At 40.6% G+C, this 144,179-nt stretch overlaps 2 protein-coding genes across 3 annotated transcripts; both read left to right on the top strand.

The window, feature by feature from the left end:
• The first annotated feature begins 12,187 nt into the window (after positions 1 to 12,187).
• Positions 12,188 to 21,470, top strand: SCO1 (synthesis of cytochrome C oxidase 1). Its single transcript, XM_075177974.1, has 7 exons — positions 12,188 to 12,366; positions 13,317 to 13,427; positions 14,868 to 14,958; positions 17,392 to 17,589; positions 18,325 to 18,417; positions 19,937 to 20,052; positions 21,144 to 21,470. The coding sequence occupies exons 1-7, from the start codon at positions 12,211 to 12,213 to the stop codon at positions 21,279 to 21,281; spliced, it is 903 nt and encodes a 300-aa protein (XP_075034075.1). The 5' UTR covers positions 12,188 to 12,210; the 3' UTR covers positions 21,282 to 21,470.
• A 36,234-nt stretch (positions 21,471 to 57,704) lies between these two features.
• On the top strand, positions 57,705 to 102,155 carry LOC142095156 (myosin-3). Of its 2 annotated transcripts, none has more exons than XM_075177988.1 (40): positions 57,705 to 57,751; positions 61,187 to 61,398; positions 61,971 to 62,114; positions 62,778 to 62,934; positions 63,090 to 63,117; positions 63,360 to 63,471; positions 64,033 to 64,125; positions 65,109 to 65,172; positions 68,053 to 68,151; positions 69,435 to 69,538; positions 69,778 to 69,916; positions 72,319 to 72,437; positions 72,517 to 72,666; positions 74,287 to 74,457; positions 75,816 to 76,125; positions 77,030 to 77,097; positions 80,057 to 80,144; positions 80,230 to 80,347; positions 83,020 to 83,143; positions 84,446 to 84,582; positions 85,295 to 85,550; positions 85,781 to 86,023; positions 86,259 to 86,435; positions 86,750 to 86,895; positions 87,410 to 87,500; positions 87,606 to 87,995; positions 88,314 to 88,440; positions 89,747 to 89,865; positions 89,971 to 90,167; positions 91,258 to 91,441; positions 91,665 to 91,830; positions 92,758 to 92,882; positions 93,876 to 94,184; positions 94,970 to 95,173; positions 95,488 to 95,613; positions 97,453 to 97,623; positions 98,527 to 98,631; positions 98,711 to 98,806; positions 99,546 to 99,683; positions 100,323 to 102,155. In XM_075177988.1, exons 2-40 carry the CDS (start codon positions 61,195 to 61,197, stop codon positions 100,344 to 100,346), a joined length of 5,823 nt encoding a protein of 1,940 aa, XP_075034089.1. In that variant the 5' UTR covers positions 57,705 to 57,751; positions 61,187 to 61,194; the 3' UTR covers positions 100,347 to 102,155. The 2 variants fall into 2 exon arrangements, with proteins under 2 accessions (XP_075034089.1, XP_075034088.1); XM_075177987.1 differs by having other exon boundaries at positions 77,027 to 77,097.
• Positions 102,156 to 144,179: the final 42,024 nt, after the last annotated feature.

Here is a 144,179-nt window from a genome sequence, read left to right as displayed (position 1 = left end):
TGGGGAAGATTCAACCATGTGGATTTTTCTCCCGAAAATTTACTCCTGCTGAAAAAAATTATGGGATTGGAGACCACGAACTGTGATGTCTGCATCATTGTCAATGTAGCATCTAAATGAGGAAAAACACCTGTAAACTACACTCAGCTTGTCAACCTTCATGCTAAATATGCTGAGAGAGGTTTACGCTTCCTTGGGTTTCCCTGTAACCAATTTGGAAAACAGGAACCTGGGGATGAAGCTCAAATAAAAGACTTTGCTGCATCCTACAAGGTAGAATTTCAATTGCCATCAAATTAGCTTTGGAGGAATGGAGACATCTTCTAGAGGGAGCTTCTTTTCCTATAGTTATATACTGACCATAAAAATTTATTATACTTACAGTCTGCCACGTTGTCACGAAATCTGGTGAAATTTAGAGAGTCCTGTGTATCTGCCAATAACTGAAGCTTACCTGGGGCACAGAGTATAACGGTAGATGGTATTCACCATATCCCTAGGAGAGGGTATAATCAAATAATAAGGAGACAAGAATAGTACAAACAGTAGACGGGGAGTTTTTACTGGTCCTTAATCTGACCTCCCCGGTACAGATCAGGGTTTGGGGTTTCCCGGCCTCTTATGACAGGAATTAAGGAAATGGCCGGACTCGCCACAATAAATGCACAACTTGTCTCGACATCTCCCATCACGTTCTTCAGGAGTTAGGCGAGACTTCCCAATTTACATGGGTTTATCAGCAACAACGGAGTGTGACGATATTCGTAGATTTGGTCTGCATGCAAGGCGCCGGGAACCATCCCTCTCAGCTGACCTCTCTTTGAAGCGTAGATCCACTTTATTACACAGAGAGATAATGGCATCCAAGGTGGTGGGTAGTTAATGGGATGTCAATTTGTCTTTAATACGGTCTGACAAACCTTGCCAGAAGGCGGCCACTAAAGCGTCACTGTTCCAGGATAACTCTGAAGATAAGGTTCGTAACTCAATGACGTATTGTGCCACCGAATGGTTCCCTTGACATAGTCTGAGGATACCAGCAGAAGTGGAGGTAATCTGACCGGTCTCATCAAATATTTGGCGGAAGGTGACCAAGAATGATGCATAGTTGCTGAGCAGAGGATCAACTCTCTCCCAGAGTGGGGAAGCCCAGACCAAAGCTTGGCCAGTTAATAAAGACATGATATATGCTATTTTAGTTCTGTCTGTAGGAAAATTATGTGATAATAACTCAAATAGAACATTGATTAAGGAATCCACGACAAAATTTTGGGTCCCCACAAAATTTAGCAGGAGTGGGGAGTCTGAGTGACATGATGCCTGTTCTTACTGTCACGAAATCTGGTGAAATTTAGAGAGTCCTGTGTATCTGCCAATAACTGAAGCTTTAACTGGGGCGCAGAGTCTAACGGTAGGTGGTATTCACCATATCCCTAGGAGAGGGTATGGGCTTTGCAGCACCTATTACCGCAGGTCGCGGTTCCCAGCAGTAGAGATGGCAGAACAATCGATGGAGCCTAATGTGCAGGAATGTTATGATGGTAGGACTAGCTCCAGGAGAAATATGAAAGCTACTAGTAGTAGTTTAGTAGATTCATAAATGGAAAAGTCAGAGTAACGGCATGAAACACTGGTACATCGGCAGTTCAGTAGAAACAATAACGGTGAAGAACTGAGCTGATCCGTAAGATGATAACTCAGAGCTATCGCAGGTGAATCATTGATACAGCGGCAGTTCAGTAGAAACAATAACAATGAGGAACTTAGCTGATTGGTTAGATGGTAACTCAGAGCAACATCAGATGAATTACTGGTACAGCTGCAGTTCAATGGAAACAATAACAATGAAGAACTAGCTGATCCGATATATGGTAACTCAGAGCAACAGCAGGTGAATTACTGGTACAGTGGCAGTTCAGTAGAAATAATAATGAGGAACTTAGCTGATCCGTTGAGATGGTAACTCAGAGCAACAACAGATGAATTACTGGTACAGCGGCAGTTCAATATAAATAACAATAACGATGAGGAACTAGCTGATCCGTTTAGATAGCAACTCAGAGCAACAGCAGATGAAATACTGGTACAGCTGCAGTTCAGTAGAAATAACAACGATGAGGAACTAGCTGATCCGTTGAGATGGTAACTCAGAGCAGCAAGTGTATGGAGTTCCTAACGAGGCTGGAGTTCCGTAGAGAAGCGCTGAAGACGGGTCAACCAGGCCGAGCATGAAACATAGAACACCACTGCAGAGGACAGGTAATGTAGAAATTCTAGCGGAGACACTGAAGAGATCCTACGGCCGACGGAAGAGAAATGCACGGCAGCTACAGTTAAGTTCACGAAGGAAGCCCAATCCTGATGAGAGTGAGTAACTCGAAGAACAGGCATAAGACAGCAGGAACTGGGAGGTTTAAATAGCGCTCCAAAGTACCAGGGCCAATGAGAACGGATGGGAGGTCATAAAGGTGAGTGGTGGCTGACACATGCGCAGAACAAAGCACCAAGTGGAAACTAACAGCAAAACACTGAGTTCAGGATGACATGTTCACCACTTATGAGATAGAGGTAACAAAGCCGGAACCCTTCCACGGGGCCGGCGTGTGACACACGTGTTTGAACTCTCGTCAGGCTAGGTGGTCCCTATTCTTTTCACAATTTAATATTTGTATAACCTTCAGACCCGTTTCAAAAAACAAAAAGGCTGATGCCCTTTCCCGGTCTTTTGATTCTACAGACCTGGAGGAATCCAACAAGTTGAATCCTATTCTAAATCCTGAATGTATTTTGGCCACTTCTCCCACTAAACTGCCAATCTTCACAGGTGTTAACAAATGGTAGCGTGTCTGTTGGATTTCGTGGTGTTCCTGTGCACTAAAGAATAGCTCCAATCCCTACGGGTGTTAACAGGTGGCAATGTATCTGTTGGATACCATGATAATCCTATATTAGAGCTCTGCTGGAATTCAGTCTCATTAAATGTACTATGACTAGTTACAGTCCCACAGCAACATCTAAAATCAAGCAAATCAATCATCAGCAGCAGTAGTAAACTATGAGTTTCATTATTGGAAAATTACTTCTTCAGAGGGAAATAAGTAAAGAAGTTTATACTTGTGCTTTCATGGTAGAGGTCATGTTTGGACATTCACCCTGCTGTTTTAGAATTCAAGTCTGGGCTTTCACCCCATTCTAGAGGAGTATTTGGACTTTCACCTTATTGCAGAGGAGTACATGAATGGGCTTTCACCCAGCGCTAGATTGCCTGGTGCTGTTTGTGACTCATCTAGTATTAGTATTAAATAAAACCCATAATACTTTAAGTTGAATGTTCATACTAAATTTTGAATATACATAAAGTGGCACCATCTATTATTTATTACTATATAAAGCCCAGGACTTTATAACTTTTACTTACTATTGTCTAATATATATTAGACGGTGCGGCGTGTGTTAGTGTGTGTGTGAAAAAAAATATTTTCTCAGAAAGGGCTCATCCAATTGACCTGAAATTTGGTATACTGACATTATTTGACAAAAAAATTATAATAGTGAAGTCAGTTAACTTCCATCATCCCCCCTTCCCCCCGTGGGAGGGGTAGTAAAGGCTAAATTTACCAGTTGAGGGCTCAAACTCTTGACCGTGTGGGTATTTATTTACCAGAGCCTGTGTTTGGTCATGGACAATTGTATGTCGCATTTTCATGAGTACGGAGAAGCAGTGATGTGGAAGTGCAGGTTATGAATACTGCCCTTCAAGGAAGACTGATTGAGCACAGCGATAAGGTGTTCAGCAGAAACGTTGTGTATCGAGAGGTTTTAGAACAGTAAGACGATGGAGATTAAGGATGTGGCGATGAAGATAAAGGATGAGGTGATGGAGAAGAATGATGAGGTGGTGACATGTGGACAAAACCACGTTAAAAAAGGGCGCTTACGTCGGGAAGTAACGCTCTTCCCCTGAGGAGGCCTGGCCTAGCCCCAAATGCATGACAAGAACCTTTTTAACACCTTAAGTAGCTTGATTTGACTAGAATGCATGAGTATCATGCACGGGTTAACTTGTATTTTCATATATTTATATGTTGTTAGATGTAGCTGTACTGCCATCTGCTGTCAAAGGTCTTAACTTATTTTCTTTGTAAAGATATATCAGTGATGTTAAATCTAAGGTGGAAATAACAGGGAATATTTACTAAACTGCGGGTTTGAAAAATTTGAGATGTTGCCTATAGCAACCAATCAGATTCTAGCTGTCATTTTGTAGAATGTACTAAATAAAAGACCTCTAGACTCTGATTGGTTGCTTTAGGCAACATCTCCACTTTTTCAAACCCGCAGTTTAGTAAATATACCCCATTGTGTTAAAAGCAGCCATCAGTACAGTGGAACTTGACACGTAACCACATGTTGAAAAACCTCCCTTCAATAACGCTAAGATTAAAAAGGAATTATCAATTGTTCCTGAGGAGACAGCTACAATACAAAGGGGATTGGCCATCCTTTACAATGATGATCTGACACACTCACACAAGAAAACTAGGAACAACACTCGACCACAGTATATCAATATATATTATAAATAAACAAACACATACTTAAGTTTATTTATATATTGCTATCCATGGGTGGAGTGCTGGTAAATACATTTCTTATTAGCCAGTTCCAGTCTTCTTGTCAAACATTGTGATTCTACTTCATTTACGAGAATAGTGACAACAATATCTCCGATAGAAGCCATTTTTAGAATATAGCTCATAGTTGCCTACCGTCCCGGATTGTCTGGGAGACTCCCAAATTTCTGGGAGTCTTCCCGGACGAGCAGGGAAACCTCACGGTTCCTGGTTATTTCTTTATTTAAGGGGGGGGGGGGGGGGGGGCTTAGGACGCAATCCGCACATCATCTTGACCCCTACTGCAATAGGTTAAAAAATGTGATGTTAGCTTAGAAGGCGGGGCCCAATGATATATTTCGCTGAGCACCCCCTCCGCAGCCCAATCTCCCAGAGCACAAAAGTTGGCTAGTATGAGCTATCTAATTATCCAAACATCCCAGAACATTTGGATAATTAGTCTTTGGCTAATATCTCTTATAAGGCCACCGAAATGAACAACTGCACAAAATCAAACTGATTAAAGACAAAAGTACTCATACGTAAAGATAAAATGGGATGTATTTGTAATTATCACTGCACTAAATAGTAAGTTGAAAGCAACATTCTAAAGAAATGTTCTGAAGTTTTCAATCTGATCATCAAGTATGACCTTCTTGAATGCTATTTAGGTTTACGACTGTGAGACTTGCTGACTATAGAAAGGATGTCCTGTGTCCATTAACACAAAGACTCTGATTATTGCGAGAGCGCCAATAAATTGTGGTTTATTTATTTGACCATTTGCCAGAAGAATGTGCCCCCTTCCCCAGTTTTTTGCTGGAACCGACTGGTCTTTTTTAAGGCAATATATATCAAGGATTATTTTTTTAAAATCACTGATTTTCTGCAAATTTTTCCTTTGGGATTTAAATTAATTTTTCAAAATGTTTGCAAAATTAAATGTACAATTATATCTGGCACCTAAATGCCGAGGGAATCATGGCTGTAATCTTTCGATGAACACTAGACCCACACATTACAATATCTATAGCAGTATCAGATCATTTGGCCAATATGACAGCACTTGCAGTCCCAAAATGACGTCCATGCCCAAAAATAATTTGATTTAAATTAATCAATGATCATTATTGGACTTACTGGTAAATGTGGTTAGAAGATGACCGCCATTAGATCTTATGTACGGTCATCTTCTGAGCACAAACTCCAGTGATGTTGGAAGAGATCCAGCCAAGTGCTGAAGAGCTAGATCTTTTTCCAGTAAGCCACTGATGTGTGTGGCCACTTTGAATTCTAATCCTGTCTATGGGCACTTGGGCAGGGCGTTAAGATCATACGGCATGCGGCTGGCGTAAGTTTACACATCAGTACTGGAGAGGATTAGTATAATTACTCAATCCAACCTTTCAAATGTTATTATTAATGAACAACTGTGGAGAAGCTAGCAGACACACTCAGGAATAAATCCAATGTACAGAAAACCATCATCTTCATCTTGGTTTAATTATAGGGCGCCACCATTTCCGCTACAACAAACAGTTAGCATACAAATCATTTAAATACAAATTAAAAATGATAACAAACTGTACGGGGCATATTCAATTGTTGGCGGTTTCCGCCGCGGAAAAACTATTACCGTTATTACGGTAATAGGAAGCTGGATTTCAGCTCGCTGCTCCCTGAGCCGCGAGCTGAAATCCAGCGTGAAAAGTACCGTAATAACGGTATTTACGCGCACCATTACCGTAATGACGGTAATAGTGCACGGGGCGCGTTACTTTTGGCTGTAACGCCAACAATTTAATATGCCCCTACAAGTGCAAATACAATTATAAATAACAAATATACAGCTACAAATTTAAACATAAATAAATGACATAAATACAAGTTGAACATAACATAACAAGTACATTCGATCTAGACGAAGGAGGAGCAGACATGAGACACAGGGTTGGGAAGGCCCTGCTCGTGAGAGCTTACAGTCTGGAGGAAATAATGGAAAATAACACGGAGGGCTACTCACAGCAGCAAACCATTTAATGCTGGCGCTGCTGGAGTCCCCTTTCCAAAAGGCAAATCATGATCAAGCACATAAATTAAAGAGAGAGAGAGGCAATCTGTGCTCGCTGTTAAGATCTCTTAAGCTGGGTAGACAGTACAGAAAATTTCTCCCATAGGTGAGTTGCCATGTGACCAGTGGTGCTCATCAGACTGCACGGCCGGAGAGACAAAGAACACGCAGGGTGTGTTTCAACTTCACTAAAGCCTATTGTGCACACCTTAGTTTATATAGACATCCAGTCACTTAGGCATTCATTAAGAAAGAACAGGACATAACAGCTGCTTTGTGGGGGTAGTTTCACTTTTGAACAAACCACAAAACGTTTTAACTCTTTCAGTCCCGATCAGAATTTTATAAAAATTTACCTTCAGATCTGTGCTCTTCATCTGTCATAACTATTGGCTGAAAAGATTGTGACTCTGCACACTCCATAGAGATCTACGGACATTGCTGGTTCTGAGTGCATACACACTGCAGAATTTGTCCGACATCGTTCTATCGTTTATAGGGATTTTTAGTCCAGTTATGAAATCAAATGAAATGATACGGTGCACTATGGTACGATAAAACATGATCTTGGGAGCGTACACACTACTGCAATATCGGACCTAACAAGCGTTTATCGTGTGATTGACTCACTAATCGGGTGAAAAATCTCTAGCGTGTACCCAGCTTTACAAATGTTGCCTTTTATCAATGTAGTTGGATAATCATACCACTGTAACTCTAAGGGGGGTATTCAATTGTTGCTCCGGACCGCAAAAAAAAAACGAGTGCGTTAAAACTATTACCATTTATACGGTAAACTTGCGCGTAAAAACCGTTAATACGGTAGTTTACTCGCTGAATTTCATTGCGAGATGAAATTCAGCGAGTAATTACCGTATAAACGGTAATAGTTTTAACACGCTCGTTCTTCCGGCAGCCGGAGCAACAATTGAATACCCCCCTAAGACACCAAAATGAAAGGACTGAGCACAAAATGTCTTAATCTACATATCCAATCATAACTTTAAATTAAATAAACATATTTATAGCTGAACAAATAGTCTATTAGAACAGTATCCTAAAATTAGTGTTTTTCAAATCAAAGAAATATTGTTTTCTTTACATTTCCACTGGTACAAGTTGGAGAGAATGAGTGTCACTATCACAATTTCAGTCATTTATATATAATAGGCATAGATCCCTGTTGTAAGAGTTGACACTGCTGTGCTCTTTGCATTACATACAATTATACATATATTGTCTTTGCGCCTCTTTCAGTGTCTCTAAACCTGTTAGTTGCACTCACGCTAATGGGCACAGGTTTAAGCCTGCGCTGAATATACCACTTGTACCCCATTAGCTGTGTTGAGTTGTAGTGCTATTTGTTTACTGTATTGTACTGTCATACCATGTACTGACTTGTTGTTTGCCCTCTGTACGGAGCTGCGGACATTATGTGGCTCTCTATAAATAAAGATTTTTATTATTAATAATAACAATACTACTACAACAACTACTAATAATACATAGATAGCAGCTTTGTGTCATATGCCAGGGGCACACAGATAACGAACAACTCTGAGGGATTACAGGGTACTCCATTTATTACCTTCCTTTATATAGCTCCAAAATATTAAGCAGTGCTTTACAGGGAATGTTTAAACACTCACATACACTGGAGCTAAGTCTAAATTCTATACTATACACACACTAGGTCTAATGTCATCAGAAGGCAATCAGACTCGGACAGTGGGAAAAAACGGAGATCCCAGAGGAATCCCATTTAAACACAGACCGAACATACAAACTCTACATAGACTGCATACTTACCTACTCTCCCGGAATTTCGCAATGTTTTGAGAATATTGGATTAAAATAACAAGAATAAAGTTTTTTTGCCATGTTGAAAGCTTAAAAAAAATTAAAACAATGTTTATTAAATTGTAAAAAACTTAGTAAATCATTTCAAACCATCATGTTTTACTAACATTTAAATAAACATGTTTTCAATGCCTGCAAAGTGCTTAGAAATATTATTATTTTTATTATTATTAATTTTTATTTATAGGGCGCCACAAGGTGTCCGTGGCGCCGTACAGGGACAAAACGAATTACAATACAAGGTGAGACAGCACAGTACAGTAAACAGTAAGCACAGTAACTCAGTAGGGAGTAGAAATACAGAGGTATCAAAGAAAAGAAAAATAGTAGTGTACAAAAGCCCTTGTCTCCTGCTTGAGCCTTAAGGTGCTTGTTCTAGAATGGGTAATTACTTATAAACATCTTTATCTACCTGACCTAGAATGTGTATTTAATTCACAAACATCACTGTCACCTGATATATGAAGTGCATTTATTTAGAATACAGCAGCCCTTCCATCTTCATCTCGTTTATGATGAGTATCTAACATGCAACCACCCCTGTAATTTGATCTGAGGTTAATTACCACACGTACATACCCATTACTGAGGTTTTTACATCTCACAGAGCACTCCACGGCAGTCTCTTTCTACCCGGAATCATAGTGACAGGACGCTATTTCCCGTCGGAACTTATAGTGCTTCACACAGGAAGTGTTATCAATGTGTGGCACTGGGGTTGTGACTAGTTCCCCTTCACTGTAAGGACATGGTCCTTTTGGCGAAGGGGAACCAGCTAGCTCAATATGGGGTAGGTTAGTTTCTCTTTGCTAAAAGTACCCTTTTGCCCCCTAGTGGTCAGGTCCTTATATGAAGGGGAATTAGCCAGCATGGTACCATCAGGCTAGTTCCTCTTCTACGAAAGGACTTTTTTTGCACCCTAGTGGTCAGGTCCTACATATAAAAGGGGAACTAGCCAGCTAAGTACCTTTCGGAGAAGGGTAACTGGACTAATTGTACTGAGCTGGCTAGTTCGCCTTCGCCGAAAGGACCTTTTTTGCCCCCCTAATGCACAGGTCCTGCAAATGAAGGAGAATGACGATCTTGGTGACATCCAGTAAGAGGAAGGGGCGACTCTTGGCAAACTTGCAACGGTACAGGTGTCAGGATTGAGCGAGGAACTGGATGTGGGGAGTGAACTTAAGGGTGGAGTCCATCATGACCCCCAGGTGCATGCATGGGTACAGGAGAGACGGTAACACCATCAAATTTGGGAGACCGGAGGAGGGGACGTCACAATAGGCTGCAGAAAGACAATAAGTTTAGTTTTGGATATGTTGAGCTTGAGGTAGCTCTCAGCCATCCAAGTGGAGATGGCAAAGATGCACTTGGACACACGGGAGAGAAATGAAGTAAAGAGAGAGGAGAGGGGAGGAAAAATACATTATAGCAAGGGTCGGCAACCCCCTACATGCGTGCCAGATTTGGCATGTGGACCACTTCTGTCTGGCATGCTGGCGCTGCAGCTGTCTCACTAAAGCAGCCAATGACGCTCTGTTTCTGTTTTGGCAATCATCTTGGATGTCTTCTCGTCAACTCAAACTCAGTCTTTCAAAAACTGAATTAATAATATTCCCACCCAAAAACAGAAGCTTCCTGCCTGACATTTCTATTTCTGTTGATAACATGACCATAAATCCCACCCCGCAAGGTCGTTGCCTAGGTGTAATCCTTTACTCACAACTGTCGTTTATTCCCCACATCAACTCTATTTCTAAATCATGTTACATACACCTAAAGAACATTTCCAGAATATGCACATATCTCACACAAGACACTGCAAAAACATTAATTCATACACTCATCATCTCCTGCATCGACTATTGCAATTCCCTCCTTACTAGTCTTCCCAAAGTCAGACTTGAACTCCTACAATCTATTTTGCACCCAGCGGCTAGATTGATTTTCCTTGCAAACCATTATTCCTCTGCTGAGCCACACTGTCAGTCTCTACATTGGCTGCCTGTATTTCAAACCTCTAGTCTTCAAACCTTCAAGCGTTCTCTGAAAACCCACCTCTTCAGACAAGCTTATTATATTCCTCAACCACCATCTTAATCTCCCCAGATTACCCTATTACCACCCTCTACACAGCTAACACAAGACAACAACCCTCTGACCAACATTGCTGTGTGACTGATCGCACAGCCCACTCAATTCTTTTACCTTTGTATTCTAGCTGGTCCATTGTGCAATATGATGTAGCACATGCCCTTGTGTTTTAAACTCCCATTGTCCTATAGATTGTAAGCTTGCGAGCAGGGTTCTCTTACCTCTCTGTCTGTATGCATTACCCAGTATTGTCTTATTAATGTTTGTTCCTAATTGTAAAGTGCTACGGAATTTGTTGGCGCTATATAAATAAATGATTATGATGAATCATCGGCTGCTTTACTGAAGCAGCTCCTGGATTTCTGGAGAGATAGATGCATGTCTCGAAAGGTAAGTAAGAGTGGCACTAAAAATTGAGGGCACACCTATGTGATAGCTGAACCCAGCATCTCTGTGCTAACGCTCTGCCCCCTACCTAGCAGTCCTGAACCATGGTAAGCAGTTAGGAGGTACCAGCCAGCCCACAGCAAAGAGGCGCTGCAGCAGCAATACTAGCTACCCGAAAATAAGCGGTTCCAGGTGCCGCTAAAGGAGTCTGGTGGTGGCAGTACTTTCCTCCTACAACTATTGTTGAGTTGCCATTCGCAGTCAGATTTTTTTTTTATTTTTTTTTACCCATTACTGAAATAACGGACTTTTGCTCGCACCCCATAGAGGTGCAGCACGGCCACAATGTTCTCAGGAACATCACGGCCAATTGAATCTCCCCCTTAGAATGTGAATTTTCCCCATAGCAGTTATTTTTCCACAACACATATTTTTTTGGTTTTGGTCTTTACCTGCCATGTTACTAGTCAAGTAAAAATAAATATAAATGTTCTGCTACCATAGAGAATTATACAAGGCCTGTGTATACTATTTGGTCAGCATGAAATATAAGCAGTACTCACACATGACTGAAACCGGCTCAAAGCTCTCAGCAAGCACTTGTTAATTTTGCCTCACCCCAGACTTTATTGTATTGCTTTGAAAGTCCTGCAATCTGAAACTGTTAAGTAAAATTGTCCCCCTCCATTATTGGAACAGGACCCACTCTGGAATTCACTATGGGAGTCATAAAATAACTACAGCAAAGCCAAAGCAGTTAGGATCACTGTTCAGTACTAAGTATATCTCATTTAGTATTAACACTAAAAACACATTATATACAATGTGATTTTGGGAATACTCATTCACAATGTTGAAAAACTCAAATTGCTGACATGTAAACTGGCTGATGCACTTCAATGTGTCCTGTTTTTAAGACTCTTTTCTGGGATTAATTGATGCCTGTAAAGCACCTTACATGTGAATAAGCCTGACAGGGAAAATCATTTTTCAATCTGAATTCAGTAGAAGTATTGCAGGTTACCTGACTGCATTACTTCAAACCACTGCTCTTATTCTACATTACTGTCAGCAGCTACACAGGAGCTCTGGCAGCAATAGCAGCATCATCCTCCTCCCTGGTGTACCACGTGACTGCAGCCTCCTCTCTGCTGTACCATGTGACTACAGCAGTCACATGACCGGGTGATGTCAGAAGGTCCTTTCGATGAAGGGGATCTAGCCACCACTACAGTGGCCCTGGAGGTCACTGTCATGGCGACCCAGGCTGCGGTGTTGTGTGTGCGGTTGTGGCGGAGCCCGGGGCTGCCCGGAATAGTGCGCAGAGCCCAAGTGTGCTGCAGGGTGAGTGACACCTGTAACCCACCACACTGAGACCCCCCCACCCTGTATCCTGCTATATCATGTCACTGAGACCCCTCCTCAGCCTGTAACCTGCTATATGATGTCACTGAGACTCCCACACACCCCTGTAACCTGCCATATCATGTCACTGAGACCCCCTCCACCCTGTAACCTGCCATATCATGTCACTGAGACCCTAATACACATACCCTGTAACCTGCCATATCATGTCACTGAGACCCTCATACACACACCCTGTAACCTGCCATATCATGGCACTGAGACCCCTCTATACATGTCCTCATCACACCCACCATATTACTGGGAATACATGATAGTGACCCCTCTCCACTATCAGCTCCAGGACATCTGTCCATGTAGTAGAGACCGCTGAACCCCTACAGCATTTCTTTAAATAACCTCATATACGTGCATGAGATGACACATGTTGCAGTATGATAGTGAGACAGATAAAGACTCCTTCCTGCTATCCTATCATATCATTTTATGTATATGATAAGATAGCATGTATGTATTTGTCTGTATTCAGTGTTGATGATTGTTTCCTCCATCATTTACATTCTCTGATTCCGTGCTGACATAAAAAACAGTGTGCGCCAAGCAGGTGCATTTTAAGTGACATTTCTTTGCCTTTTGTCAATGAAAATGTATAAGACCCTTTAGGACTCCATTATGTTGGTCTCTTTATTTAACAATGTAGTTTTCATAGATTCAATAGGAATACAAGTTATAATTGATTTACATTAATTAAAGTGAGATATGTCGGTTAAATTGAACACAGTACGCTATGGTGTATGTTCTCTCCAATACAATGCAAACACAAATTAGCCTACAGATCCAGCATATCTTTAACTAGTTTGAAGTACTGTATGCAAAGAAGAATGTTACACATATATACATGCTTTGATCACATGCTTATGTTTTTCCAGATCATTAATAAACCAGTTAAAATAAGACCTAGTTTCAGCGAGACTGCTCGTTTACTGAGTACTCTTCCTCCACCTCCTCCTGGATATAGAAAAACAGCTTCCAAACCTGGGGTAAGTAATGCAATTATAATAATAAAAATAACAAAGTCTTTTTCTCACTGAACGCAATCAGTATTTGTAGAAACACATCTTATATGCCATGGTGACAGTCAGTTTTCAGTGCATCTTTTCTGTTGTACATGATTGCCTGTTGTAAGACACAGGTAGAGGTTAACAGTACCTGGGGATATAGTTGGGAACAAAGTATGCACATGGCCAAAGGGCTTTTTTGGCCTTTGTGCATAAACAGAGCAGTTGGTAGCTTTGTACCTTATACGGCTACTGACTGCTATGTCAGAGTTACCGATATCAGCCCAGACTTTTAGAATGTGTTCTGGGTTCTAGTGATGCATCAGTCAGTTCTTAATGACTAAAGCGGGGTGCACACTACATTAATTTCATTCAGTTATCATGCAGATCACACGATAAATGACCATTTGGTCAGAATTTGCATTAGTGTGTACTCTCCCATGACCATGTTTTATCATACCAAAGCACATCATACCATTTGATTTGGTTTTATAAACTTCCTAAAAATCACGATCAATAAATTCTGAAGTGTGTACGCACTCACGACAGACTGTCATTAGCTGTGTTGAAGGTATCAACTACCATGTTTACACAACCTTGGATCCTTATGCAGTACCTAAAGCTGGGTGCATACCACAATGTTGTCAGCCGATTGTCAGGCCAATCACCTGTTAAACGACTGTTCGGGCCAATATTGCATTAGTGTGTACACTGCAATGATGAGCTATTAAGGCACATAGTATCATTTGATTTGATTTTTAAACCGGACTAAAAGTCTTGTTCAACGATGGAACCATGTTGTTCTAAGTATGCAGTGTGTATGCGCTCACGATCAGGCTCTCCATAGTGTGTATAGAGTCATGATATTTTTAGCAGATGGTTATGACCAATGAAGAGCACAGATCTGTAGATAAATCTAGTAAAACATGTGTGGACACATGAATCGGCATACTGATCGGGACTTTTTTTTATTAGTCGTTGGTAAAATCGTTCTAGATAACTCATCACGAGAAAATTTCTGTAGTGTGTACCCAGCCTTACTTACAGCACTAAAGAAAGATTAAAACATACACACACAACTTTTTTTTAATTAAAAGATCTTTTCAGAAACAATGTTTTTCATTGAATGATTGTACCGACAGAATAACCTGAATGTGATAAAATGAATATATGGAGCATGTGCACTAAAGAGATCTTGTAATGTTGTCCAGGCTGTCCACATAGTACTGGAAGTTCAAATGATCAAACTTGAATGGTCATGTTTCCAAAAGTCCTATCGCAAAAAGCTTTGCAATCTCTTCGAATGCGGCGGTATTTTATAGTTTGTTCCCGAAATGATTTTGTTGATTAGGTGGTATCCCATCATCTGTCTGTCGTGTTATGTGACTACCGTGTAACGCTTTCCATTTTCTGTCCTAGTAGCCTGTGTCATGGAAGTCTCTGGCGATCACTGTGGCTCTGGGTGGAGCGCTAATGGCTGGGATGAAGTATGTCAAGAGAGAGAAAGAGGAAAGTAAGTTTATGCACTTTTGTATGTAAATTGCAATAATTTACACACACACTGAAGTCTTTACTTCCTTGTGGGCAGAGCACAACTTGTAGCCAAGCAGATCATCAGAACGCTCAGTGTAGCACAAAGTATTTCAGTAGAAGAGTTTGTTGATCTATGGGAGGTATCGACCTATCCACTTGACATTGCTTTAGTGAGGGCAGGGCGTGATGTGACATGAGCAGTAGTGTCATGATGTGAAGGAGGGAAGCAGAAAGCCACAGACTGAGAGTTAGATAGTGGAAGGAGCAGTGACTCCCCAACAGCACAGAGTACTGATCTGAAACTCCTGTAATAGGAGGATTGTGGTGTCCTACACATCTGTAGCAAACAAAGTTCATACAGCCAATGTGTTGAATGTTATTGGCAACCGATTGAATGCTGCTTATTTACCGTAGCCTCTTTCTGCACATATAAATGGTTCCACTAATACCCAGCTATCCAACAGCAAAGAAAAAAAGTCCTAATATAAAACCTGTATTGTAGAAAATAAAGTCTTCGTAACAAAAATATGAAAGTGTGTTCATGACATCCACTTCTATTAATGAGAGAGCTCTAAAAAGTCATTCTCAGGGCTTCCTATGGTAAATTCATCCAGTGCGATTGAACCTATTAATTACATAGTGCTTCTTTCAGCTCTGGGTTTTAATACCCAGGTAAACTAGGTGACATCAGGAGCTATGTTCAGGTAATGAGGTCAGTAGTGAGTGAATGGATTTAACACAGGAAACCCTGAAAAGGGTGTCTCTCTTCCTAATACCAATCCTGACAAAAATCACAATATGCAAATATACGGCTGATGAGATCAAGGGCAGAATGCTAGTGAAGTTAACACTCCAAAGTGTGATTTATGCTGGAGATAGTGGCGACACTATCTCCAGCCGATATGAAGACGATCTGGAGCTAGAATTCTCTTCTTAATCTTGCCTACCGTAACAGCGTGGCACAGAGGCAAATGGTCTACCTGCTTGTCTGTTGCCTTAGATTTGCATATTAATGGTAAGGGAGAAACATGCAAGATGTAGGGGTCCCCATGAGACTTGAGGGCTCTTGGCAATTGCCCACATCCCTAGAGACAAGTCCACTTTGCACACAGAATGCTTTCAGTATTACTGCTTCACATAATGCTGCTTTCAGCTCTGAGCTTATTTAGCTATAACCGATATGAGTACCTGTTGGTGTTGCTGGCTGTGTTTTTATGATTGAAGCAGACATGTGTAATCTTAAGTGTTTTTTTTATTCTTTGGCCATTAAAGTTCACCCGTCACCTGCACATAGAAGAGGCAGCCATGTTGTGGGCTAAATCAATAACCATTGGAAGAATGCAGCCTATCACTCCTCAAGGAATCACTGACAGTGCAGCCTTTCACTTCTCAATAACATTCAACACATTGGCTGTATGAACTTTGTTTGCTACAGAGGTACAGGAGTTTCAGATCAGTACTCTGTGCTGTTGGGAGTCACTGCACCTTCCACTATCTAACTCTCAGTCTGTGGCTTTCAGCTTCCCTCCTTCACATTATGACACTGCTGCTCATGTCACATACAGCCCTGCCCTCACTAACGCATTGTCAAGTGGATAGGTCGATGCCTCCCATAGATCAGCAAACTCTTCTACTGAAATACTCTGTGCTACACTTCTCTAGGAATGAAGCCTGTCAATTCACTAGAAACCACTGACATCACTGAGAATGAATAATACAAAAATTCAGTGCTCAATTCACAGATCCTACTATATTGCTGACATAGGTATAAGGCTTGATGTAACAGTGCCCAACAATGAACTGGCTAGTAGTAGTAGTAGGTTAAAACACATTTATTGTCAATACGAAATAACAATAATGATATGATCACAGGATTGCACTTTACAAACATAAATGGACGCCCATTCTAGTTGATATTAATGTATTTCTTAAATGTGCAATAAAGTCCAAGTGAAATTGAATACCTAATACTGAATTAAGCGCTGAATTTTTGTATTGTGTAACTGGGAAGTGGACTCCCCATCATTCTAGCTGCCGTTTTCATAGTAAACATTTCAGTTAGTACCATATACTGCCTGCTGTGTGCATCTCGTATCCCTGTTCATATCACTGAGAATGAAGTCTATCTTATCATTAGGAACAATCTGTTCACGGGTGATGTCACTGTTTCTGGTGGAGACTTCATTAACTATAGCCTCAGCGATGGCACTGCCTTTTAGTGAACTGATATGCATTGTTGTGAATATTTGTTCAGTTCTCACAATGGCTGCCTCCACCCTGTGTACTTTAAACACATCATGAATTAAAGGAACGGTTACTCTCCGGAAGGATGAAGTCTCAAACGATAGTGTGAATAGATGTGATTAGACCAGAGTATATAGATAACATTTTATTTTTCTTCCCGCTGTTGCAGAGATTGAGAAAGAAAAGAATCGGTCAATGGGGAAACCTTTGCTTGGCGGACCTTTCTCATTAATCGATCACAACGGCCTGCCCAAAACAGATCAGCATTACTTGGGCCAATGGATCTTGCTGTACTTCGGATTCACACATTGTCCTGATATCTGCCCGGACGAGATTGAGAAGATGATCCAAGTTGTGGATGAGATCGGTAATCACCGCGTTTACAACCTATTTTACTTTTTATTTTTCTTCTGTAAAATGCTACAGGTGATAACCAGTCCCCGAAGGTTACTTGCCAGTCACCCGAAATCATCTACCTCTCCCCCAATGCTCCCTTCACTCCTGCATAGTGTAAGTTATTGGTGCACAACCCACTGCCTGTGCAGAAAGGGGGTTCAGGTCGTTGGTTATCTGCCAGAGAGCCTGAATGCTGGACCCCAGGTAAGTAACCTTAAGGATCCAGGCTTCCCTTAGAAAACGGAATATGGGATTATCCTAGTTATGCTTTTAATCTTGACATAAACTTCATACACGAAGATCCAGGCTGTAGCTTGGTCATTGGAAACCCTACAACGCTACAGGAAAGATACGGAGTCGTCAATCTTTTACCCTTATGCAATTAAGTGTAGGCCAAGGAAAATGTATAATTTAGGATGTTCTCAGAATGGATATTCGAATTCAAAGGACAGTTTCACTTTTGAAAATGTCCATTTAAAAATTCTTCCCAGACCTGTATAGCGTGGATTCCTCCCCCGTTACCATTTTCACCTTCTGTGTCATGTCATGCTAGCGGAATTACCCCCAATATACAGTTATTCCAGAGGCGAAAGTAAAAATGTCCCTTACCAGCTTTGCTCATTACATTTAACTATTTCTTAGGTAAATTAGAATGTTTCTCTATAATTGTATTTCCATATCATTTAAACATTTTTATGTCCACTAGATACCATGGAACATGTCCCAATTCTCATCCCGCTGTTCATCACTGTTGATCCTGAACGCGATGACAAAGAAGCTGTCGCCAGATATATTAAGGGTATTTACAATATTTAATTTATTTTCCTGTCATTCCTTACTGTTCTCAATACGGTAATAGTATGAATGAACTCCTGGGTACAATATCTGTATAAATGTCCAGTAGTAATATCATCCCTTGTGTTTTATAAACTATAACATTCACCGTGTTCTGTGCATATGCTGTACACCAGGAGTATTTCTTATTTTTAAAATTACACTCTATTTAAATATATAATTAGTGCATTAATAATATGACTTTTAAATCTTTATGAAGCTTTCTGCTGCTTTTTAGTGGAAAAACAAGTATTAAAGTGGTTTGATAACCGGGGTGCAAATGGGCCGATTCAGCCAACATGTGACAGGATGCTTGTTCAATGTGTGGGTGGCCAATTGGACTATATATGGACATTTTGTCCCTTTTATGTCTGGATCACTTTTCGGCCTGTCTCAGACCTCCTGATGCAGTCGGAGATTGACCACACACTAGGGCTGATATCTGTCTTCTGTCATCCTCTGATTGCTGTTACCAACCTGTCCTGTAATGATCTCATAGTTTCCATTACCGGGTATTGTGGTTTCTGCAGCATCACTGATCTCCTTGTGAACTGGAGATTTAAGCCGACATGTATTAATTCAGATTGATCAGAAGGATGTCTGAGCTCACTCATCCACCTTCCTTACCATGTTCACTATAACACAATTTTGTAGCCAACAACTGTTTTTTTTTTTTTTTTTTCCAATTTCCTATTCCAGTGTTTGTTTTTTTTACAATTACATTGTTAGAACAATGCTGTATATCAGTGCAAAGCAGTTAACCCTTAATGCTGATGCTGTCTTGCAACCATTGTTTTTGCTTTTAAACGTACCTTGTATTCAGTTGGGTGATATCAGTGAAGGATTGAATGGGCTAGACTCTTCATGTTAGTATCAGTGTACTATATATGCTGCATACTACTCTGTTTATATTTCCACGCACAGAGACACTTGCATGAACCCACACATTATTAGATACATGTGTTTTCTTTGGGCTCACCATGCACTGCCCCTCTTGAGTGACACGAGATGAGATCAGTGCAAGTGGCAATGACTGGAGACATGAAATGGGCAGCGTTACTTTATCAACCATAGACTAACATAATATACCAGCCCTGAGCTTCTGCACACAATTTACTATTCTGAGTCCTCCACATGACATTGCACCGCATACCTAATGTACCAACCATGTGCCAGACACTTTATACTGTACCTTCCCTGCTCACACACAACACAGCCATATGCTCACAGATAATTATACCAGGCTGTACCAACGCCACACACTGTACCATCCAACATGTCCGAGCAGCATAAGGTTGAGTGACACTTTTATGTTGGGGCATTATATGTTAAAGCCTACATACATTAGTAATGCCTTAATTTGTGGATTAAAATTTTAAAATAAAATGTAAACGACACTTTCCTGATTTTTGAGAATACATTATTGCATGAATGTTTGCCACGGTGTTATTTATGTCTATGAATAACTTCTGTCTTCTATGCAGAATTCTCCCCCAAACTGGTGGGTTTGACTGGCACCGTAGAGCAGATCGAGAAAGTGACAAAGGCTTACAGGGTGTACTTCAGCCAAGGGCCCAAGGATGATGACAGCGATTATATTGTAAGAGAAAATGCTATGTCGATTAACGATATTGTCCTATGCAGGCTCAGGCAGCCTGTGGTAATGTGCGACAGGACTTTTAGTGCCACAACACCTGGTCAGCCACAGTTTGTCTAGCTTTGGTCTGATGGATAAATCTGCCTTGCTGGTCCAAGCAGCTATATGTAATAACAGCAGCACACTGGGTGGTGAGGCTCATACATTCCTTTTATACCCTTAAATCTTTTTATCTGATTCCTCCTTAAGAATTGTATGAAAATGATGGAAGGATGAGATTCAACAGCCTTTCTAATGGTTTTATCAATATATATTTCTCACCACTGTAGGTAGCTATAAAAAAAGAATCCTTATGTTTTTATTCAGCCATATGCAAAATCCATATCTGGTGATTTAAATATGCCAATACCTGGGGCTAAGGGAACTTTTTTACACATTTGGTGGGATTGCCCTGTCATTCAGACCTTTTGGAACCTTACTTTGGCCATAGTACGTAAAGTAACTGGTATTAGAGTCGACAAGATTCCGGCTCAGATTTTACTGAATCAACCTATCCCTGAGATGGGCAAGACCAACAACTGTCTAGTAGCTCATATTTACCAGGCGTCTAAGTTACTTATTGCGAGAACTTGGAAACAACTCTCCGCTCCCTCCAGAACAGAACTGATCAATCCTATCTGGTTTATCTCCTCTATGGAACATATTTCAGCCCTTATGAACGATAAACTACCTAGATTTCAAGAAATTTGGTCTCCATGGTTTGACTGGCAGCAATCTCCGGTTCTAGGATCTACTTGAGTGAAAATATCATCCCTCCCCCTCTTTCCTTTCCCCCTGTAAGTAGCACCCCCCCCCTCCCCACAAAACCTCTGCGGTTTTTTAATTGTTTGTCCTTTTTACCTCTATTGTTTTTCTTAAACATTTTAGTCGCTTACTTTACAGTTTAATGTGCTACATGTTTTTCAAAGTCTGTTACTTGGATGTTCGGTATTATTATTTACATGATAGTGAATGGACTGTAAATGTATGTACACTTTTCTTTATGCGGTTCTAAAAATAAAAAAAAATTTAATTAAATATTATTTCACTTATAGGTGGACCACACAATCGTCATGTATTTGGTGGGACCAGACGGTGCCTTTGTTGATTATTATGGACAGAACAAAACAAGTATGGAAATTACTGCCTCCATTGCACTCCATATGAGAAAATTCATCCTGCAAAATAGATAGCTATAAGCTGTCCTCTGTCATTGGGTTGGATACAAGTTTATCTATTACCACAAGAGGGAATTGACTTCTTGTCTTGCTTTGTTTTGGGGCGGGGGGGGGGGGGGGGTTCTGAAAACATTTACTGCTTCAAACAACTCCACTGGTGATTGTAAATTTTAAATGTAATTAAACAGAAACTGACCAAATTTATGATTTTTACACATGCTGTCCCAAGTTTTCTTTCTCTTTGCAAGTTTTTTTTGTATTGCTTTCCAGCATCTGTGTTGTTTTGTTGGTTGAGCTTTGCAGATTAAGACTTAAGTAGGCCACAAACCTGGGACTCTATTTCCTCTATACAAATACACACTCGCTCAGTGGGCGCTTTATTAGGTACACCTGCTTGTCAATGCAAATATTTAATCAGCCAATCATGTGGCTGCAACTAAATGCATAAAAGCTGCAGCAGCAGAAGACAACATTGGGTTACACTCCTGTCAGTTAAGAACAGGACACTGAGGCCACAGTGAACACAGGCCCATCATAACTGGACAGTTAAAGATTGGAAAAACGTTGCCTTGTCTGACGACTCTCAAAACGAGAGAATGTTATGCGCACAGCTGAACTAACCAAGATTGGAATCTTGAGGCCTAATGCACAAAAAAGCACCTATGAATTATAAGATCATTCACATGTTATCAAATAGCAAAACATAGAAATTCACTCATTTTGTGTTGTCTCTGCTCACAGATGGTATTGTGTAACCGTGAGATGATTATACACCCGGGGGTAAATGTATCAAGCTGAGAGTTTTCCGGCGGGTTTGAAAAGTGGAGTTGTTGCCTATAGCAACCAATCAGATTCTAGCTATCATTTTGTAGACTGTACTAAATAAATGATAGCTAGAATCTGATTGGTTTTTAACACCCGCTAGAAAACTCTTAGCTTGATACATTTACCCCCAGTGCCTGATTTTCAACTGTATTTGATTGAAATTAGCAACAGGAATTTGTAACTGTAATTATCAAACTACCATAATATAATTATAGTTAAAATTGTCAAATTTAGACAGAAAAAAGTTAAAAATAGCGGTATGTGAATATATATACAAATATCATACAGCATATTGCATTTACAGAATAGCAAGAAAAGAGTCCCAATGTTTTTACTGCGGTAATCCAACTCAATAATAATGGCTGGATAACAAAAAAAATGACCAGAAATAAAAGTGTATTTTTCAAATCAGAATCGGGGCAGCTGCCCAAATATCTTTTGGTTTCAGGGTCCCAATCCTTAATTCTCCTTAATGTATTCGGTAAACTCCTAAATTGTTGCAGGGAAAGATGTAGATAACTTGCTGTTAAGGATAAACCCGGCGTGCGTTCCACTGTGTAACGTATGCGGCTACTTACAGTTTAGCGTATGATGTCAGTAACTGACCCAACGCGTTTCGTCATGTGTCTGACTTCTTCAGTGGGAGTTGTCTGTATTCTCGTCCATCTATTGATGCATTATATAGTTCTCTCTTCCTTATTGTCCTTAAAGGAGGAGTGTCTGTATTGCCACCTGGCTAGTAACGCAATATAAAGTGTTTTCCTCCATGGATGATCCATTATGAAATGGAATGTTTGGATATCGATCTTCAACCTCATGTCACTGTGTTAAAAAATTGTAGTTATCCATTGCTGTTTGTGGTTACAATATTATGAATTGAAGTCATGTTAGGTGTTAACAAAAATACTTGAAATACAGTGAAAACAAATATAATGGAGTACAATAAGCAATGTAAATAATGACACACTTTACATAATTATTTATATATGGATCTACTTGGACTGTGTGTCGGTCAATAGTCTTTCCTTATTTTGCCATTAGAATAATAGCCAATGTGGATTGCGTAAAAAATATAATAATAATTGTGGGCATATGCTTAAATTTTATAATACAGTTTAACCATTGATGTCAAATTATACCACATGACAAATATTCATGGTTAATAGCAGATGTTCGAATATTCATATCAAATGTTTGATTTCCTTATGTGTTTGCTGCATTTGTTAAGCAGTAATCTCCTATATACAGATATACTACTTAAACTTCATTTAGATGTTGAAGGCTATCCGGAATCTTGGTTGAGATTGTATGTGTCTGGTAGATCTGGTCATTCTATATAGACATGTTGTACAACAGATGTTAAGGATGACCTGTGGCTGAATGTAATCTAGTTACTCTGTAGTTTGGCCTTTCTATCTATCTTTTTTTTTGACTATTTAATCTAAATCTTAAATGTCTGGTTATGAATAGGTAATATGATGTGAATTTAATACTGTCCTAGATTGTGGAATGTGATGATGATGATTTCCAGGACGGGTGATGGCTGAATGACTGTGTCTTAATGCATGGTACATGATTGGTAGGTAGTTGCGGCTGTCCTAAGATGGTTAGACAGGCTTAAGCGGTTGTTTGGTTGGTTCAGGAGTCTACAATACTGGATATTCCCTAGTTCTTACGAATTAGGCACTTGTCCAGCCCACCATGTATCGCTTCTAAGTTCAAAAGTGTTTGGGCACTGACAGGGTGGTATGACTGTATACCACAGAATCGCTCGCACAACGTGTCTTACAGTCTTTAAGAACGCTACACACAACTTGAAATCAATTTTTAACCCTTCTGGAGTTTTGAGCTCATACATCCATTGTAGTTCCTCTCTCTGATGACTTTATAAAAATAAAAAAAAGTCTCCACCTCTCCAGTTTCTCTGTACTTTTCTTATGGCTGTAGATCTTACGGACGATTCTCAATATCTGCTGTGACATGCAGATGGTAGGGTCAGAGTGTTGTGTAAACGCCATGAATCCGAGGGCCGTTGTGTAGGTTGCCTCTTGCCGACTCTCCTGCTATAACTCCTGGCTATTTATCCTGTTTTCCCAGCAACTGAGTGGCAACCTGTACTAAAGTGGAAATCTGGTTCCTAATTTGGAGCCCAGAGCAATCTATAATTTGGGTTGTGTGGGCGTTGCGTGGCCTCGAGAAGGCGTTGTGGTCACATTAGACGGGCACATGGCCATGTCACATTGGGGTGTGCCATAGCCCCAGGGTGATATCCAGCACACTGGAGGCTGTGGCCTGCCCCCAGCCCCTTTCCCCCTCCCCTAAAAACACCTCATCGCTTGGTAGGGCATAACTCCCAACTGTCCCCAAATTGGCACAACAGTCATTTTAAGCAGGACATTCCCCTCAAGTCAGGGGAGAGACAGCTCACAGCCAGTGTTTCCATTTTCAAATTCTGGATTTCAAGCAAAATTCCTGAGAATTATTTGTTAAAAACTTAAAATTCTGCTAAAGTTCCCTATGAAAATATTTACTTAAAACACACATACATACATAAAATTATAACCCCCGCTACATGCTTGCCATTGCCGGCTGATGGGGAAAGTAACTATACCATCCAGCACAGGGTTGTCCCCTCGTAAGAAGATTGCAGGGAGCGTGCTGGAGAAGTGGCACATAGGCACCGGACATATAGTGGCTAAGGAGGAGCATTTTACACCAAGGACGGCGAAGTGATGTGTATGCAAGTGAACACAGAGTGTTGAGTTGCCGTTGTGTTAACGTAGTCTAACGTTAAAATATAATATCAATTTATTGAAAGTGTATACTGTACAAGTGTTTGAAAGCCTACATTGTGTATTGTATTATAATTGCTTACATTCAGTGTTTTCCAGTCATGCTATTTGTTTGCTGCCTTCCATCTCTTATCCTGTTTCTTCCCCCATGATCCCCCTTTACCTACCATCCTCACCCTTTAATAAGTGTACTGAGGAGGCTTTTACAGAAACTGTGTGTGTGTGTGTGTGCCCAATGTGCTGGTGGTATCAGGTACAAGGGTCTCCCGGGTTATCCCCTGGTGGAAGAGCCCACAGTCCTCAGACCCACAACAGAGAAGATTCGAGTGGAGGCATAAGATGATCTTTGGGGCCCTTGTCTACTCTGGCCTGGCCAAGACAGATGATCATGATGACTAAATTGAGCTGACTGTTCCAAAAGCCTTAACATTACAGCACATTATAATTATTGGTAATTTCCTGATCGGGGAAAATTTCCTGAAACCGGGGTAAAAAATGTTAGCGAGTGTCTGCAGGCAACAGTGAAGCAGGGTGGAGGTTCCTTGCAAGTTTGGAGCTGCATTTTAGCAAATGGAGTTGGGGATTTGGTCAGGATTAATGGTGTCGTCAATGCTGAGAAACAGGCAGGTACTTATCCATCATGTAATACCATCAGAGAGGCGTCTGGTTAGCTCCAAATTTATTCTGCAGCAGGACAAGGACCCCAAACATACAGCCAATGTCATTAAGAACTATCTTCAGCGTAAAGCAGAACAAGGAGTCCTGGAAGTGATGATATGGTCCCCATAGAGCCCTGATCTCAACATCATTCAGTCTGTCTGGGATTACATGAAGAGACAGAAGGATTTGAGCAAGCCTACATCCACAGAAGATCTGGGGTTAGTTCTCCAAGATGTTTGGAGCAACCTCCCTGCCACGTTCCTTCAAAAACTGGGTGCAAGTGTACCTAGAAGAATTGATGCATTGGTGTGGGCAGCATGGTGGCTTAGTGGTTAGCACTTCTGCCTCATAGCACTGGGGTCCTGAGTTCGATTCCTGACCATGGCCTTATCTGTGTGGACTTTGTATGTTCTCCCTGTGTTTTCGTGGGTTTCCTCCCACACTCCAAAAACATATTGGTAGGTTAATTGGCTGCTATTAAATTGGCCTTAGTTTCTCGCTCTGTCTGTGTGTGTGTGTATGCTAAGGAATTTAGACTAAGCTCCAATGGGGCAGGGACTGATGTGAGTGAGTTCTCTGTACAGCGCTGCGGAATTAGTGGCTTTATATAAATAGCTGATGATGATGATGTTGTTATAAAGGCTAAGGGAGATCTGACCAAATATTGATTTGATTTAGATTTCTCTTCTGTTCATTCTCTTTGCACTTTGTTAATTGATAAAAATAAACTATTAACACTTCTATTTTTTAAAGCATTCTTACTTTGCAGCATATTTTCCATACCTGCCTAAAACTTTTGCACAGTATTGTGTGTGTGTGTGTGTGTATATAGCACCAATGTATTTAACAAAAGAAATTAAAATATTTCATATAGATGCCCCCAATGTCCCCTTACGGTCAGGTGTTATATGAAACATGAATCTGGGTAAAACTAGTCTTTTATATGAGGAAAACCTAAAAGTCTTAATGTTAGGGCGAGTGCAATGTTCCAAACCTCAATGACCACACACATCGAAAGTACACAAAGTGGTGCGTATGTATGTTCTAACCAATAAAAATAGGTACATTTGCACATAATATAGCTGCTCTATAGCTGTCTAATTGTCTGATCTCCTGAAACTTTTCACCTGTATGTTTGAAAAACTATCAGTCTTATATAAAGCATCTTGCTTTTTATGATTAGTTTTCATTTTTGTTATGCATTTTTTCAAGACATTTTTTGGTCTCCCACATATACACGAAGTCTCTCCTTGGTTACAGTGTGTTTTTTAGACACTGACGACATGATATAGTCCTCTATCTTGCAGTATCCTATTGATAGCAATACATGTGGGTTTAATTGTCTTGTTGCTGGTCCAGTCTTGTGGCTGTACCATGCCATCTCCGTAATACACTCTGCCCTTTGAAGTCCATTCTTTGGAGTTCTCAAAGCAGAGATCTTCTTACCCGTGGGACATCTGCTACATTCTTAGGAAACATAACCAGTTCTTCTGGCAATACTTACTCATTCTATAAAGGTCCACAAATAACTGATGTGTCAAAGTCAGTTTGAAGGAGACATTTCCTTACTTTGCTGCATGAGTCATAAGATATAGAGCGAGGAGCTGTTGCTGGAGGAAGAGGATTTGGAGAGGCAAGGAGGGGAGAGGCCGTTTTCACAGACTGTTAACAGCAGGAGCTGCTAATACCCAGCTGTATGTGCCATTTATTATGTGGTCGTTATTGCTTCAACAAATTGTCAGGCTGTGAGATTTAATCTTTCATTTATCGAGTTTTAGCTACCAACACATGAATTAATTTGTCCAAGAGTCCTGCTGTTTAGGGTTTACGCCTGCATTCTCTATAGGAGTGACCTGCAGCCTAAAAGATCCTCATCAGGATTCATTCAGTTGTAGCTAAATATGGTTGTAAATATTAACACTGTGAGGTATATTTACTAAACAGCGGGTTTGAAAAAGTGGAGATGTTGCCTATAGCAACCAAGACTCTAGCTGTCATTTTGTAGAATATACGAAATAAATGCTAACTAGAATCTGATTGGTTGTTATAAGCAACATCTCCACTTTTTCAAACCCACAGTTTAGTAAATATACCCCTATAAATTCAATAACATATTTTATTGTGCAAAACAGACATTTCAGTCACGCATCAAACGAAGCTCCCGCAGCTTACGGAGTGCTAGCTTTACAGACAAGCTGTACAGATTCTATTGAATTTTAGATTGACTCGGAATAGCCTGCTCATCTCAAATCTGAAAGTGTGGTGATGCGGCACTTTCCCATGAGGTTGGAATCTTGTGAACTTGCAATGTATATATACACCACTCCCTTTTTGTGATGACCATCATTTTGCATTGGGGGAGGGTCCACAGACTGGAATGCTCTATAGTAGAACTGCAAGCAATTATAAATAAATAATAATATTAATAAATATTACAATTAGTTAATAATTTAATGGGGATCACAGCCCTATACTTAAGATCTCGAGATCTGTCCCTCTTCTTGTTAAGTAAAATACATAAGATGGAAAGGGGTACCGGTAAAAATAAATTCATTTTCACATAGTGGTTATTGTTATTTTTGTGTATTTTGACTGTTTTCCTATTTCAAACAGCAATTGAATAATACTTCAGAAGCTTCGGTACTACAGTAGCAATACATTAGTTGACACTTTCTACTAAAAGAATGTAGGATACTCTGAGAAAAGTCATCAGAGATTCCGAAAAAGAGACATTCAAATCAATAAGACTACTACTTTTGGATAGTATCAATTAGTACTAATATGTTGAAAATCTCTATTTTAACAACACTGCGTGTTAGTTGTAGAGAAAACGCTGTATTGTTGGTTGCAATTAATTTCATTACAAAGGTCAAATTGAACAAATAATTTCTGTGTGGCAGAGTAAGCTCAAAAAGTGGGTAGGAACATATAGGGCCTGATTCATTAAAGGCTGCTCTCCAACTCTCCCTATTCCCATAATATACATGGGCATTGCTGCGTGCACTGCTGTTAGGTGCATGCAGATCTCTCTTTTCGAGCAGAGTCGTGTGAAGCGGGGGCAGGGTCCAGCCACCTCAATTATACAGTGCCCCAGGCTTGGAGGAGGGTGTCCAGGCACTAGGACACCCCCCATCGGTTTGCCTATGGTGTACTGTACATAAAATAAAATTTTACAGTTATCCTGATTGCAGACACATGTTATAGCATGCGTACACAGCCGTCATTATTAGTAGTCGGCACTTAGACTAGACTTGTAGCTGGAGCAAGAGATACGGCTGAAGAATACGTGAGAGATGCACAAAGTTTGAATCGGATGCTGCTGCGTGCATTTGTGTTTCGCGGCCCTTACCGTACATTGACTACAGGCAAACGCCAGTTCCCCCCGCCTTGTATCCTCCCTAAAATCATAGGCTGTTGTAAGTGCCCTTTGCGCTCAAAGACGAATTGAATGTAACTCCGCTCAGTGACATATTGTCCGGTTCTGGGCACGTACAGAGTAATTGTGCACGTTATACACACAAAATCGCTGTTTACATGCCTTAATGAATCAGGCCTATAGAGACAATGCTCAGCAAAGCACACCCAAAACAAGCAAGTGCAAAACACTATCTAAAATAAATTTATGACGCTCTGAGAAAGCAGGAAGGTATTCAGAGCAAAATAAGCTGCTGAACAGTACTGTGTGGCAGTGGGTTATTTGCAAGGTAAAACAATCTTTTACCTACCTCATTGTCTGTCCACCTAATGTGGTGGCAGCTAATACAGAATACTGTCATAATGAAATAATTTTGCAGTGATGCCACAGTACACTGCTTTACCACTGTGGTTAAGAATCATTCTATTGAAAAGGGGCATCTCCGTAGTACTAGTAAAGGTCATTAAAGAAGAACGATAAATGATCTGCCCTTTGATGTGTCTCTGAAGCCTGTTCCAGAGACACATTGTGCTGAATTGAAGCCCCCCCACAGAATCAGAAGAAGCAGAGTGAGTCCGAAGACCAACCGCTAATGACCGCTGCCTCTCTTCCCCCCTGGTTACCTCCTCCCATACTCGCATCCAAGACTTCTCCTGCGCTGCTCCCCTCCACTGGAACCAGCTTCCCTGCTCCATCAGAATATCCCCCAACTTGTCCAGCTTTTTAAGGCCCTTAAAAACCCACCTCTTCCTTAAAGCCTTCCAGTCCCCCACCTAATTGACCTCCTCCCAGTCTCCCCCTACCCCCCTCCCACTCCTGTCCTCCACCTACCTCCCTCCTTTTCATTCTCCTCTCCCCCTCTCTCCGTCTCTGCCTCCGTTCTACCCTTCCCTTAGATTGTACGCTCCTTCGAGCAGGGCCTCCTCTCCTCCTGTTCTCCCCACGTTAATTCTGCTCTCCAGCTCCTTGTCTCTTCCATGAGGTCCTCCTGCCCTTCTACCCCTCTCTCTACCCCGCTGGGGGCTCTCACCTCTCATCTAGCTTTACGTTGAGCTTCATCTAGCTTTACCGTGCTGTCTCACCCTGTATCTTGTTTCTGTCTGTCCCTGTACGAGGCTACGGATACCTAGTGGCGCCCTATAAATAAAAATTAATAATAATAATAATAATAATAATAACCAATTGAGCCTTCACCTCAGGAGACTAAAGGAATCCATGAGTTGTATGTCTGACACTTCTTGTACTATTGAGAGTGGCTGGGTGTTCCTAACTTGTATCTTTTCTTAACCTGCAAGCAGACTTTATCTGTGGCTGCTCTTTCTGTCATTTACTCCCATTAACTTGTACATTTAGGCAATGCTGGGATTTACCCACTAGTTTATTTTATTAAATGATACACAATATAATAAATGAATGAGTTGTCATACACAGCAGAGAATGTTATCTCGACAGTGTTAATAATAAATACAAACACAAATGCAGAATGCAGATGAAAATGTAATTCAATGAAGGGAAATTTAATAAAGACATATCTTGTTTTTCCCTTTAAAAATCAAATGGAAATCTCCTTTACTGCCCCGGCCCAAATGGAAATTTGAATTAATACTGCAAATAAACAGCCGCAACTCCATAGAACATAGCAGCAGCACTAATGTATTAGGTACTACCAGATGGTGAGCCCAGTCCGCAATCGGAAGCAGCAGATAGTGCTGCTGATCGTCATTATCATGTTATACTGTATATCCTTATAAATCAGCAAATGAAAATGATTGACGCCCTTGGCTTACTATTTGGTTGCTCAGACTTTGATAAAAAAAAAACTGTGATCAACTTTCTTATGTCTCTCTCTCAGCAGTGGGGCCCCTTCAGCCTCTTACTGTATAGAACACTTTCATTGACTTGGTGACGAATGGTGTGAGTTGATGCTGTTGTACCTGGTGTCTGAAGGTCAGCTTGAGACTGTGTGACAGTTGATTGAGCTGCTTTCTCCACAATTCCAACAATCCTACTCTGTTGTCTTTCATCAAGTTTTTTCTTGTACCACATCCAAGAAGTATGGCTGCAGTGCCATAGACCCTGCAGTGCCATAGACCCTGCAGTGCCATAGCCCCTGCAGTGCCATAGACCCTGCAGTGCCATAGACCCTGCAGTGCCATAGACCCTGCAGTGCCATAGACCTTAAACTTTCTAATAAGGTTATGTAATGGTGGAAACAGGAACACCGAGCTCTTTCCAGACTGTTACAAAACTTCTTATGTGATATACTTGTACTACTATGTCTAGTGGCCCTTTAAACACCGGTTCATTTTTGATAGATGGGTCCTCTTAATTAAAACATACTTCTTAAATAAATTAATACCTCTTAACTAAAATATACATTTTAATCAAATGTGTTTGACCTTTAAAGTCTAAAATTGTCGTCGTCATCCCCACACACACACACACACACATACACAAATACACACACGCACCTCAGTAAAGCTGCTTGTTTAACCCCTGACCTCATGTTAGAAGCTGGTTTGGAACCCACTGACAGCATCAAATTAACTATGAAAGTGACCCGCTCATCCCTAACTATTTAGTGCAGTAAGAGAGTGGTCAGTGAATGCAATCTGTCAGCTGCTCAATGTATCACACAGGACATGGTATCCAAAGTACTAACTGGCTCATAGCTCTGTTATAGCAGCCAGACATGTAATGTACACAGACATAGTTATACAAGAAACAATTGTACTGTATACTTTTATGTGCCCATGGAATCTCCAGGGGTCTTTATACTTAGTCTGCTTTTCTTGCCACCAGGTACCACACATAAGATACTCTGCTTTCTAAATGCAACATTCTGTTAGTCACGATCACTTTTCACTATATGGTCTTGCTATCTATATAGTCACATTACAGGGACATGCAGTCCAACTTTAACCTTTGGTAACACTGGGAAATGGAGGGAAAGTTGCCCACCTGGTTCCTAAATTTTGAAGGCCCACAGCATAGTCCTTATATTTCCAGAAAGCACAGACTTCCTGCACTTATACTCTCTTTAGTAATACATCTCTCACTACAAACTGTCAAAATTGTCAGGTGCCGTTCCTGCTCTCTTCCTTTGCATGGGGGGACAGATGCCTTTGGCTACTGGCGGTGTGCGCCCATTGCCTTTCGAATCTTCAGATGGCCAGATTGAATAGAAGCGTCCCGTTGCTAGGCACAGGGTGCAACTTGTAAAATACATATTAGCCATCACTGTGACATCACTTGCCACCGGAAATACCTCTGGATAGCCTATATAAGGCAGGCTCTGGCACTGATCCAGTGCTAGAGTACTGTTCCTGGTTCCTGTTAGTTACTATCCCCTCTGGTTCCTTTCTACATTAGACTTTCTGTTGCTGATTTTGCTTGTTCCTGACCAATCCTTTGCCTCACGTCCTAGTTCCGTTTGAATCTCCTGGTTTGGTCTCGGCTACCCTGACAATTTTTCTGCCTCACATATTGGCTTTGTTTGGATCTCCTAGTTCTGACCTGATTTATCCACAATGTTCTATCTGTGACTCCAGCTACCTCCCAAGTGACTGGCTCTGAGTGATGCAACCTGCAAATCCCAACCTGCAAGTCCTCCTTTGGGGGGTCCCTGGTGAACTGGTAAATGTATCAAGCTGCGAGATTCCAGCGGGTTTGAAAAGTGGAGATGTTGCGAATAGCAACCAATCAGATTCTATTATCATTTATTTAGTACATTCTACAAAATGATAGCTAGAATCTGATTGGTTGTTATAAGCAACATCTCCACTTTGCAAACCTGTCGGAAACTCGCAGCTTGATACATTTACCCCCAGGGGTGTGTTAGACTTTGTGCCTCTTTGCTCAGTAGCATCAACTACTAGCAGTTATACGTCCATTCTCTCAGGTTTGATTGTGACAAAAACAATATCTGATCAGCACGTGGTCTCGCATTGACAGTGGGGCTATAGGTTGCCCATACACTCTGCCATTTTAAATTTTAATGGCACAAATTGCTGCATGTATGGGCACAAAAATACAGCTGATCTCTATCTGCATCTAATGGAAAGCCATCAGATGTCAAATGGGAGGCACGGTAAATGTAGTCGGGCAATGATCGCATTTAACTTAATCAGATTTGAATGTGCTACGGCCACTCTACTGTTTGGCCGGGTTGGCTAGCTTATCCCCTTTGTCCTTGAACTGGAAAAGATCTACATAATGTCTGATTATAGGTCTAGTAAGGCCAGACTGTTCACCACCAGGAATATGGTAGGAAAATCTTCTACAGAGACTGTAGTAAAAAAAAAAAAAACTCTGACTATTGACTCTATTGATCCCTTTGACTCTGGAAGAAATGTACATGCTCAATCTGAAAGGCCAAATCCCGTCATGAGGCTCATACTGTGCATCTCAGGGTTTAAATAATGGTTCCATCTAACTGTTCAGACCAACCACCATATGGCTGTATCTGGGGGCAGCTGTACCTGGGGGTGGGGTATTTAGCAGATAGGGGTTAATTTGCTGACCTTATTTTCGTTACGGTCAATCAAATCTGTTTACATCATATTACATTTTGGTAATTGAAAATTGCCATTTGGGGCGGTCGCACATCTTATGAAGCCTGAGCAGTTTGGTTGGTAAAGATTAGATTGTCTGGAGAGATCTGCATTAGTGTGAATCGGCAATGTGTACTGTTGACTTAGCGCATCACTTGATTATGGTTACAATAAAACGATGGCCATCAGATTATTGAATAGAATAAGGTTAAGACAGCAATGATATTATTCAGCATGCTCCAAGTGTCTCACTTCAGTCTACAGAAGGACATGGGATTGGAGACGGGATCGTCTTTCTAGGATTATGGTAAAGCCTGAGACTCCCCCCTCCTCCTCCAACACTTGCAGCTGGCATGTGCCCATTGTCTACTATCCAATCCTCCCTATCTTTTCCTGGAGAAGCATTGCACATTTATAGAGATGGCATGTGGCATTTGGACCAGATGGAAGAGATTTAAGAAACAAATGTCAAGGAACGCTTAATAAGGGTTAGATGCGGCACGTCTGACTATATCGCTGTGGCACATGGTGATCAGCTGGTGCACTGCATATAGCTTAGGGATACATATTTATCCTATTAAACAAATTATACCATGCAATACCTTAGATGGGCTTAATTCAGTCCCACGCTGTTTGTCTATATCTTCACCTGTTTACGAGGTTTTCCACTATATATATATATATATATATATATATATATATATATATATATATATAAAAAGAGAGCCAGATGTATATCTTAAATGATGATGCCTAAAAATAGCTATGGCCACAAAACAAAAGATATGCAAAATTCTCATGCTTTGACATTGTGTTTGCATTTTGCTATGGAGCTAAGTACAAGGTGCTGTTCTCTGTTTTCGGTCATTTCAGAGGGGTCCACTGTATGTGACTTTTAATACACTTAAAGACAGTGGCCCTGATTCAGAGTGAGACTTACACCAGTCTGAGTACCATATCTTGTGTTTATTCAGACTACGCATGCCCAGACAACAAATGTACGCAAATGCAGCTATGCAGAATTTTTTGGCACTTAGGATTCCTGAAGACTGGAGAGGCGTGAGAGGGGTGAGACGGGGTGTTCTAATGTAGGCCGACTACAGTAAGAGCAAAGATGTAGATTCAGTGAAAAAGAGATTAGGATTTCCCAAGCATGTTTTAGTATAAAACAAATGTTGTTCTTTTTTTGCATGAGGGGGAGTTGTTACTGCTGTATTAGATAGGGTATTCAAGTTTATATGATGCTTCATAGCAATTGGGTTTGTAAGTTATACAATAAAGGGGTTATTACATAGTCGCAAGTGGGATGTAAGTGTCTGAGGGGAGTATTTGTAGAAATGCGGACACAGATTCAGTCGCACCTCCGGTTCTGAATAAAGGCGGAAATACTCATTTTTTGCATGCAACTGTTTTGCATTCCAGTAAGTGTAGCAAACATAGAAAAACATTTACAGTTACAACTTTTATCCAAATATTTTAATTTCACCTCCCTGTCTTCAATAAAGACTCATTGAATCTATCCTTCTATAGTCATTGTCCCCCTCATGTATCAATTTAGTAGAAGTCCAACTCCTACTAAAATGTGACTAAAGCTGATCGAAGCTACGTCAATGCGATCTTTGAGTTCCGTTTCTGCTTCACCATTCCACACTGTATTTGTAAATTCTGTATTCCGTGAAACTTATAGACTATTCATAGAGCTGGGAGGAGGGATCCAGTCATTTTGTTCTGTGGTGTGGATGGGAACAATAAGGGAGAGGTCAGGATTGAACAAACATGGGGGATTCTGCACGGAACACTTAAGGCCACATTATGCTGAAGAAACATGAACATTCTGCAGCTTAGTTCAGAATAAGGTAAATATTTCACAGAACAGTTTTTAAGAGTTTGCTCCTCTCTATCACTGTTTTAGGAACCTTGATGAAATAATGCAGCCGGAAAATATCTGACTGAGTGGTTACTTTGTCCAGCAGTGAGATCCTGCTTTCATTACACACTTTCCTGTCTACACACCTTCTCCTCTACACACCTTCTCATCTACACAACTTCTCATCTACACACCTTCCCATCTACACACCTTCCCATCTACACACCTTCCCATCTACACACCTTCTCATCTACACACCTTCCCATCTACACACCTTCCCATCTACACACCTTCCCATCTACACACCTTCTCATCTACACACCTTCCCATCTACACACCTTCTCATCTACACACCTTCTCATCTACACACCTTCTCATCTACATACCTTCCCATCTACACACCTTCTCATCTACACACCTTCCCAGCTACACACCTTCTCATCTACACACCTTCCCATCTACACACCTTCCCATCTACACACCTTCTCATCTACACACCTTCCCAGCTACACACCTTCTCATCTACACACCTTCCCATCTACACACCTTCTCATCTACACACCTTCCCATCTACATACCTTCCCATCTACACACCTTCCCAGCTACACACCTTCTCATCTACACACCTTCCCATCTACACACCTTCTCATCTACACACCTTCCCAGCTACACACCTTCTCATCTACACACCTTCCGAACTACACACCTTCTCATCTACACACCTTCCCATCTACACACCTTCTCATCTACACACCTTCTCATCTACACACCTTCTCATCTACATACCTTCCCATCTACACACCTTCCCAGCTACACACCTTCTAAATGCAATGGAGTAAAACAACAATAATAGTATACAAAATGACTGCTGCTGTTTTACATGAGTTAACAGGCTTTTATGTCTCTATGGGTGCTCAAATACAACATCAATTTCTCAATCGGTTACCTGTCCCTCAACTTCAAGTGACACAAGTACAGGCAGCAAACTTGCAAATTCCACACCACACTGAGTGTCAGTGATACCTTCCAAGTGTCCTAATTTCGGCAGAACAGCCCAAATATGCATACTTAAAAAATGGAGAAGCTTATACGGAAGTGAACTGAACTTCTTTGAAAGGGGACTTTTGGATGGATCATGGGCAGAATTTGGGCACATCAGGCGAGGCTTATTTTGTCTTGATTTTGCATATAAAAATTTTGGAAGGTATGAGACGCCACATTCTCAGTCCGAAAGAAGTAGATGAGGCTACCCCCTCCTTTCCTTCAGTCTGCTAAGGTAAAAAGCGCAGAGTGGGTTAGTGGCACCATGTCCGGCCCTTTTCCCTCCCTGCTAGCAGGCACTATCCTATTGCCGCCTATGTAACATATTTCCTATTACTCGAACAGCAGTTCTTGAAATGGGGGGGTATGTACCGATATGATATACCGGTACTTCTCCCCATTTGATTTGAAGCTTCTCTCATGCTCTCCATGTAGGTGCTTTGCTTGCAAAGCATGTGAGTATAACATTAACAGCCACTGCTGCCTGAGCAGCAAGTAAGTGATTGGCCCAGCGATCGGGACTTTTAGGGAAAGTGAAGAGCATAGGAGAAAACGCCTTTCTGACCTTTTTGTGAGCTTTGGTGTTCCATACATGTATTGATGACGTCAGTGCCAGAGGGATCCACACAGGAAAAAGAAGACACAACAGGATCTACTGACTTAAGAGTGGCTATTATTTATTCCATATATTTCATTTACTATATATTGACACACATACTGCATTTCCTACTGCCATCTTTGCTCCCACATTTTCACTCTCACAACTAGAAGCAGATAAAAACTACTTACTTGATTTACACAGTCATAAACTATCATACATTTGCTCTATTTTGAGCTTAAACTTTGACTAATTCACAGTCCAGAATATGCCCTTTTCTTACTCAACATCTTACCAAAACTCTTATCCATTCTCTCATCGTCTCCCGTCTTGACTATTGCAACCTTTTACTATCTGGCATTCCTGACACCGATATATCCACACTTCAATCCATCCTAAATGCTGCTGCTAGACTGATCTTCCTCTCTTACTGCTCCACATATGCTGCACCACTTTGCAAATTCCTACACTGGCTCCCTGTGTCCTCCAGAATCAAATTAAATTACCCTTACTTAAAAAGCCCTCAACAACACTATTCCTGCATACATCTCAAATCTCATATCAAAATACTCTCCCTCCCGCCCTCTTAGATCTACCTCTGACCTGCACCTTGTCTCGTCTCTGGTAACCACCTCCCACTCCCACCTACAAGACTTCTCCCGTGCTGCTCCCCACTTATGGAATTCCCTACCACGCTCAATCAAACTTTCCCACAGCCTTGAAATCTTTAGATGCTCTTTAAAAAACCCATCGCTTTTTTTAGATGGGACCTTCTCCCCGATTACACTATTCACACTAATGTACCCTCACAACTCTCCCAATCTCCAGTCTAAGCCCCACCCGCTCCTCTTGTTTCAGCTGTGTCCTCTTCCACTTAGAATGTAAGATCTCTAATGAACAGGGTCCTCCATACCCTTTGGTTTCATGTCTGCATTTATTTTGTCTACCTTGTATGTCCCTGTTTTATGTATATCCTGTTTTCCCTACTGTACGGCGCTGTGAGCACTGTGGTGGCTTACAAATCTACCATAATAATAATAATTAATAATAATAATAATAATAATTTTGCAAAAAACATTTACAATTTATCAAGAATGGTGCATAAAAAAATGTAAGGATAACATTGTATAATTTAACATGTTTTTATATTATACCATATGGTGTTAGAAAGCATATTATCAAAAATGTACTTTGAATTTCCATACCAGCACTTCTAAATTCCCACTTCGACCAATGTTGAACGGATTAAAAAAACCTATTAAATGCATTTTTCTATTATTTTAATTACATAGTCCAGTTCAACCAAATTGTAACCAACAGTTTGATTATCATTTTTTACATAGTAAAAAATAATAATCAAAGTGGACATAGTGAACACTATACTATGAGATGTTAGTTCATGTTTTGTAACTGAGCTCTCAATAAACACATAGAGAAAAACGTTGCACTGGAATGGTATTTATTATATTCATGTAGCTGAGAGCGAGAGACATAAACTGTGGACTTGTCACTGCCTCACTAACAGAGTGTTAATCCGCCATATCTAGAACATGTATTATTCCTACATAATAAGTGAAGCCCCAAAACTATCAATACCCTCAGCAAGAAGACACAAGAGATGGCTAATCATCATCATCATTTATTTATATAGCGCCACTGATTCCGCAGCGCTGTACAGAGAACTCACTCACATCAGTCCCTGCCCCATTGGAGCTTACAGTCTAAATTCCCTAACATACACACACAGACAGAGACTAGGGTTAATTTTGATAGTAGACAATTAACCTACTAGTATATTTTTGGAGTGTGTGAGGAAACCGGAGCACCCGGAAAAAACCCACGCAAACACAGGGAGAACATACAAACTCCACACAGATCAGGGCATGGTCGGGAATTTAACTCATGACCACAGCGCTGTGAGGCAGAAGTGCAAACCACTAAGCCACCGTGCTGGTGGTTAGCATTTCTGAGTACAAGTGCTGGGGTCGAGTTCAACTCCCGACCAGGGTCTTCTCTGCACAAAGCCAGTCCTAACCTAAATGTGAACCCGAAAACAGGCTCTGACCGTACATATCTGCCATGTGTGGATTAGAACACAATACACTTGGTACAACAGATGGCAAGAAAAGCATGGTCACAAAGTTGTTTCGTGTGCTCTATACATACCTTAAAAAGCCTTCACATTATCATGTTACAAGAACCAAACATAGATCTGGTAACCATGCTTTTTATAACCATGTTGGGGCGGCACAGTGGCCTAGTGGTTAGCACTTCTGCCTCACAGCACTGGGGTCATGAGTTTGATTCCCGACCATGGTTTTATCTGTGTGGAGTTTGTTTGTTCTCCCCATGTTTGCTTGGGTTTCCTCCGGGTGCTCCGGTTTCCTCCCACTATCAAAATTGACACTAGTCCCTTTGTATCTGTCTGTTACCCTCTCTGTGTGTCTGTCTGTGTCTGTATGTGAGTGTGTGTCTATATTAGGGAATTTAGACTAAGGTCCAATGGCGCAGGGACTGATGTGAATGAGTTCTCTGTACAGCGCTGCGGAATTAGTGGTGCTATATAAATAAATGATGATGATGACGATGATGATATCTGGAAAGGAAGGAAAGAAATTTGGCCACATTGAAAAAAGTTAATTCCGTTCTGTACCAGTAATGTTACCTGTCCAAAAGATTTATAGCTGTAGCGAAAACTTTCCCTATGAAATCCATTGGCATGTTGGATAGGATGTAACAGCTGCCAGTTACTGTAACACATAAAACAAGTGCCAGTAACAGAAAAAAATAAATGAAAACAATCAAAGCAGTAGGAGAATTGGCAGTATGGCACACTGCCATATCCTGGTCCACTTCCACCACTGGTTATGGTGATAAGGCAAAAATCTAAAGAGTGAATTTCTCCCACTGAGACCCCACTCTTATACTAGTTAGTGATAGGTATTTAAAGGAACAATATAATTTGTTTTATTATACTTTTTGTGTAAAATTATATATTTTTTTTAAAATAAATTATTTTTCTTATTCTCAATATTTTATTGTTTTTATTATTATTATATTATTATTAATATTAATATTATGTCTTTATATATTTATATATTACCAGCACACTCCTTAATGCTTTACAAATACAAAACATGTATTTTTGTTCCCGATGCAGTATCATGAACGCTGCAGTAGATCTGGCTGTGCAACATTTCGCTACTTTAAATAAGTCTGGGTCATAGGTAGTGAACTTGTTAAGATTAATATTATTACTTAGAAATGATTGTTAGAATATAAAAATAAACAAAAAACTTTTCTCCAATACGTTGGTATTGTGTATTTCAATACTGTGATTTTAGATTTGTGCGATTTTTCGAATTATTATTGCCTTATTCCTTTATGTTTGTGTGATAAGGTAATTGGTGTGAGGATCTGCCGCAATTCCAGCTACAGAAGCCAGATGGCATTGCATCATCGGCACTGCAACACTGGCAACTTTTTTTTTAATTGGAAAAATGTCATTTTATGGGGGCAGGGCTTGACAGCCATATGAGTCGGATGGGTTTTGGAGGAGCTCCGTGCCTGACTCGCCTAAAAAACGTCTTCCAATGAGTTTCCCCTACTCAATTTGCTCCTATCTTGTCCGCTCTGTCCCGGTGTGTCTTGGTGCTCACCTGAGGAGGTTTTGGACCTGTCTCTGGCCCAGTCAAGTGTCCTGTTACATTGCAACCTACATACCCGTACACTGCCTGGGCCTTGTACTTGGTGGTGTCCCTAAAGATCTGTCTGGTGATCCCTGCGCCCAACCTTGATCTCCAGGTGAAGGTCCCTTCAGTGCGCCAGCACTGGAATTTCCATCAGGCTGCGTGGAGCAACGGCACCTGCTGCCATACTACCACTGCTGGATGTGGCTACTCGTCATCAAGGAGTTCAATTTTGGTCCCCACTTGTGTTGTGCCATTTTCTACACCCATTGGTGCCTCGGAGCTTCTGCTGGGGCCATACAGACTGTGCCGACTAGGAGACTACCACTGGGGTAAGCCCTTTGTCTATGGTCCATCCATCCCCAAAAGTGGCCAGGTCTCCTAGCGATTATACCGCAAAGTATACTACATCTCTCCCTCCACTGACTAACTCCCTCCAAGTATACCCTCGATCTCAACATCAACATCTGTGTGATTGTTTTGTGGGGTAACCTAGAAGACTGGTTTTCTGCCTTCTTAACCATGCTGAGGATCTCCATATTGTGCAGCATCTTTAATTAGCTTCACCACCTCTCTGGGAGCATACATGGGATTTTATAGTGCTTGAATTTCTGACACTCAACACGTGTTGTACTGCAATAGCCTATATTTTCAAGCAACAACATGCCAGGTCATAATTTAATGAGTTGCTGCCTGTGGCATATCACTGACATCTGGTGGTCATTTCAGATTCTTGTTTTCAAGTGCCCAGCTGGACATGCTACTCACTCATGTGAACCCGAAGGGACAGGTTAGTAAGGCATAGTTGACTCTCTTCACTGGGCCTCACTTTGACCTCATTGTCTCTCATGTCATTACATTTCCTACACCATCTCCAAACCCCGGGGCCATCTATCTCACTTGTGGAGGTCCTGGTTATCGTTTTGGATATTTTGTTTCTTTCTTTCTTGTTTCATGCTGGCTAAAAGGGTGAAATCAACTAAATCACCTCTTCCTGTGAATTTCTTTGGAGCTAGCTCCGCCTCATCATCTTCCAACATGACTCACTCACATGCAACAGCTAAGGTGACGAGTAACCTGCCACATGTCTCACCTCCCAGATCACAACAGGAAACCTCTATGGTTTTGAGCACTCAAAATTGATAGCCCTGTTACTCTTAGATCTATTTAATCCCTGTTGGCAGCCCTTAAAACTGTTATCAACTCTGAATTTTCGGACAACAGTCAAGGAAATAAAAGCGGATTTGTCGAGCCTTGGATTCTGTAGGGACCATCTAGAAAATAAGATGGAAAAGTTTTTATCTTCACACAATGACCTGATATCTGTCCATGATCTATTGTAGAATGAGGTGCCTGCAAAATTACCGACCTGGAGGTCAGATCCAGGTGCAACAACATTAAAATATGGGATAACCTGGACACCGTCGCCATCGCGGATCTGTACGAATTTGCGATTGATTTGTATCATAAACTGCTCCCGTCTGCCTTATCCAGATACCCTGCTTAGAGTTCACTTTTTCCGTATTAAGGAACATATCCTCCGTGCATCTCTGCCTTCCTCCCCTACCCATGAGGTATTGTGGGAGCTCCAACTCTTTCCAGATACAGAAATCTCCCCCACTACTTTGGCCAAGCGCAGACTTTTCTGCCAGGTCACTGTTGCCCTATGGTCTGCAAATATTCAATACAGATGGAGTTTCCCGACTAAATTTATAATTCACAGGAATGGTGCCTACATTGCAATATCATCCCTGGAAAAATGCCTGTCGATGCTGAAAGGTTGGAATGTCCAAGTGGAGGAGCTGCCGACTCACAACACTGTTAGTCATGTCCACAGGGAATGGTCAATACCTGACACATGAGAGTCTCTCCTCTTTGCTATTCTGGGAATGCAGCAATCCGACTGCTACCTGTTCTGGAGTTTACCATACATTCTTTGAATTTGTCCTCCTATTTTTTGCGTCAGCAGCTGGTAAGCTGTCTCGCTACTCCTAGTTGGGACATGCATTCTCTTTTTGGATATTCTGTTTTTATTGTTTTTACTGTCATTGATCTATTCCTTACTGTTTATGATGTTATGGCTTACAATATGGTATAATTGTAAATGTTTTCTTTCCATGCAGTTATTTCATTGTTCATAGGGTATTATTATTATTATTATTATTATTATTATCTTTAATTTATAAGGTGCCACAAAGGGTCCGCAGAGCCGTACACAATATTTACAGAATACAATGACCCATGACACAACATGATACAGAAAGAATAAAAAATGAAGATCAAAATTATATATACACACACACACACACACACACACACACACACACACACACACACACACACACACACACACACACACACACACACACACACAGAGTTAACATGGTAATGCAAATTAAATTATTTCTGGGACAATGAGTGAAAGTGATGGTAGAAATCAGCAAGAAGTAGGCTGAAGCTTAAGAAAACAGGGCTAGGGAAGCAGACCAAGAGGTACAGGGGGTGATGGAATAGTAGAAGGAGCACACAAGGAAAGAGGGCCCTGCTCCTGAGAGCTTACATCCTAAAGGAAACGGGGAGACACAAATAGTTGTACTAATGGGGGGAGAGAGCCGGGACAAGGGGGTTAGGAGAAGGAGTGATAGACTTGAATAAAGAAATGAGTCTTAAGGGCACGCTTGAAGTCTTTGAGAGTAGATGCTACCCTGATGGAACGTGGAAGATTGTTCCACAGCTGGGGAGCAGCCTGGGCAAAGTCCTGGAGACTGGAGTAAGAAGAGGTGATCAGTGAAGTAGTGAGGCGGCAGTCACAGGCAGAGCGGAGTGTAGGTAAAGATGAGATTGGAGGTGTAGGGAGGGGAGGATTGATTAAGAGCTTTAAAGGTGAGGGTGAGGAGTTTAAATTTAATTATGTAGGCCATAGGGAGCCAATGTAGTGACTGTTGGAGGGGGAGAGCAGAGAGAGAGAGCGGCGGGAGGGTAATTATGTCTCTCCTCCCTATGCTACATATTGAATATCTGTTCATTCTGGTCTCTTTTTTGTGATGTGCTTTCAACTCTATGAGGTTAGAGTGACCTAGGTCAAGGTCCTCATCCCCACACATTTACCACATTTCTGCCACTTCTTATTTGTTCCTCCAGTGTCATAAGTTCTAGTTTCCATATGGGAACTATTTCAGTTTTGTCCCCGTTTAATGTATTCTTTATTTCCACCCTGTCTTTCCCTTCCTTTCCTGTCCAGCTGGAGAATACTCTGAGGAGACCACATGTGCGCGACAAATTCCTATGACAATGACCTAAGCCTTTTATGTGCAATGGTGTTGCTATTTTGATAAGTGCTAGCTTCTCATTTAAACTAGAAAAAAAGTTGTTAGATAAAAATGGCCGTTACCTGATCTTGGTTCGAAAAATTAGGCCAACAATATAGCACTTTAGTCTCTTAATGCACTTTAACAAAGCACCTGATCCCAAGCTTGATCGTACCTCTGTTCTCTCCAGACAATCGCTCACCTCCTTCACTACTCTCTATTCTGCCTTTTCTCAACTTCTTTGAAAGTATGACCTAAATGATTTCTGGAGGGCTAAGCATCCTGGGGAAAGTACTTCACCTAATTCTTACAAGTCCATAACTCATATTCCTGAATTGACCTTCTAATGTCTGATGTCTAATGTCTGATAAATGGTCCTTACAACGAATAACCAATGTTGACATGCTGCCTATAACATAGTAAGACAACGCCTCATGGAACCAATTGCTGGAGGCCGTCTAGGCCCTAGAGATTGGCTGATTATATCTTATTAGATGAGGTGGGAGTGCAGGTCATGCGTGAGGCTCTTGAGTCTTACTTACAAACCAACACACCTGAGGACACCTCGGTCTATACTCATTGGTGCGCTTTGAAAGCAGTCATGACAGGGGTGGCAATTCAGGCAGCTGCCAGAAGTAGATAGGCTGAAACTGAAGTGTAGTCCTCCTTTGACTTGCAGATTGTACTTCTGGAAGCCCAGTACAAATGTAACCCATTATAATCCCACTATTAAAGCTTATCTAGTTGATTTTTGTAAGAATCTTAATGATATTTATTTCCTGCAGATTAACAATACCAGAAATTCTACACCCTGGGGAATAGAGCAAGCAAACTTTTGTCCCATAAATTGCGAGGGAGGAATGCCATTAATCAGACCAAAGCTTTAAACAATGATAATAGTCTTCGTATTTCCAACCTCTTGGATGGCGCAAATCAGTTTGCTGCCTTCTATGAACGTCTCTATAATCTTAAAACTGATCAGTCATTGTTCCACCCCTCTGCAGAGTCTATTAATGATTTTTTTTGCCCACCGTTAATCTACAATCTTTGTCCCCCGGATGAAGTTTTGGCTTTGTGTTCAGACTGGATGAATGAATGGGTTATGGCTGCCATTAACACTATGAAACGGGGTAAAGCACTGGGTCCTGACAACTTTACGGATGGCTTTTATTTCACCTTCCAGTCTGAATTCATCCCGACCCTAACTGAATTTTTCAATAACGCAACTCGGGACGCTTATTTCCCTGAAGAGATGCTTGAAGCTCAAATAATTACTATTCCCAAGCCTGGTACAGACCCAACTCACAGTAATAACTACCGTCCTATTGCGCTTCTGAACTCCGATTTTAAAATATTTGCTAAACTTATATCTAACGATCTGAACCCTATCAAACCTCAACTGATTCATCAGGATCAGGTGGGATTTGTGCCTGGTCGGTGGGCTCCAGATAACACTAGAAGGTTCCTCAATCTTTTAGCAACTCGCACCGCTTGTTCCCAACCTTTGCTGTCGCTATTGTTGGATGCCGAAAAGGCATTTGACAGGATCTATAGGGACCTGTCTACCTTACTTAAATAGATTTGGGTTTCATGGCTTCTTTCTCTAGGCCTCACGCACCTTGTACACCAGGCTTATGGCCAGGGTCCTCAGTTATGGGTTCTTCTCCTCTGTATTTCAGATTATGAATGTCACTAGACTGGGGTGCCCCCTCTCCCCATGTATCTTTGACCCGGCTATGGAGCCCTTAGCTTAAAGAATTAGAACATCTGACTCCCTCAATTGGTCCCGGACTGGAAACATACATCATAAAATTTGAGTCTTCGCGGATGATGTTCTTTTGTTCATCACTGGACCCGAGGCCTCATTGCCTGCCCTGTGTCATATTTTGTTAGATTACTCTAAAGCCTCTTACTATAAGCTAAATCCTTCTAAATCTGAATCTCTCAAGTCTGCATATAACTTTCAATGGTGTTCTTCCTCCTTGAGATTCCCAAGGAATACTTATTCTCTCGAACCCTTTGACGGTTATTGAATGTAATTACTTAACGCTCTTCAACAATTTGAGTCCCTTACCAAGTACTGAGTCAGCTTTGAGGTCTCGTGGTTGGGCACGATAACTGCACTAAGATGATGCTGTTCCCGAAGATCCTGTATCTGTTCCACTCTCTCAATTATATAGTTCTCCAAAGGTTCCTTAACAAATTTTACTCCATTTGTTTCAATTTTGTTTGGAGAGGCAAGCGTCCTAGACTGGCTAGGAAATGTCTATATGTCACTCTAAACTGAAAGGGGGAATTGCTGCCCCTAACCTGGACACCTATCGACAAGCTTCTTTGTTGAACCAACTTGGCTGGCCCCTCTCCCCTCTAAACCCTGGGTTACCATTGAACGCCATAACTCCTCCATGTTCCCTCTCACTGACTATCGTTTTGGGACAAGATATCATCATCATCGTCATCATCATTTTATTTATGTAGCGCCTTTAATTAAGCAGCGCTGTACAGTGAAGTCACCCACATCAGTCCCTGGGGCAGCACGGTGGCGAAGTGGTTAGCACTTCTGAGTTATACCACTGGGGTCATGAGTTCAATTACCGACTATGGCCTTTCTGTGAGGAGTTTGCATGTTCTCCCTGTGTTTGAGTTGGTTTTCTACGGGTGCTTCGGTTTCCTCCCACACTCCAAAAACATACTGGTAGGTCAGCCAATTAACCTAAATTTTTAGAATATAGATATGTTTTCTTAAAATTACATCCTCTTATATATTTTCTCACCTTCTGGTCTCCTGCTCCTTAGGGCTCTACATACCATTGTATAAGTAAGACTTACTATTATGCTTACAGACACATACACCGACTGCGGTTAATTTTATCAGCAGCCAATTTACCTACCAGTATGGAGTGTGGGGAGGAAACTGGAGCTCCTGGAAGAAACCCACGCAAACATGGGGAGAACATACAAACTCCACACAGATAAGGCCTGTGTTGCCTCTTCCTGGTACCTGAGATGTCCATTTTCACCTGACAGGACCCTCAGATGAACAAAATTAAACCTTAATATTTCATAACAGTGTGTTTATTTCACAAGTACACCAGAGGAAGATAAACGGTAGCTCTCCAGATTTTAATGAACATCAAATTACTTAGCTCCAGAAAACCCTTGGCAGTCACAGATAGCCAAGAAAAAAGAAATCATAACCGCACTAGGTATAACAAAGTCCATATATCTAGAATAGGTCCATAAATATGAAACCTACTTACCAGGGTACATAAATGTACAAAATTCCCTGAGGGTGTCTCAAGGGGCACACAAAGGTATATGAAAGTATTAATATATAGATTAATTAAAAAAAGAGTATGCAGCTATGTGTTGCTATCCAGCCTGGTTCCCATCTAGTAGTGGGTTAATAATCCTTATTGGATTTTGTGATATGTTTCTCCACTATATTATGCTTTTCATATGACAACATATCTCTACATATTTAATACGGTTTATTAAATCTCTATCATGAGAATTGATACAATATTTACATAGAATTTTGACCACAGAGTTTTGTGTTATGTATGTTATGTATTAGCATAGCTATTAACTTTCGCGAGGAGGGTATATTAGACCAGGACAACCGGGGTATGACATTGGACCAGCAAAGCAGAATCAACTGCCATTGGGCCTCAATGGTCTGCAGATCTTCTCTCATTTGCTCCTTTGCCCAAGTCATTTCCCCCCAGGTATATTACTAGCACATCTGGAATACTGTGCTGACCAATCTCTCCCAACAAAAGGCAAATAAGGGAAGCTCATCCTAAACCCCACCTGCCTATCCACCGAATTTCTACTGACCAGGAGAAGGTATCTCAATTACCGGCAAAATTGTGTCTGGCTGCCCAGAATACATATGAATGGCCCATAATCCATACACACGTATTCTGGGCCGAAGAACCTGCTACAAAAAGAATAAACTCCCAATAAATATCAGGCTACAGGGATCCAGTATACCAGGTCATCCACAAGACGTCAGCCTTTCACAAAGATCATAGCACTGAGAAAGTGAGAAGAAGGTGGGTTAAGGGGTGGGGAACAGTAAGCCATATGAAGGTAAAAACCCATAAACCCCAGAATCTCACCACTAATCAGACCCGTATCCGAGGATTAAATGGGACAAAATCCCTTCATCCCACTAAAAGCAGCGACCAGCAAAACCCTGGGTTACCAGAGAGGGGACGTGGTGGGCACTGCCTACGTGACCTATCTATGTGGTCGAATATATGATTTGTATGCATCAGACTTCCATGTGCCCAAAGCCTTAGTGGTGCTGATGGAAGAGCCACTCTCGGCCACGGCTGAAGCCGCCCAATCCTAAAGGAGTGGGTGCAATAGAGTGCCGGGACAAAACCCACATGTGCTAGTGCATGCTTGAAAATTGAAATTTAGAGATAGGTGCCCCATCAGCATGAACCAACCAGGAATCCACCCTTTGTGGTCTAACCCCTTCAAATTGAATACACAGTGCTACTATGCAAATCAAGTGATCATCCTGTGTCAAGATGAATATTCACTGATCTGTTTTGGATCTGAGGATTTGACAAGACAGTCGATTAACATCAATAAACATATGCCCCTTGGTATAAACTTACCCCGTGTTATAAAAGGTTTCTCACATCTGGTTAAGCATTTTTGTACATTAATATTGTCTTGTTAAATAACCACTGTACCACAGTACCTGTTGATTTACTGTTGGCTCTCATTTTTGTACTTTGACTAAAACCAATAAAAAAGTTTATTAAAAAGAAAATGCCTAGCAGACAATGCATTCCCAAGCTCGTACCTTGATTGTGCCACTAGTTCACTCACCCTAAACGTGCTAAAAAAATATAGCGAGAAAGCTATGCAAAATAATAGCGTCTCATAAGTACTATCAGTGAGAGCCACAAGTGCGACAAGCAGGTTACTTAGGATGTTCCTATCGTCCGGCCTTCTCAAATCTTTCACCGTTGGTCGCATTCGGGACCAGCCTTTGAGGGCTTTGAATATCAAGAAACCAGTCTGCCCAGCCATAAAGCTGGGCCATAAACTAAATACCTTCCCAGAATGGCAGACTAAGACATCTTAGAGACGCCTTCCTTCCTTCGACCAAATAAAATCTAACACGTCCGCACTCTGACCTGAATCTCACTGACCACACAGCTTTAAGAATTGCAACCATTGCTGCCAGGTTGCCCAGTAATATCTTCTGGTGGAAGGAGCCAGAGAGGATTTGGCGAGAGCTACAGTGCCTTTCTGTCCACCTGCCCAACCAAAAGGGGGACACGGAGTGCCCATTAGTTCGAAGTGTGGTGCTAACTCCCTAAAACATTGACCATTAGCCATTGACCCTGCGATAATGCGTCATGCACTAAATTTTCAACCCCAGGAACATGCTTGGCTAGAATGTAATATCGTACTTCAAGCAGCGCAAAACTAGATGCCGCAGAAAATCTATCGCTGGAGCAGAGAACACGCTCTGCTTGGTAATGCACTGTACTACTCCCAGATTATCACACCAGAATATCACATAACAACCGTTCCACCGAGACACCCAAAGCTCCATCCGGACCACACCTGCGCCGTCTGGCTGAACTAACGAGTGGCCCAGGGGCCCAGGGAGCTCTGAGTAACTGACACGGCACAGCTCTAGAGGTGGGGACAGTGAGTGTGAGAGTGACCGAAGGGACTGAGAGGGCAAACATAAGGGGAGATGGCCGGACCAGGAGAAAACTCCAGGTGGAGGGACCGGCTACCTCTCTGAACTCGCGGGTGGGGGGGGGTTGGAGTGAGAGATGGTAAAAGGGAGGATGGGGAGAGAGGGGGCTAGAACAGAAGTTATGAGGTAAAAACGGGGGAAAAGACAAAAACAAGAGCAAATGGAATGGAAGAATACAATAAAACAACAATCAATGTACAGTAAAATCAATTAATAATCTTTTTAAACTCAGCCTGACAGCGACCAATGGACACCACCAGAATTCGTTAAGTAAAGAGGGAAGACAACCATTGGAGGAAGAATATATGGACTCCACCGAGTCCCTCCCCCGCTGCATCCTATAGGCTTCAGAATATCACCAGACTTAACCCTTCGAGGTAAAGGCCTGACTTGTGTCAAATAGATGCATTTACGTGCGTTCAACTTTAGGCCTCACTTGTCAATAACAGGATAATGGCATTTAACATGACAGTGGCAAGTAAGTCAAGAGGGAGGAGGGGGTTTGCTCATTATTACCAAAAAGGCACTAAGTCAAAATGTCATCGGCTTGGAGAATTTCTTTCAAGGGTCGCGTCCATGGCAGTTAAGTCCATGTTGGCTGAAGGAGAAACTTAACGGGTAACTAAACTCTTTGCTATCTAACGTTGGCAATAGAGGTTAAACATCAGACAAACATTTGTCCAAGACAATGCCTGGCATTCAGAGTCAAAATTTAGCATCACCCTCCTCGGCTTGAGTTTTCACTTGCAAGGATGTAGAGATGTAGAAGTATGTTGTATGAAAGCTGCTGTTCTTGTATGAGTGTGGAACTCTCTGAAATGCCTGGAAAATACAGGTTTTCATATTAAATATATATATAAAAAATATATGTTAAATATTAAGTAGCTTAGCAGAGCTGAAATATATTTAAGATAAACGGGAGGCTTTATTCTGTGCACACACTTCCCGTCAGTATTGAATTCATTTTCTGTAAGCCTAACGTGGCTGATGACAAAGGACAATAGCTTTCAGTGATGTAGCAAATGTTACAATGACACCTAATGCATCATGGTCTTATCGCATTGTTCCATTCATGTATTTTTATATTTGCATAGTGTTATGTAGTGTCTTTGTTTTGTTTTTCATTTTATTTTTCATAGTGTTATGTAGTGTCTTTGTTTTGTTTTTCATTTTATTTTTCATAGTGTTATGTAGTGTCCAAAATCTTTAATAATGTTTGCTTGGAGAAGCAGTACTGTCTGCTTTGGGGCTTTTATCAAACATGATCAAAGTAAGGTTCTGTTTCACGCTGCTCTGTTACGCTACTAATTTATTCACCGCACTAAAGGCTGCGCTCTCATTATTTGACTGCAGCACACAGAGCTGTTATCAATGCATAGAAACAAAATCAAGGCATAAGCCAAAGATAAAAATAAGTCATTTGTTACTTATGTGTCACTTTTATTTTAACAATAATTTGGCTACATTTTTGCCTATTATTACCACCAGCCCAGGGGTATAAGGAAGAGCCACAGTGCTATTCCATGGGGGGCCGGTAGCCTCTTGGAGGGAGAGAGGGGCATTTTATTTTGCGCCGCCCTCTCCAATTGAAGCTATAGACCCATGGCAAATGGACAGGAGCTGGATCACTTTTGGCAAGCGATCCTTACTGCAGGTTTCCATGTTATAGCGTAATCAGTCCAACCTGTCTAGCGCTCAGGCCCGGCGCTCCCATTAGGCAACCTTAGGCAGTTGCCTAGGGCGCCGGGACCTGCAGGGCGCCGCTGACTAGATTTTCTAATCTAGTCAGCGGTTCAGCGGCTCGGGAACGTAGTGCAGCGGCGGCGGGGTGCCGCCCGCTGTTTTTCAATGTCCGAGACGTCAGTGATCATGTGATAGTCTGTCCGGCGGCGCCTCTGAAGTATCACACTGTCTGTCACTGACAGACAGTGTGAATAAAGTTGTTCCCGACGTCCCCCTCCCCTCCCCTCTCAGCATGCATCGCGAGGAGCAGCTAGAGGAAGAAAAGGTAAGCAAAAATCGAATTATTTTTTTATTTAGTGTGTTGGGGGGGGGGCGCGTCGGCGAAATTTTGCCTAGGGCGCCGCGAACCCTAGCACCGGCCCTGCTAGCACTGGTGATATGTATTAAGTATAAATTGCAAAGTTTCCCATTTATTTTGATGGGTTTCCAGCCCATGCAGATTGATTACTTGAATATGTCATCTGAGAGTAGAAAAAGGTACTGCATGTTAAAAACAGTTCATTGAGACTTGCATTGGTAAACTTTGGCAACATGAGGTTATCCCTCTCTGTCAGTATCCAGCGCTTAAAGAACCTTACCCTGATCCAATACATGGACAACCTGATTCATGCACGCAAGTTGCGTTTTTAACAAGAGCAGAGAACTTGTGCAAAGGTTCTGACTGTATTGAAGTGCAAGCGGATCGATAGAGTCTGGGTGTAAGTACGCTATGTCAAAATGTTACCTGCTATATGTAGATACACAATACAGACTGCAGAGCACATAAAACAGTATAAATGATAACATAAATGTTATCATTTATAAAAAATTTTTTTAACAGAAATGAACAACTATTACTAGTATAATCATTAATTAAAAAATATGTATTTTAAAAATATATGTATTTTTAAAATTAAATACATAAATCAAGATCCTTTTAATGCATACTGTACATACAATGTGCCTGATTCATTAAGGAAAGTAAGGCAACAAAAGCAGTAAATTTTCTCCTGGACAAACCATGTTACAATGCAAGGGGTGCAAATTAGTTTATCACTGACTGTTTTTTTCATATAGCACACAAATACTTGGTAGCTTTATTTTTACACTGAAATTTAAAGTTGTTATAGGACATGCCCAATCCCAACTATAAATCTGCCATCACATATTAAATTTACATCCCCCCTCCAATGCAACATGGTTGTGCCAGGGTGCAACATTACTCCTAGTTTTTGCTTTCCTTTCTTAAATGAATCAGGCCTAATGTATTTATATAGTCAATCTCCCTCGCTAACACAGGTTCTGTGCTAGCTACTGGCACACATACGTTTAGTTTTATTACACATACTATGCAATGTCAGTCATCAATATCATTCAGCACTTCCCCCTGCACTGTAGCTGATGCAAGTCATACGGCTGATACCAGGCTTACTTACGAGAAAAACAGGACTTGAATAAGCCACATCGGCACGCCCTCAGCATACTCTTGTACATTACCTTCGTTCATCCACCCCTTCGCTCCCCGTTCCGCCTCTCAAGTCATAGGCAGTACTAAGTGTTGTTTGCATTCAGGTATGAATTGCATGCAATGGCTTTCATTGGTGTAAAGTCCATTTCCTATCATGCACAGAGCTATTTCACGCAATATACAACAAGCAAATGGACTTATGTCTATGAGGCCTCTAGCTCACATACTTCACCTGGCTTCAGAGTTCCAATGCGGATGCTTTCCCATCCTTTCTGCACCTTTGATGAAAACCTGTCTTTAAAAACACCATAATGGTTAGTGTAACATTTTACCATGTTGTCAAAGGTTATCACTGTTAAAATTTACATCACTGAAAATTATAGCCTCCTTAGGTTAACCTTTATAGCCCTACGGCTAGGTCATATGTGGCCATCAATCCCCCTTCCTCGGGTATTCAATAAAATTCCACTTCCCATTAGGGAATGTGGCCAGGAGCAGCTTCCCACACAGCTTTCTTAGGAACCCACTTGGCTAAGTGGACATTCCCCAATATTTCACAGCAAACACAAAAATACTCAGTCCAAATGGCTCACTAAATATTCAAACTGAAAGGCAGCTTGTAGCAAATAAATAGGTCACACCTCAAACCTATAGACAAATTCAAATAAACACCAAATCTGCTGACAGGCGCCAATCTAAGAAACCACTAATAACTAAAGCACAAAAATAAAAAATAAAAATAAAAGATAAAAAATAAAATAAAAATATAAATAAAATATATAAGCGCAATGTCCTGGACACAAATAGAAAAAAGAAATAAGAGATGAATCTTCTAAAAAGTTCTCCAAAACTTCAGGCTTTTCCAAAACAAAACATAGTGCAGACAATAGATCCAATCAGGAAATAGATATGGAGCGGATATCATGAGAGAGAGGTAACCCGGGATACCGCTCGCAGGAGATCATCTTGTGACTTTTATGAGACGCTTGGTGCAAGTTATAGGACGGTAAGGGTCCATCCATTCCCGTTTGCAGGCTTGTTTCTGTCGTTGTATATATTTTTTTGTTAGACCTGTGTTCATTGCGAATAAAGTGCTGTATGTTTTTACACTATGGAGCCATCTTTTTTCTTCTTGTTATCACTATGGTCGTTTGGATCCCATATTAGAAGACATACCTCTATAAGGGAAGCATCATTATATCTACACGCTTGTTTATATATGCCCTCTGGTGAGTGCGTACCCCTGAGGGGTTCAGAGTGTCCTCTTCAACACGTGGTGTATATTTGTGCTTACCAGTGCACGGGCAACTAAGGGCTATTATCTATTTCCTGATTGGATTTATTGTCTGCACTATGTTTTGTTTTGTTGTTTTCTTTTTCATATGGACCTACGGAAAAGTCTGAAGTTTTGGAGAACTTTTTAGAAGATTCATCTCTTATTTCTTTTTTTTATTTGTGTCCAGGACATTGCGCTTATATATTTTATTTATATTTTTATTTTATTTTTTATCTTTTATTTTTATTTATTTTTATTTTTTATTTTTGTGCTTCAGTTATTAGTGGTTTCTTAGATTGGCGCCTGTCAACAGATTTGGTAGCCTTCCTCTCTTTTTTACCCCTTTTCATCAGTACGCACTGTATGCAAGAACACAAGTTATGCCTGGACCCTACTATATACTAGTGTGTCTTAAACAGAGTTACTAGAGATACTGTGATCCAATCAGCAACTGTGCTAAGGAAAATGAGAAGCCATACAACAGGAGACATCAATAGCCAACTTAGAGACCCTTTAACAAGGCATCTCTGTCCAAATCCATGAGGTCAATGGACAGCAAAGCCAAGAATTTTTTAGTCTATAAGTTAAATATAGCCAAAGCTAAAAGTAGAATTTTTACATTAACAGATAATAAATGAAATTTTTGTCATCTGACCTCTATGATATAGCTATAACTAATTTGCCTCTCAGTGCTCTAAACTTTGCAATCTAAAGGAAAAACCCAAATACTCCTTAAGCAACATGTCTGAACATATAGATGTTCCTGTAGAACATTTCTCTACCCACAGTATTCCATTTGCTCTTCTTAAACTTATTATACCTTAGACAGAGGATGAAGTGTTCAAAGCCTTTCATTGTGTTAGGAGCCACGGCGGCCGCAGACACCGCCACGACTCACTTCCTCCTATCCCTGGCATCCCGGCCGTCTCCAAGATGACCAGGACATCACTTCCAGTTCTTGGCAAGACCGTTGCTAAGGCACCGGCCGGCCACCGATTTCTCACGTCCCAGTAACACAGGGCAGCCGGGCGCGTGCGCAGGGACTCCTACAGCCTGCGGGCTAATTAAACTTCCAATTAATTAATTAACTGTGTCTGGGGATGATTTTCAGGGCAATGCCCTGATTGGCTCTCAGTACTATTTAAGGCAGTGAGGACTGAGCCTCACTGCCGGTTATAGCGTTCTTATACCCAGTTTGCTTACCTGCTTCTGTGCTGTGTTGGTGAATACCTTTGGATTGCTTTCTGTGTATGACACTGCCTGTTACCTGGACTCTGAACCATCGCTAGTTGCCCTGACCTTCTGCCTGTACCTGGACTCTGAACCATCGCTAGTTGCCCTAAACTTCTGCCTGTACCTGGACTCAGAACCATTGCTTGTTGCCCTGACCCTCTGCCTGTTACCGGATTTGCATCATTTCCTGTGGCCCTGGCCCCGCTTGTACCTGACATCTCTGTCTGTGCTCTGTTAGGCCAGTCAGACATTATCATCTCTGTTCCAGTCCCCAGACTGTCCCTACTCCGTGTATTACCTCCCACTCCTGAGTGCTGCTGTGTGACCATAAACTTGTACTACACTGAGTGTAAGACCTGGGGGCATCCGAGTACCTGTGAGCATAACCAGTCTCTACGAAAAAGGCGGCTGCTATAGGTGTAGACCTGTTCCGCTAGTTCTACAAGTTTATGATGCCCTGGTGGCCATAACACATTGACGACTTTACTAATCCATTCTATCCTAACTTCAAAAAAGAATTCAGTCCCAACCTTACAAATAAAATTCCTATTAGAGCCTTCCCATGGGAGATGCTTGAATCCCAAATAGTAGCCATGTCTAAACCCAGCAAGATGTTAAAATTATTGCCCCACAACTCTCCTACACACCGATCTCCAGATCTATGCTGAACTTATAGCCACAAGACCTATTCAATTCTTACCACACTTAACAATCCGGTGGCTTTCATTTTAGTAGAAAAGCCTCTGAAAACACATGTTGTCCGATAAATCACATTTCCTCACCACAAGCTAAAAAGAGAAGGTTTTTGATCACCTTCACTGGTCCAACTTGGAGAAAGTCCTATCCACATTTGTTGGACACATAATGAACTCCATATTGGCTCTTTACTCCTTTCCATTTTTCAGAGTTTTCAATAATGGTTTCTGGTCAAACTTCTTTACCATATCAAATTACATGAGAAAGTCGTTGATCCCCATTGATGTTTTGCTCTAAGAATGGAATGGAATGGCCGAAGCCATCAAGAAACATCCAGGTCCAGACACCCTTTGAAAAAAACCAAAAGCTTAGAGTTGCATCCAAGATTGCCGCCATATTGGCCACATGCCCTAAAAAGTTTTCCACCACACACAGATCATATGTGTAGACACTGGATTAATATTTCGCTATTCATTTCCGTTTTAAAAGGGTGTTTCCACACTGATGAATCACCCTGTACTGTTGCAGTAATACGTGGGTGCAGTATTCACAAATGGCAGATGGAAGAAATTCTATCATTAAAAATGTCATTTATTTAGAAATATTGAATCATTTTTGATGGTCCCTTTTTCAACATTATAAAATAACGCTGTTAACAGCTGTTTTTGGAATGTTAATTAGCTAGCTTGCTTCAGCTTTATAGACCCTAGCTCTCCTTGTATTGCTGTTCTGTGGACTTAGAAGATATTTGTATAAAAATAATTGGTTTAAAAATAAAGGGGGGTGGGGTTAGTTTATATGATTTACCCAATTATTTAGCCACAAAGTAGGGTTCACATCTCTCATATTTGGAAAATGCAAATGCCATTGCATTTACTAAATAATTATAAGTTAGCAACTTATTAAGCAGTCATTAGTAACAAATCCTTGCTGTGTTTAATTCTCAGTATAATTACAGCCAGATACATAAAAGATTGTATAGACTTTTCTTGAGGTGTTTTTATATCTTTATTAAACTGAGCAGCTGTTTAAATGAATTTAAAAGGCAAACTTTGCAATTGTTCATTATCTCTGACATGTACAGTATATTTTAATTTGTCTTTAGGCAAAGAATTAGCTTTCCTTTCTGCAACAGGAACTCATTCAGTGCTTTCTGGCACATGCTACCTACTGTAGTAGCCTAAGAACATATTCCTTGCACCGTAGTGATAATCCTATTATTAAGAACGGGAGGTCGTGACTCTTAATTGTGCTCCTTTGCCAAGTCCCCTCACTGGAAACAAAATAGAGACAGCGACCTCATTTCTATATTTAAATTTTAAAGCAAGAAAAAAAAAAAAGTAAACGAGGAGGTTGGAATTGATTTCCAATTTTAGAGGGGGGATAAACTAAAGGGATTATAGTTGGACTTTATAAAAGCACATTGTCCACTTCCCTGTGGGCTATTTGAAATTCTAGATACTGTAAGTAATTAAGCAAGTTGCACACTGGGTTACAGAGAGTGCTTGATGTCTATTCTATGTAACTGTAACATCTGAAATTCTACTCTCCTTCCCTCTAGAACTCCGTCTGTCTTCATTAGCTGGCGGCTGGACTAAAAAGGTAAGAGTTGTTTAACGCCTTTAAAATTTGGGCTCTATAGTGGAAACAATTTGTTTCTCTTTTAAATTAACCGTTGCTTGTGTGAGATGGACACAAGTTCCTCATTATTTTCACTGTGCGCCAGCAGCTTTAAAGGGGCAATGCCCTAGGCTCTATGCAAGTTTGACTGCTCTTCTCCCAATAGGTGTCTGTATACATTTTAATGGGCATTACAATAAAACAAAGAATATTTTTATAATAACATATCATGCATGCATCCTTTAAAGAGACATGAAATGACAGTCTGGCACTGTTTTTTTGGACTCTATCACTGATATTTTCTTAGACATTGGCCAAGTAAGTCATTCTTGTTTATATATAACAGTATATGCAGATATGATATTCAATATGGCATGATTTATGTCAAGAGCGGCTTACAAATAAGCAATTGTCCCTTTAAATGCGCAATTTGTGGCTGCTTAAATAGCCAGTAACATAAAACAATAAACTGTATTTTTACATATTGTATCCTTCATCAGAAACTCAGATATAAGTTATACCAACGGATTTACAGCTCACAGTTTGATATTCTAAAACTTAAACAGTAAAAACGCAATGGATTACAAGCCTTGCTGTTCAAATGAAACTCTGGAGCTCTATCTGTAGCAACATAGCCGTGAGCTATGAGCATTGTATGCTTATTTAAATAAAATATATTGATGTTTTAAAGCAAAAAGGAAATATAATGACAGCAGAGGTCTCTTTGGTTGCTTTAAATGAATATATATATATATATATATATATATATATATATATATATATATATATATATATGTATATATATATATATATATATATATATATATATATATATATATATATATATAGTTAATTATCAGGAAATATGCTATTCTCACGTATTCTCGGTGTATGTAAGAATTCCCCATTATCCCTTCAAGTTGTCCGGCGTTGCAAGTGCTGCTACATTAACACTCAGGGTAGTGGATTCCCCCTGTCTACAGGCAGCAAATGGGATATCTGACACTGAAATAGCACCTATGTCTTAGAAGTAACCAGTGTCATTACATTCTGCAGTCATGATGAAGACTTCAAATCTGTCCCCTGCTCTGATAATGACATCACATTATAAGGATAACTGTGACTGAGCCCCTGGCGAGTCACACGGACTTGTAGTGCTCTAGAAGATCCTAAAACTGTACTGGACCCGTCATAAAATCAGATTAGTGTCTTTATAACATAAAAAAAAATTGTTTGCCTACACATTGCTCTGTGTTAAACTCAGCTCTATCGCTGAGGTGCAAGATCTGGAAATGACAATGTTAAAAAACCAAACTTGGTTCATTTGTAAAATTCACCTATCGGGTTGAACAGAAGAGCGGAAAGTGGAATTAATTTCACACTACTAGAATACTGCTGATTCTGTCTTCTACCTGTCTTTTAATATTGTATCAGGAGAGATCTTTATTTGTATACTGCTAGAATGTATGCTGAAACAAACACATTAATCTCATTGATTAACTGTAATACAATTTATTTTCATTTATATTGTTCTTTTTGTACTACTAGAATTCTGCTGAATCTCTCTCTTCGCTCTAATTTACATATCGCGTCAGACGTCATCTTTCTTTACGCACTACTATAGAATTTGCTGAATGTGTCACCGAACTTATTTACATTTGCTGTTTAAGGATTTAAACTGAAAAGCAAAAGCATACTTGCCTTGAAGGCACTGTTTCCCAGATCCACTTGGGTCCCCAGATGGTGCACTCCTTGCTATGCTTACTGCTCCTATTTCAAACAGGCCAAGAGGGTGTTAATGTTCTCCTCAGTAAACTTTCCATTCATGCGAATGGGAGGTCATAAAGTTGATGCTGTTGAATCAGAAGTGACAAAAATACATCTGGCAACAGCAAATGTATCCTGTAGCAGCACTAGTGAATGAGGGTCCCAGGTGCAAACATATACTTTGTTTAATTTATTGTTTGTATTTACCAATCTGGCCAGGAAAAAAAAAAAAAGTTGGGCAGGCGACATAATGGCCAATCACAACTCTAGGGGCTAAATTTATCAAGCTGCGGGTTTGAAAAAGTGGAGATGTTGCCTATAGCAACTAATCACATTCTAGCTGTCAGTTTGTAGCATGTACTAAATAAATGACTAGAATCTGATTGGTTGCTATAGGCAACATCTCCACTTTTTCAAACCCGCAGCTTGATAAATTTACCCCTAGGTGTGATCAGTTCATCATCATGATAGTCTATGTTTGGAATAACAACAATAGATTTTAAAATAACTAAGTTGTATAAGAAAATTAATTATCCATTAATGAGTCATAATTGATCTTATTCTGTATTGTACATAAATGATTTAACTAGAACAGGCAGCTGAGCAAATTTGCCACAAAATACATGTGAAAAAAAACCTACTTGGAATCAACATCCTCAATTGTTAGGACTTTAGCAACCCCACAGGATTGATTAATATACTTAAATGCCTGATTAGCATGCTTATGGGTGAGGCCAATATGCCTTTACCCTGTGAAGGGAGGGTAGGTCAGGGGGAACACAAATGTGACAGGTCTAAATTTGTTTCGTAAAGGCTATTCAAAGCCTTTTACCAATACTTTTACCAGTAGGAATATTGATAAGTAACTATTTCACCAATCAGGATATTGATGAGTAAGTCTTTCCCTGATAAGTAATTCATTCAGCATTATAATATTAATGAGCATCTCTTTCATCAATAGGAATATTGATAAGTATTTTACCACTAGAAACATTGATAGTTAACTGAATCACTAATATGAATATCAATATTTGACTGATTTACCAATAGGAATATTGATAAGAATCTCACCAATTTTTGTAACTCTTACCAATTGGAATTTTGATCACTAATACCCCCCCCTCTTCCCTCCAATCACAGCTATTTGCCATTTCACAAGTTGGTGTGCAAAAAATAATGCCTTTTACGAACATCCATAAACATCTTTTGATGTTAATAGATTAAAAATGTAATAAACTTGTTATACCATTTCTTTTAGTATACCCAAACAATTTGTGGTGGTTCCTTCATCAATATGCTATATGCTCTTACATACTCCACCATTAGCTACCATAAATTTCTTTGTCTCTGGTGAGTCCCTGTATAGATAGTACAAGTCCCTCTCACTACAATGTGGTACAACTGCTGAAACTTTAGTGAACTGCATTGAAAAATTAGCACTTAAAGCTTTTATGATTCATAACATCTGTGTAACCAGGAGCATGTGCAATGAATCAGCTAATTGTATTGTAGCCAGATTGTGTAACCAATGGTGAATAGATCTTTGATTAATCTTATCGTGGTAGATTTTGACCGCCAACCTAACCACTGCCAGCACTTCCCAGATAAGGATCCGTTGTCTGACTCTTATAACCTTTTCGCTAACCCTAGCTGCAGCCATGAGCAGCGATATGGAAATGCAGGCCTACGGCGAGGCCGCCGTTTTCCTTAGAAAGTCGGAAAAGGAAAGGATTGAGGCCCAGAATCAGCCCTTCGATGCCAAAACGTACTGCTTCGTTACCGACGCCACTATCGACTACATCAAGGGGAAGATTAAGAGCTCAGACGGAGCTAAGACGACTGTGGAGACGGAAGATAACAGGGTAAGATATTAGGGCGTTCGAACTTTCTAGAGTTTACATGACATATTTCCAACAACTTGCACATCAGATGTTTACCTCATGAAAACATATTTTTCTTTCAGCCGATTTTACTACAGAACTTTAGGGTGGTCTCAGTTATTGGGTGCTGTCGATATTTTATGCCCAAAAGATTTCAAGCGTGTTTTATGGCCACACCCCCTATTCATTCACTTTTCAATTAGAAATCATAACTCTTGTAAACATCACAAACACGCAATAGACACGGCTAACAATTTAGAACTTATTACCGTGTTGCTATTGCCAGTTACACAAGACAGCATATGCCTTGAGGAGATTATCTGGGAATCACCAAACTGTCGATAGAGTCATAAAACGGGGGATCCTATTATGAGGCAACAATGCCAGGGGCGCATTCCCTGCTTAGTTTTCATTCCTTGGCAATACAACTGGAAGATGAAATAGAATTGATGTCCTTTGTATTTGTTTCTGTCTTTTAGTGTTTAATTCTAAGTTTGTAGCCATAGTTATGGACGGACGTTTCATGATTTTCACATCTCTGTTCTTCATTTCAGACCGTCACTGTGAAACCTGAAAATATTTTCCCTATGAACCCTCCCAAGTTCGATAAAATTGAGGACATGGCGATGTTAACTCACCTGCATGAGCCGGCTGTCTTGTACAACCTCAAGGATCGGTACAAAGCTTGGATGATCTATGTAAGACACTCTCTGTTGGCCTTGTTGGATCTATGTAAGACTATCTATATTGGCCTTGCGTTCTTCATCAATCAAGAAGTAGTCATATGTTAGAAATATAACATATCACTTTTGAGATCTTACCTACAGTATAGTGTTTAGTCCTACACACCAGATCTCCAGGACATACAGAGGTAATGATATCACTTTATACATCACTGATAAGTTATCACCTACAGTATAGCGTTAAGTTCTACACACCAGGGGGTAAATGTATCAAACTGAGAGTTTTTCGGCAGGTTTGAAAAACCAATCAGATTTTAGCTATCATTTATTTAGTACATTCTACAAAATGATAGCTAGGATCTGATTGGTTGTTATAGGCAACATCTCCACTTTTCAAACCCGCCGGAAAACTCTCAGCTTGATACATTTACCCCCAGATCTCCAAGAAGACAGAGAGTTTATGATATCACTATATATATTTCTGATAAGATGCCACCTACAGTACAGTGTTCATTTCAACACACCAAATGCTTCAAGAGGTCATTTTGAGGGAATTAGGTAATTGTCCTGGTTTTTAAGATATCATAACTTGATTGTGTTTAGTTCTGAAATCCAGATACATATCAAATGCAGAATGGAAGTCACCTAACAAAAATCTAAATATTTTTTTTATTCCAGACCTATTCAGGTCTGTTCTGCGTCACCGTGAACCCGTACAAGTGGCTGCCGGTCTACAACCCCGAGGTGGTCAATGCCTACAGAGGCAAGAAGCGTCAGGAGGCCCCACCACACATCTTCTCCATCTCTGACAACGCCTATCAGTTCATGCTCACTGGTATGCCATAACACATATGCTAACTTAGCTTTTGCCATGATTGCAGTGCTATTCATTCACCTTGGTGGATATATGGCTACCTTCAACCTGTATATATAGTATATATATATATATATATATATATACTAAATTGGAATCTCTCTTTTCACTGCCAGATCGTGACAACCAGTCTATTCTGATCACGTATGTAGACACTTGTTCATTTTATTAATCCATAATCTACCATTCAATATACTATCTTTGGTTTGCTAGCTTAATTAATCAAACCTATAAACTAATTTGGGCATTGGAGATATAAAGAGCTCAGCCCCAAGTCGGATCTTAACATGAAAGGCTATAGAATTACTCTTATTCTTTCTGCATGTCAAGTGCTATAACACTTATCTATAGTGTGACACAACATTCCGTTCTGTGCTGTACTGCAGCGGAGAATCCGGAGCCGGGAAGACTGTGAACACCAAGCGTGTCATCCAATACTTTGCAACAATTGCAGCTGTGGGTGACATGAAGAAAAAGGAATCAAGCAGTGCGATGAAGGTACAGGAAATGTATCTGGGATCTCATTAGAAAATAGGAAATAAGAGAGAAATTTAATTGAGTCCGAAACTTGTAAAGCTATGGTGTTAAATGGTTTAACAGAAACCTAAACATAATTTTTTTTAAATAGCAGTTTCTGAAACCTTTCTTTGGCCCCTGACACATGATATTTTCAACTTCTCTGAGATTAGACTTCTAGTAGAGGGTCAGAAAATGATCCTCATTGTTCCATTGGCTAAGCAGTGTACGCATGGGTGTTATTGAATAAGGAAACAAATACCTAATAAAAAATAAGGACTCTAGTGGGCATATAGTTAGTCGAACTAGTTTGTACTTACACAATTAATGTGAGGAATATAGATTACAGAGTTTAGAGGGCTTTCACCAAACTGGGCTAGAATAATTTACAGCAGTTTATTTGCTCCCCAAGAGCCCCTAAGCATGTGCCTGTTAATCAATCTGCTGTAGTGTAGAACAAAAGAGAGGAGACAATTCTATGAGATGATTACAGGTGATCTGTTTAACCTTGATTTCTAATCATCATGTTCTCCTTATGAACAGGGCACCCTGGAAGATCAAATCATCCAGGCTAACCCTCTTCTGGAAGCCTTTGGGAATGCCAAAACCGTCAGGAATGATAATTCATCCCGTTTTGTAAGTTGTTATTTGTTTATAAAAGGAACACAAAAACTGTACTAAATGTGTCTTATAGCCAAAATCACAAACATTATATTCTCAAATGTTGGAGTTAAATTTATAGGGAATTTGAGTTAATCCCAGGTTTAAGATCTTCTATTATTTTGAGTTAACGGTCTTAGAACTTTTAGATGTTTGTAAATATGGAGTTAAGTAATAAGTGAATATTTTCACATTTATCTCTTCATGGAGTGAACAGTGTATATAATACTGTATTAAAAATAATACAATAGTATTATTACTATAGTACTATTAATTACTACTATTAATTATGGATGTCCTCATACTGTGTATATAATACAGCCTTAATAACATTGGAAATGTAAATATATTGTATATACAGTATATATACATATATAAATATATATATATATATATATATATATATATATATATATATATATACATAATATATATATATATATATATATATATATATATATATATATATATATATATATATTCTTACTATATAAATGCCTAGTGTCGTGTGTGGGGAAAAAAAACCAAGCTGCAGCGCCACCTGCTGGGCAGAGTTATACACTGACCTATATATTTCTTGAAGGAGAAGTGACAGTGGGGAGTGGTTGGTGGTTGCCGGGGGTGACAGTGGGGAGTTTTTAACACCTTAAGTAGCTTGATGAAGGATGTGGCGATGAAGATGAAGGATGAGGTGATGGAGAAAAATGATGAGGTGGTGACATGTGAACAAAACCACGTTAAAAAAGGGCGCTTGCGTCGGGAAGTAACGCTCTTCCCCTGAGGAGGCCTGGGCTAGGCCCAAATGCATGACAAGAACCTTTTTAAGACCTTAAGTAGCTTGATTTGACTAGAATGCATGAGTATCATGCACGGGTTAACTTGTATACATATATACATACACACACACATGTGTTGCTTCAGCTATTGTTGATATGTGATGACATGTTTATACCCATTAGGGCAAATTTATCCGCATCCACTTTGGCACTACAGGGAAGCTGGCATCTGCAGATATCGAAACATGTGAGTATTGATTACCTATTAATATGACTGACAGACAGATGTATGAACACAATGATTAAAATATGAGGGTGAATCAAATATTATCCGCACTTTGGCTGTAGAATTTATTTTAATCAACATTCAGAAAAGACAAACACATTATATTTCGACATAATCTCCACATTTTGTCCTTCTGTCAACAAGCTTTCGTATTCCTTCATTAAAAAATGTTTTAGGCTGAGCTGCGAGCCACGAAAGCACCGCTGTCTTCACTTCTTCAACAGACGTCAATCTTCGTCCTCTTAGGGCTTCTTTCAGGGGACCAAACAGGTGATAGTCCGATGGCGCAAGATCAGGACTATAGGGAGGATTCTTTAACACCTCAAAATGAAGTTTTGGGAGAGTGTCGACGTGCATTGTCATGCAATAACACAACACCCATGGATAGCAGTCCTCTGCGTTTTGTTTGAATTTTCGGCTTCGGCTTTTTACTGAGCATCTCACTGTAATGAGCACTGTTGATAATTGAAACTTTTTCCTAATAATGTTCCAATACTGGCCTTTGTGAATCCCAGAAAACTGTAAGCATCAATTTTCCAGCTGAGGGTTGACTTCTGAACTTTTTCTTGGTTGGCGATTCAGGATGCTTCCATTCCATGTCTCGTCGCCAGTAAAGATTCTTTTTAAGAAACTTCCTTAGAGTAGAGAAACTTTCCTAAAGAAATCTTCCTTAGAGTATCGGTCCAAATTTTTGTTTGCAGATTTCCAAGCGCTTCTGCTTGTGCTCTTCTATGAGTTGTTTTGACACCTATCTCGCACAAACTTTTGGAAACCCAAGTCTGTCGTAAATTATTGCATAGGCAGAGCCATAGCTGATTTGCAAATGATGTGCAACCTAATCCACTGTCACTCAGAATCAGTTCATGTGCACGCTCAATGTTCTCATCAGTTACAGTTGTGGACTCGCGTCCGGCTCATTCCTCATGGCTGACACTTGTGCGACCTTCTTTGAGCTTCTCTGTCCATTCATACACACTTCTTCGCAACAAAACACTTTCTCCATACTGTGCACAAAGTCTTCAATAAATATCGGCACCAGACACACCCTCAGACCGCAAAAAACCGAATCATTGCACGCTGCTCTTCTTTCATGCAAATCACAAGTGGGGCAGCCATTTTTTCTTACACTGCAGTCACAAATGAACTTACGTAACACGTTCAAATCTGCACAGCACTGACTGGGGAGACAGCGACCGAGTACAGAAAGCGTCGATAAGAGAGTGCGGTCAACAGAAGTTTTAATATAACTGGAGTGGGGATAATTTTTGACTCATCCTTGTATCACCATAATATACTACATACTAAACTGTAAACATGTTGGAGTGTTTTGTTCTTTCTTGCTAGGAAAGCAATAAAGTATTTACTGAAATGTAATTTTTATTTTCTAAAACATATTGGGCCTGATACATTAAGGAAAGTAAAGCAAAAAAAATGAGTAACATTGCACCTTGGCAAAACCATGTTGCATTGGAGGGGGGAGGTAAATTTTAAATTCGTGGACAGATTTATAGTTGGGGTATGGCATGTCCTAGATCAACTTTACGTTTCAGTATAAAAAAAAAAAAAAAAAAGCTATCAAATATTTGTGTGCTACATGAAAAATCAACTAGTATTTTCCTTAAATGCAAAATAATAAACTAAGTTGCACTCCTTGCATTGTAACATGGTTTGTCCAGGAGCAAACTTTTCATTTTTCGAGCTTTACTTTCCTTAATGAATGAGATGTTGCCTATAGCAACCAATCAGATTCTAGTTGTCATTTATTTAGTATATTCTACAGAATGACAGCTAGAATCTGATTGATTGCTATAGGCAACATCTCCACTTTTTCAAACCTGCAGTTTATTACATATACCCCCCAGTGTACTTTCAGTTGCAGTAAAGCATAGAGAGTATTTTGTTTGAGTACTTGAATGTTTTACAGTGTTTTTAAATATGACCAAATCAAAGAGGATTTTCCCTCACTTCGGTCTCAAGGGGAAAATATAGCCTACGTGCAAGTAGGCCTTAATACAATTGTACTATTTAACACTGTAAGACAAAATACCAACTTGAAAATGTAAACTTTCTATACATTCATACATTAGGAACTACTGCGGAGATGCCAATTTTAGTCTTAATATGGTTTTCTGACTTGAGTCCCAGTCATATGACCATATTCCATCACATACCCATGAGCTTGAGTGCCAGTCATATGACCATATTCCATCACATACCCATGAGCTTGAGTCCCAGTCATATGACCATATTCCATCACATACCCATGAGCTTGAGTCCCAGTCATATGACCATATTCCATCACATACCCATGAGCTTGAGTCCCAGTCATATGACCATATTCCATCACATACCCATGAGCTTGAGTGATAGTCATATGACCATATTCCATCACATACCCATGAGCTTGAGTCCCAGTCATATGACCATATTCCATCACATACCCATGAGCTTGAGTCCCAGTCATATGACCATATTCCATCACATACCCATGAGCTTGAGTCCCAGTCATATGACCATATTCCATCACATACCCATGAGCTTGAGTGATAGTCATATGACCATATTCCATCACATACCCATGAGCTTGAGTCCCAGTCATATGACCATATTCCATCACATACCCATGAGCTTGAGTCCCAGTCATATGACCATATTCCATCACATACCCATGAGCTTGAGTCCCAGTCATATGACCATATTCCATCACATACCCATGAGCTTGAGTGCCAGTCATATGACCATATTCCATCACATACCCATGAGCAAATGAGTCATTTGTTAAGAAAGTAAATAACACATTAAATGATAGCAGGTTATAACAGCCCTCTTGTGCTATTGCAGATCTGCTGGAGAAGTCTAGAGTCACCTTCCAGCTCCGAGCAGAAAGGAGTTACCACATCTTCTACCAAATCTTGTCAAACAAGAAGCCAGAATTAATCGGTAAGTAGTCAGAGGCACAATAATTGGGAGAGAATAAGCACCCTCATCATTTCTATGAGAATATGGGACTAATACATTAAGGACCCCAAACGAATGTAGTGTACGTTTTAGAAAAATGCACATAACTTGGGCATATGCACGTCTGTATTCAACATGGGGAGGATGTAAAGATATAAAGACGGGTCTAGGTCCGCTCTGCTCTAACAGACAATACACTGCAGGGTACGTCCAATACATATGTGGAATATAAAGTCACAAAAGAACGCACAGAAAAAACAATTAATGTCACCTGTTAATAATATAGTAATTAACGACAAAAAAAATATTAAAACGTTTTTTAAATCCCCCCAATAAAATGAATTTATTAGGATGTTCTTAATGTCTACTGTATACAAAATGCATTTTTACAGTTGCTCCTTTAAACACTTAGGGCTAGATTTACTAAGCTGCGGGTTTGAAAAAGTGGGGATGTTGCCTATAGCAACCAATCAGATTCTAGCTTTCATTTGTTTAGTACCTTCTACAAAATGACAGCTAGAATCTGATTGGTTGCTATAGGCAACATCCCCACTTTTTCAAACCCGCAGCTTAGTAAATCTAGCCCTTAACCTTAGGTGTCCCGACATTGCCGCTTTAAATTTCTAGTGACAGATGTCGCGATGACGTCAGCCTGCACTGCCGAACACTTCTTCAATCGGAAACGCTTGCTGTCATCATGCTGATCCAATCGGAGATCTCCAGCGTCGTCTGTTTATTTTCCATTTGGTTTTGCAGCTATTCGGATTTTTTTTTTGTAGGGCTTGTCCATGTCGGCATAGTGGTAATCGTTTTTACGATTACCACCGCCTCTGAGATGCCCAAAGCTCAGGCTTGGCACTCCCCTTACTGTACATTGACTAAGTGCGTATGCCCAGTCCCCTCCCCGTTCCGCCCCTGAATTCGCAGGCTGTGCTAAGGGTCCTTTGACCTTGAAGATGTGTTGGACGTTGCTGCGTTCTCTGGCGTATGGTTTGTTTCTGGCCATGCGCAGTGGGATTTTACACAAAATACGGAAGGTATCAGCATTTATGTGCCTTAATGAATCAAGCCCTTTATGTTTACTTGGTAGAAGTTCATGAATGCCAAAATATCTGTTAATCGGCAATGTCAGACCCCTGCAATGTACCCTATTAACTCTATAGTAATACAGACAGATTGTCACACTAATCAGTTTATACTAGAAAATCTCTTTGAAATCCAGAACAATCTGAAAATGATGTTTTATCCATTATTTTCATTTTTAGATATGTTGTTGATCACAACCAATCCTTATGATTTTCCATACATCAGCCAGGGGGAGATCACGGTAGCCAGCATCGATGACACAGAAGAATTGATGGCGACAGATGTAAGCTGGTTATGATAATAACATTTGCTGTAATAAATGTGACCTATGGACAGGACCCACTTACCAACGTGTCTGTCTGGTAATACCCAGTCTTCTTTTAGTACAGTGATTGTTTCCAATTGTAATGCACTGCGGATATACAAATACTTGTTTATAATAATAATAATAATAATAAATTTATTAGAAGATCTCCAATCACTCAATACAATAAGGTAATGTTAAATAAATGGTCATTGCAGAATGCCATTGATATCTTGGGCTTTACTCCGGAGGAGAAAGTTGGTATTTACAAGTTAACGGGCGCAGTCATGCATTACGGAGTTATGAAATTCAAGCAAAGGCCACGAGAAGAGCAAGCTGAGCCAGATGGCACTGAGGGTACGACTTGTATGTTGTCTGTCTGTCTGTCTGTCATTCTGTGTCCAACTATCAGAGACCACGCCTATTAATATATCTATCTATCTATCTATCTATCTATCTATCTATCTATCTATCTATCTAATATCAATTAATCTCCTATCTATGTATCTATGTATCTATCTATCTATCTATCTATCTATCTCATATCAATTAATCTCCTATCTATCTATCTATCTATCTATCTATCTATCTATCCATCTATCTAGCTATCTCATATCAATTAATCTCCTATCTATCTATCTATCTATCTATCTATCTATCTATCTATCTCATATCAATTAATCTCCTATCTATCTATCTATCTATCTATCTATCTATCTATCTATCTATCTCTTAGTTGCCTACTCTCCCGGAATATCCGGGAGACTCCCAGGAGAGCAAGGCAACCTTCTGCATCCTGCCCGCTTTGTTGGTGAAGTGGGTGGGGGGCATAGCTAGTCATGTCATCCTGACCCTGCCCCCAGCTATAATTGGCCGAAATTGGTATTGTATAGCAGGGGGTGGGTCCTAATGACGCGATTAGCATGGCCACACCTCCAAGACACAGCCAATTTTGGAGATCTCCCTGCCGCACCAATGGTAGTTCCGCCACTATCTCTATCTATTTATATACATAGACCATGAACAGCCTCTTTGAAGCCCCTGATAGTAAAGGAAACCTGGGGTATTTTTGCTATACTACCCCACCCAAGATCTCAATAAATTCTCTAGTGTGCACATCCTAACATCAGCTAAATGCCTCTTAGTCAAAATTGGTTAGAGCTTGCGATCATTCTCCACACTTAAAAACAAATTTGGCATGTAGTGGCCATGAAGGAAATAACTTACTACCCCCACGTTCAATCATGTATGGGCTCCATAGCTGTTCAAAGGGAGCAGGTCTGTACACTCTGCCTCCTCCTCTGCCCCTTGTGCCGACCCCCCTTCATCTATGCATTTTGAGAAGAAATGCATCATGAAGACCCCTTTCATATTCGTGATGTTGTCTCCCTTATGTATCCAGTACATAACCACACTCTCCAGCTACACCACTGCACTTTGATTAGGGCACTGTGCCCTCCTTGCTAGTCCTGTACTGTCACCCCCTCCCCATTTAACCCCCACCCACTAAACCCTGTAAATTACCCTTAACCTAAAAAATTTGTTAATATTCTTTCATGTCTTGGTGCCACATTGATACTTTTGTTATATCTTTTCATGTTTTAACTTGTTATAATTTACCCCACATTTGTTGTTACCCATTTACTGTTCAATTGCACTGATACATGCATGTATTGTGTACTCGACCAACGAAATAAGGATATATTAAAAAAAAAATTACAGGATCCACCCAGAACTTCCATTTTATGTGGCAGGTGATAGCAACGGCCCAGAAGCGATCTACCCTAGCATCTATTAGATCCAGTGTAAGCTACTATTAGAGCCAAATACCACTAGAATTTGTATCTGCCTGCAGGGGAGAACCCTCAAACACTCACCTCACTATAATCAGGAAATAGAGATGTGCACAACAGGCAGTGTGTAGGGCTACTCCTAAATTAACTGTGAACCAGCTGCTGGAAAACAAAGAAGTGTCCCCTTCCAAGTATAGTCGACTCACCTCACTATAAACGTATTCCAATATTGGAAAAAAATATGTTTTCAAATTAATTAAAAAACAAAAATGTCTTGTAGAATTAACCCCTATATTTCCAAGAGGTACCCGCCCCTCAACATATGTCCTCCCACATCAAGTCCCCCCAAACTTACATCCAGCTTAAGGATTTTGGCAAACAACTACACTGTAAAAATAATTTTAAAACAACCAAACATTTGTCCCTGTACTATATAATAGTGTCGGCCATTTAGAGAGTACAGATATTTTGTATCTCTATACACAGGAAAAGTAGCTTATTGTTTTTTTTAGATAATTATGGGAGAGGAAACTAGTTACATAAAAGTACCTTGCGGAAGAATCATGGGAAAGGGATTTATTCTATTTTTTTGCCCATTTTCCCCTCTCAAATTCCTATAAAACAAAAAGATATTAAATCCACTATTCCACCAAAATGAAGCTCTATCTGTTGCAAAACAAGCGCTAAAAAATGGACTCTAGACTGGTAATGAAGGGGGGGGGGAAACCATTTAGCCATAAAATGGTTAAAATCTAAACCATGGGTTATGAAGACAATTCATAGATATTAAGACAAAATTACAAAACTACCTACCCTGAAGTTTCTCCTTCTGTCATTCAGCAGAGATTTCTGTCAAATCTCCACCACGAAGTGTCTCACAGACATTCCAAGACACTTCGCGGCTAACTGAATTCCCCCCTATGGAACCATCCAGTGTCTTACCCATAAGTATTGTTTCTGTTACAGTGGCTGATAAAACAGCGTACCTGACTGGTCTGAATTCTGCAGACTTGCTGAAGGCTCTCTGCTTCCCCAGGGTTAAAGTGGGGAATGAATATGTCACAAAAGGCCAAACTGTAGAACAGGTACGGAACATTGCGGAACACAGGTTCCATCATCAGTTATATGCGATTATCCAGTGCTTATATCAGTGTCTTTCAATAGGTACACCATAATGTGAATGCACTCAGTAAGTCTGTGTACGAGAAGCTATTCTTGTGGATGGTGACCCGCATTAACCAGCAGCTGGATACCAAGCTGCCCAGACAACATTTCATCGGTGTCCTTGATATCGCTGGTTTCGAGATCTTTGAGGTTGGTGGCAAAAGAGCTGGAAAAAAAGTAGCTGTGTCCATAACATCTAAATTTTTAAGAAACGATTTACTAACATGACAATTAGGCATTTTGCATTGAACCACAGCGACCAATCAGCTTTTCTTGTCTAGTGTAAATTAGACAATGATAGCAAGTGTCTTATTGCTTGTTCTGGTTAAGAGTAAAAATTGCACCTAAATTCAATGGTGGTAAATAAGTCATACTTCCAAGCATTTTAATTTAGTAAGTCGGTACAGTCTCTGCGTGCCAATCAAAAAGTGGCGTGTCTCAACCCTGAGGAGTATGCCTAACTCTAGGTTGCCCCCAAACTCCCACCCTTACCCTAGAAACACCCCTGCATTAACCCACTTAGCATTCACTTGCGCAGTAAGCAAGACACTCCTCTCAGCAGCCCTGACAGTCGGGATAGCAGGTGAATCCCCTAAAATTGGGACAGTTTCGAGGTATGAATAAGCCCTTCTGTCTCATGTGTGCTATATAATAGTCTAACAACTGTTACTATTAAAGCTACTTGCCTTATTCAGGGCTTTTTATTCTTTATTTTAATATTACACTATATAGTTTGGCTTAGGTGTAAAACAAACACCTACTGGATTTAAATGGTACTGCATCTTTTTTTTTACCTTAAACCAGTGGTTTCCAAACTGTGTGCCTAGGCTCCCTGGGGTGCCTCAGCGATCTCACAGGGGTGCCTCGGCCAGGGTCAGTGGTAAGCAAGGTGGGGGACTACTTGGTAATTATTTTGGCTTAGGGGTGCCTTGAAACAATTATGGAGACCCTAAGGGTGCCTTGAACTGAAAAAGTTTGGGATCCACTGCCTTAAACACTACTCTAGTGTCATTTGGATAATATTTTTTTGGGGGAAGGGGGTGGGGGGGGGTGTTTAGAGCACACAAACCCCTCCAAACATGCAGTATTTTGATGTAATGAACATTCTAAAAGAGTATTTGATGCAATGAACATTCTAAAAGAGTATTTTGATGCAATGAACATTCCAAAAGAGTATTTTGCTGTAATGAACATTCTAAAAGAGTATTTTGATTTAATGAACATTCTAAAGGAGCATTTTGATTTAATGACCATCCTAAAAGAAAAATTCCCACCAAACTATAATTATGCTGTAACACAATTTCGCTCCACATAATAAAGCAATGGTGGTCTGGTCTTGAGCACAGCTGCCATTTGTGAGATACTCACGTCACCCCCTGCCCCCCCCCCCAGCAACTTCTCAATACTAAGTTTTTCTGGCAGAGAAGGCAGGAGGATTTTGACTTACAGTGCACCAACATCTCCTGTGCATGGCTGGCTGTGACAGTATCGACTCAGATCTTGATATAAGGATGCATTGAGGTGTGAGTATTGCTTGAATTTAAAACATATCTTCCCTCCTCTGCCAGAAGAATTGACTCTTGGGTTGAGTATCTCAAAACTTGCGGGAGTTCCCTGACTGCTGACCTGCCCATTCTGCTAGTTGAAGTGGCGAGGAGGGGGAAGTTCTATTATAATCAGTGATTTTCTTTCAATATAAACCACTAAATTCATAATCAGTCATCATATACTCACATTAATAAAACATAGTACATGTTCTACTGATTGTAGATCAACAGCTTAGAGCAACTTTGCATCAACTTCACCAACGAGAAACTGCAACAGTTCTTCAACCATCACATGTTTGTGCTTGAACAAGAGGAGTATAAGAAGGAAGGAATCGAGTGGGAGTTCATCGACTTCGGCATGGACTTGGCTGCCTGCATTGAGCTTATTGAGAAGGTGAGTATATTACCTATTTATATGCAGAGATATCCTTCACGTAATGTTTCACTCTGGTGAGTCATGTTGTTTGAGCACATATAATTTTCGTGTGTTGTCACACTTCCAATTGGTCACCTGAACAATGACACTGACCATAAAGACATGATTTCAGCATCGGTTGAAGGTGGTTAGGAGAGGTCAATAACTGGCCAGAGTTAGAGGAGAAACATTGTACCCAACTCCAGACAAGGACCTGACATGTGGTCCTTCCTATACCATGGTTCGACCATCCAGGGCTCACATGTATAGATGGAGATTGTCAAAGCAGCTTATTGAACAAGCCACGTAGACAACTTCCAGTGCAGCAGTATACACTCAGACGCCAGGCAGTTTGTCCTAGAGTATCATATTGAAGGAAAATTTTAAAGTTGAAAAAAACCTAATTAAACTTACGTTATTGAATGACCCATGCAATGTCTAATGACAATTTTTCCCTTTTATGAATTGCATTAAAATGAAGAAATCTTTAAATTATTTCTTAATTTATTTAATTGACTTTCATCTACAAATAATTGTGATGATATATTTCATATTTCCTATTCACATTAGTGTTATTAAAGAAGTCTAGTATCACTATTAAGATATGTCTAATAAATATTGAAAGCTTGTTGGTGTTTTCCTATTAACGACTTTTATCAAATGAACATTTATGAACAGTTTCTTATATAATGCCTACATATTACGAAGCGCTTTACAGGGAATATTTAATCATTCTCTGCCCCAGTGGAGTTTACAATCTATTACCCTAACACACAGATACATGTGGGTTAATTTAATCAGAATCCAATTAACCTGTATGTCTTTGGAATGTGGGAGGAAACCCACAGAAACACAAGGAGAGCATACAAACTCCACACAGGTAGAGCCCTGATTGTAATTGAACCATAACCAAAGTGCAGTAAGGCAGCACTGCTAACCACTGCCCCACCATGCTGACTTACACCTGTTGTTAACATAATTGTTGAGCCTCCGAGATTATTATTTGTGTGTTGTGCCAACAAATAGTCGATTCCCAGTGGATAGAGTATGCCCTTTTTTGCATTGCATAGTATTTAAAATTTAAGAGAGACTATATTCTTATGTTCTGCCAATCATATAGACATGTAAAATCTTTCGAATGGGGTTCCATCGTTAGGAAATGGGGTTCCCTCAGAAAGACAAATCCATTATTATTTTTCTCTACTATGTTCTCACATAACTAAAGTACAAACTGTTAGTTAGGTTGGGGAAGGTATCTATTATTTTGCCTCAGTTGTTTTATTCGGTGTCGAATCTCTGAAAGTGCACAAATCTTGTGACAACTGTTTTCTTTGTAGCCAATGGGCATCTTCTCCATCCTTGAAGAGGAGTGCATGTTCCCCAAGGCTACAGACACTTCCTTCAAGAACAAGCTGTACGACCAACATCTCGGCAAGTCCAGCAACTTCGTGAAACCCAAGCCAGTCAAAGGCAAACCTGAGGCCCACTTCTCCCTGATCCACTACGCTGGTACAGTGGATTATAACATCCATGGTTGGCTGGAGAAAAACAAGGACCCACTGAATGAAACAGTGGTGGGACTCTACCAGAAGTCCTCCATGAAGATCCTGGCCAATCTTTATGCCACATACTCAGGAACAGATGCAGGTGGGATATAATAAAAGGATGTATTTGTAATTGATAGGGTAACCATGAAAAAGATATAGAATAATGTCCTATGAACCACATACATGTTGCTCTCTATTATCCTGTGTACCAATGTGTGTCAACGTGTTGGTCTCTTACACTTGACAACATTAAATTTTGCAACATAATTACAGTTTTGGATGTATTTGAAAAAACGTATATCATGATCGAAACATTTATGCTGTCTTATCTACATATACTGTTGCCATGATACCATTTAAAAAGAATGTTGCATAATTAAAATCCCAACATTGAACATCACATCTCCATGGAATAACTTCTGATGGTTGATTTCTGTTTGAAATTGCTCATTGAAAACTGAGAAACACACTTGCTGCCATTGGACAGATAAGATGTGAATAACTGCCCTTTCTTAGCAACATCTGTAACCAAGGAAACATTATGCATAGTGATCAGAAGGGGAGGTCAGTTCCTCGTCGAGGACTTTACTACTTACCCCTTCACAATACTGGTTGCAAGGCATTCTGGAGTGCCAGAATGACATGTGATAGTCACAGCAGAGAGCTATCCAGCACTGTGCTGCATTGAGGCATCACATCTCTTCTCTTTGAGTGCTGTCACTTAGCGTTTGGGAAAAAGGGAGAGGAAATCAGCTTTGCACATGTGTAACACACTGCCATCGCTCAAACAATTCTACATATGCAGCACAACTGATTATTCAACCAACGCAGGAGTCCTACATAACTAATCAATTCTATGCATGATATGATACAAGCTTGATCTGTCATTTCAGTATCAGCAGCCATTAATTAAAAAAAACACAAACAAAACTTACAATGAGTTTGTCCTATAGACCATATAATTTTCTAGCAAATTATAAAACAGTAGTCTTGTCTTTCAGCAGAAGGGACCACCAAAAAGGCAGCAAAGAAGAAGGGGTCTTCATTTCAGACGGTGTCTGCACTCTTCAGGGTAAGCTGGGGGTTTTGGCTCTATTGCCCTTTATGACTACAATATTAACATAATGGTTATCTTATGGTGGAGGCATTGTCTCTATGCACACCTCCTGGGCCTGATCCATTAAGCCACGTATCTGCCGATTTTAGCGTATTGTACGCAACATCACTCTGCATGCCTAGAACCATGAGATCCCATAGATTGTAAGCTTGCGAGCAGGGTTCTCTTACCTCTCGGTCTGTATGTATTACCCAGTATTGTTTTATTAATCATCATCATCATCATCATTTATTTATATAGCGCCAACATATTCCGTAGCGCTTTACAATTGGGTACAAACACAGTAAACTAATAAACAAACTGGGTAAAACAGACAAAGAGGTGAGAAGGCCCTGCTTGCAAGCTTACAATCTATGGATGTTTGCTCCCAATTAGAAAGCGCTACGGAATTTGCTGGTGCTAGATAAATAAATGTTGATGATGTTGATGATACCCCAGTAAACTCAGTCCTTTCCGCGCTGTCTTCGAACACAAAAGTAACTTACTACAGCCTATGATTTCAGGGAGTGAACCGTGAAAGGGGCGTTTTACCATAATCAATGTACAGTACGAAGATGCACGTCCGAACCAAGCTCTGGATATCTCAGTTACTTGTCTTTCTGCCGTGTCTCTTGCTCCAACTACAGGGCTAGTCTTTTTTTCTGTGTGTTCTTTTGCTAATTTATAATCCACATTTTTAATTCACATAGGATATCAGTATTTGTGTCTTGATGAATTAGCCCCCTGTCTGTAAGCCTAAAATGGTTTATGGCAGTGCAGAGAACAATGCTGTGAGATAAATAATGGGATAATCAAATAAGAATGGAGTAGAAATATGAGGCGCTTCCGGTGTCATATTTTTGGTTACATGAATAGTTGATCAAAAGTATCAAGGAACTAAATGGACATTTGGCCCTTATTGCAAATATATATGTACAGACAACTGGGGCCTTGGAAACAATTATGCCACCACACAGATCTCTCTTTTCTTATTAACTATCTTCAATCAATGCAAATTGTGAGGGCTCGTTTTATAATATGGGAACATAAGATTGCATGTTATAGGGTGAGTTGTTTTCACAGTTATTGGTGTGCACAAGTATGTGATATATCTGATAATACCAGCAGCCAGTATATTAAGAATTGTTTTTGGAGTATCATCATCATCATCATCACCATTTATTTATTTATATAGTGCCACTAATTCCGCAGCGCTGTACAGAGAACTCAGTCACATCAGTCCCTGCCCCATTGGAGCTTACAGTCTATATTCCCTACTATAGACACACACTCACACACAGACAGACAGACAGACAGAGAGAGAGAGAGGGAGAGACTAAGGTCAATTTTGATAGCAGCCAATTAACCTACCAGTATGTTTTTTGGAGTACTCTCAGTTCCTCGGTCTTAAATTTTATGGTCATGGGAACGTACCCCAGGATCAGTAGGAACCAACAGCAATGTAAAAGTTTATATTAAATACATTTAATAAAACTGTTGTACACTCCCTTGTGTTAATAGTTCATGCTATTATGACAGTGATCTTCTGAGGCAAGATGTAAGGGGTAATTTGGTGTTATCCTGGGCAGTGGTCGAAGTGGAAATTTAGAAGTGGCCTTATGGGACTTTAGAAGTGTTGGTATGAAAAATGTAATGTGAATGTAAGTAAATGGAATTTGATAGCCTTACAATGAAGGCAGTAGGAGAAGTGGCAGTATGGCATACCACCGTGTACACTCCCATTTCGACCACTGACCCCGGACTATTCTACAATTGTAGAAGTCTGAAAATGATCTTAAACATGTCTTTGATGGAACGACTTTGTATTTGTAAACCATATTACGTTAAAATGTTTTTAGGGTGTCTTCCTTTTCTGTTCCTTTTAAATAGTATTTTTTTTTCTGGGCTCTCTTAAGAAAATCCACATTGTTGTTCTCCTTTCTCTTCAGATGGAATAATATGCAAATAACATATAATGCATGAAAATTCTATATAAGTAACGGAACGACCCATCCTACCCCTTTCAAAGTTTTCCCAGCTGATCACCGATTATTGTCACAGCAGAGATGGGCACTTGATACATTACAGTTGCTTTAAAGTATTTTACATAGGTACCGAATATCTTTACAGAAGCGGGTACATTATTCCTATTAAACACACATATTTATTACAATATTTTATTAAATCGCTTATATTATTGCTTCTTAAAAATAAATGATACCAAAAGTACCAGCACATAACTTATTTTAAATAAGTTCTACGATCTAATGTGATAATATTGTGAAACATTTCTATTTATTAACAATTGTTTTTAAATCTGTAATAAATGAATATATTACTTTTGAATACTACATTGTTATGTTGGACCATATGGATTCTGTGTAACCTTCCCATAGCCATTAGATTCAGGAATGATGAGCTGTCTTGTAACTGGATCCTGACATGAGTAATAATACTCTGATATCCCAGCTGTTGAGTTGTCGGAGGAATTTCCTCCGACCTCCCATATATCCCATTCCATGTCTTGTGATGACAAGCAATCTTGTACACTATGACTAGCACACTCTGTTTACAAACAAACTGCCGGCTGTGAAGTCAATTACAGTCTGCAGGATTAACCTGTTTGACACCGTGAATACAGCTCTAGCTTGTCTATGTGTGTCGGACCTCACAATACCCCCCAGTTCTATCTCACGATACCTATTTATAGTAAAGCATGCAGTACTACATTTAACCACTAGGAGGCAGATATAGATTTTTATTTCTCCTGCAATTAAGAGTTAAACATTTTCTGAGTATGAGAAAAAAAGTCTACATTTCTGAAAATGCAAAACCAAAATTTATTCCAGTAATCACATTTTTTTGGGTTTAAGGTAAGTACCACTTCCCATTATCACGCAAGATATTAATTATTGATCAACTCTATCCCTAACAGGAGAACCTAAATAAATTGATGTCCAACCTAAGGTCCACTCACCCACATTTTGTGAGGTGCATCATCCCCAATGAGACAAAGACCCCAGGTAACTTGACTATGTGCTGCTAGTTCTATAAGCAAATCCAGAATACATAGTGACTTATGAGTGAGTGTGGTTGTCTGGTTGGCAGGTGATATGGATCACCACCTTGTACTGCATCAGCTGAGGTGCAACGGAGTGCTGGAGGGAATCAGGATCTGTAGAAAGGGATTTCCAAACAGAATCTTGTACGGGGACTTCAAACAAAGGTAAACTAGATCATGTTCCAAGTATAAGTAATGTCTCTTGTACTTCCTACAGAGAATCCAACCCATTGTTTAGAGATTAATAAAAAAAACTATCACTCAAACTCTTAACTTTCTAGGCAACGCCTAGAAAACACTGTTCTACTTGTGCATATAGTCAACTAAGATTTAGGTCTCTGAAATGTCATAACAGAGATATAAAAGCATTTTGTGCCCTGAATTGTCTTAAAAAAAAATTGTACGAATAATCCATTAATGGATCATCCTATTATAGTCAATGGATGCCACGAAACAATTAAAAAATCACCTGTGTAGACCACCCCAAAGAAAACAAGCTGCTGCAAAATTAGAGGTGGCTGCTAAGTGATTTATCTTCCGCGATTGTGCTGATGACAATCGCTCTTCTATAATCGCTCTTCTATTTAGGCCCTCAGCATTTGTATTGGTGATGTGCTGTATCTTACATTGACCCGCAAGCTTAAATGACCATTAAATAGGTTTTCTACCTTCAGAGAACTTTAATGAACCGATTCGTAAAGGGCACAGCTTTTACCAAAGACGCCACTTTATCTTTCTGGCTTCTAGGGTTTTTCACAACAGCCTTTATATCTCTTAGGTAGCTTTGGATACAACCTTATTCACAATACAGTATAGCACCACTGATTCCGCAGTGCTGTACAGAGAACTCATCCATATCTGTCCCTGCCCCATTGGAGCTTACAATCTAAATTCCCTAAGATACACACACGCTCACAGAGACAGAGACTAGGGTCAATTTTGATAGCAGCCAATTAACCTACTAGTATGTTTTTGGAGTGTGGGAGGAAACCGGAGAACCCGGAGGAAACCCACGCAAACACGGGGAGAACATACAAACTCCACACAGATATGGCTATGGTTGGGAATTGAACTCATGACCCCAGCGCTGTGAGGCAGAAGTGCTAATCACTTAGCCACCATGCTGCCCAGCCAATGGCCACATACATTAAAAACAGAATGTGCATTTGGCAAATGTTGCAAGATAGCATGCCATACCTATAGCGCCATATACAAGTATTTTTTTTCATAAAGCCCTCAAGATATTCCAGAAGCAATTCAAAGTCATTAATTCCAAGTAAATTAATAAGCTGCTTTCTGAAGAATATTGGTTCAGCCAAAAAAATAAATAAAGCAGACTGCCTCTATTGTGCATAGGTGATTAATAACATTCACAAATATATATGTAAAAATGTCCATACCTTGGCAGAATTCGAATGGTTTGACATTATATTTGCTATGTAGCCAAGTACAATATAATTCTGTATTAGAAGCTATTTTTGCCAAAGGTATCTGGAAGTGTCTGGCTGCAGTGTCATTAAATTGAATTACTAACAGGAAGTCTGCTGTGTATTAGAAAATATGTCCCCCACAATTGCTACTTTATTGAGAATATTGTGAGTTGCAATTAGCTTCTGAAACTTTTTTTTTTTTTTATTGAAAGCCTGGGAACGTGCAATCAAAAACCCAAAGTGCCCAAAAAAGGTGTAAAACCATAAAAAAGTGCACAAGGGGTACGGTACTGGCCCCTTCTTTAAAAAGAAAGGGCCCTGGTCCCCGACCCCCGGAACCAAAAAGGTCCCTTAGGGGGCAAGGGTCTTCAGACCCCCTTCGCTGCGAGGCTAGGGGGGTCCCTTTAGCCCCTGGGATCCACCGAAGCTTCACCCAGGGCTTAACAACTAGTTCACCCCCTAAGGGGAGGACCGACATGGGTGTTCAGGGAGGTCGGAGCCTAAGGGCCACACAACCTCCCCTAGATCGTCTCGGGGACAGGAGCCCAGAAGGGCCTACCCGTACCCAATAAAATCCGGAAACGTGAACACAAAAGAAAAAGTGACAAACGTGAAGAAAAATAAATAGTGCCGAGTGGATACGGCCCCAGCCTAATGGCTGGGCTTGGTATAAAAATTTTCTCGCCCAGCCATAAGGCCGGGGCAAAGAATAGAGCGAGTGCTTAAAAGAAAGTGGTCAAAAGTGCATGGGTGCCAACATAATCACATTATATCTGTTTCAAGGTGCTACTGACCTGTGATTTTTTGGCACCCCCGGGGTCGCCACTCCCAGAGGCACATTTGTCTCAGGCTTTCAAAGCAGCAATCCCAGCCCCTGGCCAGAGGACCAAGTGCAGCTCTGCCACAACTGCACTTGATCTTAGCCAAAAGGCCGAGAAGCTTCTGAAACTTTTACCTATATGTCTGGGCAGTGGCAGATCCGGGGGGGGGGGGGGGGGGGGGGCGATCGGGGCGATCGTCCCCCCCTAGCAGGGGCTTGCTGCCGGCGGCTGCACACTATGTGCAGATCCGTTCAGCAGAGAGAGTTAGGGAGAGAGTCCTGTCCAACTGCTCTGATTGACACAATCAGAGCAGCCGGGCAGGACTCTCTCCCTAATTCTCTGTGCTGAACGGATCTGCACATAGTGTGCAGCCGTCAGCAGCCTTAGGTGTCAAAAAGGGGGCGGGGCTAACCCCCCTAAATCGCCCCCGGTACATTTAACTTCTGGATCCGCCCCTGTGTCTGGGGATGTCATTAGTGCTTGTCTTATACAAGACAACTTGCCTATTAAGGTTAGTGTTCCTTGACTTCATCTTGACTTACTGTTGTACTGGCCTTTGAGTGACGCGCTGTCTTTCATTGGGCAGATATCGAATCCTGAATGCCAGCGCTATTCCTGAAGGACAGTTCATAGACAGTAAGAAGGGCTGTGAGAAACTCCTGAGCAGCATCGACATCGATCACACCCAATATAAGTTCGGACACACTAAGGTAATCCAACAACGCCACAATCCCTGTGGATGAGGTGAAAAGCACGTAGCACAGGGCTTTACTGACACCAGCCGGTCAGAACAACCCACTTCAATGCATGTTTCATAATCATGTTATAGTATTGCTCTAGATGGTAGGTAGCATGTTACATGTTAACTAGAAAATATATGTGGTTCATTTCTATGTATGTTTAGTTACACACAAGAGCACAGGTCAATCCATTACCACACAGAGGTAAAATACAGTACAATATATCTGTACAATATGGGCCTGAGTCATTAAGGCAAAAAAGGAGTAAATGTTCTCTGGGACAAACCATGTTTCAATGCAAGGGGTGCAAATTAGTTTATTATTTTGCGGATAAGTTAAATACTTAATAACTTTATTATGACACTGAAATGTAATGTTGATCTAGGACATGCCCTACCCCAACTATAAATCTGTCCCCACATTTTAAATTTATCTCTCCCTCCAATGCAACATGGTTTTGCCCAGGTGCAAATGATACTCCTTTTTTATCCTTTGCTCTCCTTAATGACTCAGGCCCTATATCTGTAGACTCATCAGAAGGGTCTTGCTAGAAGCCTTTAGCAACTTTACCAAAAATGTTAAGGGTTAATTACTAAAGTGCGACAATTTTCCTCCCTCAAAGCTGTAAAAGTGAGCAAGGGTGAGAAGAAGGGCAGGTCGGAATTACCTGCTGAGTAGCAGCTGAAGCTTGAGTGCTTCTAATTACACACACACATGCAAAACAAGATTTCATTTCTGACATGTGATTATTGAGATGAGATTCAAGGGTTTGCGGGGGAACATTAAAGGGGTATATATTGGATATTTTACTTTCTACAAAAGAACTTCAGTGTTCTATGACCTCGGAGGTGGCGGAAACCAGGCATTTGCCTGGACTGTAATGTGATGACTCCCAGGTGCTTACAGCAAATAACATTTTAGGTGCATTTTGACCATTGTAATAAAAGCATTCCGTGTCCACTCAATCTCATGTTTAATATAAGCCATACAACTAGCAGAAATTGACAAGTAATTAATGAACTGAGTGGTAGGAGGCTGCACTTTGAAGCTTTACTGACTGCTTATTTCTCTAGACCTGTGTTGGCTAACCTGTGACACTCCAGATGTTGCGAAACTACAAGTCCCAGCATGCTTTGCCAATATATAGCAGCTTATTGCTGGAAAGGGTATGCTGGGACTTGTAGTTTCATAAACACCTGGAGTGTCACAGGTTAGCCAACACTGCTCTAGACTGTCCTTTGTTGTGAGGCTTTGCGCGCTTGTCTGTTCTAGGTATTCTTCAAAGCGGGTCTTTTGGGAACCCTGGAGGAGATGCGAGATGACCGCCTGACACTGCTGATCACCCGCACACAAGCTGTATGCAGGGGGTTCCTGATGAGAATGGAATTCAAGAAGATGATGGACAGGAGGTGAACATTTAGTTCTAAAAGGTTTTCTTAAACTTCCAAAATATCACCATTATCGCGCCTGGTTCTTGCAGTGTTTTAAAGTTTGACTGGGGGCCATTTGTCTTGACTTCATTTTCTACAAATGTTTTAAGCCATTCAGCACAGAAACACTGCTCATTTGCATGTATTAACATAAATAACATAGTAGCAGGAGAGATATTATCTATGTGCAAAAGCTTTCAGAATTAATTTATGTGTAACAATGGAATGGTTTGTAACTATCATCATCATCATCACCATTTATTTATATAGCGCCACTGATTCCACAGCGCTGTACAGAGAACTCATTCACATCAGTCCCTGCCCCATTGGAGCTTACAGTCTAAATTCCCTAACATACACACACAGACACAGACAGAGAGAGAGACTAGGGTCAATTTTGATAGCAGCCAATTAACCTACCAGTATGTTTTTGGAGTGTGGGAGGAAACTGAAGCACCCGGAGGAAACCCACGCAAACATAGGGAGAACATACAAACTCCACACAGATAAGGCCATGGTCTGGGAATTGAACTCATGACCCCAGTGCTGTGAGGCAGAAGTGCTAACAACTTAGCCACCGTACTGCCCCACTATAATTGTATTTTGTGGTATAAAATCCACTTTGTGTTTAAGATGTGATTTTCCTATAGCATTAATGATGTAATAAAAATGTAAAATGCGTTCCTTTAAGGGAGGCCATATACAGCATTCAGTACAACATCCGCGCATTCATGAACGTCAAACACTGGCCATGGATGAAGCTGTACTTCAAGATTAAGCCTTTGCTCAGAAGTGCGGAGACAGAAAAGGAGATGGCTGCCATGAAAGAGGAGTTTGCCAAAACCAAGGAAAATCTGGCAAAGTCAGAGGCGAAGAGGAAGGAGCTAGAGGAGAAGATGGTAAAACTTCTACAGGAAAAGAATGATCTGCATCTACAAGTTCAGTCTGTAAGTATTAGGAAACGTCTATAGTGCCCTCTTGTGAGACGTAGTCAGTACTACACTAACTAGAATTACATCACAATGAAACTGATGTTTAAATCCCTGTGTGACATTTTTGATCCTTATTTTTAACATGTGTCATGCATCCTTTAGACATGTCCCTTACAAATTTGTTGGGATAAATTCATTTTTGTAAAATATTTTTGAAATAATAATTTATTATTCTTCATCAATAGGAAACAGAGAACTTAACAGATGCAGAGGAGAGATGTGATCAATTGATCAAAAGTAAGATACAGCTGGAGGCTAAGATCAAGGAGTTGAACGAGAGGCTGGAGGATGAGGAAGAGTCAAATGCTGAGTTGACCGCCAAGAAGAGGAAACTGGAGGATGAGTGTTCCGAGCTAAAGAAGGACATTGATGACCTTGAGTTGACTTTGGCCAAGGTTGAGAAAGAGAGACATGCCATAGAACACAAGGTGCACTAATATTAAAGTTTATGCAACAGTGATCCATTATAGATTACAAACAAATTAGATTAATTTTGGAACTATAATATATCTGTTAAAGTGAAACCAGAATATTTTACTTCTGATTTTTTTTTGTAAAATAAATTCACTTAAAGATTTCCCGGATAACCAGGATAGTGAGATAATTGTTTGTCTAAGTAGGGACCAGCGTAATTTGTATTTGTAATACGTATGTTTTGAACAGGTTAAAAACCTCACTGAAGAAATGGCTGGTCTGGATGAAACAATCGTCAAACTGACCAAGGAGAAGAAGGCTCTTCAAGAGGCTCATCAACAGACATTGGATGACCTCCAGGCCGAAGAAGACAAAGTCAATGCTTTGACCAAACTGAAAACCAAGCTGGAACAGCAAGTAGATGACGTGAGTGTTTAACACACCTGTTATAATAGGACTTGTAAAGTTTTTTAGAGAGCTTATTACAATCTGTGTGTGAGATCTGTTTTTATGTCATAGTGGATTAAAGTGGATTTGTCATGGAACAAAAATCAATGCTGTCATCTCATTCTCTACAGACCAAATGTTTTAAGTTTTTTGTTTATCTTAAAGAAGAACCTATTGTATTTTCATTTCAGTTTGTCAACCTTAGGTGGTCTTCTGCAGCCCTGGAACTTCAACAATCTTAGATCAATCACCCAAATTTATTTGATATATTCTCTATTTTATGCATTCTCCAGCTACAAGGTTCACTGGAGCAAGAGAAAAAACTTCGTATTGATAATGAGCGGGCCAAGAGGAAGCTTGAGGGGGACCTGAAGCTTGCACAGGACAGCATCATGGATCTAGAAAATGACAGACAGCAGATGGATGAACGACTTAAAAAGTATTTATTTTTTACACTCGTTGATAAAGTACTCTTGGATCATGGCTCAGAAAAGACAATAAATTCATGATTTGTTAATTAATAATGCTAAATTGGCAAGCATTTGCAGCCTAACATATTTTAGTAACAAACAAATTACTTTTTTTTTTTTTTTTACTTTACTTTTGTTTGTTGAGTGGCAATTGGTGTGGTTTGGTGGGAACAGGTTATATATTAGTGGAAACTTATGTTTTAGTGGTAACATGATTTGCGAGGAATTATTAAATCTGATTTTATTGTATTGATTTCCTCTCTTGTAAACTTCATCAGCTGTATCTTGTTAATTAAAGGCCATTGTAGGTATATCCTGACCTTGACTGAATGCCAGACCCAATTTCTCTTTCCAACATTGATCCAAATAACTGATATTTCCCCAAAAAACTAATCTCCATAGGATTTAACTGACATTTCTTCAAGAAATGAAACTCTCTCTCACACGTTCTTATCTCACACTGAATATATTTTTGGCTTGCAGGAAAGATTTTGAGATAAGTCAGCTGCTTAGCAAAATAGAAGATGAACAACTTATGGGGAATCAGCTGCAAAAGAAAATTAAGGAGCTTCAGGTACACAATCGTTGTGTTCTGTCACTTTCATGTAAACATGAAATAACCCATTCAATAAAGCTAAAATGAGCAGAAAAATCTTTGATGCCTTTGTCATCATTGTAGGCTCGTATTGAGGAACTTGAAGAAGAGATGGAATCCGAGAGGGCGAACCGAGCAAAGGCTGAGAAGCAGAGATCGGAGCTCTCCCGAGAACTAGAAGAGATCAGCGAGAGGCTGGAGGAGGCTGGTGGTGCAACTTCAACTCAAATTGAGGTCAACAAAAAGAGAGAAGTAGACTTCCTGAAGATGCGTAGGGACCTGGAGGAGATATCCCTCCAACATGAAGCCACGGTGGCCACTCTTCGAAAGAAGCACGCGGACAGCTCTGCCGAGTACGGGGAACAGATTGACAACTTGCAAAGAGTGAAGCAGAAACTTGAAAAGGAGAAGAGTGAAATGAGGATGGAAATTGATGACATCAACAGCAACCTGGAAATCATAACCAAGGGCAAGGTTTGTACCCAGCTTAAGGGTTGCAATGCTTCTTACCCCCCACTGATCACCATTTCTGATGAGTAAATGGGTCTATGTTCTGGGACCATATTGAACAAGTATGTTTTTACATGGCTGACATTAAAATAGCGATATAAAAAAATTAAATAAAATGAGCCTCCTTTGTTCCATATACAATCAGTGTACTCAACCCATTAGCATATCTGTCTATACATTTTGAAGGAAGATTAGCGGCACATTGCACACACCTACCAAACTATTATAACTCTTGTTTCTGAAATTCTGATTTACGCTTTAAACCTTTATCTAAATGTACAGGTGAACTTAGAGAAGATCTGCCGTACACTGGAAGACCAGCTCAGTGAGTTCAAGTCCAAGACAGAGGAGAACCAGAGGAGCGTTACTGAGCTCACTATGCATAAAGCTCGTCTTCAGACTGAAACCGGTAACTCTTCCTGGAAAATATACCATTTGCTTGTTTGTTTTTATAGATGCGCATATCATGAAAACTGTTTTTGTCTTATTGTACAGATAGAGCAAGATTTATTCTCATTTAGGGTTTCAATGTGCCCTGGATTTTTTTTTGGTCTTCTCTACAACAAATCATCAACTTTGAATGCTGATTGTATAGTTTTGACTATTCTAACTATTGATAGGTCTTGATACACTCAATTACTAGGACTATGTCCTGTTTCATTACAGTTGGCACTGAATTCCTAAATGAAAAACAGGGACAAAATAACCATCCAGCCACGCTCAAAATCTACCAAATTCACAACAATTTTGTAATGACCTTGCCCACAGTTACTTACATTACACAATTTTGGGAAATGCTGTATATAATCATGCAGAAGGAAACAGGGGTTGACCTTTTTAAAGTGAAGAAACGAAGTAAATGAAATGAAAAATGTTATTTAAGTGTTCTATTTTATCTTTTTTTAAGGAGACTTGAGGAGATCCTACCTGAGTTGTGTCAGAATAAAATTTAGTTGTCCTGATGTTTACTACACATTATATTCAAGAGACAACTTGCAGAAATATTACCGAGTTTTAGTGGTGGTCAGTCTTTTATCTTTGCCCCCAATTGTCAGTGTGGTATTGTTCTAGAATCCCTAAAAAAAGAGAATGCATTGCACATCTGACAATCAGAAGACCCAAAAATGATTCTGGGACCCCATTTGGAGTTCCAAACTAACATGTTGTACACCACTGGTTTAGGATATAAGTCCATAATTACATGACAGTTTATTGCGTTTTTTATTAAATGTTTAAATTTTATATATATATATATATTTATGGGAAGTTTGGCTGCCTCCTGAACATAGGAATTCCATTGTCTAATTGGACTTTATTTGAACTATCCTGGTCCAGCTGGAGTTACGCGCTGTACTATCTACTGGTGTTAAAAAATTATATATATATATATATATATATATTTATATATATATAGATTAACATTTGTCTCCTTTAGCTCTTTCAGGAGCACAGAGGTAAACTTTGATTTCAGAGTTCAGTTTGACCAATTTTTGGATCTGTCTTGAAAAAAATGTAAATAAAATTTTCTTATTATCTACTAATTTCTGAGAACAAAACCAAGCACAATGACAGCGTAACAGGATTAATTGAGTGGAGAGGGGTTGAAATAAAGATAATTTCAATACTAAGACTTGGGACAACTTATCTTAGTAAAAAAAAGGTAAAAAAAATAAAAACACAATATACTAAATTGCAGTTCTTAATTTCAAATGCAGGGGAGTTGTCTCGACAGCTGGAAGAGAGAGAGTCTCTGGTATCTCAACTGTCTAGATCCAAACAAGCCTTCATACAGCAAATCGAAGAGCTGAAAAGACATTTGGAGGAAGAAGTCAAGGTGAAATAGAGGAAGGGTTCTAGACTAGAATTCCGTGTACTAATCACCTGAATTGTTCCATTGTTGGTCTTCTTTAATCAAGCTCTCACCTTCTGCATTTACCAGGCTAAGAGCGCATTGGCTCACGGCTTGCAATCGTCCCGTCATGACTGTGACCTTATCAGGGAACAATATGAGGAGGAGCAGGAGGCTAAGTCCGAGTTGCAGAGAGCTTTGTCCAAGGCTAACGGTGAAGTGGCTCAGTGGAGAACAAAATATGAAACGGATGCTATTCAGCGCACAGAGGAACTGGAAGATGCCAAGTAATTACCTATTATTGTTTAATAACTGAAGGGGCCCACTTTGCAAAAGTGTAAATGTCACATCACAGGCCATCTGCCATCATTGTACAACCAAAATTCAAATGTTGGTGCAGACAAAATAGTTGTGCGCTCGTCTCCTGCTCCTCTGCAAACACTGCCATTTTGCTTGCCTGTGCTTTGGCAGCAGTCTATTTACATATGCACAAATTCTAGTGCACAGCATCAACAAAATCAATTTTGCCCTGCTGCCTTTAGGTTTACTAGGTCAAGTGACATTGCTGAGGCAGGAGGCACAAAATGTACAATTACATAAATTCTGCTTCAGCCTGCACAGTGACTGCCCCAACTGCGTATGGTGAGGTGACAATTGGGGAGTAGACTGCCCAGCGCTGTGAAGCACAAACCTTGCATGTGTTCAGCGGCTTGTAACTGCACAGCAAGTAAAGTGTGATGTGAGGTCTAGCCCTTAAGCTACTTCTTAAATTGTTTATCTGAAGAATTTATGGAGTAGTCTGAATAGCATAATATAACATGCCTATGATACAATAATATGTGGAACAACACCACAGTCTAGTAACTGCTGGTGTTTCAATACACAATGACTACAGATAGTGTGCAGACTATAATTCATTGCCCTAGATGATTTATCATCATCATTTATTTATGCAGCATCACTAATTCTGCAGTGTTGTGCAGAGAACTCAGTCACATCAGTCCCTGCCCCATTTGAGCTTACAGTTTAAATTCCCTAATTATGCACACACAGAGAGAGACTAAGGTGAATTTAATAGCAGCCAAAAACCCTACTAGTATGTTTTTGGAGTGTGGGAGGAAACCAGAGCAACCGGAGAGAACATACGAACTCCACACAGATAAGGCCATGGTTGGGTATCGAACTCATAACCCCAGTGCTGTGTGAGGTAGAAGTGCTAACCACTTAGCCATCCTGCTGCCCAATTTGTCTTTGCTGACATTCAATTAGCAATGTTATCTGTTATAAGGATTGATAGTCTGATGTCGCAGGAACCCCTTGAAATGGACCTGTTAATGCTATTTTATGTTCTTCACTATTTTATGTTCTTCACTATAGGAAAAAGTTGGCTCAGCGGCTTCAGGAAGCAGAGGAACAAATTGAGGCGGTGAACTCTAAATGTGCGTCTTTGGAGAAGACCAAGCAGAGACTGCAGGCAGAGGTGGAAGACCTGATGATCGACGTGGAAAGGGCAAACTCCGTTGCCGCAGCTCTTGACAAGAAACAGAGGAACTTCGACAAGGTACCAGCATCTTAAGAGTGCAAAATGATAAGTGATAAACAATAATTAACCAGCAAGAAAATACTGCTGTGCGACTGTATGTACTGTGTAACATATGTGTCATTGGAACGTTTTCTGCAACTAAGACCAAAAGGGATTGTCCTCATGGGTTTACAAACCGCTTAACACTGCAGAATTAATGAAGAGATAAAAAGTTCTAAACTTTCTCTTCCTCCTGTTCAAGATCCTGGCTGAGTGGAGACAGAAATATGAGGAATGTCAGTCCGAACTTGAGTCTTCTTTGAAAGAGTCGAGATCTTTGAGCACGGAGCTCTTCAAAATGAAGAATGCCTATGAGGAGACCCTAGACCATCTTGAGACTATCAAGAGGGAAAACAAGAATCTACAACGTAAGTAATAGCAGGGACTGTTGTCTGACACAAAACATGGCCTAAAGGCATTCCATTTTAATTCACCTTCGGAAGACGAATTATTTTGTTTTTCCCCTGACATGTGAAAGGGGGAAAATTACTCAGTCTGGAATACCCCAAATTAGAAAAATATTGCCCTAAACCTCCCAAAACAAAACAAAACAAAAGATGCAGTACAATTTATGACCACCAGGGCACAGAAACCATCCATTCAAAGAATAGAACAATCTAAATTCTCTTCCACACAAACACATACAATCTTGGTTCTACTTTTGTCTGCAGGCAATTAACATTATAGTTGCCTACTCTCTCGGAATATCCGGGAAACTCCCGGAATTCTGGGAGTCCTCGGGAGAGCAAGGCAGCTTCCCAGTTCCAGTCCCCCTTATTAAATAAGTGAGGCTTATGATGCGAATTACGCGTCATCGTGTCCCGCGCCCCTGCTGTAATAGGCCAGAAAATAATGATCGCTTAGGGGGCGGGGCCGAATGACGCAATCCACCCCCACACGCACACCTCCTCTCAGATGCCAGCTGGCTAATGTTGGCAAATATGATTAACCTACAAGTAAGTTTTTGGAGTGTGAAGGGAAACTGGATCACCTAGAGGAAACCCACCTTTGGAGAACTTACAAACTCCACACATATAGGTTTGACTCAAGTTTTAGAGACAGAGAGATATATAATACTGTATGTACAAGAGAACAAGTTGCATGTTCACTTGCTTAGGTTTTGTTCCCTAAACTATACGCTAAATTATACTATATTATAGCATAAAGCCTTGTTGGACTGCACTTGGTCACAATTTATATATCTATCGCTGAAGAAATTATTTGGTGGAATTCAAATGTTTAAACATAAACAATTTTATGGACATTCAATCTTAAAATGAAATTGTATTATGTAGAGGAGATAACGGACCTGACAGAACAAGTGTCTACAAGTAGTAAGACCATTCACGAGCTGGAGAAAGCTAAGAAGGTGGTTGAAATGGAGAAGATTGAAATGCAAGCTTCGCTTGAAGAAGCAGAGGTATTTTCTCCTACTTATAATGGCCAACTAATAAACTGTCCTATGGGCAATGGTGTGGGTGGTTTCAGAGGGATAGCAGCTGTCCAGAATATCTCATTCAAGAGATAACGCTGCAATGTGTGACACAACAAAACAAAGCACAATAACGCATAAGGCAGTAACAGTTACCAGTTCTCTGGAGCAATATAGTAACTCAGCGGTTCTATTCTACCATTACTATAACACAATAAGGATTTCCGAAATTAAAAATGCTCAGTGCAAATGTGGTTGTTGTGATGCCACACCCTACTTTTGCAGAAATGTTCTTGTTTTTATGGCACAATCTAACAGGAGGAGTTTGTGGGATTAGGGTGCTCCTTGCTGAGTGCCGACTCGTTGCATCAGTGCTCCTATTTATACAACCACATGCGAAACTAAGACGTTATTTTGTGGGACATTATGTGATGGGTGAAGGTACATGTAGGGGAGCTCCCTGCTTTGCGGGAGGGCTCATGGTCAAGAGCATAACTACCGGGGTAGCCTGTAATGCTCTGGTGTAGCCTCAGAATGCCATGCATAAATTCCGGGGTTCCTACATTAAATTCTGTTCAGAAAGAAAGGTAATTCTGATGATCTCTTCGTCTCTCAACGGGAAGTGATTGGGGCACATCCTAATCGTTCAAGTGTTTTGAACCTTCCAGTCATACTTTTGCAGAAAATCAATTTCTAAGCACACTTTGATGTCTGAAAAACAGACAAAAAAACAGTGCAAGTCTTCACATTTATCATTTATTTACATAGCACCACCAATAACGCAGCGCCAATATTTGTCATTCACATCAATCCCTGCCCCATTGGAGCTTACAGACTAAACTCCCGTTACAAACACACACACACAGGCACACACACAGGGTTAAACTTTAGTGACTTCTATATTATTGAAAAGTATAAGTTATGTACTTAAACCCCTTTATATATTTAATATATAACCTTTGTCCAATTGTATCTATGTAGGCAGCTCTTGAGCATGAAGAGGCTAAGATCCTTCACATACAACTTGAATTGACCCAAGTGAAGGCTGACATTGAACGGAAGGTAGCAGAGAAAGACGAGGAGATTGACCAGCTAAAGAGGAATTACCAGAGGACAGTTGAAACCATGCAGACAGCTCTAGACTCTGAGATAAGGAGCAGGAACGAAGCTATCAGACTTAAAAAGAAGATGGAAGGTGACCTGAATGAAATGGAGATACAACTCAGTCATGCAAATCGCATTGCCGTAGAAGCTCAAAAATACTTACGGAATGTCCAAGGTCAACTTAAGGTACATCATATCTTTATTGTATATTGTTTTACCCAGGAAACTGAAATGTCAATAGAGAGAATCAGAAGCATAGACCTGCGATCAGTATATCTTATTAACCTGAGATAAATAACACTAGACATTTGGAGGCATAGCACAACAGAATAAAGTTCCAAGTGTCTGGTACACGTTACGATTGTGCCATTGTCATAGACTCTGGAAATCTTTCAAGAGAGGCATATTACCCTATTGTCTTTGTAATTTCATGAAGTTAATTTGTTAAAACTAGATAACATTATCGACATGCAATAAAGGAACAAGCAATTATGGTATACTGATGTACGGTTTCCTTTCTATTGAGGAATCTCCTTACAAAAATGTTTTGAAAATAGCATTCTATGTTCAGTTTTGAACAAGACTTCAGCAAAGTTTGCACTATATTGAGAGGCATACTGTTTCTTTATTGACGCAGAAAAATTTCTAGAAACATAGAACTTAACAGCAGATAAGAACAGCTTGGCCCATCTAGTCTGCCCATTTTCTTTATTAACCTATGGTAACCTCAAACTCTTGTTGGTCCTTTATTCTTTGTAAGGATATCCTTCTGTCTATCCCAAGCATGTTTAAATTACTCTAGTGTTTTAGTCTCTACCACCTCTGATGGGAGGCTATTCCACTTATAAATATACAATGATTCATTGATTTGCCATGTTCTAATCTTATCTGTGCTGTGTCTTGGACAAGGTAAAGTTTTCCAGCTGCAGATCAATAAATATCAACTCATCAGATTGTTTTTCACTTCTTAGGACACTCAAATCCATCTTGATGATGCTCTCCGTGGACAAGAAGATCTGAAAGAGCAACTTGCCATCGTTGAGCGTAGAAACAGCCTGATGGTGGTTGAAATCGAAGAGTTGAGAGTTACTCTAGAGCAAACAGAGAGGTCTAGAAGGGTGGCGGAACAAGAGCTCATAGATGCCATGGAACGTGTGCAGCTCCTACACTCACAGGTAGAGCTCGATGTTGGCAAGAGCCTAGACAACAGGGATATGCAGAAATGACCTAGTCCATCTAGCAAGTTGGACTTTATACAGTGCAGGACTCCTTGCAGTGAGACCAGGAACATTAAAATTTTCCTTTTAGCAACCTGAGGAACTATAGGATGTATTGGTCTGATAACCACACTATTGTGAAGGCATATAAAGTATGAAAATCTAAATAAAGCAGCAACATTTGTTGTCTTTTTAACATCTACTTGGAGAGCTACTTACATTATGACTTTGGTTGTACTTTGAAGTATTAAACTTTAATCTCCATTCTGCAGAACACAAGTCTTATTAGCACCAAGAAGAAGCTGGAGAGTGATGTTTCACAGCTACAAGGTGAGATTGAAGACACCACGAAGGAGGCCAGGAATGCAGAGGAGAAAGCGAAGAAAGCCATAACTGATGTGAGAATTCTATTCTATTTACTACAATAACTGCAACTATAGTATTTTGCATTTAACATCAAACAATATTTATTTCAATATGCTTTAAAAAAATCAGTACCATATACAAAGCAGTTAAAAATTATTTCTGAGTTAAACAAACACATAGAACAACTGAACCGTGGTCAGGTCGCAAACATAAACTATCCTTGGTAAGGGAAGGAGTTACATATTCTATTTGAAGCACCACCGTGTTCTTGTTGCATTCCAGATAAGAAAAAAACAAAATAATAAGAATGCTGACAATACTTCACAATGATTAAAACTTTACAAAAAAAAATATGAATACCACCCTCTACACAGCTAACACAAGACAACAACCCGTTGACCAACATTGCAACACACACAGCCCACTCAGTACTTTGACCTTTGCGTTCTAGCTGGTCCAGTGTGCAATATGATGTAGCACATGCCCTTGTGTTTCTAACTCCCATTGTCCTATAGATTGTAACCTTGCGAGCAGGATTCTCTTACCTCTCTGTCTGTATGTATTACCCAGTATTGTCTTATTAATGTTTGTTCCCAATTATAAAGCGCTACGGAATCTGCTGGCGTTATATAAATAAATGATGATGATGATGATGAATGCAATAAAATCAATAAGCCATACCGCTTAGCGTAACTGACAAATGTCACAATAGCCTGATGGTAAAAAAAATATTCCTCATATGTAATCAGACAACTCCCCCGTCCATGGGAAAAGACTGTGTCTGTAGTAGCCAAATGATTAGTAGAACCGTTTGGTGTTTAATGGCTATAAATATGTATCCATATCGGCAAAATAGATTATAATGCCACTCAAGGTAAGAGCACTATAGACGAAGTCCTTGAAGTGTACAGGCAATAAACAAATAGACAGTACTTCCACATTTACTTTTCTGCACAAAATACAAATAAATAGAGCAAAATGTGGATGTTAATGTTCTTTTAATGGGATAAGTGAATATTGGTTTTTAAAGGAGTTTCACCATATCTGGTACCCAAAAGCATAGGCTGAGTTTTATGGTCTGTGTAAACTTCAGATCATGTGTGTTCCGGTTTTCTATTTTATATAGACAATAGAAGCCCTATATGTGGCCTATATCAAGAACTCAGATTAGCTAAAGTTGGCTCATCTGAGTTTCAACTCAGTAGACCTCCAAATTAACAGAACACAGTGATTGAAACAACTCCTTCTAAACATGTATGATGGCTGCCAGGACAAATCATTATCATCATCACCATTTATTTATATAGTGCCACTAATTCTGCAGCACTGTACAGAGAACTCACTCACATCAGTCCCTGCCCCATTGGGGCTTACAGTCTAAATTCCCTAACACACACACACACACACACACACACACAGACTAGGGTCAATTTTTTAGCAGCCAATTAACCTACCAGTATGTTTTTGGAGTGTGGGAGGAAACCGGAGCACCCGGAGGAAACCCATGCAATCACGGGGAGAACATACAAACTCCTCACAGATAAGGCCATGGTCAAGTATTGAACTCATGACCCCAGTGCTGTAAGGCAGAACTGCTAACCACGTAGCCACCGTGCTGCCCCACAAATGCACAGTTTCATCAGAAACATGAGTAATACTCTCAATAATCCTAGATCTCCTTGTTAGGCGTTTCTACGTACTTTTAGCCCAGAAAAATAAGGTCCATCCAGGATTAACAAAGAAAACTTGTTTTTTTTTAGAGCCAACCTTGTTTGTCAGATATGATACAGTAACATAGAACTGAGTTATGAGTAGAGATCACATCACTACGCTAACAAGGCCTTAACAATTTTGAGTGCTGTAATCTGTAGGCGGCCATGATGGCTGAGGAACTGAAGAAGGAGCAGGACACCAGCTCGCACCTAGAGAGGATGAAGAAGAACCTGGACCAGACAGTAAAGGACCTTCAGCTTCGTTTGGAAGAAGCTGAGCAGCTGGCACTTAAAGGAGGCAAGAAGCAGCTCCAGAAACTGGAGGCTAGAGTGAGTGTCCCACATACTTATAAACAATGCGATATACATAATTATCACCCATAGGCTGGTAAAGCTCGATCAGACGGCATGACCACCAATCCTTTCTGCCCAGTCTACAGCACTGGGCACAAGTACTTCTTCACTATCAATTATCTAGATTGAATTTGTCTTTTTTGTGCATCTCAAGTAGAGCTCATTTGTCTTCAAACCGCATTAGACTTGGAGAGGCGGAAAGGGGGAGGGCAAACATAAAAAGAACACAGTAAGGGTATGTTCACATAATTTTGGCACAGTTAGACTTGGATGCATATGTTTTTTATGTGGGTACTGGAGGACTAGCGCAATGCTACGCAATGATGATTATGACTATCTAGCCACTTTTGGTTGGCTGATTGTGTGTTGTCGCGCTCCAGTGCTTTATTTTCATTGGAGGTTAATAGTACATTAAGTCGGGACCGCCTAATCACATTACTTAACTGACATCTTATATTGAAAACACCACTTTTGCATTTATGAATAACTCAAGGCAATGTTCTCTCTTGTGTATATGACACTTCATTACATTATTATATTGTGTACAAGTAGGATAATGCAACTTCAGCATTTAAGGCTAACACTGTTAAGCCAAATCTCTATTGTGGGTCGTAAGTAAACCCACTTGTACTCTTGATAAAAATACTACTATTTATGAACTGGACGCACCGTAGGATACGGCCGACTCAATGTACATATGTAAGTACGCTTTTTTCGCCCATGTCTTTTTCTGCTTATGTTTAGAGCATCAGTGTGTCCAAATTTTAGTGAACCCAAATATTTTTTTATTATGTGGACCAGAGTAGAGTTGCGACCAGGAAAAAACCAGTGAGATAAGTAACAATCGTAATAAACTCTAATCTTCACTGATTCCTTCAGGTAAGAGAATTGGAAGCAGAGTTGGATCTGGAACAGAAGAGAAGTGTCGATGTTATTAAAGGGATCCGGAAATACGAAAGACGTGTGAAGGAGCTCTCATTTCAGGCAAGAAATGTCCATAATATTGTAATTGAGCTGTTTCCCCATTGGACATCTTGATTAACTGATCAATTCTTTACCATAGTCTGAGGAAGACAGAAAGAATAATCTGAGACTCCAAGATCTGGTGGACAAACTACAACTCAAAGTGAAGTCCTACAAGAGGCAGACTGAGGAGGCGGTGAGCAGATGTGATGTCCATGATATTTTATATGTGATAGGGAGGAATTCAAACAATATCTGAAGCCCGTCTATCTCAGTAGCCTTGTCAAGCATAATTTATACTGGTTGTGTTAAAAGAAAGACAACCTAACATCTATGGAATCGATGACACAAGTGCAGATGTTTACAGGGGTGATGTTATAGGCAGAAGAGAAAATAAAGTAGAGGAAATGATGGTAACAAGACAATTTTGCTGGGCACCCATAAAAGCCCAGATTACTGCTTAGGTTACCTTGTCCAAAGTGGTCAAGCTTTTATGTGGGCATGGTACCAGTTTACAACTAAATGTTTATATTTTCATATTATAGAAAATATCTTTTGATGATCAGGGGGTAAATGTATCAATATGCGGGTTCTTCAACACCCGCGTGTTCAGCCTCTTCCGCGATTAAATTTCAAGCGGCGCTGCATTGTAAAGGGAAGTTAACCCTTTACAATGCAGCGCCGCTTGAAATTTAATCGCGGAAGAGGCTGAACACGCGGGTGTTGAAGAACCCGCATATTGATACATTTACCCCCAGATGTGTTCAGGAGATAGTTCTTGAACATTGCTGTGGCAAGCACCATGTAATTAACTAACTAAATCCCATTCAATGGTGTAGTCCATATTAGGAGCCCTCGCCAAATTCTGATAAGTCCTCTATCTTCAGATCCCTTTTGCGATGTATGCTGATTTACTTCTTTTATGCCGAAAACAGGAACAGCAGTCAAACACCCACATGACTAAGTGCCGTAGGGTCATGCACGACCTGGACGAGGCAGAGGAACGGGCAGACATTGCTGAAACACAAGTCAACAAGCTTAGAATGAGGACCCGTGAGACCATCTCCACAAAGGTATTTATCTCCCATATCAAATGGCAGGGGATAATTATACAAAAACATATATATTACCTGTAGATTAAGCGGTAGTTTTCATTTCAGATCTTAAACACTAGGGGCCTGATTCATTGAGGATCTTAACTTAAGAAACTTCTTATTTAAGTCTCCTGGACAAAACCATGTTACAGTGCAAGGGGTGCAAATTAGTTTTGCACATAAGTTAAATACTGCCTATTTTTTCATGTAGCACACAAATATCAACGTTAAATTTCAGTGTACAAATAAGCTATCAAGTATTTGTGTGTTACATGAAAAACAGTCAGTATTTAACTTATGTGCAAAACAAAATACTAATTTGCACCCCTTGCATTGTAACATGGTTTTGTCCAGGAGACTTAAATAAGAAGCTTCTTAAGTTAAGATCCTTAATGAATCAGGCCCTAGAAGTGAATGAAAAGTTCAGTGACAAAATGACACTTCGTGATCAGATCTAAACTGTTTATGGTACAATAAATTTGTTCACGGAGGTCTCACTTTAATTAATATATTATTGAGATTAATATGAACCTGAGCCTCTGTTCTCAGTGCCACATTTATGTGAAGAATGATGGTGTTGATGCATAAACTATAACTAATTATTTTTGTTTTTGTAAGGTGATCATGACCACTCAAGAGTGAACCTGTTAACGAGAAGATCACAGTAATGAGATACACATAATCTCCATTCACTTGTAAGGAGTTGTTCTTTTGAATGGACCAAGATAAATTAATGTCAGTGACTTTCCCACAAGGTACTTCAACCTGCAGCTCCCATCATATACTACCAACTGCTGTAAGGCCACCAGCTGAAAGAGAATGCTGGACCAAATCAGACTCCACAAGCCAAAATGGGTAAAAAAAAAAAAAGCAATGGGCAATAATCTTGCTTCCCGTGAATAAGTGGGATAATAAATCATCATCATTATTAATTTGTAAGGCGCCACAAAACTCAGCGCCAAATAGTCAGAATCATAAATTAATAGCAACTGATATGGAAAAATATCACGACTAATGATGCTAGAGATTGGATAGGTAGGACTATGGAATAAGCAGTACTATGTGGGTGGATTCGATGAGTGTAGATTTTCTGATAAGTAATAGGGTCTAGAATGTGTACGGGCAGCACAGTGACTTAGTGGTTAGCATTTCTGCCTCACAGCAGATGAGTTTGATCCCTGACCATGGCCTTGTCTGTGTGGAATTTGTATGTTCTCCCCGTGTTTGTGTAGGTTAATTAACTGCTATTAAAATTGACCTTAGTCTCTCTTTCTGTCTGTGTATGTGTTAGGGAATTTAGACTGTAAGCTCCAATGGGGCAGGGACTGATGTGAGTGCGTTCTATGTACAGTGCTACGGAATTAGTGGTGCTATATAAACATACTGGCCAACTCTCCCTGAATGTCAGGGAGACTCCCTGAAATAGGGGTGATCTCCCTCACTCCCTGAAGTGTCTGGCATTCTCCCTGATGCTGAACCAGTACAAGACGTGGTTGGCTTTGCCGTCTGTGGCATAATAACACAGTTCAGAAATTGTGTCCTGTGTCCATGTATTGATGCTTATGGAGGTGGCCATTTTCATGGAGACCACGATTTAACCAAAGACTGTCAGGTAAGACAACATGACTTCAGTAATGGAGACAGAAATGTAAAAGACACTTCAGTCTCTAGAGATTCATTAGCTGCTTTTCTTTAACGCATACTTGCCTACTCTCCCGCAATGTCTGGGAGACTCCCGCAATTCTGGGAGGGCTCCCGGGAGAGCAGGACAACCTCCTGGTTCTCGACCCTGCAATAGATAAAGGGCAGGGCTTAATGACGTCATCTTAGCCTCGCACCCTGCTGTAATTGGCCAAAATTGTGACAATCATTTAGTGGACGGGGCCAAAATGATGTGATTCATCAAGCCCCGCCCCAGCACACCCACCTCCCCGGGATCTCCCTGAAGCCAACGAGGAAAAGTTGGCAAGTATGTATATAAATAGCTGATGATGATGTGTACTAGACATCCGGTTGTAACAGTTTGTTTGTGTATACTGTATGTTTTACTTACTTCCTCTTTACTTAGTTTCTGTCTATACTTGGACTGACAGAATGAGCACAGCCAATTAAATGCTGGGGGTGGGTATTTAGAATTTGGAAGAAAGCATGTCCCCTCCCCTCATTTCCCCAGATGCTGTTACAGAGGTGACTCTGCAGTGTAAACAGACACAGGGATTAGATGACAAAACATTTATCTGATCCCAGAGCACTTATTCACATGGCAATTAGTAACAGCACTAACTATCAATGGGATGGTACCTCCACTGTCCCTTGTTTGTCAAACCAGTTGTCCCAGTCACTGCTCTTAATTTATTTGGTCCCGTTTATTTGGACATCACCTTCAAGCTGTCTTTACCTGTAGAAACTAGTCAATGTTTCCTAATGGAAATAAACATGATATGCAAAACAGTAACGCTTCCTGTGTCTCCTTTACTTGTTAGCTGGGCTCTGGATTGTGAGGCTGTGATATTACACTGTGAGCTATGTGTAGAATGACTGGGGAGCTGAGCTGTCCATCATTGTCCTCTCTCTGTTCCGCATGATGAAGTCCAAAATGCCTTATTCACAAGAAAGTTTAATTGTCACTTTATTGTGCATGGGGAACATGCATATCTTTGCCATACTAAAAAATGTTTCTTTGGTTATTCCAGGAAGTCTGTGGTTATTTTTTTTCTTGTAATACTCAGATTCATCCCCACGAGGGAGCTATAGAGCTGCCTCTGGCTGTGTTCCATGTCCCTACATGTATGTACTGTAGGTTATATGGGCAAATGCAATCTGGGAATTAAACAGTTAAAACACTACATTGTCATAATTAGAGTACACCAGGTAAGAAGTGAATACCGAAATGTAACACCATGGGGCTCTGTTTGTCCTTTTGGACAATTCTAGACAGACAGTCATTTTTAGTCAATATTTTATATTCCATTCTTTTTAAATTTGAATAGTCACCAATATTTTATATTCCGTCCTTTTAACATTTGAAAAGTCACCAATATTTAACATTCACTCCTTTTAGCATTTGAATAGCCATTGGTTATAATATTTGCACATACATTTGTCCAAACTCTGCTCCCTCTACAATAACCAATCTGGGAAAGGAAGAGTTAAAAAAGTTTTTTAAAAAATCCTGTGTGAGGGATTGACCTTTCATTAGAGAAAGTTATTTCTTCGGGACAGAGTCAGGCAACGTATTCGTAACCTATAATACTGCTGTTGAGCTAAAATTCAGCATGCTGGGACTTTTAGTTCTAGAACAATTTAAGGCCCATGTGTGTTTAATCCCTTAAAAGGACACTTCTGGTATTTATTGAGTCATTCAACTGAGAGATTGAGTTGCATATAAAATGTTATTTGTCGATCCATCAGAGATATGTAAAAATGTTTCTGTGCCGAAGCCTCTGTACCTTCTTGTGTAAGTTTTATCTATCAGTTGAAGGCCTGATGGTCTACAGACTTGCCATACACAAGAAATAAAAAGGCAGATAATTGATCCGAGATTAACATGTTTTTAAATATCCAAAAAATAATCTTAGTACATTTAAATTAATGTCCATTAGTGCTTACTTATGCTTGGGGGGAAAAAACGCTCAGTGAAACTGGAATATCCCACACACTGCAATTATTTTGATGCTTTAATACCTTAACATCTGTTGCTGCAAACTATTTAGCACAGGAACCTCATTCCGATCTATTCCAAGAACCAGAGACAGAGTAGGACCCCATGGGGTCCAGTGCAGGAAACTGTTTTATCCACATCATCATATTCCTCCCTTACCCACAAAGAAATACAAATTTTAATTTGCCCTATCCCCAGTCCCATTACTGCAATGCCCCCCAACAAGCAGAATTTTTTTTGGGGGTTATTACAGAAGACTGTCAAATCACATTGACTCATGGATGGAAAATAAATGACTTATCTGCTGCCCCCTACAGTCCCACTCAGGCAACATCATACTCCCAAAGAGAATTCTCCTCCGTCCCGTCTTCCACCAGATCCAGCTGTTGTAGAACGACAAGCCACAGCATACCATTCATGCTGGAGCTTGTAGTTCCCCAACAAATAGAGGACAGTATGCTTCATATTTCTGTTTTCTGAGGCAGAAGACTTTGGGGATCTGCACATTGATAAGGGGCTAACCCCAAAATGCCATGTACTGATTTGGATACCCTAAATATTTTAGATGCACTCTATATACCATCCACAGAGTAAAGGCGACCAAAAGAGTTAGACAGGTGCCCCACGCCTTTGTCAGGCACATTTGTGTTCTATATCTTTTATACAATGTAAACAGGACAATACATTATAATACATATAAATTTAAATAAAACTAAAATTCCAATACATTAAAATAGCGTTTTGCATAACTATCTTGAAATATATATGTAGTTCTTAAATCAACCATTTATTCTTCATCTTCACAGGGCTAAATCTTTACATGTGTAGGGAAAGCTTTTGGGTTTTTTTAGATACAAAATTAATTCTGATCAGATGGCATAAAAAAATCAGTGTAAAGATCAGATTGCTCTGTAAAGTATTGAAGTATTGTAAATGTATGTGGGTTGCTTTATAGCACAGCTGTGAGTAAATGACTGGTACACTTAAAACTCAACATCATATAGAACACCACAAAACCATTTATGGCAGCATTTGTGTCTATAAGAGATTGTGCAGACAATAAGGGAACAAAGGATTCTGGGAAACAGACAGACTGAATTGTCTGTGGAGTCCTGTTAGATGCAGGAAGAGGACACCAACACACATATAGTTTTGTACACTGCGGCTCAGGCTCTCTCCCTTTATAATTTGGCTGATGTTAAGCTGTGCTCTATTCTCAGCACCGGCATATATAGCCATGCTGCTGAATTTAGAGTCCCATCTCGATAGGACTTGGGAATGTTATGACTCACAAGTAAGAAACATAAGACACTTTATTAAAAATATATCTGGGATCATCTCTTAAGAATCATGCCAGGATTTGGTCTCCGGCTTTGTAACTTAAGTCCCAACAACTGTGCATATAAAAGCTTAGGCTAAAAATATGACTTGAGATTTAAGGGGTCTGAAGGAATTTTTCTTCAAGTTGATCCCCCTCCTTATTTGACAATGTTAATGTAACGTATGCTCGCTGCCAATAACGTGCATTAATCGAGGCAATGCTGGGTACCTGCTTTGTGCCCATGTCAGTGTGTCTGGAAAATCAACATGTTCATACCCCTACTGTAATGCCACAAGATTTGACACTAACCAAGACAATACCAGGGTGTTGCTCATGATTAACAGCCCAATACAAAGTATAATTCATAAATCCCTTCTTGTCTGCATTTTAGTGACCCTGACCACACTCAGATGGGTCATTGCAGTTTCCGGGGATCACGAGAGTCTTTAAAATGTGGACATTAAAGTGTTAATATGTTAATCTAATGATATTTTAAAGTAGGTCATACATGGGCCGATCCTGATTGATGAGGCTGGATGGATCAAGAAAGATCTGGCCCTTCGGGCTGATGGTCTACATCGCTTCATCACCATCATCATCACCATTAATTTATAAAGCGACTCCAATTCCGCAGCGCTGTACAGAGAATATTTCTCTCTCACATCAGTTATTCACATGCACACCGGTGCCGCCTGCAAATATCTACCAAACACATTTTCGTCCATGCCCCATAATGATCTTCTTGACTTCGAGAGAATCATTATCGTGGTCTTCTTTAGCCAAACACACTCACTGCAATATCGTGCCAAATGCTTAAAACATTGGCTACGATATCACAGCGTGTGGGCAGATGAAAGGGTTGTATTTAGAATCTGCTGGTCTTTTCCTAAGAAGTCCAGTTTTTAACACCATCTTTTCCAGATCATACAACTTAGAGGAAGGGGCGGAGGAGTTCTTAAAGTTATTTATGACCAGGAACAATCTTTTGCCTGAGGAGGGTACAATAACGCTATTCCCCACTTATCTGTTAAACCTTTTAACCAGACAGTATGTTATTGTGCAGCTAGTGGCTTATTGTATACAAAACAAAAAGACAGTTGTCAGCGCTTATCCTTTAAACTGCATATCTGTGTGTATCTAGCAAAATGAAAACATGAGGTATTAGTTCCTATTTTGATCAAAAGACTTAAGCCTGCATCCCAACGTTAAGGGTACCTCATTATATGCAGGTCCTACACTGACCTATATGCTTTAAACACTATTAAAATGCAGTTAAAATCAGATGCACTCACCTCCCAGGTATAGGGGTTTACATCTAGCAAGGGCTGGCTTGTGAGCCACACCCAAATGTGCCTTAAATAGGCTTGATGAACAGCTGCTATGACAAAAAGGCAATATTTTAAAACAAAACCAGAGAAAAATAAGCCCGTGCTCGGTATAGCCCACATTATATATGGTACCAGCTGCTTGGCAATAAGCCCGCGCTCTGTATATCATATATGGACATTTATATTGCCACGCAGCTGGTACCACATACAATATGGGATATACCGAGCGCGGGCTTATTTTTCAGTGGCTTATTGTATATCTACCAATAGCAACGATGCACTGCAGCCAATCAGATTGCACCTTTTATGAAGATTAGTGTAGACAGACTAATGAAAGCTGATATCTGAATAGGTGATATAAACTCCATCATTTGTAATATATGGTTTCCAACGTCATAAAAAGAATTACTAGGGAACACACGTGGTGCAAGCTTGACAGACCACAGCCACATGTTTGCTGAACTTGGTTAGAATTACAGTGATTTTAAATACTCATTTTCTATAAATATTCATTCATAAAGCCAAGACATTAAGAATAACTAATGAAAGTAGCATCACATAGAGAATGGAAAAAAATGATCATATGTGCAGTTGATCAATATTGATAAATAGGGGCATTTCCAGGGACAAATCTGTAAAATTTTGCACTGTTTCTGAAAATTAGGGGCAGTCGGCAACTATAGACGTCTGCATTGTGCCCTGAGACTACTGGTAGGCTCTGAATTCTGCAGTTCGACACCACCGAGGCTGTGTAGATTGCTCGGACCGTACAGAAATCATTGTAGAGGTCAGTTTTGTATTTTGTTAAGTAGATTAGGAATACAGTCACATAATTGTACCACAAATACCGTAGAGGAAGCAAAAGGTGCAGGCAAATTGTCTTTAAAGGTAATAGAAACCCAAACATCGCATTATTTATTTAAAGCCGGGGGACTAAGTAGCATTGTTGGGTACCAAGTTAAAGGAGACATCCATTGACTGGGTTCTTGCCAAGTGCCCTCTCAATTCATAATAAATATCACTTTCCATCCTCTTTATGGTATGCGGTTGGCGGCTAGACATTCATTTGGATAACATTCAGAAAGTCGACTACATTGGGTTGACAATTCAAATGTCAAAGTATCATTAAGTCGACAATTGAAATGTAGAGTATTATTAGGTGTACAAGTCAGATGAAGACAGTATTATATGAATAGGGTGAGGTATAGGGTTAGGGTTAAGGATTCTATTAGAAACTTAATAATACTGTTGACATTTCAATTGTCGACCTAATAATACCGTCAATATCATTATTGCTAACTTTCCAACTTTGTCTGTATTATAGTGTCGAGCATATAAGTGTTGATCATGTAACTGTCGAACAAAGGTTGTAAATTAACTCCATGTTCTATATAAACCTCCCAAACTGAGTTAGCGTGGGTTTCCTCCTGGTGCTCTGGTTTTCTCCCACACTCCAAAAACATACTAGTAGGTTAATTGGCTGCTATCAAAATTGACCCTAGTCTCTCTCTCTGTCTGTCTGTGTGTGTGTGTGTTAGGGAATTTAGACTGTAAGCTCCAATCGGGCAGAGACTGATGTGTCTGAGTTCTCTGTGCAGCGCTGCGGAATCAGTGGCGCTATATAAATAAATGGTGATGATGATCTGTTTACATCTCCCTCCCTATATCATTGGTATTGAACTGAGCTTTTCAAAGGAACTGACAGTGTTCTGGCTCCAGCCAGCCCCCACCACCATGTCATCTTGATGACATCAACAGCTTTAAAAAAAGTAGTGTGAAAAACAAGGCACAGACTAGGCAGAGTAGACCTCATATCAGGAACCAGAGACTAGGCAGAGTAGACCTCATATCAGGAACCAGAGACTAGGCAGAGTAGACCTCATATCAGGAACCAGAGACTAGGCAGAGTAGACCTCATATCAGGAACCAGAGACTAGGCAGAGTAGACCTCATATCAGGAACCAGAGACTAGGCAGAGTAGACCTCATATCAGGAACCAGAGACTAGGCAGAGTAGACCTCATATCAGGAACCAGAGACTAGGCAGAGTAGACCTCATATCAGGAACCAGAGACTAGGCAGAGTAGACCTCATATCAGGAACCAGAGACTAGGCAGAGTAGACCTCATATCAGGAACCAGAGACTAGGCAGAGGCAGACAGAGTAGAGAAAGCTATGTTGGGTACAGAACTTGATGATGAATCTCTTACATAGAGAAAGTACACAGTATGGCTCATTTACAAACTGCTTCTTTGTATGTGCAAGTGTGTCTACTTGTCCACACAGCACATATCATGGTGCCTACTTTACATTCCACTATACTGTAACATGTAGCACACTAAAAGTAATTTTTGACTTTCTACGGGCAAGTGCACCTCCTTGTCCATTTAACTGTACACTCATTTACCAGTCTTTGGAAACACCCCCATAAAATCTTTGTTTTACAAGTTGATGCTCCAGAAAATGTGCAGAGTGTAAACAGTAAAAGTGTCCATCCTCCTACTACTATAAGACAACCCTCTTCAATCTGTGCTTAGCTTTGCAGGATTGCATGTACACCTGAATATCTGTTTGATGGGAAGAGTGACATGACACTTCAGAGTCTAACACACTGCAATGTTTAGCTTCATTTATGTCTGATATGAATCATGACATAAGAGAACATGGACCTGACCTGAATACATTTTTTTTACTTTTTTTGACATACACTTTTCCTGCAATCCAATTGAATGGTGCAAAATGAGACTTACTGGTGCTAGAAAAGTCAGGTCCTTGAGAAACAGATTGTGGTTCCTCCTGCAAAGCAGAGTACTCACATGTAAATGTGGGTTCCACACCCCTTCATCTCATTTAAATAATCACTCATCTATCTACTTAATACTCAGCAAGAAACACCACTGACCAGCCCAACTCCTCTCATCGTCTGATCCAAAAACTTGACGTCAGTATTTGCTTTTCAGTATTGCAGTTTTACGGTTTGGAAATTACCTAATGAGTGTCTGTCTACTGTGCATGTAATTACATCAAGATACCAAGAGAGGGAGACAATGAGCTCAAATTCCTTCCCTTTATATAGTTTTAGCTTTTATAATTTTGAATCTGCACTTCCTAGTTATAAGACTGAAAATGTTATTTGTATACTACATATTACAAAACTTTTTTCTCTTACTTTGTCTCATCGCTCTAGGGGCCCGATTCATCAAGGTACATAATGAGCGCAACGTGCGATTGTTTAAAAACGTTCGTAAACAGGGTCTGTGCACTCCCGAATTCAACAAGGAATGGATCAGAAGATACGTGCGTTGAGGAACTCGGGTGTAGGTCTGCTCTGCATTACTACACAAGACACTGCTGTATACGTCCAATGCCTATGTGGAATATACATTCGCAAAAGAATGCACAGAAAATGTTTTTATTTATTAATGTTACCTCTTAATAATATAAGCATTAATGACAAAATGTTAAACAGAATTGTTTTTTTTTTTTTTTTCAATGAAATACATTTATTAGGATGATCTTAAAGTCTACTGACCATAAAACAGATTTTTACAGTTACTCCTGATTGCAAACACATGTTATAGCATGCATACAAGACTAGTACTCAGGACTTAGACTAGCCCTGTAGCAGTGGCGGATCCAAGGGGGGAGGGGGGCGATCGGGGCAAATTCTTTAAATTTGGGTCCAAGACGCCAATCAAACCGTGTGGAGGTGGGCGGGGCCAATCACAGGTGGTGGGTGGGGTTTTCCGGGGGCCAGCCAATCAGAATGAAGGAGGGGCGTGATTATGCAAAATCCTAAAAATACGTCTAGGTTTGCCCCTGTCCTGTAGCTGAAGCAAGAGATACGGCAGAAAAACAAGTAACTTGCGATGTCCAGAGCTGGATTAGGATGTAGCTGTGTGTGCTTGAGTTTGGCACACCGTTACTGTAAATTGACTATGGCAAAACGCCCCATCTCTTCCCCGTTCACTCCCTAAAATAGTAGGCTGTAGTAAGTGTCCTTTGCGCTTGGAGACGGAGCGGACAGGGCTGCGTTTACTGGCATTTGGTCTGGTTTTGGGCAGGCGCAGAGTGATTTTGCGTGTGATATGCTTAAAATTGGCAGACACGTGCCTTGATAAATCAGGCCCAATTGTGTCTTAGATTAATCATGAGAGTTATTGGGACTGTCTCCTTTTGGTTTGAAGCGAGTTATAACATGCGCAACTGTAAGATGCAAATTGCAGGGTGGACAAAGCAGGGTGCACACCTGCTAATACACATACTTAAAAAATATTGTCCTTCAAAATGAAATCTTGAGTGATTGACATGCACTATATGCACCTCTTGATCCATTCAGCTCGACCCAAAATGCAACCCACCCAATACTTTTTGCAACTCCATGTGCTTCCTCATAAAACTAAGGGCAATATTGCACTTTTGCCATTTGTAAATAAGCTTTAAAAGAATAATAATATATTTGTTTATATTTTATGCCTATATTTTATTCTTTCATTTTATTACATTTGTTTTTTACCTGTACCTAAAAAGTAAACACCCATTTTTAGAGTAATTCTCTAAAGCAGGGGTTCTCAATTCCAATTCTGAAGTACTACCAACAGTTCATGTTTTCAGGATATCTGTCTGTGGAAACAGGCGGGATAATTACTGACCTAGCTAATTAGATTAACTCACCTGTGCAAGATGAAAGAAATCCTGAAATCATGACCTGTCGGTGGCACTTGACGATTAGAGCAGAGAACCCCTGCTCTATAGACAAAATCATTTCCTACTTTTTTAATATGAAGAGCTCACTGACTAGAAAAATAAGCATAACAATGACTGTAATACGTGCATTCTATGAAACTGATGTTTTATTGTGGCGTAAACTAAACCACGCCCACTTTATACTGATTTGCATAAGAAGTGGTGAAAAAGTCAAAGTATCGGAGTACAAAGAAGGATAATCCTAAAGATAATGTTTCAAGCCATTGTGTTTTATACATACTTACCAACTTTAGAAAGTTGGTTTCCGGGAGCCTGCCGGGGGAGGTGGGCGTGATGGGAGGCGGGGCTCCAAAATGTGCGTCATTTTGGACCCGCCCCCTTGACGTAATGACACAAACGCGTCATTTGACAGCGGGGAGCCGGGCCAAACGCCGCGATTCACCGGGAATCGCGGTGTTTGAGACCTAATTCTGCCCACTTCACTAGAAGTGGGCAGACCCTGGAGATTGCCACACTCTCCCGGGAGTCCGTGAGACTCTCGCAAAATGCGGGAGTCTCCCGGACATTCCAGGAGAGTTGGCAGGTATGGTTTTATATCTCCTATATATATGTCATCCCAAAAGGAAGTTGCACAGTCATCGATCATAAAACATATTGGTTCATTTGTCGCATGTAATAATGCTCCGAAATGGACCACCGACTTTTATAAGAGTGTTCAGCAACTGCCATGAACCTCGTCCAAGGCACCATTGTATATGCACAAAGGTGTCAGTATTACATATGTAACTTACAAGCAAAAACAGCAATTGTGCCCCTGTGTAAGTGTTCTGGTAAATATAGTTTATATAAAGCGCTCACTGTGTATGTTCCCATAATCTTCACATCAACCTTAAAAATTCTTAAACATTTATATCAAATAAACACACTGAGTCATGTATAAATTTGCTAAAAATGTAGGACATTTATTATTATATTAGTATTAAACTAAACCTATGGTGGTGGAGAAAGGGCACTGCGGGACAGCTCCCAAGCTGATATAACCAGATAACGTGGGCACTGGCGCAAACCGCCATACATCCACTAACCATGGGGAACACATCCCAAACTATCATGCGCTGAATTGGCGTCAGAGTGACTGCCCCCCTTCTAAACTCACGCTGCCCTCCCTCACCGAGCCGGACAGGGGAACCTCCTCACCGAAGGGCCAAAAAAGGAGTTACTGGTGCCTCTAAGGGGACAGTGACCTGCGGCCAACTACCTTTGCGCCCACTAATCAGCCGCTGAACGCAGTGCCATTCTACCGCAAACCGTGTAACCTAAAGTACCTTAACCAAGTAGTGGGTGGGTGGGATCTCGTGCTGAAGAGTGAGGTAAACCAAGAAGTGCCATCTGCTATATTCAATCCAGGACCCTCCCACAGGAGCTACCATTGGTCGGGCCCCACCCGATGTTAACCCCTTCAGGTAAGTGTTCAGCCTGTTACAAACCCTGTCGCCCTTTAAGTGCGTTCACCCTAAAAGCCTCACTTGTCATTATGCAGAGCAGGAGAACCCCTGTTGCTTTGCATGTACTCAAACTGTTAACTGTCCTAGTCAGTTGTCTGCAGCAGACAATCCTTCATTCCCTCCTTATATCTCTATGCATTTCCTTAAGTAACCCATCCACATACCCTGACATCGGATCTCTTCAGCTGTTCTGTATTCTGACAGGAAGGGACAGTTTTATTTCCATGTGCAGGTCATCACAGATACTTCAGCCTATACACAACACAGTGCATGCTAAGACTGTAAAGAGAGGGCATTACATCTAATTTTCTCCCTTTTCTTATGATAAAACATTATGGGGCTTATTTAATAACAAGGTGTAAAGAGCAATGATGTTCCGTATTCTGCAACAGCCAATCAGGTGCCAACTTCTAGCAGTCTAGGCTATTTAGAAGCTGACATCTGATAGGTTGCCGCGAGTTGCAGAACACTACTCTCAACACCATCTTATTACATTTCACATGCATTCTTTAATTAATTTAATGTAAGATTTGTTCTGTCAGAACTTGTCTCCAAAGGGCAGCTCCCCACTGCTACAAAGAGATGCGTTTCCGCCATCATCTTTGTTGTGTCTTCAAACTGCAGTAGACAGGGGGCCCAGTTTGATAGTTCCTGTTGAACATTTACTACTTTGAAGGATTAATAAACCGAAAATAAAAGCTACTAATAAAGTCCACACATATATGTATAAAATACTTGAGATAAATGTAAATATTTAAACATATTATTGTGGCCAGTGCATAACTATGTATTTGTGGGCCCCATAGCAGAGATTTGTAAGGGGTGAAGCCATAATTGCCTACTCTCTTGTGATGTCCAAGGGGCTCCCGAGTTTTGGGGAGTCCTCAAAGACTATGGGAAAAGCAGGCACCCTCCTGGATCCCGGGGGGGCGGGGCTTAATGACACGAATTGCATCATTTTAGGTTGGTAAGTATGGCTGTAATATTTCTTACCTCCTCAGGCTTATTGATTAGTTTATGGCTGCTGTTAAAGTAACAGATAGAAAGCTGGTTACACGGTACCTCTCAACAGTCCTGATTTATTTTGTCACAACTATACAGCAAATACAAGTAGAATGTTAACTCACATCGTGTAAAGGCATTTATAGATATATATGAGAATATTACTAGTTTCTTTTTATTCGTATTCTAAGTTGAGCAGTCCGGAGAAGAACTATTACATTTATACTTCTCCCTATGTGGGTACTTGATACAGAGAAACGTATCTTTCCACAGTGTGGTACTTTGAAATGTCAAAATGTCTGACCGCCCTCATTCAGTAGAACATACTGTATAGCGTGGGTCTGCCAGAAACAATTATCACTTCTTCGACCATGGATCTTCAATTACATGAAGACTTAGTTACAAACCGCTCACTTGTGAGACCTTAATCATTTGTCTTCTTTGCAATCGTCTTAGAAACCATCTTAGCTGCAAGCTCTTAAGGTTTCCAGAATGTTACAAAAATGACTATGGGCTAGATTTACTAAGCTGCGGGTTTGAAAAAGTGGGGATGTTGCCTATAGCAACCAATCAGATTGTAGCTGTCATTTTGTAGAGTGCACTAAGTAAATGAAAGCTAGAATCTGATTGGTTGCCATAGGCAACATCCCCACTTTTTCAAACCCGCAGCTTAGTAAATCTAGCCCTATGTCTTAAATTGATCCATGACAATAGACAGGGCTGACAGGGAAGGGGGGATAGGTGGGGCAGAACGACAAATACCCCTAGGATTCTGCTATTTTTTTTACAGATAATAAGACAAACGACCGAAGAACGGAAACTCCAGTTGTGCAGCAGTTTGCTAAACGGTGCAATCGCTGCAAATACTGCATGTCACTTGGTGTCATTGGTCCATACTGACAGTCACTGAGCAGGTATTTCCACAGTTTTAGGAGTGGATCAAGTACAGACACAATCATCCTGTATGGTTTGCTACTTCTGTATTTTGTGTTATAATAATAGCCTGTCACTGTAAAGACAGTCCTATCCCATTGGACATTTAATTTAAGACTCTATTAGCCATTATTGGGTGATATGAAATATTTGTTTTTGCCGCTCATTTCGGTGTTTTAAGATCTTCTCATACCCAATTTAACAATAACATTTTGTTTGGGCATCTGAGCTCCCTGGCGATCCTGGCTGGCAGCAGTAACATGAGATCATCTATGCAAGCATGACCCGGCTTTTGTACATAGGAGAAGAAAGAAATTGTTGCCACATATAAGACATGTCTCCCTATAATACATAGACCCCTTAGTTGTACTTTCCGTTAATTTCAAACATTGCCAGCTCACCCACTGTAGAAGAATGTACCAGCATTAGATTTTAAAAACTCAGTGCCTTTCAACAGCACTTATATACTTTATATAAATATACTTTATTCAGCTAAACAGTGGTATGAATGTTGCAGTAAATAAGAGTGGTGGTGTTCTATTTATCTATTTATCAAGAGTCCCCTGATGACTCGATCTTCCATCGCTGCATATCGTTGATCCTGGCTGGCAGAGGTAAGACTCCTGTTACTGCTGGCCAAGCCCTCTCATGCAAACTGGAACCAGAAGCCTGTATTTGGGCTTCCAATTCCAGATTTTGCAAAAAAAAAAAAAAAAGTTTAATAAAAGTCTAAAAATAAAATAATGTAAAATAATAATAATAATTTTTTTTTTAAAAAGACAAAGCATTTTTTCATGCGGGCATCCCTGCCATGGCATCCTGAGATGGCGTTAGCAGTCAGAGGACAGCAGTAGTAATTTTGCTATTCTAGGTAAATAAGCTTTCCTATGCACATCATCGGAGAAGCCCTAAATCCTGCAAATGATCCCCTTTTTACAGGATTTAGGGCTTATCTCCCGTTAATAAATAAGCACCTTAGCTTTTGTCACAGCTCTGTTGTCCTCTGTTTGATCCTCCCTTTTGCTTAACGTTATCCTTTCTTCGTTCACCGTTAACTCTCCCTCCCGGCTCTATTATCTTATTTCCTCAGCTTATTCTCTGTTCACTCATTACCATATTCCTATTTCTCTTTGGGGTCTATTCATAGCCCATCCCATATTCTTCAAGTTAATTATCATTTCTTATCACAATAATTAAAATTGATTAGCTGGAACGGCAGCGCCGATCGGAGTCTGGTCCCGGTGAATAGTTTATATCGTAATTACGATCACTTTACTTCAAGGTTCTGTGCCGTAAGTCCAGGGATGAACTTAGACTCTTTATTTGGGGAGGGGGGATATAGCATAGCCCAACCACTACTCCCCATGTGATTGGTGGATCTGCCCTCTTCTTCCGTTTGATTGGCTCGGTTGGCTGAGAAACAGGCAGAGGACTCTACCCGGCCACTCCGATTGTGTTTATAACATAATCGGAGAGGCAGAGTAGGATCCTCTGCCTGCCTTTTGGCCGCCAGGCAAACACATGCCCCTATCATCCCACTATGGACTCACCACTGGTCCACACCACAGTCCCCATTGAGAAAACTGGAGACTGCCGTCGTTTGATTAATGCAGGAGACATATCTGATATCTTCTACATTAGGCTAATGTTAAATAATAAGATAGCGTAATTTTACCTCAACCGTGTGGAAACAGATGTTTCTACATGGTTTTATGCTTGAAAATAGAACCCTTTGCATGCTCAATTCGAGCCTTCTCCCATATAGTCCCTCTCCTCCCTTCCCTGCTTTATATCATTCCCTTGTTTTTCCTGAATACCACACTCAATGTAGAATTGGGCACTGGCGCTGATATGACATGCCCATGCTCTGTATTCTTTAGGGTCCGTTCAGAACTCCAATCAATTGAAAGAAGTTCTGAATGAGCAGTCACCAACAAAACGGCAGCCGGCAACAAACCACAGACTTCAGGTTAGATAGTGAGAAGAAGAGGATATCCCCCCCAGCAACTCAAAGCAGTGATGTGAGGCTCCTGTTATACTGATGCCGGAAGATTGTGGTGTCAAATACACAGCTGTATGAAAATAGGGACATATTCATTAAAGGGCGATAAAGCCCTATTGCCAGCGAAAATGTGTGTTTTACATGGTGATAGGGCATTTTTTCAAATCAACCTATTCCATAGTTGCCAACTTTTCCAGGTTGGTCTCCAGGAGTCTCGGGGGGATGTGGGCATGAGGGGGTGGGGCTAGGTGAATCTCATCATTTTGGTTCAGCCCCCTGTGTCATAATGACCCAAAGGCGTCATTTTACCGGGGGAACCTCAAAATCTGCCCACTTCACTAGGAAGTGAGCCGATGCGAGAGAATTGCCAGCTCTCCCAGGAGATCTACCCGGAATTCAGGAGTCTCCCGGACATTCCGGGAGAGAGTTGGCAAGTGTAACCTATTCATCATTCTCTTGCTGCTGACAGCGATAGCACTGTGTTAAGATTTGTTGGCTTTCACTGGTGATCGCTTTCCCATGCATTTTTTACAGGGGATATATATCTAACAAGTATTTGAATAATGCATTTTTTTTAATGTTTCAAAGTTTTTTTCATATTTTTCTTTTTTAAAATATTTTTTAATAAAAGCTATACAGTTACTGACGACAAAGAAATTCATCTGTATTTCTGCATTCATGGTTGCGTTGATAAATTGCTCTCAAGTCCACACATCTAAGTCATACTTGCCAACTTTGGCAGCGAGATCTCTGGGAGGAGGCTCCGTCATGGGGCGTGGCTTTGCAAATCACATCTTTCAGCTCTGCCTCTCTGCTTAATTTGGCCTATTACAGCAAGGGGGCATGGCCATAATGGGATGTTTAGCCCCGCCCCCACCCACTTCACAAGTTGCCCTGCTCTCCCGGGAGAGTAGCCAAATATGATCTAACTTGTCTTCAAAACGGATAAAATAGTGTGAACGTGTGGGTGTTTATGGCAGCTGGGAATGATAGACTAAGTAGTGACAATGTATTGTGTGCTGTGATATAGCAAGCAATAACCTGTCTATAAAACATTTTAAACACTACTGAACCAGAAATCCCGAAATGCACAGTTGTATTATAATACAAAATGATAAAACTGCATATGTGGAGGTCAGCGAAAGGAAAACAATTTTTACAATTTTTTTTGAACTTTATATATTTTTTGTGAAGTCCGGACCACCACTTCCAGTGCACATGTGCTAGTTAAGCCGGCTCATGCGTGCAAGAGTCTTTGCATGCAAAAGTCTTTGCTTTGCGCCTCAATTTGATAGATATTTTTATATTACATTTAAGTGGCCTCCAGTTTTAGATATATGTGTATAGTGCTGTTATATGTTATCAGGACTAAAGTCATTATCTGACCTCGTCATAATTGTTTTGAGCTAGGATTGTTTTATTAGAGTGACTGGAATGAGATGAGATTGTAATGTAGAGAGGGAATGTCGAGTATCTGGAATGAAGTATGAGAGGCTGCAGTCGTCACATTCTCAGCAGCCAGCCTATTAAATCAGGGCACATACTCTCTGCATTGTTAACATAGGGCAAACTCATCTGTGCTTTTGTTATGAAACAGGTCAAGAGCCCTCTTGGGTGTCTAATGATGTTTACTGGCCACATGGCATGACGCAAAACTCTGTTGACATAACTCATAAAGGCATTGCAGGGAGTTACATTGTATCACTTTGGAAGCAGGTAAACTGGCATTAATGCGCTGCATACCGCTCTGTGTTGTCACTACGCTACCAGCACTATGAGGTGAGAATTCAACCTTATTAGTAGAAGGGCAGGGACAAACGCAGGATTTGTAGAGGGGGGTTTCCACACCACGCCACCAGTGGGCGTGACCAGCATGCATGGGGGCGTGGCTATCATTTTAGACAGTGCTTGGCTGCTCTCCAACTCTTCCTATCCCCATAATATACATGGGCAATGCTGCCTGCACTACTGATAGGTGCACGCAGCTCTCCCTTTTCAAGAAGAGACGTGTGAAGCGGTGGCAGGGTCCAGCCACCTCAATTATACAGTGCCCCAGGCTTGGATGGGGGGTTTCCAGGCACTAGGAAACCCCCTCAGTTTGCCTATGAAGGGGTCAAACTTGGCAGTAAAATACACCACCCTTAACCTATTTTCCATTTGCAGTTGCCTGGAGTGATTTAAATATGTTTAATAAATAAGTGACATAAGTGATATGAAAGCTTTGCATTTTACTTTTTATGGTGGCTAATCAGATTATTTGGAATGTTCACAGCAGCACATATTATTTAAGGAGTGTTGTTATCTAGTGGGAGGCACTCATGGGGGACAGGGCTGTTAATGAGATAAGCAATATGCCGCAGACTGAGGGTTAGATAAGAAAAAGAGCAGTGGCCCCCAGCAGCACACAGAAGCCCTGGAGAAAACGGATCCATGTAGCAGCCCTGGGACACGTGTTTGGGAGAGGGTAAAAACCTTAGTAAAAACCTTTTTATATTGTAGTAAGATAAGGCCCCTGTTACACTGGGCAACTGAACTCAGAATAAGATTGCCCACTGGGGGTTGCTAGTGGGATTTCTAAACAAAAACTGTAACTAAATTGACACTTTTGAATAAAACATTCCGTAAAACAACAAATAAACCCCCCCCATTAAGACATAACATGTTTACATTACAGACATTTTAAGCTCAAAACTTTAAATGGCTCATCCTGGTTGAGCCAGGAAATAAAATGGGAAAATATAGTAATCACAAATGGAACTGTCCAAAATTGCAAACAATTTGGTCAAGTGAACCATGCAGTTGAGTGTATTGCAGCAGAAATAAAAGTAGGAAGAAGGGAGGTGACAGTAGCGTACCCCATAAATCACAACAAATCTTTTGACAGTCCTTACCCCTTTTGACCTTGAAAAATCAGGACTGTCCTGCAGAAATCAGGACTCTTGGTCGGCACGATATTGGGTAAAATTGGCACATATTCTGTGCTGTTTAATTGGTGCTGAGTAAGATCATTTTAGATTTATACATCAAGAGGAAGTAAAACTGGTCGGTTATTGATAGGGTGCAAAAATTGGGGATCGTTAAAGGTGATGCAAAGTCATGAAATACTTTGAATTGTATATAATAGATTAATGCAGATTCATTAATGCAGAATCCATAGATTGTAAACTCTGTCTGTATGTATTACCCAGTATTGTTTTATTAATGTTTGCTCCCAATTGTAAAGCTCTACGGAATTTGCTGGCACTATATAAATAAATGTTGATGATGATAATGAATGCAGATACATTAAAGATAATGACAAGGCGATTCAAAGTTCCAAGGTTTCATGTCTTAATGCGACAGAGAGATTACGTTTCATCCAAATCAGAAGCCCTCTCCCCCCCCTTCATTGATCTTTCTGTCTCCCTGATGTATATAAATGGAATTAAATCAATTCATGTTATGAAAGTAAAAGTAAGGACAAGGAGGAATAAAAAAAGGGAATTTTAACCTGAGACACCTCGTCAGCAAATCCTGGTGAAATTTTCAGGGTCTTCTGCGGCAGTTTCACATGGCATGTAAGGATCATTTGGTTCATAGACAGCTGTCAATGATTCCCTAGAGAGAGAAGAGCAGGAGATAGGATTTGATATAAGAGCATGGGCCTCATGAGGGCGGAAAGCATTGCGAGCTCCCGTCATGTCCGCACCATGACGCTCCCACCTCTGCAGTGGTGATAGTTCTACCGCTGTCTGTGTTACAGGCAAACATCATTTATAACCTATGCTGAAAAGCCCAATTATCACCTGGTATAATACGCAGTCCAATAAAGGAATTTACTTTCCTCTGTTGGGAGTTTTGTAGATATATTACACTTTAAGGAATTACGTGCTTTCAAATACTTCCATTATTTTCTGTAGAGTACTGAGCTCAGCGGTACAGAGCTTTTCAGCATTCACTATGCATTATTATAAAATTTCGGCTTTATTTCCTCTTTAGATACACAAAATCACTTAGTTTTAGGGGCATATTTAATTGTTGGCATTATAGGCAAAAATCTCGTGGTGCGCGCACTATTACTGTTATTACGGTAATAGTGAGCGTAAATACCGTTATAAAGGTAGGTTTCTCGCTGGATTTCAGCTAGCGGCTCAGGGAGCGGCAAGCTGAATTCCAGCTTACTATTACCGTAAAAACGGTAATAGTTTTAATGCCGCGGGGAATTCAAACAATTGAATATGCCCCTTAGTGTTTTCAAATTATTAATTGTATCTGTAATTGATACAGTTATTTAGAACATAAACAGGTCTATTTATTAAGATCTGGGGATAGGGCTGGCTTACTATCATATATTGATAGAAAACCACTTATTGCTATGATCTACCAATAAAATATTGATGGGACAGCTGAATGTCACTCGTGTGTCTCGGTGATACTTAGTTGCCTTGGCCAAGAGTGGCAAGACTTAACTTATCGCTTTGCCCGGCCAGTCACAGGGCATATGCACATGCGTAACAGTAGCCTATTCACGTTTGCGCAAAATGGAACTTAAAGCCTGGATTTTGGTCTTCAGTTCCACTTATTGAATAAAAAAAAAATGTGCAAAAAAGAATAAAAATATAAAAAAGAAAAAAAAGATATATTAAAGGAATTGCCATTAGAAAAACATGCTTATTTAAATAATAAAGCAATTTATCGTTGATTTTCCTCTGCTGCCGCCATTCTGAAATGGTGATATTAGAACAAGGATTGCGGCGGTACTTGGGCACTACCTCTGCTATTGACGGCAGTGATCTTCAGTTAGATAGGACGCAGCCTATCCCGCTTTTGCCGATGATAGGGCTTTTTTCTGTTTGATAAATAGAGCTCAATGCCTTAAAAACAACAGTGTAATTTCACCATGGGATGCCCGTACTGTTATAAGACACAGGTCTGAGAAAGTACTATATTAACTAACCACTCATTAACATAACATTTATATGACCCCGACGTTTATCACTGAAAGCAGGTGCAGAGGTCAAACGCTATTAACATATCACAGTGAGAGTGACACTGTATATATAGACCAACAATACAAGTGATAGGGACACCCAGCTGGGACACTCGAACCATGTCTGCTATGGGAACACGGCCTGCCCTGTAAGTAAACATGACATCAATTCACCAGAGAGATGGTCACTAAATAGAAGTGGTGAAGAGGAAAGAGTTCCATTACAGACCTGGGAATGTGGAGCTCGGTAGAACACATGGCTCTCTCATTTTATTCATTCCAAGGCTTGGTTTTCAAGACGTCTACATTGATATCATTTGGCCACTAGAGGCACTGTTCCACTGGAATTAGTAATAGTGTCTTGCGAAAGCAGACATGCAGAGAATTTTGTTTGCCTGCACGCGCCTATCTGACCTCCTTGCTTGTAACCAGTCCTTTGCGGGTTTGCATACCAGCAGTAAGTTCTAGCAAATATAAAAATGTATTTTGGTTAGCCAATAAAGATATCACTCCTATAATACTTTTGTCTTTTTTGACACAAAACTTTTCAACATAACATAGCAGTAAGTTCAATATCCTGCCCTATCACCTTTGGACCAACTCTTTAATTAATTGTAACTTTTTCTGTCTCAATATACTGCTCAGTGTAGCCTTAGTTAAGTCATGAGACTGTGGGGACGTGGAGACTGTCCTGATTTCATGTATTACGTTTTTACATTTAAATATTATATAATACTTATATATAATAATATTATAATATTATTTATAATATTGGGATTTGTACTCATGATGAAGTTTCCCATATAAAGTACACCTGGGGGTAAATGTATCATACCCCGGTTTTCTCAACTCGCAAGTTGAGAAAACCGGGGTATGATACATTTACCCCCTGGTTGGAGCAGGTTTATCATTGAATGCATAGATAAGTTCTGATCTGTAAAAATCAGGTCATTTTCTGGGGGGGGGGGAACGAGGCCCTATAGCCCCCCCCCATTGCCAGATCTTCACAGGAAAACCGAGCCACATCCAGAGACTGATATCCAAATTGTCCCAACCCCAGTCTGGGTGAGACCCTTTTCTTAACCTCAATTGCTTATCATACCACAACCAGACTTGGACCCTAAATGGCCTGTAAGCCTCCCCAATGGTGTCCATATAACCAAAAAGAGACAAGCAGTTATTTGACCTCTTTATCAGACACCATTGGCGGCGAAAAGCAATATTTTTGTTGGCGCTTATTGCAGAGAAAAAGATATATACTTTCACAGAAATTTTACAAACTTAACTCTTCTGGAGAAAAAAAAGCTGTTTTAGGCAGGGGAGGGCTGGCAGATTTTAGCCTGGAGGGCAAGACTTGACTCAGCAGCCTATTTTAATGGAAAAAAATGCAGGTGGCTCAGTGACCCAGACCAAAGTAGTTCACTATGAGACCGGTCCAGGGGGCATTTGCCCCCCTGCCCCCCAGCCCAGGCTGCTCCTGGTCTCAGAGAAGACTTTCCTCCAGCGGCGAAAGGAGTGTGTGACATGATGGGAGAATGGGGAAGATTGTCGTGTAGGGGTACATCAGGTTATCTGACTACAAGGTAAGGAGCAATCATTATCCCAGGTTGACAGTCTGCAAGGTAGTTATGACTTTCTGTAGTGTCCTGAGAGTGACAAGTGGGCTCACAGGTACCAGGATTAGAGGTGTTACCTTCACAGGTTAGTTCTTGTTCAAGTCTTCCTCTCTCTCGCTCCAACTTGACTGCAAGAGCACCCACCAGGACAGAGGCAGAGATCCCCCAAGCAGTACACAGACTTACATGAAGACCGATGCCAGAAAAGCTCTTGGGCTCAAGAATACAAATTTTTATTTAACTCGCTATTAGTACAATACCTTCACCAAATCTCCTATCTGCTTAGGCATTGCTCAGTTAATTTGCAGAATATATATACTGTAATAAATGAACTTTTTGAGAAGTACATAAATTAGTGAATCGGTTAACCATCTTAATAATTTAATGGAATTTTTTTTTCTGTGAATTAGTTGATAAGCTAAACTCTTATGCAGGAGAATAAATTAAATCTAAACACATCACAATATATTTTTTTTTAATGTAATATTTTTTTATTGAGTGAAATAGACATAGACAGATATAGACACTGTTAGTGAGAAAATCACAATCAGGTGTCATAAGGCACAAAAAATAGCCAGATAGCACATTGCACCAACTTAAGGAAGAGAAGCGGTAGAGGGAAAAGAAAGAACACCACCCAAGAACAGGGGGCATGGAGAAGGAGAGGGATGGAGATAAATGGGATGGAGTACATTCCCTGAAATAAGCTGACACCAACCGATTAGACCTAGTGTGCCAAAGTCCACAACAGGGACGTGTAGAGATGGTACGAGGCCAGATAACTGCTACTGGCAAGCAGAAGCTGGGGTGGTCAAGGATGTGAACATGTGTGAGTCCCGGCATTCAAGCCAGGGGCAACACATGGCACAATATTCTTCAAACTTGTCAGCAGTGGATAAAGTTAAATCATCCATTGCTCTATAGAATTCTAGTCTCCTGAACTACTCCTGAATGGTTGGTCGGAGTAGGAGTCCTCCAATTGACCTGTACTTCAAATGGATTTTTTAAAATGAGAAAGTGGAACATTGATCTTGTTAAGGAGCCAAAATGCAGGATTATAAGGCATCCCCTCACTTAGTATCTCAGAAGAGATATTAATAACCTGGGTCCAAAATGGATGGATCACCATCACCAGATATGTGGCATCTCCAACAGGACTCGGGGACTCCTTAATAGATTTTCACTAGGTGGGCTGGGCACCTATACCACCTAGTGATAACCTTATAATGCGTTTGTTTCCACAATAGATACACTAGAGGAGCAAGCATATGTGGCATGGAAAATGTGTGACCAATCAGGCTCCCGGACCAAGTCACCTAAGTCCCATTCCCAGGCTGTGCCCAGCAAATTTTCTATAAGGAGCTTCTAAATATTGCAAAGTAGATGAGTAGGGCAACTGGAAGCAAAGCACATCAGTTCAAATACCGTCAGGTCTCTAATGATGTTCTCATGAGGTAGAGCGGACACGAAAAAGTGATTAACCTAGAGATACCTCCAAATTTCAAAGTTCAGCACACTCCACTTGTCCTGGATATTGCCAATGGATGACACACCAGAGTAACTGACCAAATGGCCAACACGGGTGACCCCAGCCCAGGCCCATATTCCTGAAGGCAGTTTTCGGACACCCCAGAGGGAATGAGGGTTGTCCAACAGAGGGGTCAGAGATGAAACAGGAGAGGAGATATGGGCTAGAGTACAGAGTTTGCCAATAGAGGACATTGTGTGAAACAAGACCCCCCCTCCCCCACAAAATCTCTCAACAGTCTTTGTAAGTCTAGCAACCACTGCTTGGGGATGTGCATAGGTAGGGTCTACAGGGAATAGAGAATCCTCGAGAGAATGTTCATTTTAATTATGTTGGTCCTCCCCAGCCAGAAGAAGTTTTTGTTCCACCACCCTATCAAGTCGGCCCGGAAATTAGCAATGAGTGAGGTAAAATTAAGCCCACACAGCTTGGCAGGGTCCTTAGAACTAAGCACACCCAGACACTTAATGCGGGAGGGATGCTATTGGAATGCAAACTTTGTTGGAGACCTTCCACCACGTGGATTCACAATAATTGAAATCTTAAATAAACTATTAAATAGCAACCCTCTATTCATAAATGCATATAAAGTGATATTTTACAAGAATAGAGACGTTCCAGATAACTTCACTAGAGCCCAACTAGAGTCTAGCCGCCGTCTTTTAGGATGCAGTTTCAGTGGTGACTGGTGCTTTAAGAGTAGCAGCGCACAATTTCACACTTATCTTTAAAAAGTGTTTCCTCGCCTAACGGGGTATAACACCGAGCTTTTGTTAGACACATAAAGTTTACTTAAACGATAGTCCGATAGACAGAACTCAAAATGAATCCTATTACTGCTGCTATATTTATCATTAAAATAAACGGCTCGTTGTAGCTGAATAGACACCCCCATATATTACAAGAGCAGCTTTCTCACTCTTCCATGCTGTAAGATGACCATGCACCCGTGTTCAGTTAATACTTTTGATAAACTTCCACTGACAAAAGCCGAGATGACATTAACTGTTCAGGCGATAGGAAGGCAAGCGATAAGCTTCCACACTTGCATAGGCTTTTTTAGACATCTCCATAAAGGGCGATAACTGGGTTGGAGAAATTTTCAGTTTCTCCAATATATTATCCAAAGGGTCAAAAGATCCTTTCTCCAGCGAAAACAGCCATTTTTACCAGAGTTTGGGCTTAACACAGCTTCATTAATAGTCCCCATGGTGACAGGCAGACAGCACACTTGTATAGGCTTATAAAGCAATTGATAAGTCTGAGCTGTTTTTACCAACATACAATATTTCTAAGCTTGCGATAAAGCATCTGTAAGACTTAGATTACTAATTAGTTTAATTATATGCTATTCCAAGGCTTATTTAGCCAAACATGGGCTGTGCTGGGGAGCTAGAGACAAGGAAAGAGAACACCGCTGGCTAATATGCGAGATAAAAGTTCATCTGATGTCTTTATATTTAGAGAGGATCCGGTTTCCTCCCCAGTTGGCTGAGGTATTCCTCTGACATCTTTAGAGCCCCCAGGTCCGGGCCGTAAGCTGCAAGTGATAACTGTCTTTCCATGACTTGAAACAGAACCTGTGCCCAGAAAGGAGGGGTGCGTACAGCAATTATAAATAAGTTCTGATCAAGAGCATCCACGTCTAGACCTGGCCATATGTCGGACATCAGATGAATTGCTGACCGAAGTAAATTCTCTTAATAAACCGCTCCCTAATATGGTTGGCGATGTGGCATCTGAACTATAAAATCTGAAGCTGGATTTGTTCCATCTCTTCCTGTGTGCAAGTAATTCTCCTCAGTGGAGATCAGTTCACCCATCCTATCTAATACAGTGAGACATGAGGGGAAGGAATGACTGGCATAGGAAACTTACTAACATGTATGTACTTTAGCTAAATTTCATTGCAATTAAATTAAATTCCTGTATTATGTGTGTGTGTGTGTGCGTATGGCTGAACCACTACAAATGGATTTGCTCAGCTACATTTAATGAAGTTATGCTTTCTCAACCCACAGTAATGTGATAATTTAGTTATTATATTGTAAAGAGAGAGAACTGCCAGACATTTGAAACAATGTCCCTTTACCTTCATGTACTGTTTTAATGGAATGGACAAATACTTGATGCGAATTGTGGAAAGACTAAGGAGTAGATTCAATAAAGCTTCTAAAATGAAAAAAGAAAAAAAAAGTGGAGGTGTTGCCCATAGCAACCAATCAGATTCTAGCTATCATTCATCTAGTACATTCTAGATAATGATAGCCAGAATCTGATTGGTTGCTATCGGCAACGCATCCACTTTTTAATTTGAGAAGCTTTAGTAATTCCACCCCTGAATTTAATAAAGGGGACAATGTTTTATTCACACACTTTTGTCTTTGAATCCTGTGCTCAGAGGAGTGTACGCCGCATGGTTTAATCAGTTCACATAACCGTTTGAATAATAAAAAAAAAAAGTTTGTCAGTAGTTTGTTCTCCGAACTTTCCACCAGTCTTATTTTTCTTTTCTTTTTCTTTGGAAATGGTGCAATTTATAATGAACCCTTATAAGAATTCCATCCCCCAAGACTGCGCTGCATACTTATTGTCCCATGTAACTCTTACATTCCAGTATAGAATGATTTAGGTTTGGGTTGCACAGCTGACCTTCTACAGCAGCCCTGTAGCCTAGAACATCCCTGGGAACTTCTAACGGCTTAGTTCAATTACACTCTTTACTGGGATTCACAGAATTAGGAGTGTTAAGCTAAAAGGAAAATCGCACCCGTAACTCCTGTGTTTTCTAAATTGTTGCCTCGATGTAGAAATATGACACATGATGTAAGACGTGTGCTAGACTATAAAATTATAAATGTCAATCAACTTGTTAAAACTAAAAAGAGGCAAATTATATAGAACCTGTATATAAGGTCTATTTAACCTGATATTTTGCTGCTGTAGGGGGTGCCCACAGGCTGTTTAACCGACCAGCATTGTATCCTATATAAATATAATCAGTCCAAGGCTTCTCGCTTATCACAATTAGAACATTAGATAACAATCCATGCGTTGCATGATGTCATTAAAGTATAAAAAAAAAAGTCTTCAAATTGAGGTTTCAGGTCTACCGTCATTGCCAAAAAGTTTTCAGAAGTTGACCATTGAGTCCTGTTTGTTCTGCATCAGTTGAGAGTCGCTTTCATGATCAGTCTTCGGTCTGTCATGTGTTGCTACATGCTGACATTGGATGCTGGTGGGCAGAAGAGACCATATAATTAGAAATGGGAAGTTAGAACAGAGGTCTAGGGGTGGATATAGCAACAGCAGAGCACACTTAGCAACACTTAGCACTCCGGTGCCTATTAGAGCCAGACTTAAACAATGAAACATGGAGATACATAAGCACATCAAATAAATTCACTGCAAAGAGCAATCATGTTACATTTCAATTATGTGACGCAGTATGCCTCACTAGAAGCTTCGGAGGCTAGAGACAAGTTCTGTTGTACAATTGAGGGAATTGCACAGAGTCGTTGCAGCCTGAAAAATAAGGGAGTGTGAGCAAGTAATGTGTGTGTGTGTGTATGAGACACCATCCCTCCAAACTATCCCGATTTTAGCGTGACACTCTCTATTTTAGGGGTCTGTCCTGCCCGGGGACATGTTTGCCTTACAGGTGGGAATACTTGAGGAAGGGGGGTATGTAATGGGCAGTCTAGAGCATTAAAGTGCTAGGCAGGCCTCTGGGGGTGTGGCTACTCCCCGTCATGAAATGGACACGGCCCCCTTTATGGCATGTGCACGCCCCCGGTCCCACTGCCTGGGACAAACATGTTGGCAGATATGAGAGATATGAGTCTTGGGCAGAGTGGAGGAGTTTAGTTTATATATATTTTGAGACAAGTGAAGAGATGTTTGTAGTTGCAGTTTTGTTAATGCTTATGCTTATGTATTAGTAGAAGTATATTATATTGGATTCAGTAAAATACAGACAACCAGTGTAGGGATAACAATAAATAATGTGGGCAGCACGGTGGCTCAGTGGTTAGCACTTCTGCCTCACAGCACTGGGGTCATGAGTTCAATTCCTGACCATGGCCTTATCTGTGTGGAGTTTGTATGTTCTCCCTGTGTTTGCGTGGGTTTCCTCCGGGTGCTCCGGATTCCTCCCACAGTCCAAAACCATACTGGTAGATTAATTGGCTGCTATTAAATTGCCCTTAGTCTCTCTCTGTCTTTGTGTATGTTAGGGGATTTAGATTGTAAGCTCCAAAGCACTGCTGGGCTTTTATACATGGCCATCTTGGGTATAGATGAAGGAGTGAGATGAGAGTACCTGGATCAGGTTTAGTAGGTACATTCTAACAGACCTGATGTAACCTGGATTTAATAGTACCAACAAGATGTCAGCTACTGATTGGTTTAGTTTAAACTGAATATTTTTTTAATAAATGCAGGCAGTAGGAGAGACCCATTAGAATCTCAAACATTAGAGATAAATACAAATTTGAAAACAACATTGACATCAAAATGAAAGGTAATGGAACAGAAAGTAAATTTTTGCAAATAAACCAATACAAATATTACAGGAAATGAAGAACAATAAAAGAAAGAAAAGTGCATAATTCCGATACCAATATATGGGAAGACAGGTAGGGAAGGAGAAGACGAGAGTTATCGTCAGGAACATTAAAAGGCAAATCACTCCAATGGGTAGTGTAGAGGTAAGACGGCGTAGGAATGGCGGGGGGGGAGGGGGGGTGAGGGAGTATTTGAGGATTATTAAGAGAGAGCTCGATACATAGAATCCTGTGGGCGTCATACAGTAGACAATGGAGGTTCGGCTGCATAGACGCTCGTCCATGAGGTCCACGTGTATTGGAAATTCGAGGGTGTGCTATGGAGGGTGGCCATGATACTTTCCATACGGTATGTTAACCAAATGCTATGTATGGTGGTCAGCAAGGTCGGGGAGATGTTCTTCCAGTGTGTAGCAATTAGGCATTTAGGGCCTGATTCATTAGTGATCTTATCTTGTGCAAAAGTTAAGATGCTTATTTTAAGAAGAAACAGGGAGATAAGAGTGAAGTTAAGATGGATTTTCATCTTAACTTAAGAAATTCTTCACGTACGCAGTGGATTTTGCTTCTTATCTCCCTTTTATGGGCATGAACAGTATTTGCTTAAGATAAGCAAAAAACAACAGATAAGATCACTAATGAATCGGGCCCTTAGTCATGTTGAAGATATGTTTAATTTGATATACTCTTCTGTAGTTCTTATACCTATTTATCATTATCAGTAAAGTTTATAAATTTGCTATACACTGGAAAAACAGCTCTTGAATTGTTGGGTAATCATGGCCTCAGTTATAAAGGAGAGCGAAGCAAAAAAAATGAGTGAGTAACTATTCTCCTGGACAAACCATGTTACCATGCAAGGGGTGCAAATTAGTTTATTATTCTGCACATAAAGAATATACTATCTGCTTTTTCGTGTAGCACACAAATACTTGATAGCTTTATTTGTACACTGAAATTTAAAGCTGATCTAGGACATGCCCTAATCTGTCCCTACATTTTAAATTTACCTCCCCCTCCAATGTAACATGGTTTTGCCCAGGTGCAAAGTTACTCCTTTTTTATGCTGTGCTCTCCTTAATGACTCAGGCGCTAAATCTATGTGGATAGCATATACACTACTCCCAGTCACTGGGGCATTAGAGACCCATTTAATAAAATATGTTAATTATTTCAGAAATCATAGATCTGAATATGATAATAGCATCTGGTAAAGTCGGGCAGCGCTGGACTCTGGCATGTAGACCTGTCAAGAGATTGGATGGTCTGAGGATTTTACTGAGGGTGTCAGATTCTCCCTCTGGGAAGACAGCCAAACCAAAGAGAATTTATCTCACCTGTCACAAGTAGATTTACTGAGATCTATATACCTGATATGTTTATCTATCTATATACCTGATATGTTTATCTAACCGACCATGTCTGATAAATAAGTTGGGGGAATTTACTAACAAATATGTTCTAACACAAAGCCAAGTTCTACAACCATTATTGATAATTTGAGTTGAGAAACTTGAACGGTATGACACTGGGTGAGACGGGGCCAAAATGATGCGATTTGACATGCCCCGCCACTTCTGCCCTCCCACTACGCCAGGCTCCAGGATCTCCAGGAGTCCACCAACAGAAATTTGGCAAGTATGCTTTACATATGTGTATATTTGTGTTATTAGCAGCTTTTTTATATGAACCACCTTATTGGTTTGATTGTCCTTTATGTTTATATAGGTAAGCCCTCCACTCTCATTCTAAGTCTTTCCTATCTATAGCAAATTTCATGTCTCAAATCGTTCCAATATACATCAAGACCGGTACCCTTTGGAAATACATACTTCAGTTTAGATGTTGCAACTTACAGCTCTGGATGTGTCACGATTCAGAAGGTTAGGATCCTAGATCTGCCTAATTTAGCACTACTTCCAGCAAGGAGCGGAGTCTAACGGGCAAACGGTATTTACCAGGGACCGCCGCAAGGTGGTTTGGTCTTAGCTGCGCTTGCGCCGCAGGTCGCGGCCCTTACTGGAAGTATCAGACGAGACCTATGGGGGAATGTAGAGAAGAGAAGCTCTGCAGATGATAGGTTACAGCAGGAGTGATGACGTGTCAGCTCTGCGGACAACAGGTTTACCACTGGGATAGTGGCGAATTACACAATGAAGTGTCAGCTCTGCAGACAACAGGTTACAGTGGGAGAGATGAGGTGTCAACTCTGCGGACAACAGGTTACAAAAGGAGAGATGAAGTGTCAGCTTTGCAGACAACAGGTTACAGCAGGAGCAATTGAGCCACGTCTGGTACCTAGCAGGTAACTTGAAGAACAGGCACTGAGCTGCAGGGGGAAGTGCCCGGCGTTTGACAAGATGGATGTCCCTATAATCTTACTACATTCCATCCTCCTTTTTAGTCATCCTTGCACATTTCTTGCATCCAGCTTGTCCACCACTCACTGCTCCTCCTATTCCCATGCAGAGCCAACTAGCTACATATGGGCAGACAATTTTTAAACAGAAAAGTGGAAAACCAGTTTTCCGTACTTATTAGTTTTACATAGGAACATATTTTTTTAGAATGTTGATAATTAATAAATATAAAATTGTAAACCCAGCGATCACATGTATTGGAGGTTGGGTTTGGGAGTTGAGTGACATGGGAGGAGGAGCCATCGGCAGTAGGGGGCCCTCCAACGCAGCCTAGGGTGCTGAAAAGTGCACATCCTGTTTTGCCTGAGGACAAAGGAGATTTCATGAGAGTCTGCTGAACAAGGGGAGCTTGGGGACAAAGACAGAGAAGGAGAAGAAGCGCAGGAGTGCAGCTAGATAGGAGGAAGGTGTGGCCATTGCAATCCTCTGGGGAGCTGCAGAAGGGCAAAATGCAGCACAGCCGCTGCCAGAGACGAAGCAGTTAATTGTAAGAGTGAATACCGTGGGGGTATGTGCTGTAGAGTCAAACAGAGACACAGAGGACACCCAAAGCATATAGAGAGACTATAGGAGATGACAGGGGCTACACATCCCTTAGCCAGTGCTGCAACTCACACAGAGAAAACTGCATATTTGACAGGGGGTGCTGACAACTTGTCTTGCCAAAAGAGCTGCCAGATTACTAGACATAGCTGCGAGGCTAACAGAAGGAACTGATGATCCCAGAAAGAAGTCTTGCCAGAGTGTAAGCTGCTAGGGATCCTAAACTACAATAGGAACAAAATGAGTCCAGGCCCTGCCCAGAGCAACAAAGGGATTTTTTTACGTTCCACAGTACTCAGTTGCCCTCGGTACTTAGGATTGGGTAGTAGCAGTTGTTGATCTAGCACTTGTCTGGTGGAGCGGACAGAACGCAATAGGAGGTAATGAGCAAACAGGATTTATTATCTGAACTCTGAGCGAGACAGGCAAGAGTTAATGTGGAGTAGTATGGCATTTGTCTGATGGAGTGGACAGCAAACAGCAGCAGGTAGGGAGCACCCAGACTGTAAATAGCAGACAGGCAAGGGTTAATCCATTCATCTGGTACTTGTTTGATGAAGTGGACAGCTCATGGTAATAGGTAGTGAGCAAACAGAATGTATTTGGCAGAACTCTGAGTGAGACAGGCAGGGGTCAGGATTAGGGAAGAGCAAAGCAAATCTGTTAAACAAAGTCAAGTCAGGAGTGGAGAAGACAGCAATTCCTATAAACAATTCAGGTCAAACACTGATAGCAGAACAGGATACAAGGCACATTAGGTCAAGCAGGAACTATCACCAAGATTGGTATGCTGCCCGGGAGAGGTTTATAAAGGCAGCAACACCAATCAGAACTGCAGGATGATTAGCTCCATGAGTATGGTAGGTGATTGCACACTTGAGGCTGCCAGACTGAGAGCTGAATGAAGCTTGTACCTCTTTGCCTAGCAACCAGCTGATTCTGTGAACTGCAGAAGTGATCCTACACACGGTAGCAGCAGTAATTTCATAGATGATAGATCAAAGAAACAGGAGAGCTTTTATGTCTTAACATCAAGCTTTGTACAATAATATTTGAAGATTTGCATGAAGGCCATCTCGGCACAGGGAAAATGAAGGCCTTAGCTAGAAGTTATGTATAGTGGCCTGAAATCAATGATCAGAACGAATCAATAACTAAAGACAGTGAAGGATGTAACAAGATTCAAAATGGACCTCCACCAGCTCCATTACACCTTCTGGGAAGGGCCCTTCTAACAAAATAATGATTTTGCAGGTCCATTCATGGATCACATTTTTTTTTTTTAAACATATTTTATTAGGGTATTTTTCAAATTTTAAACAGTACATAGCATAAGTTACATTGAGCAAACAACAAATATAAAGTGATTACAAAAAAAGATCAATATGAGTAGTAACAAAAGTAAGGATAGGGAAGAGAAAAGCAGGGGATAGGAATGGAAGATGGAAGGGAATTCTCTGAAGAAGGAGAGGGGAAGGGAAGGAGTCAGGGGAAAGGAATGTTAGTATGGTAAGGGGGGGAAGGAAAACTGGTGTCTGGCCTGGCATCTAGGTATATGATAGATACTCCTCATATAGTGTGTAACTGATATTGAAGACATCAGTTTTCGCTCTAATCAAGTCTTGGTTGGTCCGCTCCATAAGAAATGAGCCAATCATTCCAGATTGCTCGAAATTTGTTGGGGCGGTCAGTAATGATGCTTGTAATATGTTCACAATGGTAAGTTTGCCATACTTTGTTAATAACTTCAGGTAACGCGGGGGGTTCTGGTTATTTCCAGCTTGGTGCTATTGCACATTTGGCAGCGTTGAGTATATGGCTCACCAGTGCCATTGTGTATTTATCCGTATCCGGTATGGGTCTATGTAGTAAGGAGTAGGGGGGGCAGGGAGGAATTTGTAAAGAGGTGACTCTATGGATTAAATTATGAATTCTTCGCCAGAATCCCACGACCCTAGGGCAGGACCACCAAATGTGTAGAAATTAGCCTTCTTGTCCACACGATCTCCAACACAGGCTAGAGGAATCAGTATATATAGCTTTCAGGCGGGTTGGAACCAAATACCATCTATACAGGAGCTTGTACGAGTTTTCTTTGGTTCGTACACAAATAGAGCTCTTGGCAACTCGTGTCCTGATCTTAGCCCACTCCTCTACCTCCAGATCCAAGTTAAGGTCCTCTTCCCATTTCAGTTCATAGCGATCTTTCACAGGTTAACAAAATGCCACCAATATGCTGTAGAAGGTGGAGATTAAACCAGTGGGGAGGGATTTACCTCTACAAAAAGTTTCTAAGGGTGTGAGTTGGTATATGAGCTTGAGTGCTGGCATGGATTGATATAGATGTCTTAATTGAAGATATTGGTAGAAATGGCCATGGGGGATTTTATAGCTTCGTTGTATGTCTGCAAAGTCAGGGAATATCTGCATAGTAGCTATGTCAGTAATGAACCTTAGGCCTTGACGGAACCAGTGCTGGAAAGAGGAGTGTTGTTGTCCCAGTGGAAAAGCTGGATTGTTCCAGAATGGGAACATGGCTTCGGGGTTTCTTAGAAGTTCAAACGTACGAGTACTGTAATCCCATATCTGGAGAGAGAAACGGGTGGTAGGCGGGATTAGAGAGAGTGGCGGTCTATGCTTGATTGATATCCACAGTACTGTGTGGGGCGACAGTAAGTGTAGAAGGTGGGCCTCAATGTCTACCCAGAGTCTTGTGAAAGGTGAGGAATGAAATAGGACTAACTGGGTCAAATGTGCAGCTATATAATATTTGGAGATATTTGGGAGGCCTAGCCCTCCTTCTGAGTTTCGTCGGTAAAGCGTACAAGCTTGCACCCGCGGTCACCTGCCGGCCCAAATAAATCTGGCAATTTGCTTCTGAAGGGTTTGCAGCGCAAGAGAGGGTACTCGGACAGGCAGGGTCTGAAACAAGTAGAGAATTTGTGGTAAGAGATTCATTTTTACCGCCGTTATACGGCCGATCCAGGAAATATATAACCTATCCCATTTCTCAAGGTCACGCTTAACTGAGTCCAGTATTCGGGGGAAGTTGGCTGCGCACAGTTGGCTATATTGAGCTGTTAGGTAGATCCCCAAATATTTGAGTTTATCCCGTTGCCATCGAAAATTTGTTTGGCTCTTCAGGGTATCTAATAGGTGGGAGGGTAGATTAAGAGGGAGAATTTCCGATTTGTCCACATTGATCTTAAAAAAGGAATACCGCGCCATATTCATTGAGTTCTCTCTGAAGTGATGGGAGAGAGGCTAGGGGATTGGTAATTGTGAGGAGAATATCATCTGCATACATAGATATCTTGTAGTCAGTCATCCCTGCCTGGATTCCAGAAATCGTTAAGTTGTTACGAACACGCGACGCCAGTGGCTCCATTGTGAGGGCAAACAGCAATGGGGATAGCGGGCAGCCTTGTCTGGTGCCATTTGTAATGAGAAACGGAGACGACGCGGTACCGTTGGCTAACACCACAGCTGAAGGATTATAATAATAACGCCAATCCGCTTAGAAAATGGCCTTTGAATCCTCATGGATCACATTTTTAATGGCATTAGATGCACATTCTAAGTCGCCTGAAGTGCATAAGATGAAGTCTATATTGTCTCAGAAAACTATTGGTGTGTCGAAAATTATATTCTCCAGGAATGAGTTACCTGATCAAATCTGTAGTAAGAATGAACGTCAGTTTATTTAAGAAGATGCCATTCCTGAAGAGGAATGGCACAAAGCACTTTACTTCAGCAAAATACCACCTGGCCACAAATGGATTAGCTGAAAGATTTGTTCAAACATTCCAGAAAGCTGCCAAGGCCATGAACAAGCTACTCTACCAAACAAAATTGTCAATTTCATATTTGTTTATTAATAAGCTGAACTTGTTACAGCAGGAACCTGAAATCTTATTGGGACTTGTTGTAAAACAGCTGCTTGTAAAGAACAAGTAGTTCAAAAATATATATAAAAAACAACTAGAAATTTAGTTGTTGAGATCCAGGAAGTGAAGTCCAAGGGACAGCACAGTGAATGCTGAGCTTCTGATGACGCGTTTCACATCGATCCGCGATCTGAGTACAGTACACTACACCCCACTCTGTCTGAAAAGCAAATAAATTAATCCGGAGATAGTCTGGATCCCCATCAACTGAGATAAGCTATTTGTTTACCTTGACAGACATAAGGAGCGATAAGATTATTTAGTCTTCTCCTGTAAAGCGCCGCTTTAAATTTAAGCTGCAAAGACGCCGAACTCGCGGGAGTTGACAAAACCAGGGTATGATACATTTACCCCTTAGTTTGAGTGGGGCTCCAGATTCAGTGATGTAGTAAGGAAGGGAACTGTAAGGGACCAGGCCCTGACTCAGGAAGCCATAAAAGGGGGGCTGGACAACCATTCCTGTGCTTCCAATACTTTCGAGCAGAGTGGTACCATATATAATATTGGGATATATATAATGTAGCCCTGCTTAAAGACCCTGATTTGCTTCTCCAACTGCAAGGGGCCGCAAGTGTCAGATATGTGCAGAGGAATAGACTCGCGCAAGATCATACTTGCCAACTTTTCCTCGTTGACTTCAGAGAGATCCCGGGGAAGGTGGGCGTGCGGGGCTTGATGAATAGCATAATTTTGGCCCCGCCCCTAAACGATTTTCACAATTTTGTCCAATTACAGCATGGGGTGGGTCTAAGATGACGCAATATTTGCGTCATTAAGCCCCCCACCACTTCTCTATTGCGGGGGCGAGAACCGGGAGGTTGCCCTGCTCTCCCGGGAGGTCTCCCAGAAATGCAGGAGTCTCCTGGACATTCCGGGAGAGTAGGCAACTATGACTCAATTACTGAAGTCATGTTGTCTTACCTGTCAGTCTTTGATTAAATCTTGGTCTCCATGAAAATGGCCACCTCCATAGGCATCAATATATGGACATAGGACACAATTTCTGAACTGTTTCATCATGCCACAGATGGCGAAGCCAACCACGTCTTGTACTGGCTCAGCATCAGGGAGAATGCCAGACTCTTCAAGGAGTGAGGGAGATCACCCCTATTTCAGGGAGTCTCTCTGACATTCAGGGAGAGTTGGCAACTATGCGCAAGATGCACAGTCCAACTAATTTTATGTGAAGCCCAAAATGATGCTGTGAAAATGCACTTTTGTGCAAAATTAAATTACCCTGAAATTTGGATAAGCATATCAGACCTGGTGCACGTATTCTGAGCGCAACCCGCATTCAGTGTTATAAGCACCTACTTAAGCTTTGCCTTCACCCAAATTTAGCAAGGCACGGATCTCAACATACATGTGCTTTTGAAATCAGGGGCAGGTCTGCTGTGCTCTACTACACCAAACGCAGCAAGATGCATCCAATACCCATGTGGTTTTTAAATTCGCAAAAGAATGCAGAGAAAAATAAAGCAAATCTTGCATTATTGTTACCTGATAATAATAAAGGCATTGCTGTTAAAACAGTACAAAAAAAGTGACTTTTTTTGTTAATCTCCCCCATGAAATATATTAATTAGAGTGTTGTTAATGTCTCCAGTGCATAAAATACATTTTTACAGTTGCACAAAATTGCACATATGTTATAGCATGCATACGAGGCTGTCATCACTACTGATCAGGACTTAGAGCAGCTCTTTAGCTAGAGCAAGAGATACGGCAGAAAAACAAGTAACTTTGCCATGCCCAGAGCTTGATTCAGACGTGGCGACGTGAGACTGAAACACTCAGGTAGTTTACTGGTGTAGAGTGATGCAAGAGCGACAAGCTTCACCAAAATTGAGAGCTGTCTTATTTAAATACAGGAACAAAATATGAATGCAGAAAAACAATGCAACTTCATACTTGAGGTACATTGACAAATATACTATTTTGTCAATCCGACTTTATTGTTATTATTTAAAGAAACTAACAGGCCCAATTCAAGTTATCTTTGACAGTCGTATTGTGTACAAATAAAAGAAATGTGCCTGATACTAAACCACATGTTCTACAAGCTGAAGACGTCCCTGCTGTTAGGTGCTGAGTGCGAATTTGGCACTAGACACTGTCAGGTCAGGCGGGTCAAGAAGCGAGCTTCTCGCTCTGTATCATGTTTAAAGGAACACATTCCACTCAAATGTTCATGCCAGCGTCCCAATATTTTAATTAGTATGTGTTTACAGTGTGAAAGCGGGACGCATCACCATATACTAGGTTGCGATACATCTTTTCTTGGCTCATTATTACTTTTATGTTAATGGTAAACAGAATACTAGTCCCAATTGTGACTGGTCAAACAATAGATTTCCTATTAATGGGTCATAGGTAGCTTCATGGTAATTGGTATGATAAGCAAAGTTGCAAAAGAAGAGTTTTGCACAAATTTAATTTTACAGCAGTGCTGTTTCCTCCCAGTAGAGAACCACTTGGCTGGGGTAGCTATCAGAGACAAACCACGACCAGCCAAGCCTCTTAGTCCTGAGAGATCGGGTTATGAGGGACAAAGCTGGAGAAGGTAGAATCTTGAGGGATGAGCTCTGTAAATAGGCAAACAAAACAAGACTCTTGTAGCACCATTAGAGAAACAAGATGACTGCTCTCTTAGGGCTAGATTTACTAAGCTACGGGTTTGAAAAAGTGGGGCTGTTGCCTATGGCAACCAATCAGATTCTAGCTTTCATTTATTTAGTACCTTCTACAAAATGATAGCTAGAATCTGATTGGTTGCTATAGGCAACAGCCCCACTTTTTCAAACCCGCAGCTTATTAAATCTAGCCCTTAGTCTTAATTTACTTGACCTTTTTTGTTCAGAAAAACGTGAGCAGTATTAATGTGACTAGTTTAATAGAGGAGATGGAGCAAGTGAGAAAAAAAAGGAGAGATTAGCAATATAGGCAGCCAATCAACAATAAGTAATGTATTGAACAGTAAGTGAAGGTTAGCAAATAACTTCTGCATCCTTACACAATTGTTTGCAATTGCATAGTTATGTCTATAATTTATGGAGTCGACAAGCAATTAGCTTCATGTGACCCTCATCCTATAATAGCTCTTTTTCTGTTAGAAATAAAAAAAATAATGATTATCAGTATAGTATTGCATATGTAAATTTAGTAATTTTCCTCTCCAGTCACTCAGTAAAACAAATTAAAAGTAAATGTTATAAATAATATATAGTAATAATTGAGTACGCAGCAGGTTTAATGATAATCCTGAAGGTTAATTTCAGTGTGACACTTTTTTTTTTGTCGGCGAAAGGCTCTTTTGCCACTTCACACTATTTATTAAAGGGTTTAAGCTGGAGAAATCACTGCTGTCCGGAAGACTCACGTATTCCGGTTATGTCACTTAGACTCCCAGGAGTGCATCCCATTCTCCTGCATCTTACCCACTTCCTAGTGAAGTGGACAGGACTGAATCCAAAATAGCACAGTTCTCTGCGCCACGACCCCCTCGACACTTTCTCTTCACCTTTTCCCCGGGATCTTAACTTTTCGCCGCTTGGTTAACTCTCCCTTGAAAAGACATGGCCATCTGTGGATGGCATTAACCCGCTATCTGCCTGCAGTTCAGCACTGGAGGAGAGGGCCGACAGCTCCTCTCCCCTTCCTGTCCCTACATTTAGCTGCCTGGCACACTGCCGCGGTTTAGCACTGAGGGGGTTAAAGTGGTTATGAGGCGTCGCAATGCAGCAGTTTAGCACTGAGAGAAAAACAAATCACTGTAATACACACTTTATCCTACATATCTTCCCAGGGAGATCAGCCCCGATTCTGCCTGATTGCAATTAGAGATGAGCGGGTCCGGATTTGGCAAATCATAACACCCCCGAACAGTGCCGATCCGAGTTCGGGTATTCCCGCCGATCGCAAAACTCAGAACGAGGCAAAACCTCATCATCCCGCCCTCGGATCTCGCGAGATCCGGATTCATATTATTGCCCCGCTTGCCGCCGCCATCTTCACTCGGGCATTGGAGAGGGAAGAGGGAGGGTGTGTTAGTGGTGTCCTCTGTCATGGGAAGAGTGTTCTAAATCTTTGTACAATCGGTAATGCTAACCAACACTACGACAGTATGGAACAACCATGGCACCAACAATGAGTCAAAATAACACCTCCCTTCATTAATGTGGCTCACCCTGAGGTCATTAACAGGAGGTCTCACTATCAAAATGAATGCTTTGCATCTCTTTCCTAAACTTGGCACAACATTATACTGAGGAATCACAAGTGCAAACCCCAGACATCATTTTACTAGCACAGCAATTGCATTGCTTTGGAACTTTTTAGGACTTTCCAGGGACCAATAAAGATATGACTCCAGATTTTTGTTCTATTATACATCTGAGACTGAAGCAGTTGAATGCTCTTCTGTGTTGTGTGCACAAAGGGAAGGGTCTATAAAAATGTACTATTGAGACAGATATCTCTAAAATCTGTGTAATATTTGTAATAATACATTAGATAGGGAGACAGAGCTTTCATAAAACAAATATTTGACTTGACGTGAGTGGTTAAACAAAGTTAAGGAATGAAAAAAGCTATGTACTGTAGCTGAGTTCAGAAGACTCGGGATTATAAGGTAAACTATAATAAGTAAAAGATATTTTAGAACATTATTAATAAAGGTTAGTAGCTCTGGAAGGCAGGGTGCACTAGTGCATGTCTGTGTGTGTGATATTTGTATTCTTTTTGTAGAGAAGAAAGACTTTGATACATTTGGAAGGGAAAGCATTTGAAGTATTACTGCAATGAGCAACACGTGGATACGAAATAAGCACTTGTACTGCTCTAGACTGGGATGTTGGTGTAGAGGGATCAGGAGGATCTGCTCTGGCTGATTAGCGGGTCCTAGAACATCTCATTTATTAAATGTGTTTTGTGTTCAACAACAATGTCCATGTTTCATACTCAAAGAAAAACAGGGTTATTTGGTAAAACTTTTTATTGCAAATGTTAAAAATAAAAAGTGGGTAAAATATGTAGACATCGGTCTGTCATTTTTCCAAGGCTTTCAGCGATTGGGGGTTATTACCCCTCATCAGCCACTTGCTTTGTGACACTTGCAGCAGAGTGCTTTTAAATGACCAATGAATTTCAGAAAGTGGAAAAGACATGAAAAAAGAAAAACTCGATCCAAAGGTTTAGTGGTCATTAGAGACATGATTGTGTATCACTATATTGCAATAACAGCAACAAAAGCAGGATATATGTTATGCAAGGCTGCCCCATTATTTAACCAAAAGTGTAACAAATTTATAAAATGTCAATTTTGCACACAACAGACCATTTCAATGGTTAAATGCTGTGTGAGTCCATTTTAAATAGCCCTGCTGTGGGCGGAAGGGGGCAGAATTCATTGTGACAGATGACTATAGGGATTGTCAGTGAAGTGGAGATGTTACTGTGGCCAAGGCAGTGCTATTATTAGTGTGGTAAGGCTAAAAAAATCCATGTGGTCTCTGTCCTAAACCAGTCGCACCCTAGCTTGTGTCCTCTTACCCCCAAACAAATGACATAATTGATTTCTATGCAAAATCTACTATCCACAGGGATGTGTTTATAGTTTGTACCAGAGAAGATCTTCCTGAATGAATATATTGCATACTCACCCTCAACACATACCCAGATGACATGAGAATACAAATGGTGAAAAAATGATTTTCATGTACTCCATAAATACCTTTTGCATGCACAGTTCTAGGACTGTGGGTCCATGCATGGACCCCCATTTTCTTTGCTAGTAGCACTCCACACACACACACACACACACACACACACACACACACACACACACATTTAAATCCAGTGGTGCTGTCCTGTGCTGTGCTGCTGTATAAGTCCACTGATCCTGCCGTATAAATCCAGTGGTACTGCTATATAAGTTCACTGATCCTGCCGTATAAGTCCAGTGGTACTGCTGTATAAGTTCACTGATCCTACCGTATAAGTCCAGTGGTACTGCTGTATAAGTTCACTGATCCTGCTGTATAAGTCCAGTGGTACTGCTGTATAAGTTCACTGATCCTGCCGTATAAGTCCATTGGTACTGCTATTTAAGTTCACTGATCCTGCCGTGTAAGTCCAGTGGTACTGCTGTATAACTCTAGTCCAGTGGTACTCTCCTGTGCCGCATATACTTTTTAAAGCCTTTGCCGAGTGTGTGTGGTTTAGGGGTATGCACTCTTGTGCTGCATGTAATGGAGAACAAAAATTTGGAGGATAAAGTAGGGAAAGATCAAGAACCACTGAAGCATTAGGAGGAAGGTGTGAGGTGTTCAGAATAGACTGGAAATGAGTGGAAATGAATGTTATTGAGGTTAATAATAGCGTAGGAGTGAAAAAAATAAATAAATCTGGATTTTAGCAGTTTTTATGCTTTTTTAAAAAAAAAAAAAATCAGAACCCAAAACCCTAAACCTTGAGGGGGGTGTTTTGGCAAAACCCATTAGAACCCAAAACCTGAAGGTAATCAGAACCCAAAACCCAAAACACGAAAAGTGGCCGGTGCACATCCCTAATTGCAATATAGATCAGGGGGTATGATATGAAACCAAAAACACAGTAACATTAGGGTTCCTTTATGACAATGAAGTCAGGATTCTGCATGACACTTAATTTGGGATCTAGTGTGACACTGATTCAGGGGGTTAGCGTGACACTAAGCCACTTTTGCCAACTTTGGAGATCACCCCTTCGGGAGATCTCCAATGTTGGCTGTGTCTTGGGGGTGTGGTCACGTTAATTGTGTCATTAGGCCCCGCCCCTTGCTATATGATACCAATTTCGGCCTATTTCAGCAGGTGGCGTGGCCAGATGATGCGATTAGTCCCGCCTTCACCAACAAATTGGTCAGGATTTGGGAGGTTGCCCTTCTCTCCTGGGAGTCCGGGAGAGCTCCATAAAATTCGGGAGTCTCCCAGACATTCCGGTAGAGTTGGCAACTATGCACTAAGCTGACATCTTGTGTGACATTGAATTTAAAGCTCTGTGCCATACTAAATTTAGGTGGCACTGATTGGAGGTTCTGTGTAACATTGATATTGGAGTCCTGTGTGATGCCAAATTGAGGGTCCCATGCGATGCTGATTTGGGGGTCCTGTGTGAAACTAATTTAGGTTATGCATGACACTGATCTAGGTGTCCTCCATGACACTGAATTTGTGGTTCTGTGTGATACTGAACAGCGATGACACTGATTTGCGAAACACTGATTCAGGGGTCCTATGTGGCATTGAATTGGAGATCCTGTGTTTCACTGATTTGTGGGTCCAGGATGATTCTGTGGTTTTGATTTCTCGGTGGGTTTGAGTCCTTCTATGACTGCACATTGCTGACGCCACTTACAGTTGGTTCCAGTGATTAACGGGAGTTCTTTACATTTCATTTCAAGTTATCAGAGTCTAGCTGTTTATTTAATAGCCACTCGGTCTATTAAATAAACAAGAAAATATAAAAAACAGGCAACATCTCCACTTTTTCAAACTCGCAGCTTGATAACTTTACCTCCAGGTCAGTGCCTGTGGTGGGCAGAGCTAGCACGCTTTCTATAAACCACCATTCAACATGTTTTTGTGAAATCCAACAACAGCGCCAGCCTGGGTTTATGAAAACAGTAGAATGGTTTAATACCAAAAATACAGGGTTCGGTGCTCATTCCTGAGTTCTATACAATACTGTACATACTACTCTCAATGTCTTAGAGCCGGCCTGGCCAACCTGCGGTACTCGAGTCCCAGCATGCCTTGCCAGCTATCAGCTGAGTATCTGCTGGCAAAGCATGCTGGGACATGTAGTTTCAAAATACCTGGAGAGCCACAGGTTGGCCAAGCCTGTTTTAGAGGCATACACAACATTGACTATATGACCCTAAGGGACTCACTTAAAGCTGGTCCAGAGCTTTTGGTGTAAAGTTTTGCATAAGAACCACATTTCCATACTGGCCCGCTTACAGCTGATTTTTTTTTTGCATCATTAACTTGCCCCCCCCCCCCCCCAGAAGCCCGGAGTGGCAGTACATGGAAGAAGAGGGGCAGGCAAGCATAGACCGAGTACAAACCGAGTACAGTAAGGACGTATTCACGTAATTGTGACACAATTAGTCATGGACCCATCTGCATATACGAGGGCAGGTACAACAATCAGCAGTACTGATGATCTTCAGCAGCACTATCTAGCCACTTTTGATTGGCTGATTGCCTATTGACCCCATGGACATAGTACTTAAACTATTAGTGTTTTGGTTATATTATATGAAGTTGTGGTCAGCTATTCACATCACCTAACTGACATTTCCATTTAGACTTCTGCAGGAAAGAAGAGTCCTATTTGATCCTCAAAGGGAAAAATAAAAGAATGTTTGTATTTATTTAATTTCATGT

The sequence above is a fragment of the Mixophyes fleayi genome, chromosome 6 (genome assembly GCF_038048845.1).
Source record: "Mixophyes fleayi isolate aMixFle1 chromosome 6, aMixFle1.hap1, whole genome shotgun sequence".
Lineage (NCBI taxonomy): Eukaryota > Metazoa > Chordata > Amphibia > Anura > Limnodynastidae > Mixophyes > Mixophyes fleayi.
Note: the sequence above shows the minus strand (reverse complement) of the source record. Positions and strands in the feature narration are given on the sequence as shown.

Bases quoted from the DNA above. Each gene is read 5' to 3' on its own strand.
- SCO1 (XM_075177974.1), top strand. From the start codon at position 12,211: ATGTCAGAAGGTCCTTTCGATGAAGGGGATCTAGCCACCACTACAGTG. The intron at 18,418-19,936 runs GTATTTACAATA...TCTTCTATGCAG, and splicing joins TGTCGCCAGATATATTAAGG to AATTCTCCCCCAAACTGGTG. The intron at 20,053-21,143 runs GTAAGAGAAAAT...TTTCACTTATAG, and splicing joins ATGATGACAGCGATTATATT to GTGGACCACACAATCGTCAT.
- LOC142095156 (XM_075177987.1), top strand. From the start codon at position 61,195: ATGAGCAGCGATATGGAAATGCAGGCCTACGGCGAGGCCGCCGTTTTC. The intron at 63,118-63,359 runs GTATGTAGACAC...GCTGTACTGCAG, and splicing joins AACCAGTCTATTCTGATCAC to CGGAGAATCCGGAGCCGGGA. The intron at 91,442-91,664 runs GTACCAGCATCT...CTCCTGTTCAAG, and splicing joins AACAGAGGAACTTCGACAAG to ATCCTGGCTGAGTGGAGACA.